This window comes from Dendrobates tinctorius, unplaced genomic scaffold (genome assembly GCF_039654945.1).
Source record: "Dendrobates tinctorius isolate UK_male_01 unplaced genomic scaffold, ASM3965494v1 ptg000016l, whole genome shotgun sequence".
In the NCBI taxonomy this organism is placed as follows: Eukaryota; Metazoa; Chordata; class Amphibia; order Anura; family Dendrobatidae; genus Dendrobates; species Dendrobates tinctorius.
Window position 1 is genome coordinate 11,448,379 of NW_027361684.1, and position 144,179 is coordinate 11,592,557.

General features: G+C 45.0%; 1 protein-coding gene across 1 annotated transcript; it reads right to left on the reverse strand.

Annotated features, from left to right (window-relative positions):
* Positions 1 to 12,876: 12,876 nt before the first annotated feature.
* LOC141080333 (serine/threonine-protein kinase TAO1-B-like) lies at positions 12,877 to 106,676 on the reverse strand. The gene is made up of 20 exons (XM_073565469.1): positions 106,449 to 106,676; positions 102,264 to 102,335; positions 100,237 to 100,338; positions 87,403 to 87,448; positions 85,958 to 86,054; positions 83,626 to 83,739; positions 83,071 to 83,162; positions 82,274 to 82,367; positions 57,492 to 57,573; positions 53,051 to 53,218; positions 48,188 to 48,355; positions 47,485 to 47,688; positions 43,183 to 43,317; positions 37,689 to 37,925; positions 36,763 to 36,891; positions 34,361 to 34,564; positions 33,919 to 34,158; positions 30,087 to 30,299; positions 28,020 to 28,202; positions 12,877 to 25,047 (listed from the first exon to the last, which is right to left on the reverse strand). Exons 1-20 carry the CDS (start codon positions 106,578 to 106,580, stop codon positions 24,589 to 24,591), a joined length of 3,171 nt encoding a protein of 1,056 aa, XP_073421570.1. The 5' UTR covers positions 106,581 to 106,676; the 3' UTR covers positions 12,877 to 24,588.
* Between the last annotated feature and the right edge of the window lie 37,503 nt (positions 106,677 to 144,179).

Here is a 144,179-nt window from a genome sequence, read left to right on the forward strand (position 1 = left end):
CCACTCATTCTCTCCTTACACTGTGCACTGACAGTGCACTCTATTGCTGGCTTGTCACGTCTCATCAGAGCTGGCAAGGGAATGCGCTGTCACCGTGCATTGAAAGTAATATCAACAGTGACAAGGGAGCTTGTATTTAGCATACGTCAGAATTGAGATCCAATACTTGCTTGGTAGTGCAGGGGCAAAGCCCAGCCCTTGAACCGGACATCACTGATGATGCTTCATTTTGGGGTGGGGACAAAGACTGCGGCAGTGATTGCAGCCTCTGCCCCATTATGATGTCTTATTTGAGTATCCCAACATGCACTGGTGATTCCCAAACAAAATGTTATCAAACCAGACGGTGATAAAAAAAATAAATAAATAAAGCAGTGGGAACGGTAGGGACTTTTTCATTAAATTATATTAGAAAAAAGATTAGATTGTTACAATAAATAGTCAGACAATTAGGATTAAAATCAATGTTAGTTTTGGACCACCCCTTCAAGTTAAAAAGGCACAAAATTATGATTCGATATACAAGTGTTAGTGATGAGTGGGTTTTCCCGAGCATGCTCGGGTGGTCTTCGAGTATTTTGGCGTGCTCAGAGATTTGGTTTCTGTCGATGCAGCTGCATGATTTGCGGCTGCTGGGCAGGCTGAATACATGTGAGGAATGCCTGTTTGTTAGGGAATTCCCACATGTATCCAGGCTGTCCAGCAGCCACAAATCATGCAGTTGAGGCGATGAAAACTAAATCTCCGAACACGCCAAAATACTCGGAGATCACCCGAGCAACGAGTATACTCGCTCATCACTAACAAGTGTTTGTGGCATTTCTTTTTTGTAACATTTAGAACATGTTTTTCCTGTTGCTTAGATTTAACTTCAGGTAAGAGCACATGAAGATTTTTTTTGGAGATGTTAAAAAATGACGAGATTTCTGAAGGAAACCACTTCAAGAAATGTTACTGTGTTACTTAACAATCAAGCCTTTAAAAGCAGCAACATGTTCATTCTTTGCCACTATAATGTAAAATACAAAGGAAAGATGTCGGTAAAGCCAAAAACGATGGAAAGAGCTCTACAGAGCTCGGCATTTTCTTAAAGTTCTTTAGCCTAGAAAAACTTGGTGGAATAAAGACGTGTGCATATAACCTTCATGGACCATATGACCAGCAAATTAGTTTGCAACGAATAGGAAGAGTCTTACATGCGTTTTTTTTTTTTTTTTACTTTTTTAAGCTTAAGAGATGCAAAAAATAAACCCCCCAAAACTTCTATGTGAACCTAACCTTATAATGCAGCCAATTGGAAAATACAGCAGAATATAATGCCTAAAAAAAATATGCAAAAATACCAGGTATATACTGCACTGTTTAACTATGAACTTACAAAAATAATAATACCAATTAAATACCGAAAAAGACTCTGAAAAAATGGATAAAAGTGCAAGAAAGTTGCCCTTTCCTCAATTCTAAATGTAATTAAGAAATGGTAGTTAACAGGAACAGTGGAGGTCAAGATAAAGTCTTGGAGACCAAGCAAAACTTAATTTAGAGCTGCAAGTAGAATAGCTAGAGAGGCAAATCAGAACCCCAGCTTGACTGCAAAAGACCTTCAGATTTAGCAGACTCTGGAGTTATAGTGTATTGTTCTATTGTTCAGAGACACCTGTACAAATATGGCCTTCATGGAAGAGTCATCAGAAAAATCCTCTCCTGTGTCCTCACTATAAAATTTAGTGTCAGAAGTATGCAAAAGAACATCTAAACAAGCCTGATGCATTTTGGAAACAAGTCCTGTGGACCGATATGGTAAAAATAGAACTCTCTGGCCACAATGATAAAGGTATGTGTGGAGAAAAAAAGGGCACAGAATTTTGGGAAAAGAACATCTCGCCAACCATTAAGCAAGGAGGTGGATCAATCACGCTTTGGAGGGTTGTGTTGCAGTTAATGGCAGGGGGAACATTTCATGGATAGAGGGAAAATGGATTCAATGAAATTTCAACTAATTCTTGATGCAAACATTACACCATCTGTAGAAAAAAAGCTGAAGTTGAAAAGAGGATGGCTTCTACAAATGGATAATGATCCTAAACACACGTCAAAATCCACAATAGACTACCTGAAAAGGCGCAAGCTGTCGGTTTTACACTGGCTCTCACAGTCTTGTGATCTGAACATCTGTGGTTAGGCCTCATAATAGCAGTGTATACCAGATGACTCAGGACTCTCACAGAACTGGAAGAATTTTCCAAGGAAGAATAGATGAAAATCCCTCAAACAAGAGTTGAAAGACTCCTGGCTGGCTACAAAAAGTATTTACAAGCTGTGATGCTTGCAAAAGGGGGTGCTACGGGGTAGTAACCATGCAGGGTGCCCAAACTTTTGCATCTGGGCAGCATGGTGGCTCAGTGGATAGCACTGCAGCTTTGCAGCGCTGGAGTCCTGGGTTGAAATCCCACCAAGGACAACATCTGCAAGGAGCTTGTATGTTCTCCCCGTGTTGCGTGGGTTTCCTCCCATATTCCAAAGATATATTGATAGGGAATTTAGATTGTGAACCCCACCGGGGACAGTGATGATAATGTGTGCAAACTGTGAAGCGCTGTGGAATATGTTAGCACTATATAAAAATAAAGATTATTATTATTGGTCCATTTTTGGAATTTTTAAAATGTAAAAAAATATTTTTGCCTAAAATACAACTGTTCATAACAAATTTTGAACAGGGGTGCCCAAACTTTTACATGCCACTGTATATGATAATATAATGTAATGAACATAAAAGAAAAACAAAGCTGGAATCTGTTCGCCCACCAAATGGATGTTTCCCCAATGGCTTAGTCAGGGGACCAGACTGGAGACAGACACGTATTATTAGTTACACTTGCAGCCTGGTATATACAGGTGTACTATTAACATCTGTCCTGCTCTGCCCACCATTTTTATCTTTGCATTTGTTTTTCACCAGTGATCCTTCAATGCTGAACATAACAATTTGCTTCCTTCTCTTGTATTGACTCATCTGTATTCAGCATGTACGGTATATGTGGAGTACAAATTCAGGCTTTGGAGAGCAGCACCTTTGGACTGTGCTCGCTCCTGAACTAGAACATGTGGGCTTGTGATTGCCCCTGAACACTCTGCTGCTCCTGCTCTGGCTCCTGGAGAAGCACCTGCATTGTAGGGTGATGGTGGAGAGTCCACTCCTGCACAGGGAGCCCACCAGGGAATTCACCAGTACCCCTGTGGTCACTCTTTCCACAACCCAAACCTGTACACTAAATAAATACAAAAAGGAAAAAAAACAGTAGTTTCTCTGTGTCCAGCCACTTAAATGTGCAAAAGTCTCATACATAGTAATACTCATGTGACTTTTCTAGATGCATAAATGAGCCTGTAGAGGGGTAGTGACAATTGTACAGGCGTCATTCTGAACTTTGGTCCCCTACAAGGTGCTGTGATAGTGCAGCCATTTTGTGCTGAGAGTTTCCCTGTAGGAGTAAAATACAATAATGAAGTAGCCACTCATACGGGCCCAAAGAGGACTCAATCTACTCTGCTGTTCCAGAAATGCAACCCCACTTATTAAAAGGAATTTTTAGCACCACATTATTTTCAATCAAAGCAGCGCCGTTCTCCTCTCCAAAAATCACTTTGTATAGTTATATAGTACATTCTCTTTAGTGTCATAGGGGTGGTGCTTCATTTTCTTTCAGTCACAGGCTCGTCATATTGCCGTTGCCAATACATGCTGCATGATGATTATTATTATACATTTTTATAGCGCCATCTATTCCATGAAAAGGGGTAAAAAGATTTTTGTGTACTCACCGTAAAATCTCTCTCTCTTAGCCTTTAATTGAGGGACACAGAAACGTGGGTGTTATGCTGCTGTCCACTAGGAGGCGACACTATGCATAATCTGAAAAAGATTAACTTTGGCTCCTCCTCTGCAGGATACACCCCTGGACGGCGTCAGCCTTCTCCAGTTTTGTGCAAAAGCATTAGGAGGAATATACCAGAAACATAACCATGCCTGTAAGAAGGCTACTATAAACAAGCTCAAACAATATGAGAACCCAGCTCAAACAATATGAGAACCCAAACGTAACAACGGCCCGCAAGGGCAACAGGGTGGGAGCTGTGTCCCCCAATTAAAGGCTAAGAGAAAGAGATTTTACGGTGAGTACACAAAAATCTCCTTTACTCTGTCGCCTTATTGGGGGACACAGAACCGTGGGACGTCCCAAAGCAGTCCCTGGGTGGGAAGCAGTGGACGAATATTGTACTGACAGGTCCCTAAATTTGGGGTACTGCCGCCTGCAGGACCCGTCTACCCAGGCTCGCATACGCTGAGGACTGGGTATGCACTCTGTAGTGTTTTGTAAATGTGTGCAGGCTAGTCCAAGTGGCTGTCTTACACACTTGATGAGCCGAGGCTTGATGCTGAATGGCCCAAGAGGCCCCTACCGCCCGCGTAGAGTGAGCCGTGATACCGGCCGGAAGAGCAGAATTGTTAAGGCAGTAAGCTTCTTGAATGGTGGACTTGATCCACCTAGCAAGGGTGGCGTTGGAAGCCGGTAGGCCCTTGCGAACGCCTTCTGGAAGAAGGAAAAGTGAATTAGACTTCCGGAAGGGAGCAGTCCTAGACACGTAAATCCGCAATGCCCTGACAAGGTCTAGCGTATGCAGAGCCTTCTCCACTCTATGAACGGGAACCGGGCAAAGAGATGGTAATGAGATTTTCTCATTGAGGTGGAAGGTGGACACAACCTTCGGAAGGAAGGATGGCACTGTACGGAGAACCACCTTGTCCTGATGAAAAACCAGGAAGGGTTGTCTGCAGGAAAGAGCTGAAAGTTCGGACACCCTGCGTAGCGAGGTGATTGCCACCAGGAAAAACCACTTCCTGTGATAGAAAGCGGAGTGAGACCTCCTTTAGGGGTTCAAAAGGAGGTGTCTGTAGTGCTGTCAAGACCAGATTGAGGTCCCACGTCTCCGACGGATGTTTGTAGGGGGGAACCAATCGAGAAACCCCTTGGAGAAAAGTCTTCACTTGCGGCTTGTTAGCAAAATGCCTCTGAAAGAGCACTGAAAGCGCTGACACTTGGCTCTTAAGCGAGCCCAGGGATAGCCCGGCGTCCAGGCCTGACTGAAGGAAACCGAGGACCTTTGGAAGAGAATAGGGGAGTGGGATGTGCCCACGAAATTCGCACCATGTGAAGAAAGCCTTCCAGGTACGATAGTAAATTTTGGCTGAAGTTGGCTTTCGAGCCCTGATCATGGTTTTAACAACGTCCGATGAAAAACCTGCTTGGGTCAAAAACCAGGTCTCAATGGCCATGCCATCAAATTGAGAGCCCCTGATTTCTGGTGGAAGAACAGGCCTTGTGACAGAAGTTCGGGACATGTGGGGAGACGCCAGGGAGCGTCTGCTGTGAGTTGCACTACGTCGGCGTACCATGTACGCCTGGGCCAGTCTGGAGCGAATAGGATGGTGGGAACACCCTCTTGTTTGATCTTCCTCAGGACTCTGGAAATCAGGGGAAGGGGTGGAAAAATGTACAGAAGCTGGAACTGGGTCCAGTCCTGAACCAGGGTATCTGCTCCAAGCGACTGCGGATCGCGCGTCCTGGCCATGAAATTGGGAACTTTGGCATGGAGATGGGATGCCATCAGAACCACGTCCGGGGTCCCCCAACGATGGCAGATCTGATGGAAAACTTCGGGATGGAGAGACCACTCCCCCCGAGTCCATTCCTTGACGGCTGAGATAGTCGGCTTCCCAGTTGTCCACACCCGGAATGTGGACCGCAGAGAGTACCAACCTCGCATCCTCCGCCCAGTGTAGGATACGTGTTACTTCGTTCATCGCCTGGATGCTGCGGGTGATCCTTGATCACCCGTATGCCACCGCCGTGGCATTGTCCGACTGCACTCTGATATGAGAGTCTGCTAGCAAGTGATGGAAGGCTTTCAATGCCAGGAAGATGGCCTGAATTTCCAGGATGTTGATGGGCATGGTCACTTCCATTGGTGACCACTTGCCTTGCGCTCTGTGATGTTGGTGTACCGCGCTCCAACCCGTAAGGCTTGCGCCGGTGGTCAAAACCTTTCAGTGACCGGAGAGAAAGGATTTTCCCATTGCAAGCGAGGTTGGCTGGAGCCACCAGTGCAGGGACCTCCTGGTTTTCGCTGATAACCGGAACTCTCTCTTGAGGGAGAACAGATTCCTGTCCCAGGACTTGAGGATGGGGTCTGAGGTGAAACTGGGCAAATGGTACCGCCTCCATTGCCGCTGCCATCCTGCCCAGTCCGCTCATGGCATACCGGAGAGATCGGGGGAAACCATGGAGGAGGAGTGTGAACTCCCAAACGAAGGGCCAGTGCCTTGTCCCTGGGGAGGATCACCATACCCCTGGAGGTGTCAAATAGCATCCCCAGGAAGGTCAGAGACTGACTTGGGGTAGTCGAGGACTTCTGTAAATTGACTAACCATCCCAGGCGACTCAGTGTCGATCGTGATTGAGACTTTGACCTCGCAGTCCTTGAAGGTGGGGGCCTTGATGAGGAGGTCGTCCAGGTATGGAACGACTACTATGCCTCTGGAGTGCAGAACGTCCATGGTAGCTGCCATGTCCTTTGTAAATGTTCTGGGAGCCGTGGCGAGACCAAACGGGAGGGCCACAAACTGATAATGGTCTTGGTTGATTGCGAGTTTGAGAAATCTCTGATGGGCGGAGCAATCGGTATATGCAGGTATGCGTCCTGTATGTCTATGGAGGCGAGATATTCTCCTTCCTCCATGGACGCAACGATTGACCGGAGGGATTCCATGCGAAGGTGACGAACTCGAACATACTTATTCAGTTGCTTGAGGTCTAGTATGGGTCGGACGCTGCCTCCCTTTTTGGGCACCACGGACAGGTTGGAGTAGAACCCTCGTAAGCGCTCGTCTGCTGGAACCGGTATTATGACTCCTGCTTGCAGGAGGGATGAAACCGCTTGATGGAAGGCTCGAGCTTTGAGTGGAGGTTTTGGCGGGAAAGAGATAAAAAACCTGTGCGGTGGGCTGGTAGTAACTCGATCTTGTATCCTGAAGACACTATTTCCTTGACCCACCTGTCTTCTGTAATAGGCAGCCAGACCTGCTGAAAGAGTAGCAGTCGTCCGCCTACAATTGGGGTGTTTTCCGGAGGGGATGAGTAATGATGAATGAAAAGTCTGAGCTTTCCCTCCCTTGGATTTTGCCTGGCTTTCCTTTGACTGCCAGTTTCTGTCCGGCCTCTGTGCCGCCCGTGTGTTGTCCCTGAGAGGGGAACTGTTATGATTTTGTGTCGGGCGCGAGACGGACTAGCCTGAAGAATTCCGAAAGGATCGGAAACGAGATTGATTACGTCTTTTAAACGTGCGTTTTGGTTTTAGCTGAGGGAGGGAAGTACTTTTACCCCCGGTAGCATTGGATATCATTGTATCCAGCTTTTCACCGAAAGGACGGCCCCTGAAGTATGGGAGATTTGTTAGGGACTTTTTTAAGGCCGCATCCGCCTTCCATTGTCTTAGCCAGAGAATACGCCGGATTGTGATGGCGTTTGATGCTATTTCCGCTACCCCTCTTGCAGAATCCAACACTGCATCAACCATGTAATCTGTCACTACTGCAATTTGCACCGCCTGGTCCGCCAGCTGAGGATTTGAAGCTTGGAGGCCCTGTTGTAATAGATCAGCCCAGGCCATAATGGCCTTGGCTGCCCAAACTGAAGCAAACGCAGGAGCTAAAGAGGCACCTGCCGCCTCGAAGATTGAACGAGCCATGCGTTCTACCTGTGTCTGCTGCGTCCTTGAGGGTTGAGCTGTCAGGCAGCGAGAGAAGCGTTTGTGCTGTCAGCCTAGAGACTGGAGGATCCACTTTAGGCGGATCTGTCCAATCCTTAGTGTCCTTCTGTGGGAAGGGGTACTTTGCTTTCAAGTATTTGCGATTGGCGTTTTCTCAGGCTGCGAAAAATGCTTAGAAAGTATTTTTTTTTTTTGTTGAAATTCCGGGTGATCAGGAAAGACCTCAGATGGTTTCTGAACACTTTCAAAGGAAATCTTGTGTTCTGGTACTTCAGGGGTTGGATCAGAAAAAGTCTAGCACCCGAAGGATGGAAGAGATTATATCCTCAACTAGCGCAGTATTGCTAGGGGGACAAGGGAGCAGAGCGTTCCTTGTTTCATTATCTGAGTTGGAGTCACATATGCCCTCTGAGTCTTGTGTGGTCTGGGATCGTTGTGGAGATCCACATTGTCTCTCTCTATCAGGGGACGGTCTCGGTGACCTGTAGCCACTGTCTCTCCCTGGAGGGGGATGACCTAGTGCTATGTGAGGACGCAGATGAACGCGACCTGTGGGTCCGCTTACGTCTCGAACTGTCGTAAGCAGCCTGTTCCTGATACCGGACGTCCCTTTGCTGGGTAACGTTCATAGTCGAGACATGACCCTGCAGAGCCTGCAGTAGTGAGGAGGTCAGGTTATCTATAGACTTTGTTATAGACTGCGACATCTGAGTCGCCCATTCCGGCGCAGTAGCGGCCGCAGAAGCATTGCTGTTCTTTGGGTGCAGTCCCAGCAGTGCGGGTACGTGCTGCCGCTGGGGAGAGTGGCCTTGCAGGCTGTGCAGACTGCGTAAAAGCAGTCTTGCCTGGTCCTTTTTTGAGCCCGACATAGTACCTATTCGCAGAGGCCCTACAGGTGTATCTACGCAGAGGAAAGAAGGAGTAGGGGAGCGTTATAGGTTACAGGAACTCACAGCTGAGTACAAAGAACCCAGCTGTGATCTTACCCCACCGGTGCTCCCCCTAGGTCCAGCGCTGATAAATCCTCTTGTGCCCCCCAGAGACTGCTGTGCTGCCTTCAGTTTCTTCTGGTGCAGCAAGATGGCCACCGGATTCTGAGGTGGAGGGGGAAGGGGGCGGAGAGCTGAAAAGGGCGCACGGAGCTATGTAAAAGCGCGCCCTTCCTGTCTCGATCCGCCCCTTCTATGACACTGTAGTGTCATTTTTCGTCATCCGGGGGGCGGGCCGGGGGGCGGGAATAAGGCGGCGACTTCGGCTAGGCCGAAGCCGCGGCCTAAATTTGATAGCTCATGCCCAGAAGGGCTCCAGGACGGCGCGGTTGTCCGGGGGAAGGTCGGATTCCAACCAGACCCCCCCGGATTGAACGGTAGCCTAGCGGTGGGGACATGAGCGCCACCTGGGCCCTGTGGGGGTCCCTTCGAGGCACTATGCAGCTGGTGCTGCCGCAGAGACAGGGGTGCCGGGAGCCCTGTCTCTGACAAGTGCCATGCCTGCCTGCACCTCCCCCGGTCCAAACAGGAGCCCGCAGCTGGGCTGGGGTCCCTGGACATGTAAGTGGCCGAATGGTGCCTGGTACAGGCCCTACCTGCGGTGTCTCGACCTAATGCCCCCAGAGGGGGATTAGGGAGGGTGCTGCTGTCACCGTCAGGGGGATTCGTCCTACCCTCGACCTCAACCCAGAGCCCAAGGAACTGGGGAAGGAGGGGGGGGCCTCAACTTCGAACCAGTACCCGAGGGACTGGGGAAGGAGCGACATGGGGAAGAGCCATCTCGACCTCAACCGGGTACCCCTTAATAGGGGACCGAGGAGGGAGCCATGCCGGGGGTCTCACTGGAGACCCGCTTTTCTTCATCTGTAATCCGTTGAAAAAAATTAAGAAAAAAAATGGAAGAGAGAAAAAAATCTTAGGTGTGCCTCCTTGCGACACTAAGCAAAAACTGGAGAAGGCTGACGCCGTCCAGGGGTGTATACTGCAGAGGAGGAGCCAAAGTTAATCTTTTTCAGATTATGCATAGTGTCGCCTCCTAGTGGACAGCAGCATAACACCCACGGTTCTGTGTCCCCCAATAAGGCGACAGAGTAAATACAATCGAGTACAATAAACATGAGCAATACAAAACACACAAGTACAGAACTAGAGAGGACCCTGCCCGCAAGGGCTTACAGTCTACAGGGATGGGTGAGGATACACTAGGAGAGGGTGGAGCTAGTCGTGCAGCAGTTCAGTAGACTGAGGATCACTGCATGTTGTACGCTTGTCGGAAGAGGTGGGTCTTTAGGTTCTTTTTGAAGGTTTCCATGGTAGGCAATAGTCTGATGTGTTGGGGTATAGAGTTCCAGAGTATGGGGGAAGCACGTGAGAAATCTTGTATGCGGTTGTGGGAAGAAGAGATAAGAGGGGAGTAGAGAAGGAGATCTTGAGAGGATCAAAGGTTGCGTGTGGTTAAGTACCGGGAGACCATGTCACAGATGTATGGAGGAGATAGGTTGTGGATGGCTTTGTATGTCATAGTTAGAGTTTTGAACTGAAGCCTCTGGACGATAGGAAGCCAATGAAGGGCTTGGCAGAGAGGCTGGGGAATAACGCGGAGACAGATGTATTAATCGGGCAGCAGAGTTTAGGATGGATTGGAGTGGTGCCAGAGTGCTAGAGGGGAGGCAAGAGAGTAGGAGATTGCAGTAGTCGAGGCAGGAGATAAGGACGTGCACTAGTGTTTTTGTGGTTTCATGGTCAAGGAATGCACGGATCCGGGAAATATTTTTGAGTTTGAGACGGCAGGAGGAGGCAAGGGCTTGGATATGTGGCTTGAAAGAGAGGGCAGAGTCGAGGATCACCCTGAGGCACCGAGCATGCAGGACTGGGGGAAAGGGAGCAGCCATTGACTGATGATCAGGGGTACGCCGACATCACGGAAATCTGCTTTAATGGCTATCTCTGTCTAGCAGCTCTGTACGGGGAGCCATTCATCACGATCGGGAATTTAGAGCAGATTCTGTGACGTCAGCGCACCCCAGAACATCAGTGTGTGGGTGTCCACAGTATGACGAGCTTGTGACAAAGAAAATTAAGCGACACCCCTATGACTGAAAGAGAAAGTACTACATAACTATACAAAGTGATTTTTGGAGATTACTTCACCGCAGTTTTGGTTGAAAACGTGTTAGTGATGCACATTGCATCACTAACACACTGGGGAAAGTTTAGTTGCTAAAAATGACATGACCGGTTCCCTTTAAAGAAGTGCGAGATGATTGTCCAGTACTATAGTAGTATCAGGGGGCTCTACGTGCTGCACACAGCGATGTCCACACTCCTCCAACTCCTGTGTATTGCAGGGAGCCAGCATGCTTTTCATATTTCAGAGGCAGGCTCCAAAATGGCCTCATGCTCACACAGGTAGCCCTACTGCAGAAATACAGAGCACAAATTGACATGCGATGACAAATCCACAGTGTGCTGGCCAATTTCCGCTACTTATTTTCCCCATAGCATGTAGGTAATATTTTGAACACTCTCATTCACAATGCCAGTAGCTAGTAACGTAATACGCTGGATTTTCCACCAGGAGCTGCCTGTTCGTGACATGCACTAGTCCATAGCTCCATAAGGGGGACTGACCAGTGCTTTCTGCAATGCTTTTCACATGGACACACGGGCACAGTGGTTACTATTGGATCAGTGTGCTGTTTAGCACATGGAAACCAGACTGAACTAAAACATAGCTGTCATACAAGATACATTTAAAGCTCGTTCAGTTTGGCATCTTATCGTATACCACAAAGTATACCATAGTCCAGTAGACGGCACACAACGGTATCCAGTGAAAGACACGAGCATTAAATATTTACTTTTTTATAATGGGTGACAAAAGCCACTGTATGGCAACCGTTGGCGTGGCTGTGTAATGTTTGTATCTATGTTTCCTGGTGTATACCCTAATCAGAAGCCACTGAGAAGAAGGTCGCACTTAGATAGGTCCAATAATAACCAGTGTGTCCTCTGCACGATTTTTCACACGGATTGCAGCATGCACCAGTCTGGTCTGCGTACAACACTGGAGTAGTGCATGTCAATAATAGGCAGCTCCTGCAGTTTCCCTACTTGGCAGATCCTACATGTAGTATACTCTCCCAGAAGAGCTGTGAAGATGAGAGCGGCTAACAAAAAGCTGCAGAGATCTGTTGAGAGGACACAGCAGACAGAACAGCTGACTGGTTCTGTATTGTCCGCTGTCCCGTGCCGTGAGCCCCCCCCTCTTCTCTTTGACCCAAAGATGCTGAGGTTCCTGTAGTAAGAAGAGGACAGTGGAAGATAAACAGCACATTGTAAGCGCTGTGCATCCTCCAATCTTCTGTTCATGTGCTGTGCCTTCAGGATCCCTCAGTATATCAACACTCAGCATTGGGGCACACTGTGCAGGACAGACACCAGCCAGTCCAGTGAGCTCTCATCAGTCTGATGGGGAAGTTTTAATTGGCCAGAGTTCCTCCCTTCCTACATGACACATCCCCTTTTTCAATGCAACTTGTCCCGGTCTTCCATGCACAATATAAAACAGGAGCGCCGAGAAGGGGCCAGGGCTAGTATCGCTGTGTCAGGCAGCAAAGGAAAGGCTCTCCTTTTCTGGTGAGCGCGTTTACCTGAGCGCAGGAAGAGACCAGACCTTTTTTTGTTGTTGTTTAAAGCGTAAATGTCTGCAGAGGTATCTATGACACCTGTTACAGGTGTTATTTAAACACATACACTTGTGCTCAAAAGTTTACATACCCCAGCAGAATTTTTTCTTTTTGGATGTTATTTTGGGCAGTCATTACGATTTAAAAAGCAAAAAACATGGTAGTGACAATAAATGGCTTCGCCCAACCACTAACCGTGAGTGGTGAAAAAATTCTGGTGTTATTCATATTCTCTGAAAAAAGGTCAAGGCGGCAAAAATTCTTTTGAGCACAACTGTACTTGCTCTATACATTTAGCCACTCTACTGCCTGCTTATACTGAATCGTAGAAAGAAACGCCCAAATGTAGCAAAGAACCACACTCAATGTGTACTAAAATTACTTTATTACAGTTGATTTTTTAAACATTTCCTTTGCTATGATACAAAGGATAATTACAAACAAAATATTACATAGGATTTAATCTCTCTCCTTTTCTGACAAACTTGGTAACAGCTTTAAATGCACAATCTATACAATTAATACAGGTTATATAATATATTGTGAAACCAGAGGAATACCAGAATACTGACATTACACTGTACAAGAGACCTCACTGTACAAGACCCCAAGAGGCAGCAGTGTGGGAACACTACACTGCAGAGAAAATGCACACCCGCAGGAACTTAGACCATAAAATATGCAAATGTGTGTGAGATTTGTGCTGATCTCTTATAGGAAGCTACAACTAATGAAAAACAAAACAAATAAAAAAAACAAAACAATATTCTTATGAGGGGATGCATATAAATCCATTCTATTCATACTGATAAAATGACAATGTATAAAAGGATTTAAAAAGCAGTGCTAAAACATGAGTGACTCAGCAGGGGGCATCTCTGCTCGCACATGAAGGGAACTCCGAAGGCTAAAGTGCTACCCGCATGCAACAACCTTAGCGGTGCCAACGGATTGGCTTACACCATATTGGAAAATAGAAAAATAGAACTGTATTTATACCCTGAAGGGAAACTCTGGTGACATGACTGGTGGTTACAATCGTGGCCTTGATAGAACTTTTTGCTATGCAGAGAGGCAATAAGGCACGGCATCGAGGATTCGGATTATCGAGGGGCAAAGTGAATCATGCAGTGAGCAAGCTCAAGTTGTGAGGTTAAAACCCAGGCTGGATATTGTATACAATGCACCCCCAGTCCTATGTGGCATCTTCCATTCTTGTTCTACACAGCATCCAGTGGTGACGGCTAATCATCTCTATATACAGATACAGGATCTTCAATTGCTAACTGCTGAAAAATCACCGCTTACCCTACAGACGTAAGTGCAGTGAGAATTAATTGATAAGGCTTTGTACAATGCCCAGTGGGTACATGGCACCAGCGCTCAACCATATGTAACTGTGTGGGCTGAATATACCTGCATGCCAATACATCAAACTCTCTGCCCCACTGAGATCACCAGCCTCAACAATGGCTGTGACGTGGTACACAAGCCAGTGTTCTAGTGTCTTACAACAGATCCAATATTTACTAAAATGTAGTTATGACTGCGGGAAAAAAATAAAGCACCGGCATGTGCCCAAGCGCTGGATGGCAAGTATGACTACAATCTGTATACCGAGCAAGCCACAGCTACTGCGCACTGTAAAGAGGTAACAATCTCAGGAATTTAGCACTTTTGTGAAAGTCTGTTTTATAAATGCCTGTAAGGCTTCTCTTGGCAGCATCGTGCCCAGGTATCTGCGGGTGTGCATTCAGAATCTCCCTAAATTAAAGACATTCTCCGCCATGTGTCTTCACTAAAGTACGGGGGAAGGGGAAACAATATTTGTGTCTATTTTCCGTTATCCAGATGTTGCAAACAGTGGGAGTGTACAGAGTAAAGTGAAGAAAGATTTCAGCTTAAAAAATATATATTCTTGTAACTACAAATAAATGTGCAAATAAAAATTCAGAAACATGCCGGGAGCCGGAAACGTAACAAGATATCAGTATCATGACCAACAGAATACAATTCAGTGGTTGGCTCTTCACTAGGCTGCTGACAGAGGGATCGGGTATACATTGCAAAGTGGTGCAAGGCTAAAGGAGCAGCGCCCATGGGACACGTTACTGTGTGCCCAACAAAAAAAAAAAAAAGATGGCGTTGAGCTACTAAAAATTAAAGGGGAACGGCTTGCTATCATTCAGTGAGACGTTTTCTTCAATGTCCACCAGATTTGGTAGAATCAATTACATTCAGAAAGTAGAAATCTTAACCTTGGCAAATTGATTCCTCCAATGTATCTTGATGGTGAATATTTTGCTAATCTCTAAGGCTAGCCAATTTCTTTTTTTGGCAAGATTTTCCAAAATTATGACAGTGAAAACCCAGAGATGATTGAAACATAAGGAAAAGTTGTTACATATTCTTTCCAATTCTTAGGCTCGACCCCGAGAATATCAGAACCTTGTGGTTTGTTTAAGCAGAACCAGTCGATTCATGCTGCCTGAACTTTGGGTAGAATGAATAGGACATTAGCTGCGTTATTGCAGCCATGTATGTTTTACGCTCAAACACTGCAGTGATTCAGAAAAAAACATTATAAAAAGCTGTCTGGGGACTGGGTTGTCTTTGATGACTGGTTCGAGGCTGGTCCCTTCCATTCCTACCCCCAGACTGACAGGCTTTTCCGTATACACACACATTCATGGATTAAGTGATCTTTTTAGGGCAGCAGGGCGCCTGGTCCCTAGACGGCTTTTAAAACTTCCAACTCTGAAATGTTGCGATATTTCAGAGTAAAACAAACATGGCTGCAATAATACATCTGTTGTCGCATTCATTCTGCCAGTGGTTCGGGCAGCACAAATATGGCAACAGGTTCAGTGTAACCCAATGAAGGCGTACGGTGGTCAGCAATGACTACGATTGGCACATTTGGGACCAGGGAACCTAGCAGTAGTTGCATTTGAATTCTCAAAGTGTAGAGTAGTAAAGAGGATTTTTCTTCATCTAGTACGATGACGACGATGATATGGTCCTGGCGCTTTAGTGAGTGCATCAGAAGCTTGCTGCAATGTATGCCCCAAACATCTGCCAGCCGTCTGGATATAATTACTCAAGATCACGTGAAGGATATAAAAAGGTGTCTGACGGAGGTTTCATTCAGTAGAGTGTTAAAATTTGTGTTAATAGAATTGTTAGACAAGTCGGAGTCCTAAGTCCTCTCAGCCAACCTTTATGTTGCCCTACACAATACAAGCAAGCTATTAGAAAATGTACAATATACACAAACCTACCCTTTCCCCACCTCAGCTTTTAATAGAAACTCTTCATAAGCTTGGTAACACAGCACAGACTTGACAAGCCCTTCAATCATTTGTTTTTTTTTTCTAATTTTCTTTTAGTTCATCGGCTGGCTGAAATGGGCGCTGGGATCTCATAAATAGAACTTTTTTTTTGTTTAGCAACCTAAGTGTTAATAAAATGCTCTAGCATTTACAATTTATTAAGTCAATATATCTTTGTGTAATATGCACTAAATATTTTTTAATGTAGATTATTTACACCAGTGTCTTTGCTGCCCTATCACCTTTCTCAAATTAGCAGGAAGAATCAGTCCCCGCTGCGAAACTGGTGATAGACAAGAAAAAAAAAAAAAAAGGAAAAAGAAAAAAGTGTGGTACTAAAAACAAGTATAAAAAAGGCCTTTCAAATACAATCCAAGTCTCATAAACCCTCATTTTCGCATTAGTCTCCTAATCATCACAGCACGTCATACTCGCTAGTCTGCAGTCCTCGCTAGCTAATGGACAGCCAACATTCTTCAAGGGGTATTCCCATCTCTAAGATCCTATCCCAATATGTAGTAGGTATAATAATAATATTAGCAAATACCTCCAATTAGAAATGTAGTATAGTTCTCCAGATAAGCTATATTACTTATCCCATGTGCAGGGCATTGCAGTAGCTTAGGAATCCATGGTTACGACCACTAGCAACTAGTTAACGATCACAAGGAGTGGTCGTAACCATGGATATTTAAGCTACTGCAATGTCTGCAGATAGGGTAAGTGACATAGTGAATCAGAACAACTACTCTCCATTAGAGTTGAGCGAAACAGGTCGGCCAGATTCATAAGTCGCTGACTTATACCAAAGTTGGGTTTTGCCGACCGAAACCAGACCACAGCGTGAAGTCGGCCATGCGGTCGGCAAAACAAGCGCCAAAGTCGGATTTCCCAGAATGGTTGCACGTGACTTTTTTTCAGCCAATGAGCAAGGACGTACACGGTGGGCAACGAGATGGCATGTGCAGCGTCCGGGGATAGAGAGAGAGACTTGCATTGGGTTTCGTGTTTCAGTCGGACCTCTGACTTTTCCCGATAGTCGGCCGATTTCGTTCAACTCGACTTTTGAGAAAGTCGGGTTTCATGAAACCCGACTCGACCCTAAAATAGGCAAAGTCGCTCATTTCTACTCTCCATTTCTAATTGGAGGTATTTGCTATTATTACACCTACTACATACTGGAATAGGATCTTGGAGATGAAAATACCCCTTTAAGAGTAGGTGTTAGAAAGGAGTGGTCACTTGCATTTCCCATGAAATGAAGCACTTTTTTTTTCCAGATTCAACATTGCAATGTCCCTATTTAATTCCTCCTGGAATTTGCCCTGCATATTGATACTTTAAGACAGCGTCAGTCCTTGTAGGGACAATTTCTCATTGACAGGAGCAACGATCACTATCATTTTCCCGTTTACTCATACATTTCCAGGAGGATTAAGAGTGGACTTGCACAATTTAAAAATAATTTTCAGATAAGATGCACTAGGAATGGTACTTCATCAGGAGCACAAGAATTTAAAAATCATACATTATGGCAGCTAGATGAAAAGGAACAAGATAGAAGGGAGCAGTATGTATCCCACGCGAATCGATTACTTGGCCTTGCAATAAACCTGACCGCCCGTACGAGGTTGGCAAGTGCCGAATGGCATGAAGAGAACAGGAATGTTTCTCAATTTGCTTCACAAACATTCACATGTGCGCACTCCATCAACGCATACAACGGTGTCTACTCAATGCAAGATGTCCATATATTTTCACACATGGCTTGGTTCCTAGTTTTGAATGCAAGTACTAACTCCTGTCAAACTAGAGAATTAAAAAGTGCATTATCATCATCATCAACAAGCCGAGTCATTGCAAAAACTGCATTCAATCTAATCATCCCTCCAACCCGGAACACATTTGGAAGCACAGGCTGGATCTAAATTGGCACATCATCCAAAGGTAGCATAATATCGTGCAATGCCGTCTGGTGGTAGGACTCATTTTGGCGGTTGGCAAATGATTTCTTTCTACCCCCTGCAGCGGGATTTCTCATTGTGGTTTCCAATGACAGAATGTGCACAGTATAAGATTCACAGTCCGATCTTCCTTCATGTATGCCTATAAATGCTGCTTCAACGAGCCAAAAAGGAAAACAGTGGTGACTACACCACAGCGCGAAAGTCGCTCAATGTAACTAATATTGATGTCATTACACGAATTTGGTGGAAAGAGTCCACAATATGGAAGGAAGCACCAAGATCCTCAAGGTTCACACACTGTTTCATCTCTACAATGGCAACCATCATTACTAGAGAAATAAAAGGAAATTGAGCTACAAAAATTAACACTCCAAAAGAGGTTCCCCAATGGAAGAGGTAAAATCCATACAAGTATTTTTAATCAAATTTTCTTCACTGGGAAGACCAAAAAAATTCCGAAATTCCCTGACAACCAATATATTGTACAAGTAAAATCAACTCTTGACTATACAAGTATCACACGTATGAATATTTACAATTCTCTAAAGCATAATCATAAGGCAAAATGGTCATTGTAGAACCAGAGTAGGAAGAGCATCTTCACTTAGGGTTCTGCATTTCCAAAATTCTGCACCCATTGCCCTTTTCTGACCACAGACAGGCTGCAGTGTAGGTTTCCCCCTTGACCTCAGGTATATAGTCAATCACGGGAGATGTTAACCTTCCACGACACTGATGTAAAGTCAATCATCCTGCTCCAAAAAGCATTTTAGAATGACAGCGTATGAGAATTGCTAAAACATTCAGCACACATGGTACAAGTATACGTCAAAATGGCATTTTATTTCAGTTGTCCAATTCCGTTGGGGTATGTGCAGACGACCAGTAAATGTTGCAGGTTGGACGCAGCATACTTGTGCAGCGTCCGGATGTTACAGCATAGTGGATGAGACTTCAAGAAATCCCATGTCTACTATGCGTCCACAGACGCCTGCAGATAACCCATGGAGATGGACATGCAGCGCGTCTCTAGACTGCAGCATGTCAAGAGATATCTCACCCATACCATGTATTGGATGTAGTGAATCTGCATGGTACAGTGAACACATGTGGATTCACCTGCGTTCAACTGACGGTAGCGCTTCGGAAGCAGCGAACATGCTCTGCGTCCAAAGTGATGCCACTTCCGGATCGTCGGCACATACCCTTAGATGTGTTCAAAACACACTTTTGGCTCTGTGCTCAGCACAGATAGGTGTTGCCAGTTTACTATATAAAATGGAGCTGGCTGGCTGCTTATTCCAATAGCTAAGCCAGCCCTATTCTCCATCTCACTCTTCTACTCCTCAGCTCTGACAGTATTTTTGGGTGAAAAGTGGACAACACCTTTATTGACCAATAGAAGATACATATTTTGCCCCGAGAATGTTGGATGTAACAAAGCTTTTTGCAAAGCACACTCCCAGTCAATAAAAAGCAGCAAATCAAAAAAAAGCAAAGTAATAGGCTATGTGCCCACGCTAGTGTTTTTAAACGCTCAGGAAAAGGATCCCCTTTCCCAGAAAACGCGCGGAAAAAGACGCACGTTTCTTCACACGCGATTTCTGGGAACATTGGGGATGGCTAAAAACGCTCAGCTATGCAGAAAATAATGTGCATGCTGCGTTTTTAGCCGCTAAGCGATTCCTGAGCGGTTAAAAACGCATGCATTGGCACAAAAAGCCAAAATAGCATGCAAATGAATTAGAAGCATCTTGTAAGCATTTCTGCAGCGTCTGAGCCGGCACAAATGCTGCGGAAACGCTTACAAAAACGCAACGTGGGCACACAGCCTAAAACCATAAAAATTATCAACTAAAAAGCTCATTAGGAGCAAGCAAGTGAATACATAAAAACCCTTTGTGTAACTATCTAGGCATCTGTGTGTGGATTCACACGGGCCATAATTTTACAAAGTGGACAAATCTGTTTTTTTTACTGGGTGAAATCAATAGCAAGCGGAAAAGTCTAAGGTGTAAAAGAGTGGCCTGTGGTAATGCATTAATGCAACCTAATATTGTTTGGCAGCTAAAGGTTTAAGATAAAAAAAAAAAATCGTACAACACATTCCGATTTCTCAAGTTCTGTGTTTTTTATATGACTTTCTAAGTCATGAGATTTTGTTGAAGGCACAAACAGTTTGGAGGGGACCCCCTGAAGTTCAAATAAGAATGAAAAGATGGGAACTTTTTTGGTAATTTCTTGCTACACTGAAATAAATAAAACATTGTGAAAGCCTTAAAATAAAATCAAGTAAAAATCTAATAAATGTGCAATTTATAATACATACTACTAATCTGGGAAAATAGGTGAAGGGTAGGAAAAGGGCAAGATTAATTTAATATGTCCGCATTAATAATCTTGAATGTAGGCAATGAGCTGACTACCATATCAAACTGAAGTGCTCAGTGTCCAAAGACACTTATGGTATTTAAATTCAATGTGCAAAATGTTAGCTGTCCGGGAGGCTGAGGTGGTTCGAGTCAAGATCATTGTAAGGTCCACTCTAGAGATGGGAGAGTCGATTTGCAAGACTCTGGTCCATGAGCCAAGGACAAGTAATCTATGACTGCTTGACGGGAGCTCTTTGAACCACCTTACCGCCTGGCATCCACAGTTTTTTTTTGGATTAGCAGGACTGATGCACACATGACATCACACCACCCCAGCTAATCAAAAGAAGAGCCGTGAATGCCGGTAGGTAAAAAGATTCGATGGCATCCCTTTCGACGGTCACAGATTTCTTACCTGGCCGATCGACCGCAGCTCTGCCAGTTAATTCTTCCACTTCTTGTACTCGCACATATACTATTTTTTAGGACTATCATTTACAAGCTCCACGTACACATTAGATTAATGTTGGCAGAACCCACATATTTTTAGGGGCACAAGGCGACCATTTAATATGCCTGGGGGGGGGGCCTCTTGACCAGACATGTTAATTTCCATGAGAGATTAATCACCACCGGAAGAATCAGGCACTGACTTACTCCCTTCTCCCCTTTGAAAACAAATACATGCTTGACCGAATCGAACAAGCACATGTATGGGAAGGCCAGGAGATAGCAGAGGCCAAAACCACTGTTGATCGCAACAGACCATGATATAGTAATGCATATAGCCAACTGCACGGATATGCTCCAAAATTTTTTAGAAAGAAAAAAGGTGTAGTTAAAATAATACTAACTAATGCGGTCATTAATTGCTGCCAGGACAGGAATACTGGGAAGGATCGGAACATTTCAGAATAAATAGCCTGTAAACCTAATGATCTCCTACGTGTCCCACTTTTTCTGGTTACTTGCAAATTATTCTGCAACAAGATCAATTCCAAATCTACCCACAAACCCAGTTATAAATGTTGATTTTTTGCTAGAGAGGTTCTCTGATCAGGACTTGGTTACAGAGAGTCCGGGTGCTAGGTGTACTCTGATGGGGGAATTTACAGCAGCTCAATGGGGTGTCACGTTATGTACAGACATGCCAGGTCCTGCAGGGCGAGAGGTGCTATTGCTATTTAAGTAAGAATTCTACATAATAATACCAATTATTTTTAAGAGAGACGATCAAGTCATTTAGTGTTATCGCTGGATCTACACAAGGGGCTGCCAACAAACGAAAGCGCTTAAAAGTTTTTAATGTCTGATAAAAAATGTAGTGCAAAGAGTTTAAAAAAAAAAGTTCAGAATTTGCTTTATATTAAAGGGATATTCCAATTATGTGGAGTCAGCAGATAACACATAGATTGGTGGTGGCAGACAGCCAGCACCTCTATCATTTTGCCAGAAAAGAGAAAAAGAGAACATGAATTGTTAAAGATTGTCCTTTAAATGATCAAAACGCAAGATGGGAAGGAAAGTGTCTGTGACGACAAAGTATTTATAATGAGAATGAACCCTAGGTTTGGTGGTCTGCGATGTAAGGACCTTTGTTGTCACTCTCACCCCAGTAGCGAGAACCCATGTGATGGGTAATTTACCCTTGTACAAGCTCGCACATCTACGTACACAGTGACTAGCTTACGCCAGCCCTCTGAATTTCTAGTCACTAAATATTTACCATGTTAACGTTAAGGTCTAAAGTACAAAGGCCTAGACTTTCAGCTAAAACAAAGTGTTTTGAGAAGGTCATTTCCCTCACAAGTGTCAAAAGCGCATCAGATGAAACTTCCAACTGTTCGGGATAGATTTCATTAAATTCTTTTAAAATAATAAAATAGGATAATTTTTAAAAAAAAAAAATTAAGTAAGATTACACAAACAAATTTTCTGTAGATGATTTTTTAGTATGGGATTAAAAAAAAATAAATATGTCAATGTATTTCTAAAAATATCTTTAATCATCAAATCACTTTAGTACAGTAAAATGTCCGCTATCTTGTTAGACAGCCGTCTCCTAGTAGGTTTACAGGACTGGTGCTTGTGAGCATGTGCAGTGGGAAGCTCCGCTGCTGTGACCTGGAGACACTCGACCGTGCATGGTATAGGTCGTCTTCAGGTCACAGAGGCGAAGCTTCCCACTGCACATGCTCACAAGCACCGTTCCTAATATTCTAGGACAGGTGTCTGCCATTGTAACAAGGCGATGTCCACCATTAAGTACTATAGTGACTTGTTTCCCGCATAAAACAAGTGTCAGAATGGCCAATTCTCTATGAGTAATAACTGAGGAATGGCAAGCCTCCATTACGCAAAAAGAAGATTTAGCATTGCCCTTTCACGGAGAAGTATTTACTAAAAAGCTTGTCAGGAGAGGACAGTTAATATTTCACTTTGCATGTGAGCAATATGAACTCATTTTCCCAATATAACAAATTACACACTTAATATTAAAATGATCTATCGTGTGATAAATGCTTGGGTTTCGAGGCGAGAATACAAAACATTAAATTAAAATAGAACAACACGTTCTGAACTTTGATATCTCCTATATCCGGCTCGTAGAAGGAACATGGAAAAGCTAAAATACTTAAGTGTGTTATGTGTAACATGGAAATAGCGAGTCATACCTAGGAACATTACACATCAGGACCCGGAAAAGAGTTTGTTTACACTTCAGGGTTCAGGGTCAGTCATTTTTGGGGAGAAAGAAAGGAAAGAAAGTAAAACTAAAGAAGAGAAAGGAAGGAAAGAGAAAAGAAAGAATACATTAAGGAGAATGCATGTTACATGCTCGTCCTCTCACAGCCCATCTAACATACCTTATCTACACACTGAACCTCTTTTCACTTTCTGTACTGTCTACCCAATGGTGGCCATACACTTCAGAAAGATGTTTAGCCGACAGATATTCCTCCCAATACATAGCAACACTCAGCATAGCTGCAAGTGTTCTCAATCAGGAAACGGGGGTAAGCTGTTGACAGACAATCTGCTGACAGATTACAGCCCACTAGAAAAAAAAAAAAATCGGGCATGTTGAAATCCAACATGCTTGATCCTTCTCTCGACATCTGCCATAAGGAGGAAATCATCAGATACTGTGAATGGCCAACCTTATGCTACTACTACATACTCTCAAAGATCAGCAGGACTACATCAATACCACTGCCACCAATGATAGCACCTGAATAGATAAAATTAAACAGAAAATATAATATATAAAAAAAAAAAAAAACTACACACACTTGGCTCACATACAGCTGAACAGGAGGCATGGCACCAATAACATACAGCTAGCTGCTAACATGGCGGCATGGATGTTGTTCCTCAGCAGTATGTCTGATATAACTATGGCATAAAGTGATAAGAGAAAAAAAAAAAATTACTGTGGCCACAGCAGGATATGCAACATGTTCTGCTACATCGGGTCACATGCTTCCTGAACTGTTCAGGTCTGATGATACTTTGACACCTATTAGGGGACCGCTGCCACCAAAAAATGCTGAGTAAACTAGAAGCAAACATGGCTGATGTTATTATACCAAGTAAGATAGAGCGGCCTATAACTACAGACAGAAATTATTCCTCTGCGGGCACAAGTGCCATATCACAGCAAACCGGACCGACTGCACATTACGATATACAGCACAGAGACGCATGAGACCAGTGCAAGGTAGCAGAATGTGAATGATGTAAAGAGCGCACAGTCTCCGCAGAAGAATGGATATGCCATCAGTAAGCAAGTGCTGTAAAAATCAGATTTTAAAATACCCTAGAAGCAGCAACAGATTAAACATTTTTTGGCCTAGTTAAAAACTAATTTGACACTTTATAAAAGAAAAAAAAAAAAAAAGAAATGTTAAGGAAACCTAAAAGTAATAACTGCTATGCTCCTTGCAATCTTTTGACACATTATGTCAAAAAAAACAGATCACTCCTTGGAGAGAGGAAGATTCACTTATCTCTTCAGCGGGAGAAGCCCGGCCGGAGTGTAGTGATGAATACGGAGAGTCGGGGAATGCTCCGAGTGCAGATGTATTTCTCAGGTGACTCGACGCAGTCTGGGAGGTAAAACGATGCCCACTTTCAGCACAACCCATATGCTTTACTTTGCTTTTCCTTTCCTTCAAACATGTCCCTGATTATAAAATAAAAACAAAAAAACCCAGCAGCCAATGCAATCATACTGTAGATTACACACACAAGTAACCCTGTACAAACGGATTAAAATACAGCATGTGTAGGAAGCCTTATTTTGGCAGCTGCTCAGTACCATTGAGAAAGCTGCTGTGAGGACATCTGTAGGCAGTTTGTGTTGAATGATCAAAAGGAATGGCCGTTTAGTTTTCTTTTTCTTGCAGTTATGTATAAGACATGTGTGAACCATTGGATATCTGTGAAGTAACACTTGTGCTCCTGCTCATTTCCTGCTCTGTCCGTCCCCCAGAAGCTGTCCGCCTCAGAGCCTGGGGGCTGTTGCGGACCCCCATTGTACTGCCACGTGAGACACCTACAGACCCTGATGGATGACCCCATGGTTGGGGCCCACCTTGCATTGGGTGTCCCCAGGCTTGTGGCGGGCCTCCCATGGGGTGTCCCCAATGAGGTCCAGGGCCTCCAGTGGGATTGTGGGACCAGCCAGAAGCTCCCGGGTAGCTGTGGCTGAACGCCTCGGGGGAGAGATTAGAAAGTATCATGTTACTAAACCCTAGCCTCATGCTTTCAGAGTCAAAAGCTTCAATTTCCCGGGCTTGGCGCTCCAAAAGACTCCGTATTCGCTCTGTTCTCTCATTCTGAAGAGCCAGCATTTCCTCCTCAATCTGAAAAAAAAAAAAGAAAAAAAAAAAAATTATCTAGAGGTAGCACACAGACACCTTAAAGATTTATACGACAGGAAGACCAAGACATACACATCAATTGTTCAGAAAAATGATAATATTGCAAACAATACTACTGTCACACATCCATGCGTATCCATCCAAACAAATTGAAACTAATTTTTTTTTCTCAAGTGTCATTTTAATTTCTTACATTTTTTGCTCATCTTTTTCACTCAAGCAGGTAGACTATCTAAACTTATTCTTATCCATTGACTCTTACTAGATCAGTTAAAAACTGATGAAACTCAAAAAGTACAAAGTCTGTCTTCCATATTTCATATGTTGTATGCAGATCCCTGTAGACTTTATTGGAAGAATCTAATCCACAAAATGGATGATAATAGGACATGCTCAGAGTCTAAAGGACAAGAGTGATCGACCAGTTTTTAAAACTGATGTGTGTATAGCCCAACAAAACTCTATGGATCCGTGTGCCGTCCGAGAAACAAAAACCGACAGCAATAGGATGTGACACACTGATATGTGAATGTAGCTAAATACTGAGAAAATTATATAGAAATCTTCTGTGCGTTTTAGGAGTGCAGTCATTTCCCCAGTCAGCCACCTCAATAGTTAGTCTGAGAGACAACTATCTGCAACAGGAGCCTCCCTCCTCCTCCCATCTAGGAAGTAAAACCAAAATATTGAGGCTTGGTTATGCCATTTTATATCTCTGTAAGCGGTGAGGTTAACAGAGATGGTGTTTTATAAAGCCCTGCATAGTAATATGCACACTTGTGGTAAGGGTATCCATTGTTCGTTTTGCTTAGTATTATTGATCGCATAGTGCAATGAAATGCTACCAAAACTTCACACAAACTCCAATGTACCACATCCAGGGCTGTGGAGTTGGGAGTCGGAGAGTCGAGGTCCTTTTTGGTGGAGTCAGTATAAAGTGGACCGACACCGAATCCTAAAATACATAATAAATTGGTACAATGCAGGGTGTGATGTAAATTTTTTCATAAAAATTTGGGAAGTTATGAAACGTCCTATAAACATCTGTTCTGTTCCTGATCTCGGCTTTTAGTTTAGATGAATCTGTGCTGCACTTTATGTACATGATCAGTAGTGACTAGTGCTGTGGGGTCATAGATGAGATGAATCTGTGCTGCACTTTATGTACATGCTCAGTGGTGACCAGTGCTGGGGAGATGTAGATGAGATGAATCTGTGCTGTACTTTATGCACATGCTCAGTAGTGACCAGTGCTGTGGGGTCATAGATGAGATGAATCTGTGCTGCACTTTATGTACATGATCAGTGGTGACCAGTGCTGGGGAGATGTAGATGAGATGAATCTGTGCTGCACTTTATGTACATGATCAGTAGTGACTAGTGCTGTGGGGTCATAGATGAGATGAATCTGTGCTGCACTTTATGTACATGCTCAGTAGTGACCAGTGCTGGAGAGATGTAGATGAGATGAATCTGTGCTGCACTTTATGTACATGCTCAGTGGTGACCAGTGCTGGGAAGATGTAGATGAGATGAATCTGTGCTGCACTTTATGCACATGCTCAGTAGTGACCAGTGCTGTGGGGTCGTAGAGGAGATGAATCTGTGCTGCACTTTATGCATATGCTCAGTAGTGACCAGTGCTGGGGAGATGTAGAGGAGATGAATCTGTGCTGCACTTTATGCACATGCTCAGTAGTGACCAGTGCTGTGGGGTCGTAGATGAGATGAATCTGTGCTGCACTTTATGCACATGCTCAGTGGTGACCAGTGCTGGGGAGATGTAGATGAGATGAATCTGTGCTGCACTTTATGTCCATGCTCAGTAGTGACCAGTGCTGGGGAGATGTAGAGGAGATGAATCTGTGCTGCACTTTATGCACATGCTCAGTAGTGACCAGTTCTGTGGGGTCGTAGAGGAGATGAATCTGTGCTGCACTTTATGTACATGCTCAGTAGTTACCAGTGAGTCGAAGTCATAGAGTCAGGACAATTGAGGAGTCCGAGTCGAAGGTTTGGCTTACCAACTCCACAGCCCTGAGCGCATCACATTAATGTCAGGGGTGCCTGCCATGATCTCCTAGAAACTGTTGAAGCATAGATCTAGGATCTTCCGCTGTAAGGCTGTGTACCCATGTAAGCGTTTTTTTCACGTTTAAGTGTTTTTACTGACAAAAACGCTTACAAGAAGTATCCCATTCTTTTTAATGAATTCTGCACTTTTTGTGCACATTGATACGTTTTTTCCAAGAAAAAAACCAATCGCGGTAAAAAACGCAGCATGTTCATTAATTTCGTGGAAAAATCCGCATTTCTAACTATATTCTATGAGCAGGAGGCTGCTCCTATAAAAAACGCACAAAAATCGCGCAAAAAAATGTGCTTTTTTCCTGCATACGTGAGTACATAGCCTTATGGCAGAAGCCAGTCAATAGACTGACAAGAGCCTGAGGCCACAATAACAGCAGTATTCTAGTCAGCACGTAAGCCAAGACTGGGAGCAGGTTCAATACAAGAAGAGGAACAACCTTTCAATTAGGTTTCCTTTCTGTAGGTTCAATTTCTTAGTAATGGATAAGAAATAGTGAAGCAAAATGCTGACCGAAATCCCGATATGAAGGACGTATTTTGATCTCAGGCTAAGTTCACATGTTGCATGTTTGTTGCAGATTTTTTTTGCACTGTATGAGTAATAGAATCTGGCGCATATCCGTAATACAAGTATAAATACCCGCAATGTTAAGAGCTGAGTTGATGAATCTTTTCTACTTGGCTGTATTGTATTGCAATGCAGATTTATGCATGCAAATCTGCAACCTGTGAAGTTGGCCTGACAATATGTAACATTGTGAAACAAACAAACAAACATAATAATAATAAAAACAACATACCGTACTCACTGCATTAGTATAGCACAAAGTATTTACAAAGGTCAGCATCATTAAATGACTTACTTTCTGCTCGAGAAGGGCTCTACGGAGGGAAACCCTTTGTTCCAGTTCACGTAACTCTCGCTCATGTTGGGCCTCCGCTTGCATCTTAATCTTACTCTGATAGGCATTTAGTAGCTCCAGTTCTTGCTGCAGCTGCATCTTCAGAACCTGGCACTCTGCTTCCTGAGCCTCATCCAGGCGTAGCTGCAAGAAAAGGTAAATTATATACGTCACATCATATCTGTGCAATCCAAAAAGGAAAACCACAGTCATTACAGCAGTAGTTATAATTGCTCCTCTGGCGGTAGGAATTGTAACTATATAATTGTAGGAAAACCGTGTTTATATACAGAGAGGCATAGCAATGTAAAATATAGGCAAAATAACCTGCAAATCTAAAGAGGACTGTCAGGGTAAGTTACCACAGGTAGAAAAATACTTGTGCTACACCTAGAATTAGTCTGCTATAGTAGTAGTGCATGTTTTGTTCCTGCTTTACTGGTAAACTCGGCCTATACTCAATACAAGCTAATCAGATGTGCGATCGCAGATACATGAAAAACGAATTTCCACAACAAGCACAAAATGTTGTTTTTTTTTAAAAAATGCATGGACACAGCTAATAAATATATATTTATTAACATTCATTCTACCGATGCCCTTAAAGGGGTTTTTTCATCTTCTTAAAATGGACACAAATTGCAAAATGCTTGTAAAAACAAGCAACTTTGAAATTTAGAGGTTATTGAAAATCCTCTCTGTTCTCAAGAATGGAGGGACTTCTGCTATAGTTTATTGCTTGCTACCTAGCTTAGGCCTGTTTCACACTTCCGTTTTTTCAAATCCGTCAAAATCCGTTGTTTTCCGTAAAAAAACGGATCCGCCATTTTTTGCAGGATCCGTTTTTTTTTGTCCCATAGACTTCCATTACGGTTACCGCGGATCCGTCAAAAAAACGGATCCGTTTTTTAAAAAAAGGATCCGTTGGCATCCGTTTCCGTCAAAAAAACGGGAACGGATCCGTTTGGCGGACACAAAAACGGAAGTGTGAAACAGGCCTTACTGGCAACCTCTGCAGACTACCAATGGTGAACAGTCTCCAAGGCAAAGATTGCAGCGCTTGCAAGTTATTTGCTGGATCTGGACAGTTTCAGTGCCCTTGCACCCCTCTGATGCTGTAAAGACAAAGCTGCCTCTGCTGGCTGCCCAGGAGAGCGCCCAAGCTGCTGGTCAGAGCTGTCACTTATCAGGAGTGCACCTACCACCCCAACCTCACAGCAAGCATGAAGCTGGGAGGATTGGGAGCAGATCGCTCCTGAAGACAGAACAGAAGAACCCTTTATGCAAAAGAGATCAGATATTAACGGGATAAAAGCGGCACCAAAATGTGCTCCTATACACATGCTTGGATCACCTTGTGTTATCTATACGGTAAGAGAATGTCAGGTCACACAAATGATCCAATTTGCCAATAGCGCTAACATGAAGATTAAAAAGTTCAGAAAGGGTTCCTGTGTTCTCTAATGATGATGTGATAGAGAAGTTCATAAAGGGTTACAATAGTAGAGGCAGCCACCCTGCTCCCCACACCGGAGAACAAACAAGAAGGAGAAATGTCAGCTGTGCACACAGGATGGGTAGACCGAAAAACTCCTCCTGTATTTTCTGAGCGAAACATTTGTGGTACTAAGCAACCCTTCCCGCTGGATCATAGGTGTGAAAGGTTGTTCATTGGAATTGTGCAACTGTGCGGCCTCTGCCTTTTATCATGGTGGCCCGCTGCATTCTGCATTATATATTTTTACCAGGTATCGGCAATTATGGCCTTTTTTCTGTTATATTTCTTTGAATTCAACATACTTTTCAGTGACTTGCAAACAATTCACTTGGTATCACAGTACCAGCATTGTGGAAATGATGTAGCATGTCAGCTAAAATCTGCAAATATAGCAGCTAAATTCTCTGTGGATTTTAGCTGCCGAGCATTTTCCACTGAGGGCAATCTGCAGCAGATCAGTCTCGTGTGCACAGGCCCTTCGTCTCTGACTGTACCAAATACGTTTCAAATGACTTGACTCCTACACTTACTGCTTGTGTAGATAACATCTCATTAATGCTATGGTCATACTGCTCAGCTAGTATTGCCAGTTTACGGGTTTGCTCTTCTTTCAGTCGCTTGAGGACGGCTTTGTGTTCATTCTTTGGTGTGGTCTCCAAAAGGTGATTCCGCAAAGCTTTATACTGCCGCGTCTGAATCTTGCAAGTGTCCTGGAACTGCTTCTTGATCTGAAGCTCTTTAGACTGTTCAGGAAGTTAGAGGAAAACAAAAAAACACACTAATTAAAAGACACCTTAGATGCAATCATGAAATTATTACATGAAGTCACTATCATTACTAGTTTACTATATGACTAGTTGATTATCACTTGATGTAATACTATGCGGATAATTCCAATTCACAGCAGTGTATACATCTGTAGGTTAGGGGTTATATTACAGTGTTTACCCGAAAATAAGCCCTAGTTGCGGTTTAATACGGAAGTGTCCAGGCAGTTATAAAGAATACAGCAGGACCCTTAATTAACCCCTTAACCCACGGGCCATTTTATCTTTTATTTTTCAATCAATATGGCCATGTGAGGGCTTATTTTTAGAGGGACAAGTTGCACTTTTGAACAACACAACTGGTTTTAACATTGCATACTGGAAAACAGGGAAAAAATTTTTCCAAGTACGGTGAAATTTAAAAAAAAAAAAAAAAAAAAGTGCAATTCCATAGTTTTTTTTGTTAACACCATTTTCACTAAATGCTAAAACTGACCTAACATTCTGATTCTCCAGGTCATTAAGAGTTCTTAGACACCAAACATATCTAGGTTCTTTTTTATTTGAGTGGTGAAAAAAATGCAAGGTTTCTCAAAAAAAAAAAAAAAGGGGCAATTTTGGAGACCCGTAGCGTCTCCGTTTTTCCGTGATCTTTGGCTGGTTGCGGGCTTATTTTTTGCATGCTGAGCCGATGTTATGATTTTTTTTTCTTATTACACCGTTTAGCGATTCGGTTAATTGTTTTTTCTATATTTATAGATCGGGCGATTTTGAACAGGGCAATAATAATAGTCTTAACATATTCTGCAGCACTTTACAGTTTGCACACATTTTCATCACTGTCCCCGATGGGGCTCACAATCTAAATTCCCTATCAGTATGTCTTTGGAATGTGGGAGGAAACCCACACAAACACGGGGAGAACATACAAACTCCTTGCAGATGTTGTCCTTGGTGGGATTCGAACCCAGGACCCTAACCACTAAGCCACCGTGCCTCCCAGATGCATGTGTGTACATTTGATTTTTTTTATTGTTTTATTTTGAATGGGACAAAAATGGGGGTGATATGAACTCTCTATTTTTTAAAAAATGTTTTATTTATTTTTTTTAAACTTTTTGCATGCTTCAATAGTCTCCATGGGAGACTAAAAGCTGCAATACTTTGATCGCCTCTGACAGGTGTCGATCATATCACCTGTGTGTAGCAGCAATGCTCACTTGCTATGAGCGTCGACCACAGTGTGTCCCTTATAACAATCTGGCAATGTCAACCACAGAGGTCTGCGGCAGACCTCTGGTTGTCATGCTGACCCATGGGTGACACGCGGTCATGTGATGGGGTCACCGATGGGTGGAGCCAGTGGTGCGCTTCCTGTAAGCGCGAGGTAAATGCAGTTATCAGAGATTGAGAGTGACATTTAACTAGTTAGCAGCATGTGGATCACATTTCCACCTGCGGCTGTTGCACCCACATGTCAGCTGTATAGATCAGCTGTCATGTGCCCAGAATGGTGCAGGCTTAGTGCTGCATCCTGCACAAAACAGGGGGATTCCGACATGTGCGTATTATTACGACATGTCGGAAAGTGGTTAAAGACCCCCCACCCCACAAAAAAAAAAAATTGCATTCACTGGACCCTACACACCACACCCTAATCTGCGTTGCTGCAAGGTCCCTCGCTATTCCACCTGTACTGTACTGCAGCTCGCACACACAGCTCGAGTCCCATTATCACTCCGCTCTAACTCCACACGAGTGATACTACTTCCAGTCAGCAGGGGGAGCCAACTGCTGTGGGAATGCAGGAAGACCTGACAGCTACTCAGTCTATTGTTCAGGGTCAGGTAAGTGTGATTCTTGTGGGAGTAAACAGTAGATAGAGAATAAATACATTTACGAATGGAAATTAAAATTTAAATACTGTATATATTTAGCCAGTCGATGGCACCACATATAACAAATAGGAAAATGTATGAACAAATAAATTACTGAAATAACCCTGAGTGGAGTATTCATCAAATGATATATAGTCATGAATAAAATATAAAAGGACATCTTTATTACTTGAAATAAACATCACAAAAGGTTAAAAGTAAGAGGAGTACGTTATAATTTATTCATGGCTATACCTCATCTCTGAATACTGAAGATCTGTTCAACTTTTTTTTTTTTACTTTTACATACACAACATGATGGAATTTATGGTTTGGAGAGTTATGCTGATGCTCCAGAAAGGGATGACATGATTATATTTGACTAAATGATGCTAATTTGTTAAAGAATAAAAGTGGATTGGTGTTCATGGGAAAATATAAGACATCACATGAAAATAAGATCTAGCACATTTTTCGGACTCAAAAATACTATAAAAGACACTGTCTTACTTTTGAGGAAACACGGTAATCACGCAATTAGAAAGGTAAAACTACCTAAGATAAACCACAAATATCGGATGAGAAAGACATAACCATCGGAAGAACAGAGTTATTTTAATGTGGTGTGGAGGTTGTATCCAGACGCAAACTGAATGGCGAGGCGGCCGTGAGCGAGCAGGGCTTAAACCTTTCAAAAGCTATAGAAAGAAGCCTCTGCTTTTGCAATAGGTGGGAGCTGAAGGTGATGGACGCCCACTCATCAGCCATAACCTGTGGTTATTACATTAAACATTGTTTAAATCAACTTTGTATCTTACACTTTTTTCTTGTTTTTTTTTCTTTTATTTAATTTTCCATGTCACTATCTTTATTACAAAAAAAAAAAAAAAAATTAGAAGTCTTACAATTTATGCATAAGGCTGGTTTCACATTAGCGTTGAAACAACTGCGTGTTGCATTTCGGCGCGCACGGCGCACCGTCAAAAGTGCGCAGCACGCTACTTTCACACTGGCAGCGCATGATCTGCGCACCCTATGCTAAAGATAGGGTGCGCCAATCGCATGCGTGCAAATGCGATAGTAGGCGGTGATCCCGGATGGGGCGGGCAGGGAGCCGGGGAGGGGCTTACCGACGCAGTGCGCAGCGTTGTTTCAACGCTAATGTGAAACCAGCCTAAGAACGGAATTTAAACAAGTCACACTCAGGACACATTCCCTTTTAGGTCTCAGCGAGGAATATCAAAATTAAAATTTTGGATAAAATGCAAATTTGCTTATGAACAGTCTGATAATACAAAATCGCTCTGCCTGCAAGTGTGCAAATACAATTAGCCCACATCATGATGTGCACTGCTATATTCATGGGCAGCACAGTGGCTCAGTGGTTAGCACTATTGATTTTAAGCGCTGGGGTCATGGGTTCAATTCACACCAATGACAGATAATGTAGATTGTGAGCCCCAATGGGGACAGTGATGACAATGTCTGTCTGGAAAGCGCTGCGGAATATTTTGGTGTTATGCAAGTGAGCATAATAATATTTAAAAGCACAATCTGCTACACAATGTAGTTAACTATTTCAATGCACACTCTCGCATTTTTCTATGTGAACATTGGTACAACTTAAATTGCAAACTACACAAATATGTAGTTGTATGGCTGTGTTAGTATTTCCTAGGTATCACGCCATTGTTAATCAACATAGAAATAGTTGTTACCTTGAGGCTTTTGGGTTGTTGCCGGACCTCCATGACATGTTTGCGTCTTAACTCCCGCTCTCTCCGTTTATTGTACTCTAGCTGGTTCGTGAGTTCGGTCTGGTGTTGAAGCTTTATGAGCTCACATCTCATCCTCTGTATAGTGTTTAGATGGCGAAACTCTAATTCTTGCATTGACTCATGCTGTCTTAGAAGCATGGCGTGTTCAAGATCCTTTTGTGTCTGCCTCTTATTTAGCTCCTAGTTGGGAAAAACAAATAAAGCTTTCCATAAAAAAAATGAAAACTTTAGTTGTATCAAAAATCTCTGCAAACTCTTTGTAATTTTTCAAATCAAGATATTAGTAGAGCTCGTGTACCAATACAATTTGAAAATGGTTTGAGGGTAAAAGAACGTGTACATCACTAACTTCTAGCAATATGCAATGGATCCGCTATCATACCTCTCTGACCAAATCTTGCTCAAGATTATGTCTACTGAGTAACATCCGCCTCTTGAAACGGCGGCACTCCAGCTCTAGGTATTGCCTTTGACGGCGCAGGAGATTGGCTTCTTCTTCAGCCTGGTAATGCTGGAAATTCTCCTTTTGCTTCGACAGCCACTCTTGTTTCTCTTTCTTCGGAGTACTCTGGTTTTCACTTAACTCCTTTGGAGGAAAAAACAAGACTTTTTTTTATTAACAGTGAATACAAAATACAAAGATTGGTATGGGGAGGCAATAATCAATCCATTTGCTCCTTTGGTGTTAAAACATATAATTTTAGCACATGTTAAATTTCTGAACTTTCAATCTGATCTCCACTGAAAAAAAAAAAAAAAAAAAGTAAACATAGTTTAGCAGAGGTGGTCAGACTATTAATGGCCAGACATTACATTTAAAGAAAATGGCAAGTGTTCCAGCATTTGAGAAAATAGTTTGTAGTGATGAGCGAATGTGCTCGGATAAGGTGTTATCCCAGCATGCTCTTGTGCTAACCGAATGTCTTTGGCGTGCTCAAATAATATGTTCAGAGTCCCTGAGGCTGCATGTCTCGTGGCTGTTAGACTGCCGCAACACAGGCAATCCCTGAACGGAGAAACAAACATAATTTTGGAGCACAGCGAAGACACTCAGTTAGCACACGAGCATGCTCGGATAACAGCGGATTTGGCCCTGCGGATCCGCAGCAGTTTTCCAAGGGATGTACAGTACCAAGTTATCCTATGGAAAACAAAAAACGCTGTGCACATGCTGTGGAAAAATCTGCACGGAAAAGCAGCGGTTTATTTTCCGCATGTCAATTCTTTTGCGGATTCTGCAGTGGTTTCACACCCATTTCATTCTAGGAATCTGAAGGTGTAAAAACGCAGGCGAAATCCACAGGTAAAACGCAGGCATTTTGACCTGCGGATTCCGCCGATTCCGTGCGGAAAAATCCGCAGATGAAGCCGCATCGTCTGCACATACCCCCTTTCTCTTTCTACCTCCTGTCGCCTCCAGCTCAAAAATATTTCCAGAATCCGTCCTTTCCTCAACCCTCAATCTACTAAAATGCTTGTGCATACCCTCATCATCTCCCGCCTCGACTACTACAACATCCTTTTCTGTGGTCTCCCTGCTAACACCCTCGCACCTTCTCCAGTCCATCCTTATCTCTGCTGCCCGACTAATTCATCTCTCTCCTCCGCGTCTCCCCTCTGCAAATCTCTTCACTGGCTTCCATTCCCTCAGCGTATCCAGTTCAAATTACTAATACTGACCTACAAGGTCATCTATAACCTGTCTCCCCCATATGTCTCTGAACTAATCTCCCGATACCTTCCTTCACGTAATCTCTGGTCCTCCCAAGACCACCTTCTCTCCTCCACACTTACTCGCTCCTCACCCAACCGCCTCCAACACTTCTCCCGAATTCCCCCTGTCCTCTGGAATTTTTTGCCCCAACAAGTCCGACTATCAACCACATTTGGATCCTTCAGATGGAACCTGAAAACCCACCTCTTCAAGAAAGTCTACAGCCTGCAATGACCCCGCTACCTCCTCACCAATACTGGAGATATCACCTCAACCAACACCGGAACTGCTGCAACCCCCCAACCTACTGTCTCCTTCCCCACCATCCTGTAGCATGTAAGCCTGAAAGGGCAGGGTCCTCTCCCCTCTGTATCAGTCTGTCATTATTAGTTTGTTTACTTTAAGTGATATCTGTAATTTGTATGTAACCCCTTCTCATGTACAGCACCATGGAATCAATGGTACTATATAAATAAATAATAATAATGATACCCTAATAGTTTGAATACGCAGCCCTGACTGGCTTCTCAATGCTTTGTTCCAGTTGATTGACAGGTCTCTTCCTATGTACATACAAGGAACATTGCAGAAAAAGCATCACTCCTGGCTGCAATTGTGCTAGAGCAGCATCACTAGAGTGACAGGCTCCCTTTAACTTATGAACAAGTGTGTGTAGCATCTTTGTGCCACTTTGACTTGAAATTTAATATATTTGTCTGGCCATTACAATCCTGACCTCCTCTGCTAAACCCATCTTTTTTTTTTTTTTTAAATAAACACAATAGACCAGCTGAATCTTTAAACTAGGTTTTAAATTAGTCTTAAAAACTAAAAGCGTTTTCTGGGACTTTGATATTGATGGCTATGGTTAGGATAGATAGGCATATCAGACCAAGGTTCATCTCCTGACACCCGCTTCTAAAAGTCTCCATGTTTGTTTAACGAGCAGGGAGCTGTGTATTTTGCAGTCACTGTGCCTAGTACTTTAAGTCATTCCCATTCAAGGCACTAAAGTGTGAAGCTGGCCTCTAGCGACTGACATAATTTACTATAGGTTGTGTATGTTGTACCTCTTTCAGTTGTTCCTTTCTTAATTTGTACTCCCTCTTCTGTGACTCCAAAAAGCTGTTCAGTTCCTTCTTTTGTTGTGCCTGAATGTGCTGCTGAAACTTCTTCTCTTCATTGGCCATCAGCTTCAACTGTTGAAAGAAAGTTAACTACATTGGTAATTTCCACTGTCATTTTATACATTCATGGAAAAAAAAAATGTATCTTTTCCTTCTCATGGTCAGGTTTCCATCTACTATATAATGGTCTAATTCTGTCTGTAACGGAAATCCAGCGTCGTTGATTGGTCACGGCCGGACGGGCGTGACCAATCAGCGTCAGGCGCATCCAGGCTGCGAATTGGCGCGGAATTCGAACGCCGCACGCCACTGCTACCAACAGGAGATGTGCCATCTCCCGACGGTTGCCGCAGGTCATCTCCTGCCGCACGGAGATCAGCGGTGACGCAGCCAGGAGATGACCGGTGCTAGGCTGTCATCTCCCGGCAGCGGAAGTATCCCTGACCGGCGCTCAGTGAGATACGCAGCAGCGACCAGGCCCCCGCTGTGAGATCGCCGATCGGGGTGGATCGTCCTGGACCATCTTTTGAACGTCGGTCTCCCGCTGGCCAGCATGCATCGGTGTGTTTGACAGAGACAACGACCTCAATACTACAGGGTCTGAGAGACAGGGTTCCAACGACCGTCGTATCGTTCCATATCATTGATGGTCTACATATTCTAGAACACCCGATGCGTTAGAATCGGGCCACCATCTAGTATTATATAATCATGGCTGTTCAAGTCATACTGAGAAAGGTCCGACTGAAGTGACCTGAGATGGTTGCTAGAACAGAGTGGCGGCGGAGATGGAAAAAGTGTCCGCTGCTTTGTTTTAGTAACTGGCATCGGGTCTGTAAAACGAGGCAATAACGGAATAGTAGCCTCACCTCTTTATCCATGGCTGCCTGGTGTTTCTTTACAAGTTTTTCCATTTCTGCTGCAAAAGTGTTGCGCTGAGTCTCTAGATCTTTGTCGAGCCTGAGCCGATGCTCGTCCATCTCCGCCTTCAGCTTGTTCTCTAGTGCCATCAGTTGCTTTTGATGTTGCCGCCTCATGCGTTTGTAGCCAGACATCTGTTCCCGCAGCTCCGAGTCTTGCTCATGTTCCTGGATTTGCCTCGTCACCTGTAAAGAGGATACGTGAACTTCCCACATTTTTTAGAAAACCTGATTTAGTCATTCAGTTTGATGATTTATTGTATGAATTCTCTGCTTACTGACCACAAAAAGGATTTCTCTAAAATGCAACGAACAACTTCTGTTTTGATGTTTTTAAAAATAAATATTGCTTAAAACAAGTATTGGCATCTCTCACATAACCATGGCAGATCACTATGATATGACATCTCCTTATGATCACAGAGGAGACTACAGGGACTTCCTCCAGAATGAGAATGAAACTTGGTACCTTTCTCCCTTCTAAGTTTTCCCCACACAGGGGACTGGAGACCTGCACCAAGACCCCATTCACTTAAATAGGACTACGCTGCAGTTTGCGTCAAAGCAGGTGGTGACTGCGCAGGGAAAGGTTGGGAGAGAGCGCAGCACTGATTTAGTCCTCTTCATCCTCAGGATCACTTGGGTTCCTACACATCATACAGTGATAGCATAACATTAGGTTATGCCATCCTTTTACGATGAGTATCCCTTATTTAACCCTTTCATGATCCCGCCATTTTCATTTATTTGAGCTGTCGTAGTTTCCTCCCCCTTTTCTAAGAACAATAATTTTATTTTTCCGTTGATTCAACTGTGTGGAATCTTGTTTTTTGTCTATTTTACAATATCATGTGCTGAAAAACGGAACAAAGAGTGACTACACAGTGATCATACATCCTATTGCACCTTTATTGACAGCTAGTATTGTGCTCAGCAGGTCATCAGTTAAGCTGTCAGGAGGGCGATGACATTGGACTCAATGTATAGTGAGTAAGCACAGCCGTATAGTGACTATACACGCACCTTGCAACACCTCAAAGACTGAAAGTGAGCAGCCGCAGGGAGAACATAACTTCATTTTCACTATGTAGCCGCTCTTCTGCAAACACAGGCAAACATCGCTAAAATGCTATATAACTTCACATTACACATTAAGGCTATGTGCACACGCTAGCGTTTTTAAACGCTCAGGAAAAGGATCCCCTTTCCAGAAATCGCGCGTCTTTTTCCGCACGATTTTTTGACGCGATTTTGACGCGATTTTGACGCGTTTTTTGACACGCGATTTCTGGGATCATTGGGGATGGCTAAAAATGCTCAGCAATGCGGAAATTAATGAGCATGCTGCGTTTTTAGCCGCTAAGCGATTCCTGAGCGGTTAAAAACGCATGCATTGGCACAGAAAGCCAAAAACGCATGCTAATTAATTGGACGCATCTTTTAAGCGTTTCTGCAGCGTCTGAGCCGGCTCAAACGCTGCGGAAACGCTTAAAAAAACGCATCGTGTGCACGCAGCCTAATACTATATCTGATGATAAATATTTTATGTAGCAAACTTTGTAACAAAAAAACCAAATTTTGTTTATGTTGCCTTTTTTTTTTTTTTTGAGACCCATAAGTTTATTTTCCTATAAAGGAACCTGGGTGAGTGCTTGTTTTTGAGCACTCAGCCGACATTTTTATTGATAAAATGAATAGTTTAACCCCTTAACGACCAAGCCATTTTGTAGGTTAAAGACCAGGCCTTAATTTTGAAATCGGACCACTGTCACTTTATATGGTTATAACTCTGGAACGCGTCGACGTATCCCGCTGATTCTGAGAATGTTTTTTCGTGATATATTGTACTTCGTGATAGTGGCAAAATTTCTTTGACATGACTTGCGTTTATTTATGAAAAAAATGGAAATATGGCAAAAAATTTTAAAATTTTGCAATTTTCAAACTTTTAATTTTTATGCCCTTAAATCAGAGAGATATGTCACAAAAAATAGTTAATAAATAACATTTTCCACATGTCTACTTTACATCAAAACAATTTCGTAACCAAAATTTTTTTTCCTTAGGAAGTTATAAGGGTTCTTAGAAGTTGACCAGCGATTTCTCATTTTTCCAACAAAATTTACAAAACCATTTTTTTTGAAGTTTGTGAGGTCATTACAACAGAAAATACCCAAAAGTGACACCATTCTAAAGACTGCACCCCTCAAGGTGTTCAAAACCACATTCAAGAAGTTTATTAACTGTTTAGGTACTTCAAAAGAATTGAAGCAATGTGGAAGGAAAAAATGAACATTTAACTTTTTTTCCCAAAATTTTTTATTTGGACACAATTTTTTTTATTTTGTCAAGGGTATCAGGAGAAATGAACCACAATACTTGTTGTGCAATTTCTCCTGAGTACACCGATACCCCAATGTGTGGAGGAAGACCAATCGGCAGTGCTCAGAAGGGAAGGAGCATCATTTGAGATTTTGAATGTCAAATTGGCTGGAATCGAGAGCGGACGCCATGTCGCGTTTGGAGAGTCCCTGATGTACCTAAACAGTGGAAACCCCCCACAAGTGACCCCATTTTGGAAACTAGACCCCCCCAAGGAACTTATCTAAATGTGTGTTGAGCACTTTGAACCCCCAAGGGCTTCACAGAAGGTTATAACATAGAGCCGTAAAATTAAAAAAATCATATTATTTCCACAAAAATGATCTTCAATGAGCTATAATTTTTCCATATTTCGGCCGACAGAGTCATGTGTGGGCTTGATTTTTGCGGGAAGAGCTGACGTTTTTATTAGTACCATTTTCGGGCACATAGCGTTTTTTTGATCGCTTTCTATTCTTATTTTTCTGTTCATTTTTTGAATGAACAAAAACCAGCAATTTAGGAATGCTTTTTTTTCCCCCTCCATTCCGCATGTGGTAAAATTAGTATGGCAGCTTTATTCTTCGGGTCACTACGATTACAGCGATACCTCATTTATGTTTTGGTGTTTTTTTTACACAATAAAAACTTTTATAGAAAAAATATTTTTGCATCACTTTATTCTGCGAGCTATAACTTTTATTTTTTCGCTGATGATGCGGTATTGCGGCTCGTTTTTTGCGGGACAAGATGACGTTTTCAGCGGTACCATGTTTATTTATATTCGTCTTTTTGATCGCGTGTTATTGCTCTTTTTCCAAGCGGTATGATGATACTGCTTGGAAAAAGTATAATTTGCTACTTTTCTGTGTTTTTTTTTTTTACGGCATTCACTGAACGGGTTAACTAGGGTGACACTTTTATGGATGGGATTTTCACGGACGTGGCGATACCAAACGTGTATTTTTTTTGTTTATATTATTATTTTTTTTTACATAAAAATGTGTTATTTTTAGGGGATTTTTTAGGGAATTTTTATACTATTTTTTAATAATTTTTTTTACATTTTTAAAAAAAAAATGTTTTTTTTTACCTTGTCCCTTTATGGGACTTTCACTTTCGGTATAATACATTACAGTGCTCCAGCATTGTAATGCATTACACCAATGCTGAGAGCTGCTGACACCATGCTGTGAGCATGATCTCACCAGCTCTCCGTAGGTAAATGACCCGGAGGTTGTCATGACACCGATCGGGCCCCGCGATTACATCGCAGGGACGCCGACCTGAGGCAGAGGGAGCCCCCTACCCTCTGAACGCTGCCATCACGCTCGATCGTAGCAGTGAGGGGGTTAACAGCCAGGGGCGGTGCGGGCTCCGCTCCTAGCTGTCAGTGCAGGAGGCTCAGCCACTACAGCGCTGGGCTCCTACACTGATCAGGCAAGGAGAAGCTCAAATTTCAGCTTCTCCTGCTGATCATTGCTGAGTTTGGTCGGTCAATCTGACAGACCAATCACAGCGCTGTGGGTGCAGGGACCAAGTGCAAGGGTCCCTGCCCCCCTTCCTGTGCCTCTCAGCTGTCATAGACAGCTGTCGGCACTGAACTGAAACTGCGTGTTTACACGCAGTGACAGTTCAAAGGCAGGACGTGCAGAGTCCGTCATGGCGCTGAAAGTTACCTCCTGCCATGACGGACTGTGCACGTCCATAGACATTAAGGGGTTAAATAATCTTATATTTTGATACAGAACAATAGCAAATTTATTTTATTTGATTTTTATTACTTTCGAAGAGGTGTCACTTTAAACTTTTTTTTCTTTCGATTTTCTAAATTTTTTATTTAAACTTCCACTTTATTTTTAGATCTACATATAATCATCTTCAGATTTTGTATTAGTCTAGCCTGATGAAGAGACCTGAGTAGTCTCGAAAGCTTGCAATGTGTTACCATCTTTTCAGTTAGCCATTATAAGGTATCAACTACTGAGGACTCTCAATCCTGAATATTTTTCTATCCACTGGCTAACACGGTACAAAGATATACATCTTTCCTGTATCATATAATCATCTGACATCTAAATATATACTGCAATACTACATTATTGTTGTGTGTACTGTAATTAAATGGAAGCTCTTTGATCATGATCCACAGGCTAGACTTCACAGGAATCTATGGGGGCTTTCAGCAATTTTGCCTCTTTTTTTGGGGCTTTAATTTTACGAGTTGGACTTTATGTTAAAAATGACCAGGTTAGTTTGTTATATGGCTCACTATAGTTATGGTAATCCCAAATTTGTATAGCTTTTTAACTACGAAAAACTTCAGTCGCCATATTCTGAGAGGCGTTCTTGGTGTTTTTTTACTTCAGTTGAACTGCATGGCTAGGTATTTTTTTGCACCATTTTGGGGTCCATATGACTTAGTAATCTCTCTGTATTGGAAAACTTATAATCTCAATGTGCTTCAATGAAGTACTAACATGGCAGAAATAAGGGCACCCAGTATCCAGGGCAATCTATTGGCATCATTTGATCAAGATGGTCAATGGGGGGGGATGTGGCAGACTCTTAGATATCAATGTCATTCAATGGGTGCATAGCTGTGCAGAGCACTTTGCCAAAAGGGTTAAGTTAATTCTACATAGGATTCTTATGGCACATCATTGTAAATATATTGTTCAATTATTCAAACAGATGAATTTTCTTTGATGACCACGAGTCTGTGCATGATAAACACTTGTCTTCGCACAGTCCCCGCCCAGCACACACACACAGCCCATTACTCGCATTTCCCATAGACTTACATTGGACTCGCTACTCGTTACGAGTACCCGAGTATTAGGAGGTACTCATAACGAGTACAGCGAGTCCGAATACTTCACTACTCGCTCATCCCTAATTATGACTTTCTAATCTGTAATACTGTTTTGAGAAATGAAAAAAAATTCAATTATAAAACAAACAGAGCAAAGCACAACAGAGTGACAATTCCAGTATGAGCACTGCTGTCCAGCATCTCGGGCTAATGATTTGTTGCAGAGCAAGCATACAAAAAAAGAAGAGAGAAGTAAAAAAAACCTACCAGCGAGGCTGTACGTATGGTGGCAAAGTGCTCTCGGTTGCGATAATGAGATTTGTGGCGTGAAACCTGGGGTGGAGACTGTGGTTCTGATGGCCGCGTTCTGGATTCAGATTCCTCTGGGTAATTTTCTTCCTCCTGATGATTTAAAAAAAAAAAAAAAAATAAATAAAAAAATGAAACTTAGTCTATCACAAGTGAATTGTCTTCATGCTCAGCACTATATTACCGCTTAACACAAAAAAAGGAAAAACAACTTGGGATTAATTTGGCACTCATTGAAGCAGACAGCAAGGCCCTGCCGTATGTTTCTTATTCGTATGGACTCCTAGCATGCAGCTTCAGGTGCCATCATATGGCAGCACAAGAAGTGCCTTCACTGCACAATACCCAGCCACGGGGACGTCAGTAAGCCTTTAGCGGTGTTCAAATATCCCAGGCATCTATTGGGGTCTTTGGAGCATTTTGATGCGGTTTCTTCAGCATTATACTAGTAATGACATTTTCAGAAGATCCATTCTCAATATCCAGATAAAATCTCTTGCCGGCTGAAAACCGTTACTGTGCGCTAAGTACATAGGGGCAGATTCATGAAGATGGACGTTGCAAACGCCAGCCTAAGGCTTCTTTTACACTTACCGGGATTTTTGTGGCCCGTTTTTACATGCCCTTTTGCCGTGATTTTTGTGGTCTCCCGCAAAAACGGGCCGCAAAAAACCTAATCAGAAAAATATGGCGACCTGCAAATACAAGCTACCGTTGTCTTTGCAGTACCATTGAAATGTATTGTGGCCATGTCAGTGAAAAATATCGCGCAAGCTCGATATTTTTTCACGGCCGTACAGTTGTGGCCAAAAGTATTGACACCCCTGCAATTCTGTCAGATTATACTCAGTTTCTTCCTGAAAATGATTGCAAACACAAATTCTTTGGTATTATTATCTTCATTTAATTTGTCTTAAACGAAAAAACACAAAAAGAATTGTCCTAAAGCCAAATTGCATATAATTCCACATCAAACATAAAAAAGAGGGTGGACAAAAGTATTGGCACTGTTCGAAAAATCATGCGATGCTTCTCTAATTTGTGTAATTAACAGCACCTGTAACTTACCTGTGGCACCTAACAGGTGTTGGCAATAACTAAATCACACTTGCAGCCAGTTGACATGGATTAAAGTTGACTCAACCTCTATCCTGTGTCCTTGTGTGTACCACATTGAGCATGGAGAAAAGAAAGAAGACCAAAGAACTGTCTGAGGACTTGAGAAACCAAATTGTGAGGAAGCATGAGCAATCTCAAGGCTACAAGTCCATCTCCAAAGACCTGAATGTTCCTGTGTCTACCGTGCGCAGTGTCATCAAGAAGTTTAAAGCCCATGGCACTGTGGCTAACCTCCCTAGATGTGGACGGAAAAGAAAAATTGACAAGAGATTTCAACGCAAGATTGTGCGGGTGTTGGATAAAGAACCTCGACTAACATCCAAACAAGTTCAAGCTGCCCTGCAGTTCGAGGGGACAACAGTGTCAACCCGTACTATCCGTCGGCGTCTGAATGAAAAGGGACTGTATGGTTGGAGACCCAGGAAGACCCCACTTCTTACCCAGAGACATAAAAAAGCCAGGCTGGAGTTTGCCAAAACTTACCTGAAAAAGCCTAAAACGTTTTGGAAGAATGTTCTCTGGTCAGATGAGACAAAAGTAGAGCTTTTTGGGCAAAGGCATCAACATAGAGTTTACAGGAGAAAAAAAAGAGGCATTCAAAGAATAGAACATGGTCCCTACAGTCAAACATGGCGGAGGTTCCCTGATGTTTTGGGGTTGGTTTGCTGCCTCTGGCACTGGACTGCTTGACCGTGTGCATGGCATTATGAAGTCAGAAGACTACCAACAAATTTTGCAGCATATTGTAGGGCCCAGTGTGAGAAAGCTGGGTCTCCCTCAGAAGTCATGGGTCATCCAGCAGGACAATGACCCAAAACACACTTCAAAAAGCACTAGAAAATGGTTTGAGAGAAAGCACTGGAGACTTCTAAGGTGGCCAGCAATGAGTCCAGACCTGAATCCCATAGAACACCTGTGGAGAGATCTAAAAATGGCAGTTTGGAGAAGGCACCCTTCAAATATCAGGGACCTGGAGCAGTTTGCCAAAGAAGAATGGTCTAAAATTCCAGCATTGTAAGAAACTCATTGATGGTTACCGGAAGCGGTTGGTCGCAGTTATTTTGGCGAAAGGTTGTGCAACCAAGTATTAGGCTGAGGGTGCCAATACTTTTGTCTGGCCCATTTTTGGAGTTGTGTGTGAAATGATCAATGTTTTGCTTTTTGCTTCATTCTCTTTTGTGCTTTTTCATATAAAACAAATTAATTGAAGATAATACCAAAGAATTTGCGTTTTCAATCATTTTCAGGAAGAAACTGAGTTTTATCTGACAGAATTGCAGGGGTGTCAATACTTTTGGCCACAACTGTAAATATACGGCCCTCATGGCCATTCAGGACGCGACGCTCCGATTAATTTTTGCGAGCCGTTTTTGTGGCCCCATAGGAATCTATTGGGGCCGCAAAAACAGCCTGCAACAACACGGCAAGTGTAAAAGAACCTTTAATGGAGGGCTTCCTGGAGTACGATGCACTGAATTCATTGAATGCACTGAGGCACATGCTACGTCTTGATTGGAAGGAACCTCACCAGAAATGATATCTCTGTCAGGGATTGGAGTAGCATTTCTGATGTACGAAATGCCACCACAATGAATTTGATGGAGGAGCGCAGCCACGTACCGTCCCATTCACAGTTCCGCCTATTTTGTCTGAGTTGCTTTAAACTCGTGTGACAATGAAAAAGTCTTTTATTGCACAACCCAGCATTGCACAAAAACTAAACTTTTCAAAGTATTTTACGACAGTTTTCTGACAAAAGCTTTGTTGAATCAGCCATTATAGTGTTGCAGGGGATATAACCGCAGAATAATCGCAGCACTAGTGTTTCGATTGCTGTGACCATCCTGAAGAAACTGTAGTTTACCCAGATATGTTAGGGTCTGTGCATACGGTGCGGTTTCTACTGTGGATCCGCCGTGGATTTGCCGCTGCGCATCTGTAGCAGAACTGCAGGTGATGTACAGTACCATTATAGCCTGTGTAAAAAAAAAAAACCGCTGTGCACATGCTGCAGATTTTTCCGCGCGGTTTTTGTGCGGAAAAAAAGCAGCATGTGACTTCTTTTGTGCGGTTTTGCTGCAGTTTTCCACCTGCTCCATTCTACAAATCCGCAGGTGGAAAACCGAAGTGGAAAAGCGCACAAAAACGGCAGTAAAACCGCAAAAAAAGGAAGAAATCCGCAGGTCATGTGGGAGGATCTGCACCGTGTGCACATAGCCTTAAGGTGCTTGGTTCCATGCACTCATTTTGCATATCCACGCCTCAATCACTGGTGATTGACAACACTTACCTGCACTGTCAAACAGCGGGGCGGGGGGGGGGGGGGTGGGGGTGGGGGGGGGCAGGGACATGCTAAATCAGTGGCTGAAAGAGAGCAGCCAAATTACCGTTTAACTTCACTAGCTATCTTATAAATATTGGCATAGTGCACATTTACTACCTTATTTACGCTGACAGTACTGATTGCCTAGATTGATAACCCATGAACAACAAGATAACTCACGAGCATTACGCCCCCTGAAGAAGCAGGGAGTGAAACGCATGTCGGGGCACCAGGAACACATTCCACTTTAGTCTTCAAAAATATGTAAGTTATCTTGTTGTTTATGAGTTATCATTCAAGGCAATCCGTAACATCAGCGTGCATTAGGAAGTACACTTGCACTATGCAAATAATTTATAAGATAGCTAGTTAAGCTTGTATCTATTAAGAAATCTATATTTTATTAACTACTTTGTACAATTCCATATTGATTAGATTGATTAACTATGCAAATGCAATATGGGGTCTGCCATTGTATTTCTTTTTTGAACTTATGTATTTTAAATAGTTTAATTTTTCAATAAAGTTTAAAGATTTTTTTTTAAGATATACTATATGAACCTATCTTTCTTTTGGTGGTATTCGTGGCTCAAATTAGGGTGATAGACATCCTAGGCTCATTAGTTTATAACCTGAAATTTGGGAATTCAAATTATACAAATTTGAAAAGAATCAAAAAGACAAATATAAATACTTGAAGAATAAAGAGAATGGTTCGGTTTTCGAGTTCTTCAAAGACATCACCCATAAATAAATAAATGAATTATGAAAAAAGCCATATATCTTTGTAAAAAAAAAAAAAAAAAAAAAAGACTTACTGGTTTTAAATGAATGACGGAGCTGTTTGACATTACGGTGTGATCTCCTTCCATCATGTCCAATTCACTCTTGTCATCTGAGGCATCTGGAAGACTATTCACACTACTACTTTGGCTACTGGCACTAATAGACATGCTTGGGATAGACTGGTTACTGCCAATGCTGTTTACAGTTCCTGTTCGGCCAACTAAGTGCTCTTGCTCCTAAAAAAAGTGAATTAACTGGATATAAAATTTTAGTCCAAACAATCGTTCTCCACATAAAATATTAAGAATTAGTAAAATAAGAGCTACTGTAAGTTTCTTACCACATAAACTAGTATTTAGGTTTTCAGTGGGTGTGATAGCACAATGCATCTCATCAAAAAGTTAATGGACTATAAAATGAGGTGGAAAATAATATATCGGATTGTATTAATATACAAACATAAAGGGGCTTAAAGAGAATGTTCGTAGTTTAAGCAGTCACTGTTCAATTAGTGTGTATGGAAGAAGTTATAGACGTGCTCATGCTTTAGTCATTCTAGACAGCCACTAACCAAGTGTTACATGATCACTCATCTATATTGCAATGGACGTTTGTTCTGCTGTAGCAGCCACATCAGAAGGAATGAATGGCTGCGCCTGTGATAGCAACTGATTGTGGAGGATAACAGAACATATAACCTTTTTACGTATTAAGCAACAGCATTGGGGATCATACCTCCTCCTCCTCTTGAGTTTCCACAGCAGGGCCATTATGGGCCTCCTGGAAAAGCAGCTTCTTCATTTTACGGTACTGTAGGTTATCCAACTCTCTGACTGCATCCTTTGTCCTCTGGATCAGGTCAATTAACACTGTTTCTGGTCGCTCACGCAAGACAAACATGTGCTGCAATATTATAAAGCATATTAAATCCATCAAGTAATGACCTCAAAATGGAAAGTTTATGCAACAATACACTAAAAGTAAACTAGATCAAAACTGACTGTACGTCAAATGTGTTAAATCTTTTATACTACTGAATTATCACCCAAGAGTCTCAGTTATTTCAAATATTACCAAAAACAAAAGTGCCTGGGACTCATACTCAAATTACAGTCATTTTCTGGGCCTTAAAGGGAAGGTGCCATCCCAAAAAAATTTTTTCAGCAATTGAAAAAATGTAAAGCATTAATGTATACATTTTCTTAAAAAATATTATCATTTGTTTTTAATTTTGTAAAATATGAAAAATAATTTTAAAAAGTTTGGCATTTCCACTTGTTAACACTAGGGGGAGCAGATACTGAAATTTGGCACAAAAACCTAGTGTACACAACTATCTCACATTATTGTCCTGCAGTAATTATGGGCGTACAGTGTCCATGATGTTTGATTTTGATATATGATCATGCCCTAAAATGAACACTGTATGGGCGGAATCTGCTGACATGGGTGTGGTGTCACTCCTCTCCTCCCCTTCTTGGTGTTTGCTAAGGAAAAAGAGAGGATGACATCTAGGAACACAGTGAGCAGCCATTTTGATGGGGCCTGCAAAATTACTGACTGTCTTTTCATGTAAAGTCTGGATCAGAACAGGTCACCAATCAGCAGAAATGTGTCCTGGATTTCTGTGGAGCAGACAAGCAGACGGCCCATCTATGTGTATAAAACACAGCGCTCTATGTACAATCCCTGGCACCGAACAGGGTGCCCCCCACAGACCAACACACTGCTCTCCTGAAATACTCTGTGCTGCTGTCACCCTGCTCCTTCCTCCATATATCAGGCCCCTGTCGCCTCGCTTTCACACATCGCCAAGACAGGATCTGAGGATAGGAATGGGTCTTCGGTCACCGAGGATGGCAGCCAGCAAGGATTCTGGGAGCAGGGTGACAGCAGCACAGAGTATTTCAGGACAGCAGTGTGCTGGTCTATGGGGGGCACACAGAGAGATATATGGTAGAGGGAGCAGAGTGACAGCAGCACACAGTATTTCAGGAGAGCAGTGCGCTGGTCTATGGGGAGCACAGAGGGAGATGTATGAGGGAGGAGCAGGTTGATAGCAGCACAGTATCTCAGGAGAGCAGTGCGCTGGTCTATGGGGGGCACAGAGGGAGATATATGGGGGAGGAGCAGGGAGACAGCAGCACAGAAATCCAGGAAACATTTCTGCTGATTGATGGCCTGTTCTGATCCAGACTTTGCATGCAAAGACCCCATTCCCCTCCTCAGATTCTGTCCTGGCGATGTGTGAAAGCGAGGCGACAGGCACAGTCCGGGGTGATGCTGGGAAGCAGGCTGGGGGGGAATGGAGCCATACAGTAACGATAAAAATGAGACCCCTCTCTTCAGCTGCCTCCCCTGACCAGTGTGCAGGTGCTCAGCCAGAACCACCCCAGAATGGGTCCCCTTTTAGCAGATCACAAATAATACCGCCATATAGATCATACACAATACCACCATGTAGATCACACATAAAACCAGCAGGGTGACAGCAGCAGAGTATTTCAGGAGAGCAGTATCACACAGGATAGGATTAGATACACGGCTCAGAAGTCAGTATCACACAGGAGAGGATTAGATACACGGTTCAGCAGTCAGTATCACACAGGAGAGGATTAGATACACGGTTCAGCAGTCAGTATCACACAGGAGAGGATTAGATACACGGTTCAGCAGTCAGTATCACACGGGAGAGGATTAGATACACGGTTCAGCAGTCAGTATCACACAGGAGAGGATTAGATACACGGCTCAGCAGACAGTATCACACAGGAGAGGATTAGATACACGGCTCAGCAGACAGTATCACACAGGAGAGAATTAGATACACGGTTCAGCAGTCAGTATCACACAGGAGAGGATTAGATACACGGCTCAGCAGTCAGTATCACACAGGAGAGGATTAGATACACGGCTCAGCAGTCAGTATCACACAGGAGAGAATTAGATACACGGTTCAGCAGTCAGTATCACACAGGAGAGGATTAGATACACGGTTCAGCAGTCAGTATCACACAGGAGAGTATTACATACACGGCTGAGCAGTCAGTATCACACAGGAGAGGATTAGATACACAGTTCAGCAGTCAGTATCACACAGGAGAGGATTAGATACACGGCTCAGCAGTCAGTATCACACAGGAGAGGATTAGATACACGGCTCAGCAGTCAGTATCACACAGGAGAGGATTAGATACACGGTTCAGCAGTCAGTATCACACAGGAGAGGATTAGATACACGGTTCAGCAGTCAGTATCACACAGGAGAGGATTAGATACACGGTTCAGCAGTCAGTATCACACAGGAGAGGATTACATACACGGTTCAGCAGTCAGTATCACACAGGAGAGGATTACATACACGGTTCAGCAGTCAGTATCACACAGGAGAGGATTACATACACGGCTCAGCAGTCAGTATCACACAGGAGAGGATTAGATACACGGTTCAGCAGTCAGTATCACACAGGAGAGGATTAGATACACGGTTCAGCAGTCAGTATCACACAGGAGAGGATTAGATACACGGCTCAGCAGACAGTATCACACAGGAGAGTATTAGATACACGGTCCAGCAGGCAGTATCACACAGGAGAGGATTAGATACACGGCTCAGCAGTCAGTATCACACAGGAGAGGATTAGATACACGGCTCAGCAGTCAGTATCACACAGGAGAGGATTAGATACACGGCTCAGCAGGCAGTATCACACAGGAGAGGATTAGATACACGGCTCAGCAGGCAATATCACACAGGAGAAGATTAGATACACGGCTCAGCAGTCAGTATCACACAGGAGAGGATTAGATACACGGTTCAGCAGTCAGTATCACACAGGAGAGGATTAGATACACGGCTCAGAAGTCAGTATCACACAGGAGAGGATTAGATACACGGTTCAGCAGTCAGTGTCACACAGGAGAGGATTAGATACACGGTTCAGCAGTCAGTATCACACAGGAGAGGATTAGATACACGGCTCAGCAGGCAGTATCACAGAGGATAGGATTAGATACACGGCTCAGCAGTCAGTATCACACAGGAGAGGATTACATACAAGGTTCAGCAGTCAGTATCACACAGGAGAGGATTAGATACACGGTTCAGCAGTCAGTATCACACAGGAGAGGATTAGATACACGGCTCAGCAGACAGTATCACACAGGAAAGTATTAGATACACGGTCCAGCAGGCAGTATCACACAGGAGAGGATTAGATACACGGCTCAGCAGTCAGTATCACACAGGAGAGGATTAGATACACGGCTCAGCCGTCAGTATCACACAGGAGAGGATTAGATACACGGCTCAGCAGGCAGTATCACACAGGAGAGGATTAGATACACGGCTCAGCAGGCAGCATCACAGGAGACAGCATTACAGATATGCCCACACTGGTGAAACTTCCAGCCCCCCCCCCCCCCCAAATTATACACTAGACTATGGGCTGTATATGTCACTGTCCTCAGACAGCCATAAAAGCTCTCATAAAAGCAAAGTTGTCAGATTACGGGAGATCACTGGGGCTGTGTGTGAGTGAGGAGGCGGAGACAGAGCAGGAGGACAGTGGAGCTGGAGCAGGAAGCACGGTGCAGAAAGTGGAGCTCAGCAGATAGCACTGGGCTACAGTAAAATGGTGCCCAGCCACACCTACAGCAGTGAATGGTGCAGCCCACAGGGGCGTGCCCAGTTCTCAGCTAACGAGGCTGCATGGTGGGGTCGGGAGCCGACCGTAGTCTCCTATGTCCAGGGACGGCCATATTTGCAGACTGTACGAGTCCTCCACAGATCTGCAAATCAAGATGGCAGCGCCCAGTGGCTACATTAAAACATTATTACAAACAAACCATAAATCCTAGTTAGTACAACATTTGCTGAAACAACATGTTTTGTTACTTACTCTTTTTTTGCAAATTATATAAAATTGCGGCACCTTCCCTTTAAGGTGGTCATATAGTATATTTCTAAAGCTGTCAGCCAAGCAAAAGTCCTCATGAACACACATGCAAGCTCGGTTCGGCCAAGCATGCATGTACTTCTGATGGGGGAGCAGGGAATAAGCGCTGTAGTGGGAGTTTTCTTGCAAGAAAAAATTTTCAGGCAAAAAGTGAATTAACTGGATATAAAATTTTAGTCCAAACAATCGTTCTCCACATAAAATATTAAGGATTAGTAAAATAAGAGCTACTGTAAGTTTCTTACCACATAAACTAGTATTTAGGTTTTCAGTGGGTGTGATAGCACAATGCATCTCATCAAAAAGTTAATGGACTATAAAATGAGGTGGAAAATAATATATCGGATTGTATTAATATACAAACATAAAGGGGCTTAAAGAGAATGTTCGTAGTTTAAGCAGTCACTGTTCAATTAGTGTGTATGGAAGAAGTTATAGACGTGCTCATGCTTTAGTCATTCTAGACAGCCACTAACCAAGTGTTACATGATCACTCATCTATATTGCAATGGACGTTTGTTCTGCTGTAGCAGCCACATCAGAAGGAATGACTGGCTGCGCCTGTGATAGCAACTGATTGTGGAGGATAACAGAACATATAACCTTTTTACGTATTAAGCAACAGCATTGGGGATCATACCTCCTCCTCCTCTTGAGTTTCCACAGCAGGGCCATTATGGGCCTCCTGGAAAAGCAGCTTCTTCATTTTACGGTACTGTAGGTTATCCAACTCTCTGACTGCATCCTTTGTCCTCTGGATCAGGTCAATTAACACTGTTTCTGGTCGCTCACGCAAGACAAACATGTGCTGCAATATTATAAAGCATATTAAATCCATCAAGTAATGACCTCAAAATGGAAAGTTTATGCAACAATACACTAAAAGTAAACTAGATCAAAACTGACTGTACGTCAAATGTGTTAAATCTTTTATACTACTGAATTATCACCCAAGAGTCTCAGTTATTTCAAATATTACCAAAAACAAAAGTGCCTGGGACTCATACTCAAATTACAGTCATTTTCTGGGCCTTAAAGGGAAGGTGCCATCCCAAAAAAATTTTTTCAGCAATTGAAAAAATGTAAAGAATTAATGTATACATTTTCTTAAAAAATATTATCATTTGTTTTTAATTTTGTAAAATATGAAAAATAATTTTAAAAAGTTTGGCATTTCCACTTGTTAACACTAGGGGGAGCAGATACTGAAATTTGGCACAAAAACCTAGTGTACACAACTATCTCACATTATTGTCCTGCAGTAATTATGGGCGTACAGTGTCCATGATGTTTGATTTTGATATATGATCATGCCCTAAAATGAACACTGTATGGGCGGAATCTGCTGACATGGGTGTGGTGTCACTCCTCTCCTCCCCTTCTTGGTGTTTGCTAAGGAAAAAGAGAGGATGACATCTAGGAACACAGTGAGCAGCCATTTTGATGGGGCCTGCAAAATTACTGACTGTCTTTTCATGTAAAGTCTGGATCAGAACAGGTCACCAATCAGCAGAAATGTGTCCTGGATTTCTGTGGAGCAGACAAGCAGACGGCCCATCTATGTGTATAAAACACAGCGCTCTATGTACAATCCCTGGCACCGAACAGGGTGCCCCCCACAGACCAACACACTGCTCTCCTGAAATACTCTGTGCTGCTGTCACCCTGCTCCTTCCTCCATATATCAGGCCCCTGTCGCCTCGCTTTCACACATCGCCAAGACAGGATCTGAGGATAGGAATGGGTCTTCGGTCACCGAGGATGGCAGCCAGCAAGGATTCTGGGAGCAGGGTGACAGCAGCACAGAGTATTTCAGGACAGCAGTGTGCTGGTCTATGGGGGGCACACAGAGAGATATATGGTAGAGGGAGCAGAGTGACAGCAGCACACAGTATTTCAGGAGAGCAGTGCGCTGGTCTATGGGGAGCACAGAGGGAGATGTATGAGGGAGGAGCAGGTTGATAGCAGCACAGTATCTCAGGAGAGCAGTGCGCTGGTCTATGGGGGGCACAGAGGGAGATATATGGGGGAGGAGCAGGGAGACAGCAGCACAGAAATCCAGGAAACATTTCTGCTGATTGATGGCCTGTTCTGATCCAGACTTTGCATGCAAAGACCCCATTCCCCTCCTCAGATTCTGTCCTGGCGATGTGTGAAAGCGAGGCGACAGGCACAGTCCGGGGTGATGCTGGGAAGCAGGCTGGGGGGGAATGGAGCCATACAGTAACGATAAAAATGAGACCCCTCTCTTCAGCTGCCTCCCCTGACCAGTGTGCAGGTGCTCAGCCAGAACCACCCCAGAATGGGTCCCCTTTTAGCAGATCACAAATAATACCGCCATATAGATCATACACAATACCACCATGTAGATCACACATAAAACCAGCAGGGTGACAGCAGCAGAGTATTTCAGGAGAGCAGTATCACACAGGATAGGATTAGATACACGGCTCAGAAGTCAGTATCACACAGGAGAGGATTAGATACACGGTTCAGCAGTCAGTATCACACAGGAGAGGATTAGATACACGGTTCAGCAGTCAGTATCACACAGGAGAGGATTAGATACACGGTTCAGCAGTCAGTATCACACGGGAGAGGATTAGATACACGGTTCAGCAGTCAGTATCACACAGGAGAGGATTAGATACACGGCTCAGCAGACAGTATCACACAGGAGAGGATTAGATACACGGCTCAGCAGACAGTATCACACAGGAGAGGATTAGATACACGGTTCAGCAGTCAGTATCACACAGGAGAGGATTAGATACACGGCTCAGCAGTCAGTATCACACAGGAGAGGATTAGATACACGGCTCAGCAGTCAGTATCACACAGGAGAGAATTAGATACACGGTTCAGCAGTCAGTATCACACAGGAGAGGATTAGATACACGGTTCAGCAGTCAGTATCACACAGGAGAGTATTACATACACGGCTGAGCAGTCAGTATCACACAGGAGAGGATTAGATACACAGTTCAGCAGTCAGTATCACACAGGAGAGGATTAGATACACGGCTCAGCAGTCAGTATCACACAGGAGAGGATTAGATACACGGCTCAGCAGTCAGTATCACACAGGAGAGGATTAGATACACGGTTCAGCAGTCAGTATCACACAGGAGAGGATTAGATACACGGTTCAGCAGTCAGTATCACACAGGAGAGGATTAGATACACGGTTCAGCAGTCAGTATCACACAGGAGAGGATTACATACACGGTTCAGCAGTCAGTATCACACAGGAGAGGATTACATACACGGTTCAGCAGTCAGTATCACACAGGAGAGGATTACATACACGGCTCAGCAGTCAGTATCACACAGGAGAGGATTAGATACACGGTTCAGCAGTCAGTATCACACAGGAGAGGATTAGATACACGGTTCAGCAGTCAGTATCACACAGGAGAGGATTAGATACACGGCTCAGCAGACAGTATCACACAGGAGAGTATTAGATACACGGTCCAGCAGGCAGTATCACACAGGAGAGGATTAGATACACGGCTCAGCAGTCAGTATCACACAGGAGAGGATTAGATACACGGCTCAGCAGTCAGTATCACACAGGAGAGGATTAGATACACGGCTCAGCAGGCAGTATCACACAGGAGAGGATTAGATACACGGCTCAGCAGGCAATATCACACAGGAGAAGATTAGATACACGGCTCAGCAGTCAGTATCACACAGGAGAGGATTAGATACACGGTTCAGCAGTCAGTATTACACAGGAGAGGATTAGATACACGGCTCAGAAGTCAGTATCACACAGGAGAGGATTAGATACACGGTTCAGCAGTCAGTGTCACACAGGAGAGGATTAGATACACGGTTCAGCAGTCAGTATCACACAGGAGAGGATTAGATACACGGCTCAGCAGGCAGTATCACAGAGGATAGGATTAGATACACGGCTCAGCAGTCAGTATCACACAGGAGAGGATTACATACAAGGTTCAGCAGTCAGTATCACACAGGAGAGGATTAGATACACGGTTCAGCAGTCAGTATCACACAGGAGAGGATTAGATACACGGCTCAGCAGACAGTATCACACAGGAAAGTATTAGATACACGGTCCAGCAGGCAGTATCACACAGGAGAGGATTAGATACACGGCTCAGCAGTCAGTATCACACAGGAGAGGATTAGATACACGGCTCAGCCGTCAGTATCACACAGGAGAGGATTAGATACACGGCTCAGCAGGCAGTATCACACAGGAGAGGATTAGATACACGGCTCAGCAGGCAGCATCACAGGAGACAGCATTACAGATATGCCCACACTGGTGAAACTTCCAGCCCCCCCCCCCCCCAAATTATACACTAGACTATGGGCTGTATATGTCACTGTCCTCAGACAGCCATAAAAGCTCTCATAAAAGCAAAGTTGTCAGATTACGGGAGATCACTGGGGCTGTGTGTGAGTGAGGAGGCGGAGACAGAGCAGGAGGACAGTGGAGCTGGAGCAGGAAGCACGGTGCAGAAAGTGGAGCTCAGCAGATAGCACTGGGCTACAGTAAAATGGTGCCCAGCCACACCTACAGCAGTGAATGGTGCAGCCCACAGGGGCGTGCCCAGTTCTCAGCTAACGAGGCTGCATGGTGGGGTCGGGAGCCGACCGTAGTCTCCTATGTCCAGGGACGGCCATATTTGCAGACTGTACGAGTCCTCCACAGATCTGCAAATCAAGATGGCAGCGCCCAGTGGCTACATTAAAACATTATTACAAACAAACCATAAATCCTAGTTAGTACAACATTTGCTGAAACAACATGTTTTGTTACTTACTCTTTTTTTGCAAATTATATAAAATTGCGGCACCTTCCCTTTAAGGTGGTCATATAGTATATTTCTAAAGCTGTCAGCCAAGCAAAAGTCCTCATGAACACACATGCAAGCTCGGTTCGGCCAAGCATGCATGTACTTCTGATGGGGGAGCAGGGAATAAGCGCTGTAGTGGGAGTTTTCTTGCAAGAAAAAATTTTCAGGCATTTTGAAGTCAACTGGATTGTGCGTGGCGATTGCTGGAATTCTTTTTAAGCTACAAGAAAAATAAGCACTCACCTTAAGCAGCTCTTCTGACGTGGGTCGATCTTGAGGGATTTTCTGGAGACATGAATCTACAAAGTTTCGAAAGTAGTCAGACCTGTGGAAGGAATAAGGAAACAGGTGGTCAGAGAGGTGGTTTCTAACATGTATTGGATTTAACAGTCATAAGTGTAGTTTACAAGTAAGGTAACCTCTGCATGTTTGAGCAAAAGTCATCTGCACCCCAGAGTGTAGAAAAGAGATTGACACGTATGCACTACACTGTATACCACACATTATGTGAAATGATAGGAGCTACAGAGCAAAAGGTGCCAGAACAGTATGGAGTGGAGACCTGAGAGTAATACATCAGATAACAAAAGGTAACCATTTCATAAATTGTGGCAATAAGAAGTACTACATTTAGGCTATGTGCCCACATAGCGTTTAAATCCGGACACTGAAAACCGGACTCCTTCCCAGAAATCGCGTTTTTTCAGCGCGATTTTACCGCGATTATGTTCGCGATTTTGCAACGATATTCAAGCACTTGCCAAGCGATTTGAAGCATTGCTTGGAAAGTGATTGACAGGTTGGTCACACTCGAACATAGTGTTTGACAAGTGTGACCAGGTTTTTACTATTGAGGCCGCCTATGCGGCCTCAATAGTAAAAGAAAGAATGTAAAAAATAATTAAAAATTAAAAAATCGGGGTATATTTACCTTCCGTCTTCCCGCACTGCCATCCCTGGCCTCAGCGCTCCCAGTAATGCCTTGCGAGACCAGTGATGACGTTGGTCTCGCGTTGCTATAGCGATCTCACGAGACCGCTAGTGTCACGCGAGACTACGTCATGACAGGACCTTGCCGCAAGGCATTACTGGGAACGCTGAGGCCCGGGATGGCAGCGCGGGACGTCGGAAGGTAAATATACCCGATTTTTTCTTTTTTTTACAGGGGTATGGTACCCAGGGCCTGGAGGACAGTCTCCTCTCCTCCACACCATGGGTACCAACCACACATGAGACGCTTAACTTCGCGCATAGTGGGCATAGCCACACGCGGGAAGTAAGCGGTTCCCATGCATTCCTATGGATGCGGAATCGCGGCAATTCTTTGCGATTTCGCACAAAAGAATGAACATGCTGCGATTTTTTCCGTGATGCGATTCCGCCACGGAAAAAGCGCAGCATTAGCATAGCATGTGCGGAACGCCATAGGAATGCATGGGGGGCGTTCTGTACAAGATTTTTAAACGCTTTTGAGCCGAAAACCGAGGCAAAAACGCTTAAAAACTGCATCGTGGGCACACAGCCTTACTTGTACTGGTGTCAGCATGTATTCGACATATACATATCTATATCTCAAAATAAAAACAGGTATGACCACCCTTTGCCTTCAAAACATCATGAATTCTTAAGTACACTTAGGCTACGCTCACACATCCATGTGACACGTCCTAGCGCTGTCCGTTCTTTTCTTATATGGCAACCTGACCCATAAAGTTTCACACGGTTATACACACTTCAGTTTTAAAAATGGGTCAGTGTCTCCGGTCCAGGAGGCTTCGAACATGTCTTCTGCTGATCAGATTTTGCAAATCCAAAGCTGCTCTTAAAGTTTACGTGGATCTGTGAGACAAGGATGAAACTAGCAAAACATACACTGTATTTCAGCGATTCATCCTATTTTACCTGATACATTGTTGAGTCTATGGAACAGAAAGAAAAAACAGCTTCAGACAGTATCTGCTTCAGAGAAAAAAGGGGATGAGAAAAAAAACAAAAAAAACAAACAACTAGGATGACGCATGAGAAGGGAAAAAAAAAATTGGTCCGTTTCTCTTAGATGGTAATACTCACACGAAGTGTGACATGTAGCTTTACACTAAATTTTTTAAGAAACTCAGCAGGCAGGTGGCTCCAAACTTTTTGTATACTTGTGCAAACCCTTCTGCTTCTTCATATTATCCCAGACATTCTGCATAATAATAATAAACTATTTCTATAGCGCTGACATATTCCACAGCACTTTACATTTCAGAGGGGACTTGTACAGACGATAGACATTACAGCACAACAATAATCACATAGATCATAACAGATACCAAGAGGAATGAGGGCCCTGCTCGCAAGCTTACAGTCTCTGAGGAAAAAGGGAGACACAAAAGGTGGGTGGTAACAGTTGCCCTGATTGTATGGACCAGCCATAATGTTAAGTGTGTATCAGTACAGACACAGAGGGCTAACGGATGCATAAAGCATGTGGGAACATGATGCGGGGAACGTGGTTATGGTAAAACTTTTGGCTGTGCCACACAGGGATAGTTAGGTTAATGTGTTGAGGCGGTAGGCCAATCTGAATAAAAGCGTTTTCAGGGCACGCTTAAAATTATGGGGATTGGGGACTAATCATATTGACCTGGAAAGTGCATTCCAAAGAATTGGTGCAGCACGTGTAAAGTCTTGGAGATGGGAGTGGGAGGTTCTGATTATTGAGGATGCTAACCTCAGGTCACCAGCAGAACGGAGGGTGCGGGTAGGGTGGTAGACTGAAACGAGGGAGGAGATGTAGGGTTGTGCTGAGCCATGGAGAGCTTTGTTGGTGAGGGTAACAAGTTTGTACTGGATTCTGGAGTGGATGGGTAGCCAGTGTAAGGACTGGAACAAGATAGAAGCATCAGTGTAATGATTGGCGAGGAATATGATCCTGGCTGCAGCATTCAAGACAGATTGGAGGGGGAAAGTTTGGTAAAAGGGAGACCGATCAGAAGAGAGTTACAATAGTCTGGACGAGAATGAAAAAGAGAAACAGTAAAGAGTTTTTGAGGAGTCAAAGGTAAGGAAAGATCGAATTCTAGAAATGTTTTTGAGATGCAGATAACAAGAACGAGCCAATGATCGGATGTGGGGGGCAAAGGAAAGCTCGGAGTCAAGTATGACCCCAAGACAGCGGGCATGTTGCTGGCGAGTAATAGTGGAACCACACACAGAAATGGCAGTGTCGGGTATAGGTACATCAGTAGAGGGAGGAAACACAAGGAGTTCAGTCTTTGACAGGTTCAGTTTCAGATATAATGAGGACATGATGTTAGACACAGCGTTTAGACAATCGCTGGTGTTTTCTAAAAAGGCAGGCGTGAGGTCAGGAGAGGAAGCGTATAATTGGGTGTCATCAGCATAGAGATGGTACTGGAAACCAAATCTACTGATTGTTTGACCAATAGGTGCATTATACAAAGAGAAGAGGAGGGGGCCTAGAACCGAGCCATGAGGAACCCCAACAGTAAGTGGAAGATGAGAGGAAGAGGAGCCAGCAAAATATACAGTAAAGGAGCGGTCAGAGAGATAGGAGGAAAACCAGGAGAGAACAGTGTCCCTGATGCCGATGGAGCGAAGAATAGTGAGGAGGAGCTGATGACCCACAGTGTCGAATGCTGCAGAGATCCAAGAGAATTAGCATGTAGTAGTGACCATTAGATTTAGCTGTTAGAAGATCATTAGAGACTTTAGTGAGGGCAGTTTCAGTAGAGTGTAAAAAGCGGAAACCGGATCGGAGAGGGTCGAGAAGAGAGTTATCAGAGAGATAGCGGATCAGAAGGGAGTGGACCAGGCGTTCCAGGAGTTTAGAGATGAAGGGAAGATTAGAGACAGGTCTATAGTTAGCGGCACAGTTTTGGTCGAGGGATGGTTTTTTAAGTAGTGGGTGTATGATGGCATGCTTAAATGAGGAGGGAAAGATACCAGAAGAGAGAGAGAGGTTAGTTATTTTAGTTAGATGAGTGGTGACAGCAGGGGAAAGGGACTGGAGTAGATGTGACGGAAATGGGTCACTGGTGCAAGTGGTTGGGCGAGAAGATGCAAGGAGCCTGCTTACTACTTCTTCTGTGACATGATGTTGAGATCAGGGCTCCATGAGTACCATATCATTACTTCCAGGATTTTGTTCTCGTTTTAGGTCACCGGTCTTAAACCATTGGAAGACTAAGCAAAGTAACAAGAAACAGGGTAGTTCTACTGAATGAGCAAGGTCTCACCCAGAGAAAGACTTCAAACCACACTGGGGTTTCAGGGTGTGATGTTGAAGCTCTTTTAAAAAAGCAAAAAGGTTATGTTTAGGACAGTAGAGATAGGGAAGGTTACTGCAGCAGATGAGACACGTGATCTTTACTTCTTTTGAAAACGAGAAGATGTCAAGCACTGTCATCGGCTCATAACTGGCAGCATCCAGGGGGACCCAGCTACACCCATCTATTTCAAGTCTGGCTAGAATGTCTTCATGAAAAAATTGCAGACAAAAACCATCCAATTGACATGAAAACAAGATCAAGTGACTCAACTGTGCAAGAAAACATAAGAACTGGGGTATAGAAAATCTGCAGCTTATTTCTCTGCAATGAGGCAAAATGTGAAATTGGTTTGAAAGACCAGCTCACCCACGTCTGACCTCACCGCACCTCAGACTCGGATCCGGCCCTGCCCTGGCCGCACAGCAGCAATAAAAGAAGAAATGATCCAGCTGAAGTGCTCTGGTGATTTATTGAGTGCTGTTCAGACAACAGAACATTGTTTACGCGTTTCTGGCTAGACGCCCTTAGGCCGTGTTCACACACAGCGTTTTTTTAGCGGTTTTTACCGCGGTTTTCACTATAAAACTGCTATAAAACCGCTAAAAATAAGGTGCACAGTCATTTCTATGCATTTTGCACTTTTTGTGCACATTGATGCGTTTTTTACCGCGAAAAAACCGCATCGCGGTAAAAACCGCAGCATGCACATTAATTTTGCGTTTTTTTCCGCGGTTTAGGCTTCTTCCATGCTTTTAGAAACCGCTGCGGTAAAAAACGCATCAAAACCGCGCAAAAAACGCACAAAAACCGCCGCTGAAAAATAGGTGCGGTTTCTGGGAAGGGATTCAGGTTTTTGTGCAGAAATTTTCTGCAACGTGTGCACTTACCCTTAATCATAACAACATTCACTAGTTGTTATGATTAAGGGCGTCTAGCCAGAAACGCGTAAACAATGTTCTGTTGTCTGAACAGCACTCAATAAATCGGAGCACTTCAGCTGGATCATTTCTGCAAAATGTTTAATACTTGGCAGTAAGGCCAAGTTCACACGTAGCTTTTGTGTTTCCGTGGTGTTTTTAAACGCGCAATTGTGTCGCAAAAAAAAAGCATCCCATGCAATCCTATGGCATTTCGCACATGTGCTAATGCTGTATATATATTTTTCCGCGGCGGAACTGCATCGCGGAAAAATACGCAGCATGTTTGTGCAGAATCGCGGGGAAAATCAGCACACATAGCAATGCATTGTTCCGCTTACTTTGCATATGGCTGTGCCCACCATGCGAAAAGTAGCGGTACATTTGCGGATGGTAACCACGGTCTGGAGGAGAGGAGACTCTCCTCCAGGCCCTGGGTACTATATCCCTGTTAAAAAAAAAATGATAAAATGAAAAATCGTGTTATTCTCACCTTCCGGCGGTCCTCGCAGCGTCAGCAGGCCTCAGCGATGCTCCCGGCAACTCCCATTCACAGGCATGCCTTGCAACAATGACCTATGATGACGTTGCGAGATCGCGACGTCATCTAAGGTCATTGTCGCAAGGCATCCCTGGGAAAGGGACTAGCGGGAGCATCGCGATGAAGGGGAACACTGCGCGGGACGCCGGAAGGTGAGAAAAACACGATTTTTTTTTTTTTTTTTTTTTACTATTTTAAACTTTATATCTTTTTACTACTGATGCTGCATAGGCAGCCTCAATAGTAAAAAGTTGGTCACACTAGTCAAACACTATGTTTGATAAGTGTGACCAACCTGTCAATCAGTTTTCCAAGCGATGCTACAGATTGCTTGGAAAACGCTAGTATTCTGCAAGCTAATTACGCTTGCAAATCGCTAGTTTTTCCACAGAAAATACGCGGGAATTTAAAATGCGGATTTCTCGCATATTTCCTGCGGAATGGAATTCCACACGTGTGCACATAGCCTAAAAGAAAGCATTCCACACGTGTGCACATAGCCTAAAAGAAAGCATTTTGTTCACCAAAAGCCTGAAGCGTGGTACAATAAATGAGCATCTGCATCAGTGAAGCATGGTTGAGGTGCCTTGCAAATGTGGGGCTGCATTTTTACAAATAGAGTTGGGGGAGTAATGGTATTCTCAATGCAAAGAAACACAGGCAGATCATTACCCATCAAGAAATTCCATAAGGAATCTAAATGGCTTCAAATTTATTCTCCAGCAGGACAACGACTACAAAAATACAGCCAAACGTCATCAAGAACTATCTTCAGAGTAAAAAGAACTAGGAGTCTTTGAAGTGAGGATCTGATCCCCACAGAGCCTGGTCTTATCGAATCTGTCTGGGAATACATGAAGTGACAGAAGGATTTGAGCAAGCCTACAAACACATATGATGGATGGTCAGTTCTCCAAGATGTTTAGAACAACCTCCCTGGCGAGATCACACAAAAACTGTGTGCAAACTGTACTTAGAAGAGTTCATGCTGCTTTGAAAATAAAGGGTGGTCACATCAAATATTGACATGATTAAGATTTCTCTATTGTATATTCACTTCAATTGATAAGCTTAACAGCGTATTCTTACTTGGTAGCATTTTTTCCCACACCTGCCTAAAGCTTTTGCACAGTGCTGTATAGAAATCACAATTTTAAGATGACATTCTTCTGACATCATGACAGCTCCGGGAAAAGGATAGTTTGCTGGCAGCACATGCATCATAGTTCAGTTGAGACTGTTACTGAGCATTAGTTACTAGGTGGTGGCCACTGTCAGGACCAAGAAAAATAAAATGCCACACATGTTCTTAGACCGAGGTTGCATAGAAGGTATTATATGTTCAGCCTAATTCTGGTTCCTGACAAGATTCCAGGAATGAACTGTGCAGTTTATAGCCGAGGACTTGGGATTTACACGGCTGTACTTGCAGAGCGCTAGTAAAACATTTAAAGAACCTTTCCCACATTTAAAGACCTGCCAATGTGATCAGTCACAGCCTAGACCACTGGGAGGTACACTTTTTTGCTGCAGATTTACAAATAGGTATTCTCATCTTAGTCATGTCTAGCTGAGACGCGAATAGCCGTATATTAGCGGTTGCTCTTTCGGTAACTAACAAGTCACTTCCACAGGAGTTCTGGAACTAACAAATCCGGCCAGCACTGGCGTCCCATTATATGCGGGTATTCTCATCTCCGCATACCAGCTGATGTAGGAAGACCCTATGAAAAGGATTTATAATGTACTAATTTTTGCACTGTGTTAGACAAAAAATAGAAAAATGTTTAAAAAAACAAAACCAAAATTATACCTAATGAATGTATCCATAGACAATCCATTCAACCGACTGAGGCCAATAGAGTGTCCCCATAGCTCCATCATGTATGAGCAAATTGTGCTTTCCTATACAGTGGGTAGGATTTGTATATACCTCCGACACTGATGAGAAAGGGCTCTGTTCAAATCTGAACTGTCTTTATTTATACATTTACTACTGTGTTACATTGTTCTATAGTTGGGATCATTTAGTTTATAGAACTTATTTTCTTTTATTGCTTTGTTTGCACTCTGAGCAACCTTTCACATTTAAAGGGAATCTCTTGCCATTTTTAGCATCTAAACTATCACCAGTGTTTTTAGTGATGCAATGTGTATCACAAACATTTTTTTCTATTAAAAATGGCACTGTAATCTCGTGCATAAAGCACTTTATATAGTTAGATCGTACCTGCTCATTTAGTCGGAAAGAAAAAAGAAGTTCCAGCGCCAGGAATGGAAAATTAAAAATCCATTTTATTGTGCCATTGCATATTAAAATTCCAGCAGGTACAGCATATCTGTCGGATGACTACAGAACAACGCGTTTCGACGCCTCAGGTCTTAATCATGTTCTGACATTAAATGCAACCAACTTCCTTTTGTTGGATTCTCCCACCTGAAAAAAATCAGAAGCACATGTGTGGACTGCTCCAAAGCAGCTCCTGCTATGGTAATTGTGGGAGTACCAAACAAAGTAGAAAAAAAAAAAAAAAACAGTCAGTGTAGACAACACAACATAAACGACATACATATTTTAAAAGGGAGATATATATACTCCTAATGTAAGGTAACAAAGATGAATATAAAGAATAATTCCAATGACATATTCCAAAATACATATCACATATTCAAATCCTATACATAATATTCTATAATTATACCACAATGGGGAAAGAGAAAAAAAAAAAAAAACACCTATTCCCCTTTTTTCCTCCTTTCTCTTCTTTTCTTCCTCTTTCCCTCTTTTCTTATCTCTTTTCCTCTACCAAGAATGGATCCCAAATTAAGAGGGCCCCAATCAAAAATAAAAAGCAATCAATATATATAATATTACCACCCCTAAATGGAAGAATGGAACGAACATATTCAATAATGCAATATAAGATCTTGTCGACTATTCATTCCATCCGGATATCTTGTGCCCAGGGTGAAGATCCAGAAGGATTCCCTATTCAAGAGTTTCCTTCTGTGGTCTCCACCCCGAATCGGTCTGTGCACCTGTTCTATTCCCATGAAATGAAAGCCGCTAACATCCCCTTTGTGAACTGTGGCAAAATGCTTTGATACTGCAGAAACCGCAACAGCATTGTGATTAGACACATCTGAGAGATGCCTCCTGATTCTAACCTTCAAGGGTCCCGTGGTGCAACCAGTGTATTGAATATTACAAATATTGCATGTTATTAAATATACAATATAAGAAGAATTACAATTTATTAAGTTTTTAATGGTAAATGTTTTTTTATTTACTATAGAAAAAAATGTTTTTCCTTTTTGTACAAAATTACAGGTTTTACATCTAGCTGCACCACATTTGTAAAAACCCTTTAGTGTGATCCAGGAGGATCCCTCCGTCTGGCCACTGTCACTTGTAAAAAGACTAGGGGAAAGAATAGTACTAAGTGTAGGTGCCCGTTTAGCAACATACCTAATACTATTCTGAATCACCTGTTTTAAAATAGGATCCTCATTAAGAATTGGTAAGTATTTTTTCACAATACTAGTAACAGTATTAAACTGATTACTATAATTGGTTGAAAAGACAATATTGTTATTAGATTTATTTTTCATATAAGATGATTTATGTTTAAACAATAAGTCTTCCCTGTTGATGTCGCTTACAATTGATTTAGCTCTATTGAGAATCCAAGGACGATACCCCCTCTTGGAAAGCCTATTACAAACCATTTTTTCTAGGCTGTATTGTGCATAAATATGTGACTTCAGATTTTGTATTAGTCTAGCCTGATGAAGAGACCTGAGTAGTCTCGAAAGCTTGCAATGTATTACCATCTTTTCAGTTAGCCATTAAAAGGTATCAACTACTGAGGACTCTCAATCCTGAATATTTTTCTTATTACAAACCTGACTTTCTTCCCTATTATAATCACTGGATTGGGAACAGTTTCGTTTTGTTCGAATCAATTCTCCTACCGGAATATTATTCTTGGTCTGTGCCGCATGGCAGGAATCTGCCGTTAAAATGGAATTAGTGGCAGTAGGTTTGCGGTAAGGAGTAATTATTTTTTCTTTTTTTTTTTCTTTCTCCATTGTGGTATAATTATAGAATATTATGTATAGGATTTGAATATGTGATATGTATTTTGGAATATGTCATTGGAATTATTCTTTATATTCATCTTTGTTACCTTACATCAGGAGTACATATATCTCCCTTTTAAAATATGTATGTCGTTTATGTTGTGTTGTCTACACTGACTGTTTTTTTTTTTTCCTACTTTGTTTGGTACTCCCACAATTACCAGAGCAGGAGCTGCTTTGGAGCAGTCCACACATGTGCTTCTGATTTTTTTCAGGTGGGAGAATCCAACAAAAGGAAGTTGGTTGCATTTAATGTCAGAACATGATTAAGACCTGAGGCGTCGAAACGCGTTGTTCTGTAGTCATCCGACAGATATGCTGTACCTGCTGGAATTTTAATATGCAATGGCACAATAAAATGGATTTTTTAATTTTCCATTCCTGGCGCTGGAACTTCTTTTTTCTTTCCTATTATTGATTGACTGCCTAGTCAAATCCGTGCGCAGGATCTGGATCCTACCAGCAAGGCAGTGCGGTGAGCTGGATTAATTTCTCTTTTTTTATTTATATTGGCTTTGAAACCTGTGCTCCCGACTGAGGATTTTGTTATATTGGAATTGCATATTTTTAACATCTAAAGGTCGGAACCTGGTGTAGATTCTTTTATGGATCAAGATGAATATACCAATAGACTTTCCAAATTGGCATCAATTTTTAATGCAACGGAAAAGGCATTGCCATCATCTGAACAGGACTTATTTCAAGAACACATGCTGGATCTTGAACGGAACATGGTCAAAGAACTCAAGATATGGTGGGACTTTACCTCTTTAAAGACATACATTGACAAAGGTATGATACCTAGAGGTTTACGTTTAAGAAAATTTCCCACTACTAAATACAACACTGAGTTCATTACAAACTGGAATAATATATTAAGTGACTGTTCCATTAAGTTGATGCATCTAATTGTTAAACAGGAGGAATTGGTACAGACAAAGTCTAACATACTTAATATAAAGGACTCTCTCAAGAAATATAACAACTTGGACTCATATAAAACCTCCTATGACAAAATACAAACTAAATTGTCAAAATTGGAGAGTAATATTATAGATATTAAAAAGAAGTTTATGAGAGACTCCACAGACTATACCAAAAATGAGATTTACACCTGGAATTATAAACCCAGATCGATTATTAGAAGGAGACGTCACTCCAGTTTTAATCGAGTCAACTTTGACAACTCTGACTCTACAGGTGATACATCTCTGCCCTCCATTTCAGATGGAGCAACTTATCTTTCCAACTCCTCATTAAATATATCAGGCATCACTACAAGATCTAAACAATATAAAAACAAGAATCCAGCACAAGTGTTCCAAAAAAAGTCAAAAAACGTACCAGAAGAGCGGGTAGGAAACATCAGAAAACAGGATTTTTGGGTTGCTTACCGTAAAATCTGTTTCTCGGAGCCTTCATTGGGGGACACAGAGACCATGGGTGTATGCTGCTGCCACTAGGAGGCTGACACTATGCACAAAAAAAGGTTAGCTCCTCCTCCGCAGTGTACACCCCACCGACCGGCAGGAAGTTCCTCAGTTAGTGAGAAAGCAGTAGGAGAAGTAACAGAATAGATTGAAAACAGAACAGACAACTCAAACCAACCAACATAATAACAAGAGTTGTAGAACATGGGAGGGTGCTGTGTCCCCCAATGAAGGCTCCGAGAAACAGATTTTACGGTAAGCCACCCAAAAATCCTGTTTTCTCGTTCGCCTTATTGGGGGACACAGAGACCATGGGACGTCCCAAAGCAGTCCCTGGGGTGGGAAAAACAAACTTCCATCAGGCCAGCGGACTCACTACCGCAGCCTGCAGGATCCTTCTACCTAGGCTGGCATCTGCCGAAGCGTAGGTATGGACCTTGTAGAATTTTACAAACGTGTGAACCGATGACCAGGTTGCAGCTTCGCAAAGCTACAGCGCGGAAGCTCTGTGACGTACCGCCTAGGAGGCACCCACTGCCCGGGTAGAGTGCGCTCTAATTCCCGGAGGGACCACTCGTTGTTTGACCCGGTAGGCCTCCAAAATTGCCAATCTGATCCAGCGAGCAATAGTAGCTTTGGAGGCCGGGTGACCTTTCCGCGCCCCATCTGGAATGATGAAGAAAGAATCTGTCTTCCGCAAGAAGTCATCCTAGTTAGGTAGACATTCATCGCCCTGACCAAGTCCAGCTTGTTCAAGGACCGCTCCCGAGGGTGAGCTGGACCCGGACAAAAGGACGGGAGAACAATGTCCTCATTCAGGTGGAAAGTGGACACAATCTTAGGAAGGAAAGAGGGCGAAGGCCGCAGAACTACCTTGTCCTGGTAGAGTACCAAGAGAGCGGCAAGAGAGGGCCGCCGATTCCGACACGCGCCGGATGGAGGTGATGGCTGCCAGAAAGGCTACTTTCCACGAAAGGAGAGAAAGGGAAACATCCCAGAGAGGTTTAAAGGAAGGACCTTGCAGAACCTCGAGAACCAGATTAAGATTCCATGGATCTACGGGCGCTCGGAACGGAGGAACCATGTGAGCCACACCTTGACGGAAGGTTTTAACCTGAGGACGGGAGCCAACGTCTTCCGAAATAAAATGGACAGCGCCGACACTTGACCCTTTAAAGAGCTGAGGACAAGACCCGCATCCAGCCCCGCTTGAAGGAACGCCAGGACAGAAGGGAGCGAAAAAAAACACATGGGCGGAATGTCATTGATGACCAAGTGAAATAGTTCTTCCAAGAACGGCAATAAATCTTGGAAGACTATGGCTTCCTGGCTCGGATCATGGTATGAATAACTCGATCGGAAAATCCTGATCGTTGCAAAACCTCGGCCTCAACAGCCACGCCGTTAAATTGAGCGGCCGAGAATTGGGGTGGCAAATCGGACCTTGAGACAGCAGATCTGCTCAGTCTGGAAGCTTCCAGAGGGCGTCCGCGAGAAGGTTGGCGATGTCCGCGAACCAATCCCTACTGGGCCAATTCGGGACAAAGAGGAGGACTGAAATTCCTTCCGCCTTGATTTTCTTCAGCCGCCTGGGAAGAAGAGGCAGGGGAGGAAACCGGTAGGGGAGCTCGAACTGTGACCAAGGAATGGCCAGAGCGTCGGCGCCCACCGCGAGAGGATCTCGAGCCCTGGATACAAACTGTGGAACTTTTCTGTTGAGGCGAGAAGCTAGCAGATCTACGTCCGGGGTTCCCCACGACGGCAAGTTGAAGAAATACTCCCGGATGTAGGGACTACTCTCCCGCCGCGAGATCCTCGCGGCTGAGAAATCGGCGGCCCAATTGTCCACGCCGGGAATGTGTACCGCGGATATTGCCGGGACTGAAGCCTCCGCCCAATGAAGAATCTTGGACATTTCTGCCAGGGCTGAGACACTACGCGTCCCTCCCTGGTGCGTGACATATGCCACCACCATGGCATTGTCTGTCTGAATCCGGATAGGCAGTCCCCTGAGAAGTCTCTCCCAGTGAACGAGAGACAGATAAATCGCTCGTATCTCGAGGACGTTGAATGGCAGGGCTGACTCCTGAGTTGACCAACGACCCTGAACAGTGTGATTGCGGAACACTGCCCCCCCAGCCGAGGAGGGTGGCATCCGTTGTCACAATCTGCCAGTGAAAGGGGAGGAATGACCGTCCTAGGGAGATGAGAGGAGACGTCAGCCACCAATTGAGGGACTGCTTGACATGGTTTGAAAGACGAAATGGGCGATCCAGGGAAAGGACAGATCTGTTCCACCGGGATAGGATGGCGAGTTGGAGAGGTCTGGAGTGAAATTGGGCAAAGGGGATGGCCTCTGTTGCCGCCACCATCTTTCCCAGGACTTTGATGGTCGTCCGGAGAGATGGAAGTCTCATGAGCTGCCGCGATCGTAAATCCCGTTGCAGGGAGCCAATTTTCTCTTGAGGGAGAAAAACCCTCGATCGACGAGTGTCGAACAATAGACCCAGAAACACAAGACGTTGTGTCGGGACAAGACAGGACTTCTTTTCGTTGATGAGCCACTCCGAAATTGGTCAGGTAAGACTTTGGCGAGCTTGACGAAAGGATGGAGCTTTGATCATAATGTCGTCGAGGTACGGAAAAAGAACAAGACCTCCGATTCTCCACCAGGCCATCATCGCCGCCATGATCTCTGTAAATGCTCTGGGTGCGGTGGCAAGACCGAACGGCAGTGCACAAAATTGATAATGTTCCTGGCGAATCGCGAATTTCTGATGCCCGGAGAATATGGGAACATGTAGATAGGCATCTTGAATGTCTATTGAACACATGAACTCCTGCGTCTCCATGGAAGCGATTAACCGAAGAAACTCCATTCGAAAATGACGCAGTCGGGCTCTCCTGTTGAGTAATTTGAGGTCCAAGATGGGGCGAACTGTCCCGCCTTTGTTCGGCACGACGAACAGGTTTGAAGAAAACCCTGTGAAACGTTCTGATTCAGGAACGGGCACAATCACCCCGGAACTGAGGAGAGAGGCGATGGATGCAAGAACCCCGGAGCTAAGGCTGGATCTTTTGGAGGACGGGACTCGAAGAAGCGATCCCGTGGACGAGAAATGAACTATCTTGTACCCTGAAGATACAAGCTCCCTGACCCAAGCGTCCTCTACTGAGGCCAGCCAGGTATCCCTGAAGAAACGGAGTCGACCTCCCAATTGGGAGGGCCCCTCGGGAGTTCGTTGACAGTCATGCTGACGTGGACCGTCCAGATCTGGACCTGGAGGGTCTGCCCTGGGAGGAGTAAGATCGCCAGGAGGGAGTGGGTCTGAAGGACACAGTCTTTCTATCCTGGCGTACCTGTGGTCTTTGTTGGTTAGAGAAGTTCTCTGCCGTATTGAAGCGGCGGTAAGCCCGAAAGGGCCGAAATTGACGCCTTGGCGGGGGTCTGCGAGGTTTGGACTGAGGGAGGAGAGAACTCGTGCCTCCAGTGGCATCCTTAATAATCTGGTCCAGCTGGGACCCAAAGAGACGCGCTCCCTGAAAAGGCAGATTGGTAAGATACTTTTTAGAAGACAAGTCCGCCTGCCAAGCCTTGAGCAAAATTGTACGTCGGATTGCCACAACGTTGCTTGACGCCTGAACAGCACGAGACGCGGCATCCAAGGAAGCAGAAAGCAGATAATCCCCTGCATGGGAAATCTGGTTGGCCAGAACGGTCAATTGCTCTGGTTGGGCCTTATCTAGGATGCCCTTACGGAGATCCTCTGCCCAAGTGGCTATTGCCACCCAAGATGAGGCAAAGACTGGACATAGCGCCGCTGCAGCCGCCGCGAATGCTGACTTTGCCAAGGATTCTATAATTCTATCATTAGAATCCTTTAGTGACGCTACACCTGAAAGCGGGAGAACCGTGTTATTAGAAAGTCTGGACACGGGTGCGTCCACCGACAGGGAAGCAGACCAGTTGTCAGAGAGCTCTTTAGCCAACGGATACAGCACGCCGAGACGCTTCCCTCTTTGAAATCGCCTGGACGGATTTTCTCTTTCCCTGGCAAGGATCTTGCCAAACTCAGAGTGGAAGGCGAATACCCTGGATGGTGTTTGTGCCCGTCTGAACGAAACCTCCTGATCTGAGGATTTCGCAGGGGAGTCAGATATTTCGAAGGTGTGGTTAATCGCAGCAATGAGGTTCTGTACCGTAACCTTCATGTCCGCGTCCTGGTCAGAATCCAGCACTAAAATCCCTTCAGAGGACATATCCGAGAACGCTTCACCTGACTCGGGTGAGGAGGCACGGGAGGGCGACTGCTGGGAAGGACTAGGTGCCGATGAGAGACCAGGAGAGGATTCCAGCCGTGGATCCTGCCTGGGCCTTTCGCGGCATCTGCTAGCTGGCTCAGATGGAACGTCTTGCGACCTGCTGGACCCTGCAGAAGTGTCCAGGGGCAACTTATCAAGAACGGTCAACTAGGGACTGAGACACCCTGGTGAGGTCTGCCACAGATTGTGAAAGGGACGAGGTCCAGCCAGGAATAGGGGGTTCGATTTCACGTGGCGCAGTAGATGGCTCCTGGACGGCATCCTGCTGAACGGGATTGCTGCAATCCCGGCAGAGGGGAACTTGCGATTGCAAGAGGAGCATGCGAAAAAAACCTGCGGAAGTGCTGGAGGGTTGGGGGACAGCAAGGCAGGGTAGGGTGTCAGCCTGCAGTTGCAGAACTACTCACGGTCCGGTGTCCCCGAAAGATGGCATCTGCTGTAGTCTCCGGCTGTCAGGCTGCAAAGATGGCGGTAGCCTGATGTGAGGAATCAAAAAGCGCGGTCTCTGTGTAAGAAGGCGGAGCTAGCCGCCTGCACCAGAGGGAAGAACCGCCTCCTCCCCCTTCCCAGCCACAAGACTAGAGAGGCGGTGGGAGGGCTTAGGAACGGGCGGGAGCGCAGCCGGCCTATAATGAACGGGGGGCGTGGCTGCGACGGGCGCGAAGGCCCAAACTGAAGCCGGGGACTAAATTTGAAACGGTGGCCGCCTGTCAGCACGGGGCGGCGCGGAAGAATTGCGACGCAGCCGCGTCCGCCCCTAAAGGAGACGCCGCCATAGCCCTGCTCCCAGACGCAACCCTCACAAGAATACCGGCGGTGGGGTGAAGAAGGCCCGCACCGCCGCCGGGGCCAAAAAGGGATGCGGCGACCGTCGGACGGCGCGAGCAGTGCGAGAATCTGCGGCGCTACTTTGGCGCCGCTCCCGGGTCATCTTGTGGCTTTATGTTCCGGCGCTCCAATAAAGGTACCTTCTATATCCCACGCTGTCTGCTCATCTTCTACGTATTCGCGCCTCGTCCAACCGACAGGCTCTGGTGGGCGAGTGGGTGGGAGGCGGGGGGCAAGGACCATCTGTTTTCGCTGGCACGACACCTGTGCTCAGCCTGTGGTCCGCCCGGAGAACTAAGAGGATACGGGGTGGCAGTACACGCCGTACTCATAGCCTCTTTGTGGGAGTACAGTTGTGACTCTTCACACTGTATCCCTCCTGGAACCTGAAAAGGAACGACGCACATCGAGGTAGATATGAGTCTAATGAAAGACCCGTGTCCACCTCCTACTGACACTAAGCTAAACTGAGGAACTTCCTGCCGGTCGGTGGGGTGTACACTGCGGAGGAGGAGCTAACCTTTTTTTGTGCATAGTGTCAGCCTCCTAGTGGCAGCAGCATACACCCATGGTCTCTGTGTCCCCCAATAAGGCGAACGAGAAACAATGCTTTTCCTGTATATCACCAACATCAGAGACATTAACTCTTCCCGTGGAATTTGTCCAGCTACGTGCTATCTGAAGAGCAGATTTCCTTGCTGAGTAGGGGTTTGGGATTTGCCCCTAATATAAATTTCAACATTTTTCAGACTATTTTGGACTTGAATAAATTTGCACGTAACATTACATTAAAACGTCATTTTTTTGATAATAACAATGGGATTTCCCCACAGGATCTTGATGTCAATGCTAATGCTGATATAGTCACTCCTAATTGTAATAACACTTTTTTTTCCTTTTGTGAACAGAAGGCCATAATGGATCTCAGACTCCTTTCTGCTAATTGTGATACTGCCTCAATTAAACCTACTATGTTTACCCAACCTGTACTTTCTAATCGGGAATATTAACCAGTACAATCACGACCCCCAATACTGGATTTGTTCCAGGAACTTGTTGTTACTGAACTCATAGAGTTGAATGATACAATGGTCCCACCTAAAGATAATTTAACACACAGGGAAAGATTAGCCCTGAAAGAGTTAAAACTTAACCCTGATCTTATAATCAGGGAAGCTGACAAGGGGGGGGGGCATTGTACTATTGAACTCAGGTCTATATAAAAAATTGATACTTCAGGACCTACAAGATGTAGACACCTACATAGAGTTAGATCAGGACCCCACTAGACATTATAATAATTTATTGTTGAAATGTCTAGAGGAGGGGGTCTGTGTGGGTGCTATTAATGAGAAAACTAAGGATTTTTTATTTAATAAAAACCCTGTGGTTCCGATTTACCATTGTCTCCCAAAAGTTCATAAAAATGTATTTCCTCCCCCACTGAGACCAATAGTTTCAGGCATTGGCTCATTGGGGGAGAATTTGGGAGGCTGGATAGATCATTTTCTTCAACCTTTGATTCTTGATATACCAGGTTATATCAGGGATACCAAAGAGGTTGTTAAAGCTCTGGACAATTTTTGTTGGAAATCCTATTACTCTTGGCTCTCATGCGACGTAATTTCTTTATATCCATCTATACCTCATAATGTTGCATTACGCTGTCTATCTCAACATCTAGACAGATTTAGTGACTATGACACCTTTTTAAAAGATTTTATAGTCTCATGTATTGATTTTCTCCTAAAGCACAATTATTTTTCTTTTGATAAAATTTTTTATTTGCAGTGCAGAGGAGTTAGTATGGGAGCTCGCTTCTCCCCCTCCCTTGCAAATATTGTTATGGCGAGGTGGGAGGAGGATTTCCTATATTCGGATGAGAACCCATTTTCCAAATGTCTGCTATGGTATGGCAGATATCTGGATGATCTGCTGATGATTTGGTGTGGTCCAGAGGATAGTATACAGGGGTTTGTTTCATATTTGAATACTAATGAATTTAACTTAAAATTTACCTCTCATCATTTGACTACAATGAATTTTCTGGATGTCACCCTATCTATTAGTGATTCGGATGTTGTCATAATTACCCCTTACCGCAAACCTACTGCCACTAATTCCATTTTAACGGCAGATTCCTGCCATTGCGGCACAGACCAAGAATAATATTCCGGTAGGAGAATTGATTCGAACAAAACGAAACTGTTCCCAATCCAGTGATTATAATAGGGAAGAAAGTCAGGTTTGTAATAGGCTTTCCAAGAGGGGGTATCGTCCTTGGATTCTCAATAGAGTTAAATCAATTGTAAGCGACATCAACAGGGAAGACTTATTGTTTAAACATAAATCATCTTATATGAAAAATAAATCTAATAACAATATTGTCTTTTCAACCAATTATAGTAATCAGTTTAATACTGTTACTAGTATTGTGAAAAAATACTTACCAATTCTTAATGAGGATCCTATTTTAAAACAGGTGATTCAGAATAGTATTAGGTATGTTGCTAAACGGGCACCTACACTTAGTACTATTCTTTCCCCTAGTCTTTTTACAAGTGACAGTGGCCAGACGGAGGGATCCTCCTGGATCACACTAAAGGGTTTTTAAAAATGTGGTGCAGCTAGATGTAAAACCTGTAATTTTGTACAAAAAGGAAAAACATTTTTTTCTATAGTAAATAAAAAAACATTTACCATTAAAAACTTAATAAATTGTAATTCTTCTTATAATGTATATTTAATAACATGCAATATTTGTAATATTCAATACACTGGTTGCACCACGGGACCCTTGAAGGTTAGAATCAGGAGGCATCTCTCAGATGTGTCTAATCACAATGCTGTTGCGGTTTCTGCAGTATCAAAGCATTTTGCCACAGTTCACAAAGGGGATGTTAGCGGCTTTCATTTCATGGGAATAGAACAGGTGCACAGACCGATTCGGGGTGGAGACCACAGAAGGAAACTCTTGAATAGGGAATCCTTCTGGATCTTCACCCTGGGCACAAGATATCCGGATGGAATGAATAGTCGACAAGATCTTATATTGCATTATTGAATATGTTCGTTCCATTCTTCCATTTAGGGGTGGTAATATATATATTGATTGCTTTTTATTTTTGATTGGGGCCCTCTTAATTTGGGATCCATTCTTGGTAGAGGAAAAGAGATAAGAAAAGAGGGAAAGAGGAAGAAAAGAAGAGAAAGGAGGAAAAAAGGGGAATAGGTGTTTTTTTTTTTTTTCTCTTTCCCCATTGTGGTATAATTATAGAATATTATGTATAGGATTTGAATATGTGATATGTATTTTGGAATATGTCATTGGAATTATTCTTTATATTCATCTTTGTTACCTTACATCAGGAGTATATATATATCTCCCTTTCAAAATATGTATGTCGTTTATGTTGTGTTGTCTACACTGACTTTTTTTTTTTTTTTTTCCCTACTTTGTTTGGTACTCCCACAATTACCATAGCAGGAGCTGCTTTGGAGCAGTCCACACATGTGCTTCTGATTTTTTCAGGTGGGAGAATCCAACAAAAGGAAGTTGGTTGCATTTAATGTCAGAACATGATTAAGACCTGAGGCGTCGAAACACGTTGTTCTGTAGTCATCCGACAGATATGCTGTACCTGCTGGAATTTTAATATGCAATGGCACAATAAAATGGATTTTTAATTTTCCATTCCTGGCGCTGGAACTTCTTTTTTCTTTCCTATTATTGATTGACTGCCTAGTCAAATCCGTGCGCAGGATCTGGATCCTACCAGCAAGGCAGTGCGGTGAGCTGGATTAATTTCTCTTTTTTTTGCTCATTTAGTCAGTGGCTCCCCGCGCATGCGCTGTGACGAGCAGTTCCCCAGCTTGCGCAGTCAAGCTGTGTGTAGTACCAGCTTCACTGTGTGCGGCCTAAGCCGCTCAACACGTAGCATGCGCAGCTCCCCGATTGACACCGTACAAGCACGGCTCCACGATACACTGCGTAAGTGCGAGATTTTTCAAAGCGTACTCGAGTGACGTCGGTGCAACCTCGGGAACATCATTCAAATTGCGTAAGCGGTGACAACCGTGACTGAACGAAATGAAGCACACCCCTATGATTAAATTTGCAGGTACGATCTAACTATATAAAAAAATTTTTTCAAACTCTTTTTATTGAAAGATTCCACAAAATAATATGACAAACATGTGACATTGCAGTGCAAAGAAAGCAGATTAATCCACTTAATCATTAGCCACAACATCAGTTACAGAAGTATACTTTCAATAATAAAATAGACGAACAACACAGATGAAAAAGAACATTAAGCATAATGTGTTAAATTCTCAACAGCATTGCATCACAATCAGGGGATTCTTAATTAGGGTTCTAAGTTTGCAGCAATTTGGGTTATGATAAGCAAATATTCCTGAGTCACATTTATGCACTGCAAAAGAGACACTTCAAGGGTTATATCTCATAGTTGAGGAAATTATGGCATCAGGAGCCAGTTGTGTCAAGGGCGAGTCACACCACCTTTCCCAAATTTTAAGAAACTTCCAAGGACATCCCCTGTTCCTGTATAGAATTTTCTTATATGGAATTATATTATTCACCAATTTTTTTCACTGATTGACCGAAGGAGACCTTCCCTCCATCCATCTCAATGCGATCGCTTTCCTAGCGAGAAACAGAACCTCACTGAGAAATATTCTGTCATAATGAGTCCACATTTCTTCGTCCACCACACCCTATACACACATCACTGGGCTGCATTCTATTGGTATACCAATTATCCTTTCTAGTGTAAAAATTATGTCCTTCCAATATATTCCCATAATTCTACAATCCCAAATGAGATGCCAAAAATCTGCTCCCACCTCCCCGCATCTATGACATTCATCATTTACTCTTCTGCCGAATTTATATAGTTTGCACGGGGTTAAATACGATTGGTGTAGCATTTATAATTGGATTTGTTATTTGCCGCTGGAGACACCGTCGTATGCACCTCCAGTGCGTCACACCACTGGTCATCGGTGATAGAGGGGATTAGGTGCCTCCATTTTCCTTCCACAGCCAATTGGGTGGAGGCAATTTTGTAATTTAACAGAAAGGTGTATAAAGATGAGATCATACCCGTAGGCCCTTGACTGGACAATATTCCTATTAGTGGATATTTAGATATACGCATCCTGGGAAGTGGGAACTGAGATGCTATAGCATGCCTCAGCTGCAGATATCTATAAAACTCTCTATGAGGAATTCCAAATTTAATATGAAGTTGTTCGAATGATAATAAAATTTGATTTTCAAAAATCTGATTGAATGTTGTTATACCATTTTGCTTCCAGAAACCTGGATCCTGCAAATTCTGAAGATGGGAAAATTCAGGATTATCCCATATCTGAATCTCCCCAATCTGATCAGAAAATTTTAAAGTATGTTTACTTTCCCGCCAAATCTGTATTGCCAGACTTTGCGCAAACAGCAGACCCCCAGGTGTTCTGTATGAACCCTCCAATACCACCCATGGTGTGCACCCTCCCAGAAAATGAATTCGATGAGCCTCTGCATTATTGAGCCTGTCGTGGAGCAGCCAATGTTTTAAATATCGTAAATGGCCAGCCAGATAATAGGTCAGGAACCGCATATCCACCCTGCCTCTTGGGCCTCTGCAGGGTACCGATATTTACTTTAGGTCTAGATGAGCCCCATATAAACGCTGCCAAGCTATGCATTCTCTTAACCCCTTAACGACCGCCGATACGCCTTTTAACGGCGGTAATTAAGGGTACTAAAACCACAGCGCCGTTAATTCACGGCGCTGTGATTTAAGTGAATAGCGCCCCCCAGTGTCGGATTTTCTCAGGGGTCTCAGCTGCCAGGGGTAGCCGAGACCCCAGAGAACATGAATCGGTCGGTTTTTACCGACCCCCGCTTTTTCGATCGCCGTTATTAACCCTATAACGGTGACCGCAAAAAAAAAAAAAAAAACCCGCGATTTTACATTTAATTTCTCTCTCCTCTGATGTGATCGCACATCAGAGGAGAGAGAAATAGGGTCCCTGATCCCCCCGGTACCTCTCCGTGGCCCTCCGTCCCCTCCCGGTGGTCCCACGTCCCGCCGGCATCCTCCGATGGGCGCCGCCATCTTGAAAATGGCGGGCGCCCGCCGGGAATCTGCCGGCTCCGGCTGGCAGATTCCATTCATTATTTTGATCACTATGATAAACGATCATAGTGATCAAAATAAAAAAAATAGTACATAACCCCCCCTGTTTATCACTCCCTTATATAGGCCAATATAATGAAATAAAGAAAATATATTTTTTTTTCAGTTTTCCATTAGGGTTAGGGGTAGGGTTAGGGTTAGGGTAGGGTTAGGGTTGGGCTAGGGTTGGGCTAGGGTTAGGGTTGGGCTAGGGTTAGGGCTAGGGTTAGGGCTCGGGTCACGACTAGGGTTAGAATGAGGGTTAGGGCGAACTAGAATTAGGGTTAGAATTAGGATTTGGGATTAGGGGTGTGTTGGGGTTAGGGTTGGAGCAAGAATTGAGGGGTTTCCACTATTTGCCAACTTTGGGGGTCTAAAAATTGGGGTCTAAAAAAATCACTTTTGTGGAAATAAAAAAAGACTTTATTTTCACGGCTCTGCGTTTATAAACTTTTGTGAAGCGCTTGGGGGTTCAAAGTGCTCACCACACATCTAGATAAGTTCATTAGGGGGTCTAATTTCCAAAATGGGGTCACTTGTGGGGGGTTTCCACTGTTTAGGCCCATCAGGGGCTCTGCAAGCGCAACATGATGCCCGCAGACCATTCCATCAAAGTCTGCATTCCAAAATGGCACTCCTTCCCTTCCGAGCTCTCCCATGCGCCCAAACAGTGGTTCCCCCCACATATGGGGTATCGGCGTACTCAGGACAAATCGCATAACAACTGTGCGGGTTTCTTATTTTCACGGCTCTACGTTATAAACTTCTGTGAAGCCCTTGGGGGTTCAAAGTGCTCACCACACATCTAGATAACTTCCTTAATGGGTCTAGTTTCCAAAATGGGGTCACTTGTTGGAGGTTTCCACTGTTTAGGCACATTAAGGGCTCTCCGAACGCAACATGGCATCCGATCTCAATTCCAGCCAATTCTGCGTTGAAAAAGTCAAACGGCGCTCCATCCCTTGCGAGCTCTGCCGTGTGCTGAAATAGTGGTTTACCCCCACATATAGGGTATCGACGTATTCAGGAGAAATTGTACAACAAATTTTGTGGTTGATTTTTTCTTTTAACACTTGTGAAAATAAAAAAAATTGGTTCTGAAGTAAATTTTTTGCAAAAAAAAGTTAAATATTAATTTTTTCCTTTCACATTGCTTTAGTTCCTGTGAAGCACTTAAAGGGTTAATAAACTTCTTGAATGTGGTTTTGAGCACCTTGAGGGGTCTAGTGTTTAGAATGGTGCCACTTTTGGGTATTTTCTGTCATGTACACCCCTCAAAATGACTTTAAATATGATGTGGTCCCTAAAAAAATGGTTTTGTAAATTTTGTTGTAAAAATGAGAAATCACTGGTCAACTTTTAACCCTTATAACTTCCTAACAAAAAAAAAATTTTGCTTCCAAAATTGTGCTGATGTAAAGTAGACATGTGGGAAATGTTATTTATTAAGAAATTTGTGTGACACATCTCTCTGATTTGAGGGCATAAAAATTTAAAGTTTTAAAATTGCAAAATTTTCGCCATATTTCCATTTTTTTCATAAATAAACACAAGACTTATCGAAGAAATTTTACCACCAATATGAAGTACAATATGTCACGAAAAAACAGTCTTAGAATCAGCGGGATCCATTAAAGCGTTCCAGAGTTATAACCTCATAAAGGGACAGTGGTCAGAATTGTAAAAATTGGCCTGGTCATTAAGCTGCAAACTGGCTCTGTCGCTAAGGGGTTAAAGTAACTCTTGGGGACCTTAAGTGACTATGTTCCAGCATATATAAACACTTTGGGAGGATAACCATTTTAATTAAGCCAATTCTTCCTGCCACAGACAGGGGGAGTCGAGATCATAGTTCAAACTTTTTTTTCATCATATCCTGGGGGGTATATAATGTCTCCCAGGTCTTTAATCGGATTTTGGTTAATTACTATGCCCAAATACTTAAATTTTGATACTACTTGCAAACCAAACAACACGGGTACTGCTATATCATTCATTATCTGCAGCGCCATTTTTAATGACAAAAAGTGTTCATGATGCACATTGCATCACTAACACCGCACTGGGGACAGTTTAGATGCTAAAAATGACATGACAGATTCCCTTTAAGAAATGCTTTTTTTTTTTTTGTCTTTTGAAAATCTAAAGATTACACAGCAATTTTGCACATGGAATTCACAGTTCAATTTCTCATTACATGTACATTTGTAATATATGACGAGTGACAATTTGTTTTTATTTTTATTTTTTTTTTAAGCATTGCGACCATGAAACAGACAAATGAAAGCAATTGTGACCAATTGTTAAGCAAACAATGGCACCGATGAGCGAGGAACGTTATGACGGTCATGTGGAATACTCACCATTCACTAGACTGAAGTGTGGGAGACTCATTCTGCGCTATGTGGTATAAGGCACTCATTGCATTCATGTTAAACAAAGGAGGTTTCCTTTCAGCTGTGAAGAACAAAGATTAACTGATAAATCCCAAAAAACCCATTACCCATATCCCTTCTATTTTAATCAAAGACTTTATTTTATTTCCCTTTAAACAGAGTACAAGAAAGGCCAGATGTCAGACTAACCCTGTCATGGCATGTGATAACTCTTATGACAAAATGAAAACTACAGGGCAACCCAAGGACAAAATGTGCAGCTAAAAATGTTACGTCTATGAACAAATTTAATTTCCCACAGAGATGAGGGGCAATAAAGGAGACTGGCGGCTGCTTAGTCCCTCTTTCCAACTAAAACATTAACCAATCAGCGATGGTTGCCATCTAAGGTTATGCTCACATTTTTTTTTTACCTCAAAAAAAAAAAAAAAAACTATTAGATTTTTCCAAGAATCCTTTACAGAAAATTCTTTTTTTGGCTGTGTGCACACAGTTTTTGGAACAGAAATAAAGTTGTGCAGGTAAACTTGCCTGCCCCGTCTGGCACGCCGCACAGCACGATTTCAAGGCCAGTCGTTCAATGTCCATTATGATGCACGGTGCTATTTTACGTGCACAACAACAGGCTAGGGGGTGAAGCATGCAGTGAGGTCTCTTCATGTGCGATGTCAGGGCAGGAATGTAGAGGCCTACACACATCCTTTTACAATATTCCCAAATATGACTCCCTCCCCACACTTTGGTAAACTACAATCAGGATTTACCTAATTCAATACATGTGATCCCAAGAGACCAAACATCCACTTTCCCATCATACTGTCCTTCATCCATGGCTAAGATTACTTCAGGGGCCATCCTAAAAAAGAATGCAAACACCATAAGGTTACAGTCTTCGTGCTTGGCGATATTGGGAACTCACACAGAAGTGAATAGAGAGCAGCACGTCTGCAGTCACTTCTTTTTTCACAGTGTTAACAAGACGGGGTCCCGTACTAGAGACTGATGTGGATCCCACCGCAGGGGATCAACCTGCCAGACACCCATCACAGTCCCTTTGGATAACCTTAAAATAATTTTTTAAGGGCAATTCCATTTATCAAGTAAACAAGCTAAAACATATATAGCGTCTAATACTATTACACTTGCATATAAGCGTACAATAAGGCCTATGGCTAACAGACAGCACAGAAATATCAAGACATCTGGGATTCTAACCTTACTGTTTCCATAGCAACACTGATTCCTGGATATGTATAGAACAAAAGTGTTCTACATGTTAGTAGAACAAAGCTATGACATAAGCTTCATCTACCACTTACCAATATGGTGTCCCCACAAATGAATTGGCAGGAGAGGCTATAGATGCAGACCCAAAGTCAGCAAGTTTCACCTGGCCCGGCTCTGTGAGAAGGATGTTACCTGCCTTTATATCTCTATGGAAAACACAATGTTACACAAGTGAGACAGTAGTCATTGCTACCATTAATAGTGATCTAGAGGTCATGCTTTGTCACCAAGCATCATCTGCTCAGAGGAAGAGCTCTACACAGCCCACCGCTCAATGGATTTATACTTATATCTCAAAACCAGATTATAAGCAACAAAACACCCTCAAATATTAAATGTCGGATAAGTGATCCTGTCTTCTGTGACTCCGCTTGCTGGAGCTCATCTCTGCCCTAAACAAAAGGATCGGACTGTGAAATTCCAAAAGATTGTCGAGGTGAAGGGCGGTGTGCCACCAAACACAATAGACTGATCTCTAATGTGTATGGGGGTCTTAAAGAGTACCTGACATCAATCTGGGGGCTGCCCTTTTTACCAAAACGTCACTGAAGAACCCCTAATCTCCCAAGAGGGTTCGACAATCTAGCAAAGCTAAGCCCAAACATATGGGTTGAGGGATCCTTGCAAGCAGAGCCCCTTTTGCAAAGAAAATGCAAGAGCTCGATAAGTTGTCACCAAATTGTAACCGCTGTAATGACATTACCATTCAGTAACAGGATAAGTGAATACACGGTAATGCTGGATTGGTGGATAGAGCGAGATCTCATTTTTTCACCGCGAGAGCGACTATTTGTGGGATCCTGCGCTGCATACTGCTATTCCACAGCCAGGAAGATTGGGCCGACTGTCAAAGTCGGGCACTTTTGGGGGACATTAGGGCTATTATTGCAATGTTTGGGTAATGGGTAATATTTACTAAAAATCACTAATATGGGGCCTCCCGTGGTTTTATTAACTAAAAGAAAAAGCCCCAAGAACGATGGCAGGTACAAGAGTGTCTGTTTTGTTATATTGCAATTATGCCTAAAGTAACATTTCCATCTTGTAAACAATGTAGTCAAGATATGCATTCACTTTACTTTAGGGGTCTGACCTCTGGACATCACGATCACGAGACATAAATGTAGTTTCATCATCATTACTATTATTTTTGCTTTAGAGAGGAGCTTCTGGCCTCCCGGCTGTGTAAGGAAATGTCGTTGACGCGATCCACACACAGCATGTATCAGGCACTGGCTGCATGACCTCAGCCAGGTATGTTTGAGTCCTCTGAAACGCCGCAGCATTTCGGAGAAAAACACATTTTAAACGGCCAAGGAGACTAGTAAGACAGATGGATCCCCGGTGGCTTCTTCCTGCCCGCCGTCATGGAGTGAAAGGTCTCTCCCCATCTGTCCCACTAGTTTCCTTGGCAGCTTAGAATGTATGTTTTTATTTTTTATTTATTTTTTTTAACACCGCAAAATTTAAAAGTAAAACATACCAGGCCGAGATCATGCAGCCAGTGTCTGATTCATACTACCTGTGGATTGGGCAGCACGCATCAGCTGTCAGGTTCTCTTTAATAAAGTTTTCAGGCAGTTTTTCAATACAGAAATCTTAAAATCAGGGTTGGGGTTCATTTTCTGTGTCCATTAACTTATTCTACTTACATAGCGGTAGTTGTAGGCAGTTTTGTGGGCATAAAGAAGCATTAATCTACATAATTTATTCTTGATTACTGAACCTGCTGCCCCAAGGGTGTCTCTGCAGACCATCCTCAAGCTTTAAGGGCCCGTTACACATAGCGATATCGCTAGCAATATCGCTGTAACGTCACTGATTTTGTGACGCAGCAGCGATATTGCTAGCGATATCGTTACATGTGATACTTACCTCCGACCGACTGCCCCGCTGATTATCGCTGATCGCGCGAGAACGTCTTGGACCATTTCTCGTCGGGCGCTTCCTGCTGGGCTTCCTGTGGCGCCGACGAGCGACGCGTGGACGCGGGCGGGAGGACTTCAGGATCGCCACGTCTAACAGGTAAGTAGCGACCCCCGACTGCTGCTATGTCGCTGGTGAGATCTGCCTGTGTGGCAGATCACTAGCGACCACTTAGCAATGCACCAGCGATCCATATCGTTGTCGGGATCGCTGGTGCATCGCTAAGTGTAACAGTACCCTTAGGGCCATCTTTTTCTAGAAGGTATCCTATGCGCTATATAATTTCTGTGCTGTAGAGTACTATGCATAGTATATACACAATGCTAAAGGATGAAATACACAATTTGGGCAAGGGGTGGCAAAATTAGCTTTAAAATTATGAAAACTGTAATTGCTTCTGCCAATGTTAATATAAAAAGGTATAACTTATCTACTCACCTATGGATTAAATTATGAGAATGCAAATAAGCTAATCCCTGCAGTGCCCCGTGTGTGATTGCCGCAATTTCATTTTCTTGCAATGGCTTTTTGTGTACTGAAAACCAAGGAAAAAAAAAAAAAAAAAAAACAACTGTCACTTGCATAGACAATGTAAAGCTGCAGAATGTTATAGTGGTTCTACCATCAGTCTATAAAACAGTCTCTATACAATAAGGGATGCAGTGGTGCCAACACACCAGGGGAAAGGAGCTGGAAACACGCAGAACAAAGAATCTCTGCATTCTAGTTATAACATTTACCAGCCTGACTAGTCCCAAGTGGTCAGGTCCCCAAGACGTGCATACAAAAAGGAGCTTCAGTCACAGTCGCTTCTCAGTCAAACTTTGGAAATGGCCCCCCGTTGATTTTAGGCTTGTTTTACACATTGGTTCCGATTCAAAGAAATTTCACTAGAAATCAGACATAAATTGTGCCTTTGAAAATGTGCTAAATGTTGGCACAACTGGGAGTTGTGCAAAAATATGTTGCGACTTTTGGCATTTTGCTGCCAGTTGGAACCAGCTCTGCTGAAGTGGGTAGAGGTAGGACTGAGCCGGGGTGGGACTTGAGTGTGGCCATGCCCACTAGTGATGAGCGAGCGTGTTTGTTAGGCAATCCTTGCATGTGTTGCGGCTGTTGAACAGCCGCGAGACATGCAGCCGAGGCTATACGAGCATCTTTTTCGAAAAAACGTAATTAAGACAAGAGCATGCTCTGATAACACCTTTCCCTGAGCACGCTCACTCATCACTAATGCCCCTGCAATTCACCAATATGGCTGACTCTTTTGTAGCATTTCTGGAGCGGCGTACTGAGAACTGCACCACTCAGAAGAGGTGCTTAGCTCATTAAGTCGTGTACGGCTAATGAATTCGGAGACTTCTACTCCAGCAAGTCTGACAAAGCACGAGTATGCACTACGCCAATCTGGATGTATCGGCCCCATTGCATATATTTACTGGATCCCTAATGCCAATCACTCAGCAGCATATTTTTTTTTTTTTAATGGTTTGTTCGGCCTTGGGGTGCAAGTCTGCATTCGCTCTATGCGAATCCTAAGGATTCTACGGTTCTGGCGCTGGGCTGTCATGTGACAAGTAAGCAATTTTCATACTTTCAGCCATATTCTAACGAGACGTGTCTGGCCTTCAGTAATAAACTTGTATTGAGCAAGGCTGCGCCCATCTAGTTGGCACGAGAACGCAGGTATGCAAATCACATACTTGCACTCATGAGCCCACCGCACCTGGGAATCCTCATAGATTGCAGCGTGCACAATGTGGGATGCACAAGTCTGCAGTCACAAAATGACTGCACACTTGTAGCCTAATTTCTGACAACTCCTTTAAGAAAGTGTACTACTCCTTAAAATAAAAACTATACAAACCATGACGAAGAATTACCTTCTAATAAGTCTGATGCAGATCCTAAACAATATTCCATGACCAGCTGGAGAGAAGAAACAGAAAATTAGTACACATCACTAAACTGCACAGAAATGTTGTATTTTCTTCTGAAAAAGATGAGAAAAAAGACGCACAAATACAATGACGCGCTGCATCAGATTGAAAAAGCATAAAAACCCTTTTCACTGCCCCGTGAGCAATCATTCATGGCCCTCTTGCCTGCTGAAATTGTCAAAAATTATATGCATGGTCTACCATCCTCTAGGACATAAATGCAAGAGCTGCAGCCCATCAGTTGAGAATGATGGGCTGCAGGGGTCAAGTGATATTTATGGGGTGCAGGGTTGAAACCGGAGCCTGTCTAAGAGGGAGCAGTTGATTTTTTTTTAAATTTCTGCTTGACTCTGGGGCCAATGTTTTGGGGTTGTCTGGTAGTGGTAACCCCTTTAATATTTTGTGTGAATAAACACTGTCTGTATTGGGTGCAAATCTTCAGATATTTTATGATTGATACAGTGCCAGCTAAGTGGATGAGAGGCTTATGCACAAGTCAACTGGCGGAGTGCCTGAAATACATTCCTTGCAATACATAAGGTGAAATACACCAAAATTCTGTGACAAATTCAGCAATAAATACTAAATGTAATATTGTGCACTGTACATTAAAAAGAATATGGTGAAGACTGCAAGACTATTCTGTACATTACCAATAGAAAACACTTCCCACATTAGTATGGGCAGAGGTTCACTGATTAATATAAAAAGGAGATTTTTGTGTACTCACCGTAAAATCTCTTTCTCTTAGCCTCTAATTGGGGGACACAGAACCATGGGTGTTATGCTGCTGTCCACTAGGAGGCGACACTATGCATAATCTGAAAAATCTGAAAAAGTTTAACTATGGCTCCTCCTCTGCAGTATACACCTCTGGACGGCGTCAGCCTTCCCCAGTTTTGTGCAAAAGCATTAGGAGGAACATAACAGAAATAACAACCATGCCTGTAAGAAGGCCACTATGTACGAGCTCAAAGAATATGAGAACTCAACTATAACAACGGCCCGTAAGGGCAACAGGGTGGGAGCTGTGTCCCCCAATTAGAGGCTAAGAGAAAGAGATTTTACGGTGAGTACACAAAAATCTCCTTTACTCTGTCGCCTCATTGGGGGACACAGAACCATGGGACGTCCCAAAGCAGTCCCTGGGTGGGAAGCAATGGACGAATATTGTGCAGACAGGTACCTAAACTTGTGGCACTGCCGCCTGCAGAACCCATCTACCCAGGCTCACGTCCGCTGAGGACTGGGTATGAACTCTGCAGTTTTTCGTAAACGTGTGTAGGCTAGTCCAAGTGGCCGCCCTAAACACTTGTTCTGCCGAAGCCTGGTGCCGAATGGCCAAGGAGGCCCCTACCGCCCTCGTAGAGTGTGCTGTGATACCAGCCGGAAGAGCAGAATTGTTAAGGCGGTAAGCCTCTTGTATGGTGGACTTGATCCACCTGGCAAGGGTAGCTTTGGAAGCCGGCAGACCCTTGCGAACGCCTTCCGGAAGAAGGAAAAGCGAATCAGACTTACGGAAGGGTGCAGTCCTGGACACGTACATACGCAATGCCCTAACGAGGTCAAGCGTATGCAGAGCCTTCTCCACTCTATGAACCGGAACCGGGCAAAGGGATGGCAGTGAAATTTCCTCATTGAGGTGGAAGTTGGACACAACCTTTGGAAGGAAGGACGGGACTGTACGGAGAACCACCTTGTCCTGGTGAAAAGCCAGGAAGGGCGGTCTGCAGGAGAGTGCTGACAGTTCCGACACCCTGCGTAGCGAAGTGATTGCCACCAGAAATACCACCTTCTGTGATAGAATGCGGAGTGTGACTTCCTTAAGAGGTTCGAAAGGTGGTACTTGCAATGCTGTAAGAACCAAGTTGAGGTCCCACGTTTCCAGTGGACGTCTGTAGGGAGGAACCAATCGGGAAACTCCCTGGAGAAAAGTCCTTACTTGCGGCTTGTTAGCAATGCGCTTCTGAAAAAGCACTGAGAGTGCCGACACCTGGCTCTTGAGTGAGCCCAGGGATAGCCTGGCGTCCAGACCCGATTGGAGAAAACCATGTACTTTCGGGAGGGAATAAGGGAATGGAATCTGTCCGCGAGATTCGCACCAGGTGAAGAAAGTTCTCCAGGTACGGTAATAAATCTTGGCGGAGGCTGGCTTCCGTGCCCTGATCATGGTCTTAATGACGTCCTGTGAGAGCCCTGCTTGGGTTAGAACCCAGGCCTCAAGGGCCACGCCGTCAAATTGAGAGCCCCTGAGTTCTGGTGGTAGAACGGGCCTTGTGACAGAAGATCGGGACGGTCGGGGAGACGCCAGGGAGAGAGTCTGCTGTAAGTTGTACGATGTCGGCGTACCATGTACGTCTGGGCCAGTCTGGCGCGATCAGGATGGTTGGAACTCCCTCTTGTTTGATCTTCCTCACGACTCTGGAGATCAGAGGGAGGGGTGGAAAAATGTACAGAAGCTGGAACTGGGTCCAGTCCTGAACCAGGGCATCTTCTCTGAGCGACCGCGGATCGCGTGTCCTGGCCATGAAGTTGGAGAACTTGGCATTGAGATGGGATGCCATTAGGTCCACGTCCGGGGTCCCCCAGCGACGGCAGATCTGGTGAAAAATTTCGGGATGGAGAGACCACTTTCCCGAGTCCATTCCTTGTCTGCTAAGGAAGTCGGCTTCCCAGTTGTCCACACCCGGAATGTGGACCGCAGAGAGTACCGACCTCGTGTCTTCCGCCCAGTGGAGGATATGTGCCAGTTCCCTCACTGCCTGGGTACTGCGGGTTCCGCCTTGGTGATTCACATATGCCACTGCCGTGGCATTGTCCGACTGTATTCGGATATGAGAGGCTGCCAGTAAGTGATGAAAGGCTCTCAGTGCCAGGAAGATGGCCCGAATCTCCAGAACGTTAATGGGCATGGTCACTTCCAGTGTTGACCACTTGCCTTGTGCCCTGTGATGTAGGTGCACCGCACCCCAACATGTCAGGCTTGCGTCGGTGGTCAGAACCTTCCATTGACCTGAGAGAAAGGATTTTTCCCTTGCAAGCAAGGTTGGCTTGAGCCACCAGTGCAGTGACCTCATGGTTTTCGATGTTAGCCGGAATTCCCTGTCGAGGGAGAAAGGATTCCTGTCCCAGGACTTGAGGATGGCTAGGTGAAGGGGTCTGAGGTGAAACTGGGCAAATGGTACCGCCTCCATTGCTGCTGCCATCCTGCCGAGGACTCTCATGGCAAACCGGAGAGATCGGGAGGAATTGCGGAGGAGTATGCGAACTCCGAGACAGAGAGCCAGTGCCTTGTCCCTGGGAAGGAGCACCAGACCCCTGGAGGTGTCGAATAGCATCCCCAGGAATGTCAGAGACTGACTCAGGGTAGTCGATGACTTTTGCAAGTTGACTAACCAGCCCAGGCGACTCAGAGTGTAGATTGTGATTGAGACGCTGACCTTGCAGTCCTTGAAGGTGGGAGCCTTGATAAGGAGGTCGTCCAGGTATGGAACGACTACTATGCCTCTGGAGTGTAGAACGTCCATGGTGGCTGCCATGATTTTTGTTAATGTCCTGGGAGCTGTGGCGAGTCCAAACGGGAGAGCCACAAACTGGTAGTGATCGTGGTCGATAGCGGACCTGAGAAATCTCTGGTAGGCGGTAGCAATCGGTATGTGCAGGTATGCGTCCTGTATGTCTATGGAGGCGAGAAATTCTCCCTGCTCCATGGACGCAGTGATGGACCGAAGGGACTCCATGCGGAAATGACGAACCCGTACATATTTGTTGAGTTGTTTCAGGTCCAGTATGGGCCGTACGCTGCCTCCTTTTTTGGGGACTACAAATAGATTGGAGTAGAACCCTCGGAAGTGCTCGGTTGCAGGAACCGGTACTATAACTCCTGTTTGAAGGAGGGAGGAAACCGCGTGGCGGAAGGCACGAGCCTTGTCTGGTGGCTTTGGGGGAACAGAGGAAGAACCGGTTCGGTGGGCTGGAAGTGAACTCTATCTTGTATCCGGAAGACACTATTTCCCTGACCCACCTGTCTTCTGTAATAGGCAGCCAGACTTGATGAGGAGAAAGTCTGAGGTTTTCCTCCTTTGGGCTTTGCCTGGCCTGCTTTCGGCTGCCGGGTCCTGTCCGTCCTCTGCGCCGCCCGTGGGTTGTCCCTGAGTGGAGACCGGTTACGATTTTGTGCTGGACGTGAGACGGACCAGCCTGAAGAATTCCGAAAGGATCGGAATCGTGTTTGGTTACGCCTTTTGAATGTGCGTTTAGGTTTTAGTTGAGGGAGAGAGGTACTCTTCCCTCCAGTGGCAATGGATATCATTGTGTCCAACTTTTCACCGAAAAGTCGCCCACTGAGGTACGGGAGGTGTGTGAGGGACTTTTTTGAGGCCGCGTCCGCTTTCCATTCCCGTAGCCAAAGGATACGCCGGATTGTGATGGCGTTTGATGCTATTCCCGCTAAACCTCTTGCGGAATCCAGAGCTGCATGAAGCATGTAATCTGCTACCACTGCTATTTGAACCGCTTGGTCTGACAGCTCAGGATTGGAAGCTTGGAGGCCATCCTGCAAATTTTTGGCCCAAGCCAGAATGGCTTTGGCCGCCCAGACTGAAGCGAACACGGGAGGCAGGGAGGCCCCTGACGCTTCGAAAATTGAACGAGCCATGCGTTCTACCTGCCGGTCTGCTGCGTCTCTAAGGGTTGAGCTATCTGGCAGTGACAGGAGGGTCTGTGTTGCTAGCCTAGAGACTGGAGGGTCCACTTCGGGCAGATCTGTCCACTCATTGGCGTCCTTCTGTGGGAAAGGGTACCTTGCCTCCACATATTTCCGATTGGTGAATTTCTTTTCGGTCTGCGAAAACTGCTTAGTAAGTATTGCCTGAAATTCCGGGTGATTAGAGAAGACCTTAGGCGGTTTCAGAACATCTTCAAAGAAAATCTTGTGTTCTGGGGCTTCCGGGGGTGGATCAGAAATGTCCAGCACCCGATGGATGGACGAGATAATGTCCTCAACTAGCGCTGCATTGCTAGGGGTACCGGGTGTGACATCGGCGGTTATGCCCGCCGATGCCCCTTTCGCTGCGGCGGCCGCTGCGGCATCCCCTCACCTGCGCGCTCCCGCTCGGTCACGTGCCCGCCGTCAGTTCCTCTTCTCCTCGGCTCCTCCTTCCCGCCCCCTGGTTCGCGCTCGCCGCCGTCTTTCCTCTCTCTCCCATGATGGGCGGCGCTGAGGGCGGGCCTGGTCTCCCCTGCGATGGGCGGCGCCGAGGGGCGGGTTTTGGTGACGAGCATCCGGGGGCTGCTGTACTTCAGGCGTCCTCGCAGTTAGGAGGACGCCTGACGATCGTGTAGTTTTCCTGCACTCTCTGGCCTCTACAGTTCTACTGTAGCTTTCCTCGTTCCGCCTGACACTCCCTGTCGCTCCCTGTCTCCTGCGTCCTTCCCTCCCAGCCTGCCTGTGCACTGTCTTCCATCTCCGGTGCTGTCCTCCTCCTTCTGCCCGTCTAGGTCCTCCCACGTACCATTGCCTCCCCTCTCCTTCTGTCCGTGGAGCCGTCCCTCTTGGTTCCGGCTGTCGCGCCTCCGTCCTCTGTGGTCCTGCCCCAAACGATCCCTGTATAGGGGTCGGTCTTCACCTGGTGTGCTCGACCCTGGGGCTCCGGATCCGCGATCCAGAGGATCCACTCTCTATCTTAGGTACCCCCTGCGTTACAGTATCGTCAGGCCATGGACCCCGCCGGTGCCGCGGCTGCCACTCAAAAGGAACTGCTCTTCCTTAGAGAAAATCAGAACCGTATCATGTCATTCATGAAGTCCATGGACACCCGGCTCTCCGCTCTTCAGACCGCAGACCCAGCACACGCACCCCTATTAGTCAGTCTCCAGCAGGAGCTCGCACAACAGCGCGATGCTCAGTCTCACATTTTGGGGTATATGGCCTCCGTGGATGATAGGCTGCTTTCTTTGCAGTCCTCCACGGCCGCTTCCACCCTAGCCCGGGACACCGTCTCTACTCCCCCTCCCCGTCTCGGTAAACCACCCAGGTACTGTGGGGACCCAAAATTGTGTAGGGGATTTTTAAATCAGTGCAGGTTGCACTTTGATCTTTCGCCCCAACAGTATCCTACGGACCGTGCTAAAGTGGCCTTTATAATCTCCCACCTTGAGGGGGAGGCGTTGGCTTGGGTGAATCCATTATGGGAGAGGGATGACCCTGTGGTGACCAACATCCAGTGTTTTTTGGAGACATTTCGCAAGGTTTTCGATGAACCTGGACGCCTTGCTTCCTCCACTGAGGCCCTTTTTAACCTCTGCCAGGGGTCCCTTACGGTAGGGCAATACGCCATCCGTTTTCGGACATTGTCCTCGGAGCTGGGGTGGAATAATGAAGCCCTGGTTGGTGCGTTTTGGAGAGGACTTTCTGGTAAAATCAAAGACGAGTTGGCCGGGCGTGACCTCCCTACCACCCTGGAGGATCTCATCTCCTTGGCTACTCGTATTGATCTGCGTTTTCAGGAGCGCGCCCGAGAGTCGGCTAGGGAGAAGAGGTCCTTTAGGTTATACCAAGCTCCTATTCCGCGCACCGTTGCCCCTCCTAGTAACACCGCTCCTGAGCCCATGCAAGTTGATCGCATCAAGTTGTCTGAACAACGGCGTAGGGAGAGATTGTCCAAGGGACTCTGTCTCTATTGTGGAGGTGCCAACCACTTCATACGCACTTGTCCTGAGAGACCGGGAAACGCATCCGCCTAGGCCAGGTAGGAGAGGGCCCCCTAGGTGATTCTACCCCCTCTCTTCCACTTACTGTTTCAGCTCTGCTTATTTCAGGACGGGGGCGTAGCTCTGTGGAGGCGTATGTGGACTCGGGCGCGGCAGGCAACTTCATCCACCAGGAGGAGGTGGACAGGCTCCAGATTCCCGTGGTCGTCCTAAGTAATCCTCGAGCAATCACCTCCGTTGACGGCAAACCTCTTCCTGGGCTCGTCACCTCGGTAACCACTGAAGTAAACCTGCAAGTTGGCGCCCTCCACTCTGAAAGGATTGCCTTTTATGTCTTGCCTCAGTTGTCCCACGCCATTCTTTTGGGGCTACCTTGGCTCAGGCGGCATGAGCCTGTTATCGATTGGCGCTCCGGAGAGATCCTGCGCTGGGGGCACGCCTGCCATGCAAGCTGTTTACGTAACCTGGTTCGTCCCCAGCCTCAGCGCAAGCCTACAGACCTCCCTGGTCTTCCTGTGCCATATCACGCTTATGCTGATGTTTTCTGCAAAAGAGAGGCGGATTCCCTGCCACCGCACCGGTCTTATGACTGCCCCATCGACCTGATGCCTGGAGCGATTCCTCCCAGAGGTAGAACATACCCTCTCTCTCCAGCCGAGACCACTGCCATGACGGAATATATCCACGAAAACCTCTCCAAGGGGTTTATCCGAAAGTCTTCCTCTCCTGCAGGCGCGGGTTTTTTCTTCGTCCGGAAGAAAGATGGATCACTGCGGCCTTGCATTGATTACCGGGGCCTGAACAAAATCACCATCAAGAATCGTTACCCTCTTCCATTGATTCCGGAGCTTTTTGACCGGTTGAGAGGAGCCCGGATCTTCACGAAGTTAGACCTGCGGGGAGCCTACAATTTGGTCCGAATCCGTGCTGGGGACGAGTGGAAAACGGCCTTCAATACTCGTGACGGGCATTATGAATATCTAGTCATGCCATTTGGCCTTTGCAATGCCCCCGCTGTGTTCCAAGAATTTATCAATGAGGTATTCCGGGATCTACTCTATTCTTGTGTTGTCATCTACCTGGACGACATCCTCGTTTTCTCCCCCGATCTGCCTTCTCATCGCAAGAGTGTACGCTTGGTCTTGCATCGTCTCCGAGAGAACCAACTCTACGCCAAGATCGAGAAATGCCTTTTTGAGCAGTCGTCACTACCCTTCTTGGGATATGTCGTTTCCGACTCCGGTCTAAGCATGGATCCCGAAAAACTCGATGCGGTTCTCAAGTGGCCTCGTCCTGTGGGGATTAAGGCCATCCAGCGGTTTCTTGGGTTCGCAAACTATTACCGCCAGTTTGTGCCTCACTTTTCCACGGTTACCAAACCCATCACGAACCTGACCCGTAAAGGAACGAAGACCAACAGCTGGTCCCCTGAAGCGGAGGAAGCTTTCCAAACTCTGAAACGTTCTTTTGCCTCAGCACCCATTTTGCATCGACCTGTGGCCAGCAGACCCTTTGTCCTGGAAGTGGATGCCTCCTCCACTGGAGCTGGGGCGGTCTTGTCCCAGCAGGCTTCGTCCGGACGGCTGGTTCCATGCGGTTTTTTCTCTAAAATCTTTTCACCGGCGGAGTGCAACTACTCCATTGGAGACCGTGAATTACTGGCCATTAAGATGGCCTTAACTGAATGGCGGTATTTACTCGAGGGAGCTGTCCATCCCTTTACCATCCTCACAGACCACAAAAACCTGGCCTATCTGCAATCCGCCCAAAGGCTCAATGCCCGACAAGCCAGGTGGGCCTTGTTTTTTTCCCGCTTTGACTTCCAACTTCACTTCCGACCGGGTAATAGGAACATCAAGGCCGATGCCCTTTCCAGGTCGTTGCAGTCTTCAGAGAGGGACGAAATCCCATCCTGTATCATCGAGCCTTCCAGGATGATCACCGTGGCTCCTGTGAATTTTGCTACCCCTCCGCCCGGTAAGACCTTCGTCCCTCCAGGCAAACGTAAAGAGGTGTTGTGCTGGGGACATTCCTCCAAAATTGCTGGACACGTGGGGACCAAGAAGACTCTCTTCCTGCTTTCCCGGTATTATTGGTGGCCTACGCTTCGCCAGGATGTGATGGACTACGTGGCCTCTTGCACAATCTGTGCCCAGAACAAGGTGGCTAGGACCTTGCCCGCCGGTCTTCTTCATCCGTTGCCAGTTCCTGAAGCCCCCTGGCAACAGATCGCCATGGACTTTGTGACCGATTTGCCCCGCTCGGCCGGATGTACCACCATCTTAGTCGTGGCAGATCGCTTTTCTAAGATGGCCCATTTTATTCCCTTATCGGGACTACCGTCCGCCCCAAAGTTGGCTGAGATCTTCATCCACCAGGTCTTCAGGCTGCATGGTCTTCCTCAACGGATTCTGTCGGATCGGGGGGTCCAGTTCACCTCCCGCTTCTGGAGGGCACTTTGCCGGCTTATGGGTACATCTCTCGACTTTTCCTCCGCATATCATCCTCAGACCAACGGGCAAGTGGAACGAATTAATCAGGGGTTAACCACCTTCCTACGTCATTTTACCAACGCTCATCAAGACGACTGGGTTGCGCTCTTACCTTGGGCGGAATTCTCACACAATAATCATCCCAGTGAATCTACCACCAGGTCACCTTTTTTTGTGGTAACCGGTCAGAACCCAAATATTCCATTGCCTTTTTCTACCTCTACCGAGGTACCCGCAGCTGATTCTCTTGCTAAAAAATTCTCGCAGATTTGGAGAGAGACCCGGGATGCGCTCAAAAGTGCCAACGACCGAATCAAGAAGCATGCAGACAAGAGACGGAAGGACGTACCCCCGTACCATCCTGGTGACAAGGTCTGGCTTTCAACTCGACATATCCGTCTGAGAGTTCCCTCTTACAAGCTGAGTCCTCGGTACATTGGACCGTTTGAGGTGATTGGACGTATTAATGCCGTGGCTTACAAACTAAAGTTGCCTGCTTCGCTCCGGGTGCCCAACGCCTTCCATGTCTCGCTCCTGAAACCCGTAGTCCTGAACCGGTTCCAACCTGTTTCCATCGTTCCTCCTCCTGCCATCTCTGATAACGTCTTCGAGGTCAAGGACATCTTGGCTATGAAAAAAGCCCGGGGTAAGACCCTTTTTCTTATCGATTGGGTGGGTTTTGGTCCCGAGGAGAGGTCCTGGGAGCCCCGGGAGAATATCAACGCCCCTCGCATTCTAAAAAAGTTTTTGGCCAATCTCGCTAAGGGACGCCGTAAGGGGGGAGGTACTGTGACATCGGCGGTTATGCCCGCCGATGCCCCTTTCGCTGCGGCGGCCGCTGCGGCATCCCCTCACCTGCGCGCTCCCGCTCGGTCACGTGCCCGCCGTCAGTTCCTCTTCTCCTCGGCTCCTCCTTCCCACCCCCTGGTTCGCGCTCGCCGCCGTCTTTCCTCTCTCTCCCATGATGGGCGGCGCTGAGGGCGGGCCTGGTCTCCCCTGCGATGGGCGGCGCCGAGGGGCGGGTTTTGGTGACGAGCATCCGGGGGCTGCTGTACTTCAGGCGTCCTCGCAGTTAGGAGGACGCCTGACGATCGTGTAGTTTTCCTGCACTCTCTGGCCTCTACAGTTCTACTGTAGCTTTCCTCGTTCCGCCTGACACTCCCTGTCGCTCCCTGTCTCCTGCGTCCTTCCCTCCCAGCCTGCCTGTGCACTGTCTTCCATCTCCGGTGCTGTCCTCCTCCTTCTGCCCGTCTAGGTCCTCCCACGTACCATTGCCTCCCCTCTCCTTCTGTCCGTGGAGCCGTCCCTCTTGGTTCCGGCTGTCGCGCCTCCGTCCTCTGTGGTCCTGCCCCAAACGATCCCTGTATAGGGGTCGGTCTTCACCTGGTGTGCTCGACCCTGGGGCTCCGGATCCGCGATCCAGAGGGTCCACTCTCTATCTTAGGTACCCCCTGCGTTACACCGGGGACCAGAGACCTCTCCGCTTCGTTGTCTGAGTCGGAGTCACAGATGCCTTCTGAATCCTGCGTATCGCTGAGTCGTTCCCTGGTGGAGGAGAGACAGATTAGATATTAGAAAAAACTTTTTGACAGTTAGAGTGATCAATGAGTGGAACAAGCTGCCACGAGAAGTGGCGAGTTCTCCTTCAATGGAAGTCTTCAAACAGAGGCTGGACAGACATCTCACTGGGATGATTTAGCGAATCCTGCTTTGAGCAGGGGGTTGGACCAGATGGCCCAGGAGGTCCCTTCCAACTCTACGATTCTATGATTCTGGTGGGCGAACTGGGGCCGAGGTCTCCTGTGTTCGCTGTGGAGATCTGTGTTGTCTGTCCCTAGTAGGGGACGGTCTAGGTGACCTGGAACTACGGTGTCTCTCCCTAGATGACCGTGTGCTATGGGATGACGCAGATGAACGCGACCTGCGGGTCCGCTTACGTCTGGGAGAGCCAGAAACGGCCTGTCCCTGAGTGGAGCTGTCCCTTTGCTGGGTAACGCTCATAGCCAAGACATGACCCTGCAGAGCCTGGAGTAATGTGGAGGTCAGGTTATCTATGGACTGCGTCATAGACCGACATTTGAGTAGCCCATTCCGGCGTGGTAGCAGACGCTGAAGCATTGGTAGGAGCCTCTTGGGGTTCTGACCCAGTATTTTGGATACAATCCCGGCAGTGTGGGCACGTGCTGCCACTGGGGAGAGTGGTTTTGCAGGCTGTGCAGAATGCATAAAAGCAGTCCTGCCTGGTTCTCTTGTACCTTGAGCCTGGCATAGTGCACCGAGTGCAGAAGGGCTGGCTATGCAGAGGGCCCTACAGGGGTGGCTATGCAGAGGAAACCTATCGGGGCGCCTTATAGGGAATATGGATTCACAGCCGAGTAAGAAAACCCAGCTGTGATCTTACCCCACCAGTGTGCCCCTAGGTCCAGCGCCGTAGATTCACAGTCCTGTGCCCCCCCGGACACTGGCTGACGTGCTGCTGATGTCACAATGCCTTCTCCTGCAGCAATTCTGACCCAGAAATGGCCGCTGAGAGGACGAGGAGGAAGAGGAAGGGGGTGGAGAGCTGAAAAGGGCGCACAGAGCTATGTAAAAACGCCCCCTGTCTCGATCTGCCCCTTCTATGACACTGGAAGATGTCATATTTGTCATCCAGGGGGCGGGGAGGAAGCGGCGACTTCTGCTGGGCCGAAGCCGCGGTCTAAATTTGAAGTCTGATGCCCAGAAGGGCTCCAGGCCGGCACGGATGTCCGGGAGGGGGTCGGATCTGAACCAGACCCCCCGGATCTAAAAGGCAGGATAGCGGTGGGGCTAGTAACAGGAGCGGGGCCCTGTGAGGGGTCCCCCCTGAGGTGCTATGGAGCTGGCGCTGCCGCAGAGACAGGGGCGCAGGAGCCCTGTGTCTGTGTGTGCTATGCCTGCGTGCACTCTCCCCCCGGCCCCTACAGGAGCCCGCAGCTGGGCTGGAGGTCCCTGGCTTTGGAGCCGCAGAATGCTGCCTTGTACAGGCCCTACCTGAGGGGTCTCAACCTAATGCCGCCAGAGGGGGATTAGGGAGGGTGCTGCTGTCAACATCAGCAGGCTTCATCCTTGCCTCGACCTCAACCCAGAACCCAAGGGAATGGGGGAAGGAGGGGGATCTCTACTTCGAACCAGTACCCGAGCGACTGGGGGAGGAGCGACATGGGGAATAGCCACCTCAACTTCAACCGGGCACCCTATAATAGGGGCCGAGGAAGGAGCCATGCAGGGGGTCTCGCAGGAGACCCACTTTTCTTCATCTGTAGTCCGTCAGGAAAAAAACCGAAAAAAAGAAAAAGATCTTTAGGTGTGCCTCCTAAGCAAACCTAAGCAAAAACTGGAGGCTGACGCCGTCCAGGGGTGTATACTGCAGAGGAGCCATAGTTAATCTTTTTCAGATTATGCATAGTGTCGCCTCCTAGTGGACAGCAGCATAACACCCATGGTTCTGTGTCCCCCAATGAGGCGACAGAGTAAGACAGAATTATTTTATTCATGAACAGAAAAATAAAGACGACATCATGAAAAAGAAACACTGGGAAGAAAGGCTCCTCACCCATGCCGTGTGCTCCCTCAGATAGCAGCCTTTATATTTTATACTATTCGGATGTTTTATCCTTTGAAGAAATTTCACTTCTTTCACGATATCCTGCCATTTCTGTAGGAGAGGGAAAGAAAAACGTTATGTGTGCTTAGGGATAATGAATGACTGGTCTGGAGAAGCAGGGGCTTTCTCCAACTACTTAAGGTAACATGTGAAGTTAGAATGAGATGCTACCGAAAAAGTATATTTAAAATATTCACCTATTCAGTCATTTGCTGTAGAGGTCAGGGGGGCACTAATTTAATCAGATGAAGACGTGTCAAGCATAACTTATTAAAAGAGGGATGAACACACATCATCCGTATAAGGCAGAAGTGGAAAATACATGCAACAATGACTATTGTAACCCCATAGACTGTGTTGCTAGTTACACCAGAGGTCACAGCCAGCATCTCAGGCTTAGGTCCAAATGGACACCTATGTAGACAGCGCACTCTGCTTACGGCGTTTATATGGCTCCATTTTATGGACACATGAGAACACCATAAGTGCAGTAAGGCGGCTCCATAAGGCACTGTATTCTCCATCACAATGCTGTGTAATATGGTTGGAGTGACATAACCTCTTTTATATAGATACACAGACAACATGGTCCTAAAGAAAGAATTCCAAGTCAATGAGGAACGGCAGGAGTTCTCTGCAAAGAAGGTGGCTGGGGTGTAAGACAAACAAAAAAAAGACTGCTACAAAAAAAAATAATATTGCGCAAACAGCGCCAAAGAGAAAATCAAAAGAATAATACTATTAATTTGTATGGGAAAACGACTTGATATTCAGGCTTTGGAATGTCTTCTAAACACTTCAACATAGGTCAAGACTCAAGAGTTTAAAAATAAGCAAAAATGTCCATTCATTTCATCAGGAAAGAGGCTCAATACTTTGTGCCTTTTTAGCCTTCCCTTTTGCTTCCCTTGCAGAGGTGTCTGAGCATTTTGACACCATTTTTTCTTAAAAAAAAACACCGAAAACCCATGGAGCAGAAAAAGATGTTACTAAAGGTACTGTCACACTTAGCGATGCACCAGCGATCCCGACCAGCGATATGATGCGGTCAGGATCGCTGGTGCATCGCTAAGTGGTCGCTAGTGAGCTGTCACACAGGCAGATCTCACCAGCGACATCGCAGGGGTCGGCGGTCGTTACTTACCTATCAGACGAGGCGATCCTGACGTCCTCCCGCCCGTGTCCACGCGTCGCTCGTCGGCGCCACAGGAAGCGGCCGACGAGAAACGGTCCAGGATGTTCTCGCGCGATCAGCGATAACCAGCGAGGGAGCGGTCGGAGGTAAGTATCAGACATAGTGATATCGCTAGCAATATCGCTATAACGTTACAAAAACCAGTGACGTTATAGCGATATTGCTAGCGATATCGCTTAGTGTGACAGGCCCTTAAAAGAGCTACAAAAATTATAACAAAAAACCCTCTAAAAACAAACAAGTGTGATACGACTCTAGGTTTACAAAAAAAAAAAAAAAGAGAGAAAAGAAGCGATTGCAGAAGAGTCTTCTGCTTGAAAGAAAAAAAGCATATTTGACAGCTAGAAAGAGAAGTGGTGTGAACATACACTTAGAGTGGTTTACCTGAAGTGAAGCGGGGCTTGTGATGCCACATCTTCAGATATCTGCCGAGTCATGTGCATGAGCAGTCAGTATCATACACCTTTCCTACTTACACGTCCTTTAAAAGGCTATTGTGGCTTCACTTATTTCTGTAGAAAGAGGTGAGCAGGACTGGATACGTCACCTCTACAGATATCCGAAGCGATTCTAGCCCAAATACCAGTTAAGGTTGTGACCTCTTCATTTTCAGGGATAAGGTGGGTCCCAGAGGTCAAGCCTCACTTGATCATAAAGTGATGACGTATCCAAAATGAGAAGCACCATTACTTCAATGTGCTGGGAATAAACCCTTATTGGAGGCAGCTACGGAGGTAGAGTATGACAGGAGAAGCCGACTGTACCTTGAACTTCTACTTACCTCGTTCAACTGTTTCCCACTGTAGGACATTTTCTTGATGGCCACCACTTCATTGGTGCGCACATCATGTGCCTAGGATACAAATAAAACCAGGACATGAAGCAGCACGTGTCACAAGGCTTTCTTATAGCTATAAAATATACAAGTTTACTAAAAGTAGTACACACTCATCCATACCTTCCCCTCCCATGTTGTGAAAACGATTGAGCAATTAAAGGATTGCCGTTTATTACCAGTGACCCACAGAAATACGATGATCAGCCATTGGCTTCTATTCTATGTGGTATACAAGGAAGAAGAATAGGTATTTAAAGACTCTAACATTTTCCAGGAGAGGACAACAATCTGTGAGAAGTTGTGACCTCTGTAATCATATCTGAGCTTAAGAGTGCCAAGTGCTTTAATGCCCAAATATTGCTAGCACCAATTATTTCCATCATTCTTCCAGATTTTCCAAGACGAAGAAACAATGCAGGATGCTACATAGTGTCATTCATCCATCCTGTAGTTGAACCCTCAAGCTGTGAACAATTACAATACATACATTTGTCCACTAGAGGGGGCCATATAATTAATCTTATAGACGAGCACCTAAAGATGAACTCTGGACAATTGTCTCTAATCTCCTTATTTTCTCCCTTTTAATTAGGAGTTTTACAGGGTCATAAAGGCACTGTCCATAAAAGACCAGGGAGATCACGCAGTGTACAGGCCAAAATAGAGCAGGCGGTAACCGTGTTGATTGAGAGGATATCTGGTATAAACCTTCAGGGAACTGTAACCGAATCAAGTGCTATGGAACAAGAGGTTTTTAACTGAAAGAATATTTTTTGCCAGGAGACCCGCCTGCCCCCAAGTATACACCAAAAGTCACATTGTGCAAAAATTTTGGACTTTACAAATTGATTTATGCCAGAATTCAGGCATAAACGCTTTGATGAATTGGGGCGAATGGATCAGCGTGTGGTCTAATAAAACAAAAACAAAGAAGAGCACAAGTCTGTTACACAAGTCCAGGTGCTGTCCATTTCCTAAACAGACCGCTCACAGACCCATAGTGTGTATCGATGTCTTTTGAGGCAGGTGAATGGAGGGGGTTTGTTTTGTATCTTTTAAGAGTAAGAAATCTGTCCGTTTTTTAGTTGTTGCCTAAACGCTTTCTCAATATTTTGGCTGCCAGCATTTTTTTGGTAACATTTATTCAGAATAAATGGGACTTCATATGTTCAAGCTTTTGAGCTTTTTTTTTTTCCTGGCAGTTTTTGCAACATGATTTGACTGAAAAATATGTCATGTGCACATACCCGTAGAGTTTCACTGATCCTTACACCAATCCTTATTTACAGCGGAACTTGACGTCTCCAGTCCGCGAGACTCAGAGCCTGCCCTATTCTCAGCCATTTTGCAAATCAGACTTGGCCATTTAAGTCTATGGGGATCAGTTAACAGATTTACTTTCTACTTTCCCACCTGGGTTCCACCAGTTTTTAACTCATCTATTCCTTATTGAGCTTACATCGCTTTATGCGGTGTGAATATAGCCTTAGGGCTGAAGAACATTACGGCTGAATAAGCGCTACACCACAATCTGAACACTGGACATGTGGAACAGTGCGAGCCTCAAACATCCGCTAACATCATAACCAATACAAGTTTAACATACTGATTTCTTGGAAAGAGAAAAATAGACAGTAATAGTTTTGAGCTCCCATTCCTCTTGTGTTACAGATGAATTCCTGCAGCAATGGCAGCAGTAAGTATACGCTGGGAACAGCCACTCCCACCCATGTCATGCTGGACAATTATTCACCCTGAACAAAGCAATAAAGAATGAATCATGGGCCGTCCGGGCGTGAGTGTGTGGCCAACATGCTTCATGTATGACAAACACTGCTCAGCAGAACAAGTGCTCTCCGGCTGCCACGGCCATACAGAAGACTTTGGCTTACCGTGCTTCTTATTTATGACCATTTCTGACCAGTCACCAGATATCTCGCATTAAACTGGACACACGATGTAATAGAGGCAGCAGAGCGGACTGAAACAGATTTTTTTTTTCTTTTTTTAAATAATTTCGCCTCTCCGTTGCAGAAACATTAGAAATAAAGTATTCGGCACCTAGTGAGTTGAGTTGCCTTTTGCCAGATGAAACCTTTAGGCCACGTTCACACTGTCAGTGTTTTACATCAGTATTTTTAAACCAAAACAAGGAATCCACCTGCGCTTATTAACTAGTTAAATGCCGCTGTCAAACTGACAGCGGCATTTAATAAGCACTCCTGGCTATCCGGCTGGAAATGCGCTCACCCCCGTCACGTGATCGGGGGTCATCGGTGCATCGGCATAACAACCAGAGATCTCCTAGAGACCTCTATGGTTGTTGATGCCAGATTGCTATGAGCGCCGCCCTGTGGTCTGCGCTCATAGCAATGCAGTAATTCTACTAAATACAGGTTATCTGAGTATCGCCTCTATGTAGCAGAGCCGATCGACCTATGGCAGCTTCTAGTCTCCCATGGAGGCTATTGAAGCACGCTAAAAGTAATAAAAAATAGTTTTAAAAATATTTAAAAAAAAAAAAAAAAAATCACAGACACACATTAGGTATCGCCGCGTTCGGAATCACCCAATCTATAAAATGAAAGATTTAATCTAATCGTTAAACAGCATAGCGAGAAAAAAATCTAAACGCCAGAAATACGTTTTTTTGGTCACTGCGAAATTGCATTAAAATGTAATAACGGGCGATCAAAAGATTGTATCTGCACCAAAATGGTATAAATAAAAATGTCAGCTCAGCGCGCAAAAAATAAGCCATCACCCAGCCCGAGATCACGAAAAATGGAGACGCTACGGGTCTCAGGAAAATGGTGCAAATTTTTTTTTTTTTTTAGCAAAGTTTGGAATTTTTGTTTACATTACTTAGAGAATAAAAGAACCTAGACATGTTTGGGGTCTATGAACTCGTAATGACCTGGAGAATCATAAGGGCAGGTCAGATTTAGTGAACCTAGCAGAAAAACCAAACAAAAAACGTGTGGGATTGCACTTTATTTTTGCAATTTCACCCCACTTGGAATTTTTTTTCCCATTTTTGAGTACACGACATGCCAAAACCTATGATCTCGTTCAAAAGTAAAACTCGTCCTGCAAAAAATAAGCCCTCACATGGCCATAGTGATGGAAAAAAAAAAAAAAAAATTATGGCTCTGGGAATAAGGGGAGCGAAAATCGAAAACAACCACAAGACAGATTTCAGCAACCAAGGTATCATTTTAATCAGTATAACAGCGCCAACCTGACAGTGTCTGTAGGTTACTCAGAACAATCCTGCTGAAAGGTTCCCTTTAAGGGCTGATTCACAAAAATGCATATCGAAAGTATTTATGTATTTGTCGCAAGTCATGGTCTGACAACAGATCTCTAGACCTGGGCTACCAACCTTATATATGACTATGATGCGGTTCGCTCAGGATTAGGGTTCCATGGTCAGGTTGGGACCTGTGGCTGATACATGGACGAAAACACATCTGCTATGCAGTCATGTGCATTAGCCCTACGGTGCATGGCCACCATAATAAACCTCTACTAAACATCAAATATATAATCACAGGTGTTGCAACTAGGCCACAGCAATATAGATCAGATATTAAAGGGATTCTATCACCAGTTTGCCACTTAATCTGAAACAGCATGATATAGAGACAGAGACCCTGATTCAAGCAATGTGTCAGTTACTGAGCTACTTGCTGTAGTTTTGATAATCTCCTGCTGATAAAACAGTGATTTTATCACTTGAGGACTAGTAATCCTGCTGCCAGGTACTCCTCCATAATCGTGAGCTCTATATGCCCTACCCCCCACCAGTGATTGGCAACACTATGTGCACAGTACATGGACAGAAAGCTGTCAATCAGTGATGTGGGCAGGGTAATACAGAGCTCAGCATTCAGAGAACTGGTAGAACTCCAGCAGAGAAAACAGTGATATTAAGTAAGTGACAAAGTTGGAATCAGGGTCTCTGCCACTATATTATGCTGCTCTCAGATGTGGTAGCAAAAACCTGGTGACCGATTCCTTTTAAATACAGCCATTACAAAATAAATACATAAAAAAATAAAAACAGGATTCTCTTCCAATATTTGCACGAATCGTCAAAAGTAATAATAATGAAGAAAAACTTACAAAATAAACGGCTCCGAAACTCCCATGACCAATTTCTCGGAGGTCGGTGAAAAGCTTTTCAGGGTCATCTCTGAAGAAGAGATCTGCAACCTCTGGGTCTTTCAGGCTTCCAGCTCGACTTGTTGACGGCATCCTGCTTGAGCAGTCTGCCGTCTGACTATCTAGGATTACACTGCCGCCACTGCTCCTGGCTCATCTGTGTGAACGTGGCCTCTTTAGCATGTGGAACTGAAAGAAAAAACACCAATAAATAAAACTACCAAGGGATATACAAATAACGAAAGCTGCGCAAACTAATAGGCGTCATGCAAAATACAATTTGATTCAAAGAAACATTATGTAGAACGATACAAGAGGTCGTCCCATTCAAATGACGCATCAGGAAAAAAAAAAATGGTCCGGTATGATTAGGTAGCTCTCATTCTGGGGAGAAACTGCATTCATCAGACCCCACTCATTAAAGGCTCCCCTTTTCCTTCCTTAAAAAGATATTTCCAAACATTTATGGAATGTTTGCAGAAGATGGGGAATAGCCCTTTAACATTTGCACATATCTTTTCAGCTCTTCCCAGTGATGTTAGGCAAGTTTTGGTTGGAGAAATTGTGCAAACAACATATCACCAGAGGGAATAAAATGTTTTCGGCACTTGTAAATATTTCTAATATACATCATGCTTTCAAAGAATTTATTATTGCATTTTTGGAGGCATTTTGCAATAACTTTAAAAACATGATTTTCAAGCGTTTTGTCATCTGCCACAAAATATATCTGGCCCAAAAAAAAAAAAACATACCAGGAGCCAGCTGCATTTTTGGGAGAAAATAAGAATGAATAGCAACACAAATGCAAGAAGAAAACATTTTCAATTGAGCCTGTCAATCCAGTCTTATGGTTGGTTTACATGACACTACCAAGGCCGGTCAACTCTGGCTAAATACAAACTGATCGGCAGCAGTTATCTGGCCTAACGATTGTTAATATGATCGCTCTGTGAGTATAGAATATCAGATTACTGGCAGCACATGTCCTGCTTTCACAAGTATCAATAATTGCTTTTTAAAAGATTTCAAACTAGTGGACAACCCCAGCTTTATCAATTCAGAACCCTAATTACAGGGGTTTTCCAGTCCAAATCGACAAGTCTGCAGTTACTCTGTGACTGCAGACTTATGAATACCGGACAACCCCTTTAAAATAAAAGCAGCATATCTCCATATCCAATAGCAACACTGTTCCATCGGACATCCTTCAGGGCAGACATCTACTCTGACAAAATAGTGAAGGCTGCAGATGAAGAGCAGCTGCTCATTGGCTGCAGCCGGAGCGCGACACGAGTCAGGTCACTCTCTGGGAACAGTGCCGCTGTGGGAGGTGAATATATGCCGCTTTTAATGTTAACTAGTGTCCTCAATGGATGAAGCAGACGCTATCCACGACTAATTTAAAAATTGACCAACAAGCATTTTGCTCACTGTTTGAGAATTTGTTGCCCTATTTAGATGGGTGGTAAATGGGAACGAGCGTTCCTACAAATGCTCTTTCCCCGATATCGGCTGTTCTAATTGGGTCATTAGAAAGACCGTTCTACTCTCAAGTCTTAGCAAAAATTCAACCAGTCTAATTAACATACAGACACCATGGACATTTATAAGTTAATAAGAATGGCTGCAGGGAGATTTTGAAATAGAAAGGTGCTGCCTCATTACAAGCAACCTCTGAAAATGGAATCTGGCGCGGCAATCAGCTGATGTCCGACTAGCCAAGCAGCAGCACGGCGGGCATTCATATATAGAACAAAAGGCCTTTCTGGCTCACAGAGGGAGAGCCCAGAGAAGCACTCTGCAATGCCGTTCATATTACAAAATAGACCAAACACGTATTAACAATAGAACAGCATGAGAAGAATTAAAAAGAAACATATTTAAAAAAAAAAAAAAACACGGACTATCAGATTGACACTTTTATACAAATACATTATATAGATGGTGGAAATTTTTTGGAAATATGCAATATTATAGTTGTGGTTGAAGCATTTTGAATGGAGTAATAATAAAAGTACCGCTTACATGAGAACACAATACATTGCTCAGGACAAAGATTAACCAACAGGCAAGTAAGGAAGCAGCCGGGGGAGCTCGCCATGCGACTGAAGGAATGCTGCTTGGATGAACTGTGACGGTGATGTCATGCTGTTCCATCTTTTGAGGAGCATCAGAGTCTTACAAAAAGAACATTGTTAAAAAACGGACTGTTCAAATCCCACAATGCATCACACCCTCCATCTGCTGATGAGACACTGTCCGAGGCTTCATCCCCCTAATGAGGCGCATATTTAGATCATGGTCCTGCACATGGCGGTATTCATTGTACACAGATTACACTGGCTAGACCCATCTACTGCATGTGCGGCAGGCGTTGCATACACTGTACATCTAACAAGTGCAGAGAGAGAAAACTCTTTGTGATGTATGTGTAACCCCTTTATGGTATTGGCCTTGTTCACACAGTGAAGCTGTAGTCATGCAAAGAGAAATCTTTCCATTGCACATAAAGGTGTTGTCCCACGAGTAAAATATTCGTACATTTTAATTAAAGGGAACCTGTCACCTGTTTTTTCCAATGTGAATAATAATAATCTAATTTATATAGCGCCAACATATTCCGCTGCGCTTTACAGTTTTGCACACATTACTTTCAGGGCTTATCTGTATCATTTTATAATGCTGTATATCTGTCCCCAACCCAACCTGTAAGAGAAGAAAAATAACTTTTATTACACTCACCTGCACGGTGGTCCAGTCCAATGGGCATTGCAGGTCTTGGTCCGGCGCCTCCCATCTTCTTGCGATGCGGTCCTCCTGCTTGCTTCATGTGGATGATTTGTCCCTGCGTCATCTACACAATCTCCTCGGCATCACGCTCCTGCGCAGGTGTACTTATCTGCCCTGTTGAGGGCAGAGCAAAGTACTGCAGTGCGCAGGCACCGGGAAAGGCAAGAGCCCGTATTGCGCACTGCAGTACTTTACGCTGCCCTAGTCGAGGCAGAAAAAAACCATAAACTTTCAGGCTGTGTGCCCACGTTGCCTTTTTGTAAGCGTTTCCGCAGCGTTTGAGCAGACGCTGCAGAAACGCTTAAAAGAAGCTTCCCATTAAATTTAATGCATTTTGTGCCAATGCATGCGTTTTTAAACGCTCAGAAAACGCTTAGTGGCTAAAAACGCAGCATGCTCATTAATTTCCGCATAGCGCCGCGTTTTTAGCCAATTTCCAATGTTCTCAGAAACCGCGCGGAAAAAACCGCATCAAAAACGCTCGTTTTTTGTGCAAAAATCACGCAAAAAACGCGCGGTTTCTGGGAAGGAGTCCGATTTTCTGAGCGTTTAAAAACGCTAACGTGGGCAGATAGCCTCAAATTCTCCTACCTTGATAGACTGAATATATGTATAGCCAGATACTTAATTAACATCACCTAAGATAGATTATAAAGACAATATATACTGTCCCAACAGGAAGGTATAGCACCATAGACCCTCTTAACATATGGATAAAAACAGTAATTCTATAATATAAAATTAGTCCTGTTGGAATGAAGGCAAAACAAGAATGAAAACATAACCTATCACCACCCAACCAAAAAAGAAAAAAACTGAGTGGCCAATGAGGATTTTAGCATCTTAAAGACGACAACACTGTTTCCCAAAATAAGGCAACGTGAACGTATGTAAGAGGGTCTATGGTGCTATACCTTCCAGTTGGGACAGTATATATTGTCTTTATAACCTATCTTAGGTGATGTTAGTTAAGTATCTGGCTATATGTATATACATTCAGCCTATGAAAGTAGGAGAATTTCTGAAAGTTTATAGGTTTTTTTGTTATGGTGGAGCAACTAAGTATACCCATCTGATAGTTACTTGATTGTGGTTTTCTAGTCGAGGCAGAGAAGTACACCTGCGCAGGAGCGCGATGCCGAGAAGATTGTGTGGATGATGTAGATTCGTGTGGATGACGCGTCCCAAGAAGGAGGGCACCACAAGAATATGAAGATGGGTGGCGCCAGCCCAAGAAGAGAGACACCCATCGGACTGGACCTCCCCGCAGCTGAGTATAAGAAAAGTTATCTTTCTTCTATTGCAGGTCGGGTTGGGGGCAGATATAAATAGCATTATAAAATGATGTGGCGTAACTCGTATCGGCCAAAACTGACGACAAGTCCCCTTTAAAAGGGATTGTGGACTACTAGGACAACCCTTTCTTAAACTAAATGTTATGCCCCGATAACTTAATAAAGCCTATACTCACCTCCCATGCTGACTCCGTTCCCGCGGTGTCCGCACTCGCAGTCCCGGGGCTGTGATTCAGTGGAATGACACTTGATGCCCCGCGTCCAATCAGTGCTGGCGTCACTGTCTCCACCTACAGACAAACTGAATATGAAGAGGAAGTCCGGGCTGCAGCTGATCTCTGACCTCTTCATGTTCAGTTTGTTTGAAGGCGGAGACAGTGATGCCAGCACTGACTGGGCAGCCGGTGTCACGTCACAACATCGCATCACAGCCCCCGCTGGAATGGTGCCAGCAAGGGAGGCGACTACAAGATTTATTATGTTATCGGTTGTCCTAGTAATGGACAATCCCTTTAACAGATCTTGGAATAATAAGTTCCACAATTGGATGTGCTTAAATAAAATGTTCCTGTGCTGAGATAATCTTATAAATGTGCCCCTGCTGTGTGCTGTGTAATGGCTGTGTCTGACCGTACAGGATCATAGTTGTCATGTCGGACGCTATTCACACCACAGCGTCCGGCCGGCAGCGGTAGTTCCATCTCCGTCCACTATAGCCTCAGTGGCGCCGGCTTGATTTTACTCAGGTTATCGGGGGTTAATCTAGCTGGAGATCAGGTGGGAGGTTTGGTCACGCCCACGGTCTTTAAATAGTCGTGCTGGCCGGTGGGCGTCGCCGATTATAGCTTGTGTTTTATGCCAAGTGGTTCCGGTCTGGAGAGGTGGTGTTGGAGAGAGAAATTCATATCTGGTGTCGTATGATCCGTTGTTACCTTTTCGCCTTCCTATATTTGTGCTTTGTTTTGCCCTGTTCACATTAGGGGGTTGGACCAGATGGCCCAGGAGGTCCCTTCCAACTCTACGATTCTATGATTCTATGAGGCTGGACAGACATCTGACTGGGATGATTTAGCGAATCCTGCTTTGAGCAGGGGGTTGGACCAGATGGCCCAGGAGGTCCCTTCCAACTCTATGATTCATTACAGTATTGTCCTGTGTGTTTGCGGCGCGGTGTGGTTTAAGTTCTCCCTGTCTGTCATTACTGTGTGGGCTTTGGTGGTTTGACAACTCACTGGGTGGAGGGTTCAGCTTAGGCCTCTTTCACACATCAGGTTTTCGCCGTCAGGCGCGATTCGGCGCTTTTGACAAAAACCGGATCCGGCATTGCATTGGTTTCCCCCCCATTGACTTGCATTTGCGCCGGATCACGACGGATGGCCATGCGTTTCATCCGGTTTTCGCCGGATCCGGCAATGTGTCTCAATCCGGCGTCTGGAAAAAACGGCTACTGTAATGTTTTTTGTCTCCGGAGAAAAAGCCGGACACGCCGGATCCGGCGCGTCCGGCTTTTTCACACAATGAAAGCCTATGAGCGCCGCAATGCGCCTGATCCGGCGAAAGCCGGATCCGGTGGCCGGATCCGTTTTTTTTTGGTCTGAGCATGCTAAGTAGCTCTGCCCACAAGACATATATAAAAGCAAGACAGTGGGACCCTCAGCCACACCCAACATGCCACCCAAGACAGCAACCAGGCGCAGGAGAAGGCAGGAGACCACTGCAGCAGCACCATCAGCACCACCACCACCCCAAATGGAGCAGCATGCTGAACAACGGGAGGGGAGTCCAGCAGCAGATGAGAGACGGTAATTATCAAATCCCCCATTCCTCCAAACTAGGGCCATGGAATATCAAGATATTCATTGGCCCTTTGTTTCTCTTTATTCAACAGCCGCCCAAGAGATGCAGCAGCAGCAGCAGAAATGGCATCACTGGCAGCAGCAACAGCAGCAGCAATACCCACAGCCATGGAGTCTGGCCATCAACAGGACAGCACATCTTCTTCTGGGAGCCCTCCCTCGCATCGTCAGCGTTTGACGGTAAGTTTTTATTTCCAAAATCCATCATCTCTGTAATATATATCTATTCATTGCCTTTTATTTCAAAACAGGAATCACAAGATGAAGAGGAGCTCCCAGAAGAAGAAGGAAGGGGTGGACAGACACCTGGAGTGGGCTCACAATTGATAAGTTTTTGGCATCAAACACAGAAACACAACATCACACTACACACAACACATAGAAAACAATGTTCTGCAGACCACACACAGCAAACAAATGCCTACATCCAAAGACATAACATTTCATAGAATCGTAGAGTTGGAAGGGACCTCCTGGGCCATCTGGTCCAACCCCCTGCTCAAAGCAGTATTCGCTAAATCATCCCAGTCAGATGTCTGTCCAGCCTCTGTTTGAAGACTTCCATTGAAGGAGAACTCACCACTTCTCGTGGCAGCCTGTTCCACTCATTGATCACTCTAACTGTCAAAAAGTTTTTTCTAATATCTAATCTGTGTCTCTTCCCATTCAGTTTCATCCCATTGCTTCTAGTCTTTCCTTGTGCAAATGAGAATAAAGTTGATCCTTCTACAATGTGACAGCCCTTTAGATATTTGTAGACAGCGATTAAGTCTCCTCTCAGTCTTCTCTTTTGCAAACTAAACATTCCCAAATCCTGCAACCTTTCCTCATAAGACAGGGTTTGCAGACCGGTCACCATTCTGGTCGCTCTTTTCTGAACTTGCTCCAGTTTGTTGATGTCTTTTTTAAAATGTGGTGCCCAAAACTGGACACAATATTCCAGATGAGGTCTGACCAAAGAGGAGTAGAGGGAAATAATGACTTCACGTGATCTAGACTGTATGCTTCTGTTAATACATCCTAGAATTGCATTTGCCTTTTTTGCTGCTGCATCACACTGTTGACTCATATTCAGTCTGTGATCTATTAGTATACCCAAGTCTTTTTCACATGTGCTGTCACTTAGCCCTATTCCTCCCATTCTATATATGCTTTTTTCATTTTTATTGCCCAGATGTAGTACTTTGCATTTCTCCCTGTTAAAAACCATTCTGTTAGTTGCTGCCCACTTCTCCAGTTTATTTAAATCTTTTTGAATCCTCTCTCTCTCTTCTCTAGTATTAGCTATCCCTCCTAGCTTTGTGTCATCAGCAAATTTAATCAGTTTACCCTCAATTCCTTCATCTAAATCGTTGATAAAGATGTTGAACAATACAGGGCCCAGGACAGAGCCCTGTGGTACCCCACTTGAGACATTCTTCCAACTGGATGTGCAGCCATTTACGACCACTCTTTGGGTCCGATCACTAAGCCAGTTATGAATCCACCTAACAGTTGCCTTGTCCATTCCATACTTAGTCATTTTTTCAATAAGGATTGTATGAGAGACTTTGTCAAATGCTTTGCTGAAGTCAAGATATACTATATCTACAGCATTTCCTTGATCCACCCAATCAGTGATACCGTCATAGAAGGAAATTAAGTTAGTCTGACATGACTTATTAGTTACAAACCCATGCTGACTCTGTTTAATCACTTCATTCTTATCCAGGTATTGACATACATGTTGTTTAATAATTTGTTCAAAGATCTTTCCTGGTATAGAAGTCAGACTCACCGGCCTATAGTTGCCTGGGTCCACCTTCTTCCCCTTTTTGAAGATAGGAACAACATTTGCTCTTCTCCAGTCTTCTGGCACTTCTCCTGTTCTCCAAGAATTTTCAAAGATTATGGAGAGGGGTTCAAAAATTTCTTCTGCTATCTCCTTCAGTACTCTGGGGTGTAATTCATCTGGACCTGGAGACTTGAATTCATTTAGGTTAGCTAAGTGTTTCCTCACTATCTTTCTGTTTATAGATATCCTGGATTCTTCTATTCCCTTAATAGGACAGTGAATAACAGTTGATGTTGCATTTCCTTTCTGAGAGAAAACAGATGCAAAATAGGAATTTAAAAGTTCAGCCTTCTCAACATCCTGTCTTACCATTTCATCATTTTCATCCTGTAAAAATCCTATAGCATCTTTGACTTTTCTTTTACTTTTGACATATCCCCAAAATCCTTTATTATTGCTTTTGACATCTCTTGCAAGCCTCAGATCATTTTCAGCTTTAGCTAATCTGATTTGTGCCCTGCAGGTTCTGCAGACAGCATTATATTCTTCTTTAGATATGCCTCCCTCTTTCCATTTTATAAACATTTTTTTTCTTCCTTTTTAGCATGTGCTTAAGTTCTGTGTTCATCCATCCTGGTTTCCTTAAATGCTTCCTATTCTTCCCTCTTTTCGGAATTGTTAACAACTGTGCTTTGAGAATTTCATTTTTCAAGATTTCCCATCCTTCCTGGACATTTTTGTCTTTAAGGATATCCAGCCATTGGATCCCTCCAATTCTCTTTCTGAATCCCTTAAAATCTGCCTTTCTGAAATCTAACCTTGACGTCTGAGTCTTCACAGGTCTTCCACCTCTAGTTATCCAAAATTCTAAAATAGCATGGTCGCTACCTCCTAGGGTCCCAGCCACTTTTACCTCCTCAACCATTTCCTCCCTGTTTATAAGGATTAGATCCAAGGTAGCAGTTCCCCTTGTTTTCTCCCTTACCTTTTGGAAGGTAAAGTTGTCAGCAAGAGAGGATAAGAATTTCCTTGACCTGTTAGTTTTGCCTGAGAGAGATTCCCAACAAATGTCTGGATAGTTGAAATCTCCCATGACAACTATGTCATATTTTTTGGAGAACTTGGCCATCTGATGCATAAAGAGTTCATCTATATCTTCGGCTTGCACAGGCGGCCTGTAGTAAATGCCTACAATGGTGTCCTTTCCATTGTTCTGTCCTTGTATTCTTACCCAAACAGTTTCCACAGAACTCCCAGTCTCTGAAGCTTCAATCTCTGTGCAGATATACGCGTTTCGAACATACAATGCGACACCCCCTCCTCGTTTATCAAGTCTGTTTCTTGCAAATAAGTTGTATCCTTCTAGTCTTGTATTCCAATCATGTGTATTGTCCCACCAAGTTTCAGTGATTCCAATTACATCATATTTCTTTTCCTGTGTTAGTAGTTCCAATTCTCCTTGTTTGTTGCCCATGCTTTGTGCATTAGTATAGAAACATTTTAGTTTGTGATTGGTTTCTCTTTCTCCAATATTTTTATTAATTAGATTCTTTCATCTTTGTTCTTCCTTTCCACTTCTAATAGCAGAGTTCTCAATAGCATTTGTCAGGTGTATGGCTTTTTCTGGTCTTTTGCTTCCCTTCCCATGTTGTTCTAGTTTAAAGCTCTCCTTACAAGTGTAGCAAGGCGACTTCCAAATACATGCTTTCCAGTCTTCGTAAGGTGCACCCCATCTCTAGCAAGTAGTCCATCGTATAAGTAGTTCACTCCGTGATCCAGAAATCCAAATCGTTGCTGACGGCACCATCGACGTAGCCAGTTGTTCACCTGCAGAATCTTATTCCACCTCCTTGTTCCATGGCCATCCACTGGGAGGATGGAAGAGAAGACCACCTGCGCTCCCAGTTCTTTCACTTTCTTGCCTAAGTCTTCAAAGTCTCTGCAGATGGTTTCCAGGTCGTTTCTTGCGGTGTCATTTGTGCCCACATGTAGTAGCAGGAATGGGTAGTCATCTGTAGGTCTGAAGAGTCCTGATATCCTGTCAGACACATCTTTAATTTTTGCACCTGGAAGACAGCACATTTCTCTTGTAGTTATATCCGGTCTGCAGATAGCGGCCTCTGTTCCTCTCAGCAGGGAATCCCCCATGACCACCACTCTCCGTTTCTTCTTCACAACATTTTTCTTTCTCCATCCAGGAGGACTCTGAGGGCGTACAAGGTTGCTGTTTGTTGGCAAAGTCTTATCCTGATGTATTTCTTCATCGTTTTCCTGCGTGAGAGCCTGGTACTGGTTTCTGAGCAGTATGGGTGCTGACTGCCTCCTGATCCTCCTGCTTCTCTGGGTCACATGTCTCCATTCCTCTGTTTCTTCAGGTGCACTTTGAATTTCTTCTCTTTCTGTAACATGAAGAGATAATTCTGCTCTGTCCAAGAACTCTTCACCTTCCTTAATGATCTTCAACGTAGCTAACCTCTCTTCGAGATTTTGCAACTTTTCCTCCAACAGGGACACAAGCTTGCATTTGTGGCATGTGAAGTTTGGCTTTTCCACTGGTAAATCTGTGAACATGTAGCAAGAAATGCAGCTCACCAAATGGCTCCTGGCCTCTTCCATCTTGAGATTTCTTAAAAACGATGAAAGATGAGCCAAATTTCGCGCGCCGATAGGCGCTCGGTTTTTCCGATTTCCTCTTTTCAGCTGCAACCGCCAAAACCCAGTGATCGTTGAGCTCGCGGAGACTCTTCACTTATCCCAGAAGGCACTGGGAATATGCAAATGATCTCCTCAAGACTCTTCCCCTGGGGGTACATTTATTGTTTTCTTCTCTAGTCTTCCCAATCTGGTGCTCGGCCAAGAGGTCCTCGCAGTGCCTCCCAGGGTTGTCGGCGACAGCAACGCGGCGGTCACCAGCGTGTAAGTATAAATATTTTTGCTTTGTTTTTTTGCACTTTTTATTTCATTTCTTTTGTGGAGCCTAATTGTGTTATTTTTGTCTTTTTCTTTAACAGCCTTCACAGCGTGCTCCCGACTGACGGTGAGGATGGAGGAATCGATGTGGACCACCTCATCGATCTCGTCAGAGAAAGGGAGCCGCTCTGGAATATGGCTGACCGCCGCCACGCTGACCTGATCGTTACCCGAAGACTCTGGGAGGAAATCTGTTCGATCCTCGTGGACCGCTGGGAGGACCTCGATGCTCGGGCCCAGATTAAAGAGCGTAAGTATATACAGTACCGGTTGCTTGATGTAAACCAGTGTTTCCCGAACAACAGTCCTCGTGGTCCCCACGGATCATGTGTTCAGGATTTCTATTTACTATGGAAATCCTGAAAACATGACCCCTGGGGACCATGAGGACTTGAGTTTGGGAAACACTGATGTTGTATACTAACCACTCCTTTCTCGTTTCAGGGGACAGAATTGTGAAGCGGTGGCGGTCTGTGAGGGATCGTTTCAAGAAGGAGTTCAATAAAGAGATGCGGGCCCCGAGTGGATCTGGAGGACGCAGGAGCAAGTACAAGTACGCACAAGCCCTGTCGTTCCTCCGGGATACAATGGTCACCAGAAGGTAAATATTACACACCACATGTGAAAAAAAAATGTTTAGATGTAACTTTTTTTTTTCAGCCAGGGCCATACCATGTCACTATTTTGTTTTTTTTCTCTTTATTCTACAGCACGGTGAGCAGCACTCGGGAGCCTGCACGGTTGGACCCTTCTGAGGCGATCCCTGAGGAGACCGGCACCGAGGGACACTTCGACCACCCCGGTACATCTGCACCTTCACAGCCTTCCCACACATTCGACCCCTCTGTCCCATCCACCAGCACAGGAGCATCGTGGCCGCCTACATTACATGAAGCTGCTGGTGAGGAGATCGCTTTCCCTTTACCCCACCCTTCTGCCCCTGCCACCTCTAGTACACCTGCGGGGGTACTGGGCGGCAGCGGCAGAGGGGTCAGGAAAAGACTTATGCGCCAGAGTTCTTGCATCTGAATGCATCTTTCCAGAACTGTCTAAAAGTCTTGTCAGAGCAAATCTCCGCAGGCTATCAGCAGATCAACTCCAGCATTCTGGAGGTGAAGACACTTCTGCAAACCATGCATTCAGAAGCAAGATCTTCGCCAAACCACACCTTTTTCAGGTCTGTTGTGGAGCGCAAGGAAACGCTATCTCCTACCCAGCAGATGCATGTAATGCATTCATGCCACGGTGCTCTCCAGCACGTTACCTCCCAACCTCCTCTTCCCACCCCAGTAGTTCCTCCACCTGCACCCCCTCCAGCCACTTTCCATCCTCCCCAGCCTTTTACATACATTCCACCTCCCCAGTACCAGCAACCTCCCCAGTACCAGACATCTCCCCACTTTCAGCAACCTGCCCCATACCAAACTCCTTCCCCCTACCAAACTCCTTCCCCATACAACTTGCCATCAACATCATCTGCTCCTACAGTCCCTGCCCAACCCTCCACTCCACCGCCCACCACCTCTTCTGCCTCCCACATGTCCACCCATTCTGTAGCTTTTTCCACACCTTCACCTCTAACTGTTCCTTCCCCACCACGATCCCAGTCCTCTCTCCACACTCCCAGTGTCGAAGTGTCCCGCAGCCCCTCCAGCAGTATTTCCACCCCACACTACACAGATTTATAATATGTGTGTATTTTAATAAAAATGACCAGTTTTATGGTTTCAAAGCTTTATTAAAAAAGTTTATTAAAATTTAAAAACAGTTTACAAAAAAAAAAAAACATTTTTCAATAAAAGTTAAATTATTTTACACTGGTTGTCTGTCATTTCTTTCTGCGGCCAAAAAGGTTAAATACAGGGTATTTAAAAGGTAAAATGGTATTCAAAACTAGGTATATAACTGTGGGTAAATTTTAGCTTTTTGCCACAGTTGTGTTCCTGTTTGTGTTTGAAGCAAAGTATTTCACCTAAAAAGTTGTGTTTATTGTTGGTGATTTCCTAACAATGTACACAACTTTTGTTAAAAGGTGAAATACTTTGCATAAAACACAACCAGGTACACACCTGTGGCCTAAAGCTAAAAATAGTAAGACCATGACAAGATAGCCAACTTTGGTTGGCAAAGGTATATACTGTTGGTACAGAAGGTACACAATTTTGGTTAAGGGCACAAATCTTTCACACTCTGTCATCCTGCCAGTGTACTCTGCCTTGAGGTGACAAAGTATAGTGCAAAATTGTCCCTCATTACTGAAACCGTCACAGAACTTCTAGTGGTAATGTCATGGTAATCTTGCAAGGTGGTTTCTTCAGAGGTGTCCTCAATGGAAATGGGTTCCTTGCAGATAACAAAATTGTGGAGTACCACGCAAGCTTTGATCACCTCGTCCACAGTTTCTGTCTTGAGGTTGATCGCAGTCAATAGGACCCGCCATTTGGCTGTCAGAATACCAAAGGTACATTCAACCATTCTTCTTGCTCTTGTGAGGCGGTAATTAAAAATGCGTTTTGTTCTTGACAATCCTCTGCTACCGTACGGTTTCAAAAGGTGTTCTGACAGCTGGAAGGCTTCATCCCCTACACAGACAAATGGCATAGGTGGACCAGATGTTTGCGGCAGCGGTCTAGGGGGTGGGAACTGGAAGGTGTTTCCATACAGTTTACGCCCCATGGCAGACAGTTTGAAAACTTGAGAGTCATTGGAGCGGCCATAGGCGCCAATATCAACAGCAGTAAATTTGTATTCCGCGTCAGCGATGGCCATGAGGACAATTGAAAAATATTTCTTGTAATTGAAATATTCCTATCCCGATCCGGCTGGCTTTACAATGCGGATATGTTTCCCGTCCACAGCGCCCAAGCAGTTGGGAAACTGACATATCTGTTGAAACTTTTCTGAAATTTCAATCCACCTCTCTGTTGTGGGCTCTGGTAAAAACTCTTCAGCTAAGGAGTCCCACAGTGCACGGCATGTGTACTTCACTATTCCAGATATGGTGGAAATCCCGAGTCTGTACTGGAAATGCAGTGACGAAAGGGATTCTCCAGTTGCAAGAAATCTGTGGGGAATTAAAAAACAATCAATTAGTTTTAAATCACAGCATTACATACCAAAACTCAGCTAACACTTGGAGATACAAACTACCACCAACAAGATTGCAGTGAAAGTGTGCTCTGATGCGAGCATATCCAATAAATGTGGCTTACCTTAAAGTCACCATCAGACGCTCTGCGGGTGAAACAGAGAAGCGGCAATAGGTGTCTGCTTTTCTTATGAGGCGTGCAATGCGCTCCACCAAGTAATCAAAATTCTCCATTTTCATCCGAACATATCCAAAAAATTTATCCGGGTTTCGTCGAAGGTCCATGCAGAGTGTAGAATAGACCCCCCACGCGTCATTCTCTTGGCTGTGATGGGGTGGATCCACAAACGTCGTCTACGATGCCTGATGCGCTGCTGTCTCGCTCTCTCCTTCTCCAGAACAATCACCCTCAAACGATTCGCCTCCGCTGTAAAATCCGCCAAATTCTTCAAAATATTTCCAATGACAACATCTATCTTCGCCAGTAACTTGCTCTTCTCTCCAACCTGCACTTTCTCCTCTACAACCTGTCAAAGAAGGGCTGTAGGAACACGCTATATATAGTTTTCCAGTAGCCAATCCCGTTCGGAAGGCCACAAGAGGTGTTTTTAAAAACCGGATCCGGCGTAATCCGTCGAAAAAAAACGGATCGAAAAACGGATGAACCGGATCCGGTTTTGTCTGTCAAGAACAAGACGGATCCGGCAGAAAAACGGATCCGTCACATCCGGTTTTATGAAATATTTGCCGGATCCGGTGCTCCGGCACGACGCCGGATCGCGCCTGACGCCGAAAACCTGATGTGTGAAAGTAGCCTTAGGGCTGAGCAGGAAATAAGGAAAGGTTGGAGGCTCAGGCATTTGCACCATTAGCAAAAACCCTGGGTTGAGGGTCAGACAGTGTTTTCCCTAGTTTGGGCCCCGGGTATTTCAGCCTCCTTTGACCTAAGCCCCGCATAACATTAGTCTGATCATACCACATCTCCTGGGCAGGGGAGGAAGAAAGAGGATACAGACAGGACAGCAGGGGATCACAGGTGAATCTTTCTGTGAGATAACATTACTCAGCTTGGATGTAAGCAATGTTCTACCTCAAATTGTGGAAATTATTATTCACAGATCTATTAATCAAAATGAACTTTGTTCATGGGAAATCTCCTTTTAACTTTTCAGGAAATACAGTGCCTTGCGAAAGTATTCGGCTCCCTGGAACTTTTCAACCTTTTCCCACATATCATGCTTCAAACAAAGAAAATTACTTGCGATCCTTAAAGGGGTATTCACATCTCCAAGAACCACGTATATAGTGTTAGTGGTCATAACCATGGATACATAAGCTACTGCAATGCTCTGAACATGGGTTAAGCGATATAGCTTATCAGAAGAACTATACTACTTTTCTAATGGGGGGGTATTTGCTATAATTATTATCATCTTCATACCGGCTACATATTAGGATTAGATCTTGTAGCTTAGAATACCTTTTTAGGGTACATTCCCATGTTCAAGAATTGCTGCGGTTTTGACGCTGCGTCAAAACTGCAGCCGTCAGATGTTACAGCATAGAAATCTAGAAATCCCATGTCCACTATGCGACTATGTGCACCGGCGGCTCGCCCGCAGAGGCTGAAATACGGAGCATGTGTCAGGACTGCAGCATGTCAATTTCTCTTGCGGAGACACTAATCTCCGCAACAGAAATTACATCAATAGAATTTATTAAATGCGGTATATCCACAAGGTTCAGTGATCACTTGCAGATTTACCTGCGTTCAATAGAACATGGCGTTTTGGAAGCAGTAAAAATGCGCTGCGCTCAAAACGCTGCTACATCTGGAATGTTGGCAGATAGCCTTAATGTCTGCATTCTAGTCAGCGGTAACAGTCACAAGCTGGCAATGCAAGTCTACAAGACCCTCATTCTGGTTCTCATAGATGTAAGGAGGTTGACCGGACCGCAGGTACCTGTATGCCGGGTCTGGAACTAAAAGGGCTGCATCCTCTGTTTCCGAGGGGGAAGCCTGAGAGGCGGGCCTTCCCCTGCTGCAGGAGGGAAAGAGAAAGAGACGGGGCCAGGGTGCCCGAAGTGTCCACATGGGCCCAGGACTGCTTGGCAGCCACGCAATGTTAAGAAGCGACAGCCCAAGTTTATCCACGGTTATTGGGCATCAGTTTAGTGGACCAAAAGCAGTAGAGAAGATGTGGTGACTCGTAGCCTGGGCGGACGCTCTTAGGGCGGGAGTCGGACGGAGTGAGGAACAGGAAGATGCTGGAGCTTCACAGGGAGCAACACACTTGTCGGATGCTTTTCCCGAGGCAACTAAACCAGGTGGCGGATGATTTCAAGTCTGGGGCGAAACAGGCAGAAGAATTGTCATCATGGCGAGGTTAGGCCAGAAAGAAGCTGGGAAGCAGTCTAAGACTGTCCGGTCCGGGCATGTGCCGTACAGAAGCGTCAGCAAAGTAGGGAAAGCAAAGACGAATGTGTAACCTATGATGTGCCAACTGTAGATATATTGTGTTTAGTTATCGGTAAAGAAACCATTCAAGTTACCATGGACTGTATCTCAGTTACTGGGAGTCGCCTTGGAGAGGGCCAATCACCGCTTGGGAAGTGCCCAGGGGGATCCGAACCTGGAGAAGCAGGTACGCCGAACAGTGGATTGCAATTTTTTTGTGAGGGAAGGCCGGGACACTGATGCCTTAGTCTCTCTACCACGACTATAGTCCTGGCCAACCCTTATATAGACTTATATTGAGCTGTGACTTACGGCTCAACCCAGCAAACAGTGAAGTGATCCGGCAGGTCACAACTTGCAGGAGACCAACCGCAGCGGCGCAGATAACACATGAAGACGGTGGCTGATGAGTATATTACTAGGGACTGGAAACTTACATTAGTGACACCATTCCAGCTGTAAAATTATAAACAAAAACCGTGGACTGGCATTTTAACCCCTTTGTGACCGAGTCAATTTTTACAACTCTGACCACTGTCACTTCATGACGTTATAGCTCTGGAACGCTTCAACGCATCCCATTGATTCTGAGATTGTTTTTTCGTGACATATTGTACTTCATGTTAGAGGTAAAATTTCGCCAATATGACTTGCTTATGAATAAAACGGAAACTTGACAAATATTTTGAAAATTTAGCAATTTTCACACTTCATTTTTGTGCCCTTAAATCAGAGTTATGTCACACAAAATAATTAATAAATAACATTTCCCACATGTAAACTTTACATCAGCACAATTTTGGAAACCATTTTTTTTTTTGTTAGGACGGTATAAGAGTTAAAAGTTGACCAGAGATTTATTGTTTTTCCAACACTTAAAAAACTATTTTTTTAGGGACCATTTGAATTGACTGAGGAGTCAATATGACAGAAAATACCAAAAAGTGACACTATTCTAAAAACCGCATACCTCAAGGTGCTCAAAACCACATTCAAGAAGTTTATTAACTCTTCAGGTGCTTCAAGAGAACTAAAGCAATGTGGAAGGAAAAAATTAACTTTTTACTTTTTTCACAAGAAATTTACTTTAAAGGGAAGGTGCCGTGTTTTTTCATAATTTAATGTAAACAAGAAAATAGTATAAAAAGATATTGTCCCCTAAGCTTCACTCAGTGGTGTGTATGGTTTTTGTGTTTTTTTTACTGTATTAATGCAGCCACTGGGGGCTGCCATCTTACCTTTCTGGCTGCTGAACTACACTTTCCATGCTTATTTACGGCAGTCCCAGGGCATAAGAGACAAGAGTCAGCTCCCGACCCCTATCTGTATCATTGCAGCAGCATCAGGAGTGAACTGGGCAGACCTCTGTGGCAGCTCAATTCACAGCTGTAGGTGTGGCCAGGCACCATTTTATTAGAGCCCAGTGCTTTCCTTTTAGCTCCATTTACACTCTATTGCAAACCCTGGATGCTGTACTGTTCCAGCATAACAGGGCTTGGATGTTCACTCCAGCTGCAGGAGAGGATGCAGGACGAGCTCCTGGAGACCGAGCTGCTCTTTCCAAAACACCCGACCAGCTGCTGCCCCTGCTCTTTCAAAACACTTGGCCATCTGCTGGACATCTAATCCTATCCTGTGTGATACTGACTGCTGAGCCGTGTATCTAATCCTCTCCTGTGTGATACAGTCTGCTGAGCCATGTATCTAATCCTCTCCTGTGTGATACTGTCTGCTGAGCCGTGTATCTAATCCTCTCCTGTGTGATACTGTCTGCTGAGCCGTGTATCTAATCCTCTCCTGTGTGATACTGTCTGCTGAGCCATGTATCTAATCCTATCCTGTGTGATACTGTCTGCTGAGCCGTGTATCTAATCCTATCCTGTGTGATACTGTCTGCTGAGCTGTGTATCTAATCCTCTTCTGTGTGATACTGACTGCTGAGCTGTGTATCTAATTCTCTCCTGTGATAATGACTTCTGAGCCGTGGATCTAATCCTCTCCTGTGTGATACTGACTTCTGAGCCATGTATCTAATCCTATCCTGTGTGATACTGACTGCTGAGCTCTGTATCTAATCCTCTCCTGTGATACTGACTTCTGAGCCGTGTATCTAATCCTATCCTGTGTGATACTGCTCTCCTGAAATACTCTGTGCTGCTGTCACCCTGCTGGTTTTATGTGTGATCTACATGGTGGTATTGTGTATGAACTATATGGCGGTATTATGTGTGAAGAATATGGTGGTATTATCTGCTAAAAGGGGACCCATTCTAGGGTGGTTCTGGCTGAGCACCTGAACCCGGGTCTGGGGTAATAGTTAAGTGCAGTCAGGGGAGGGGTCTCATTTTTATCATTACTATATGGCTACATTTCCCCCCAGCCTGCTTCCCAGCGTCACCCCGCATTGCGCCTGTCATCTCGCTTTCACACATCGCCAGGATCTGAGGAGGGGAATGGGGTCTTTGCATGCCAAGTCTGGATCAGAACAGGCCATCAATCAGCAGAAATGTTTCCTGGATTTCTGTGGTGCTGTCACCCTGCTCCCCCCCTATATATCTCCCTCTGTGCCCCCCATAGACCAGCACACTGCTCTCCTGAAATACGTTGTGCTGCTGTCACCCTGCTCCCAGAATCCTTGCTGCCTGCCATCCTCGGTGACCAAAGACCCCATTCCTCTCCTCAGATCCTGTCCTGGCGATGTGTGAAAGCGAGGAGACAGGGTCCTGATATATGGTGGAAGGAGCAGGGTGACAGCAGCACAGAGTATTTCAGGAGAGCAGTGTGCTGGTCTATGGGAGGGAGGGGGGGCACCTGTTCGGTGCCAGGGATTGTACATAGAGCACTGTGTTTTATACACCTGGATGGAGCGTCTGCTTGTCTGCTCCACAGAAATCCAGGAAACATTTCTGCTGACTGCATGCAAAGTCTGGATCAGAACAGGTCATCAAGGACAGTCAGTAACTTTGCAGGCCCCATCAAAATGGCTTCTCACTGTGTTCCTAAATGTCATCCTCTCTTTTCCCTTAGCAAACACCCAGAAGGGGAGGAGAGGAGTGACATCACACCCATGTCAGCAGATTCCACCCATAATTACTGCAGGGCAGTAATGTGAGCTAGTTGCACTACGTTTTTGTGCCAAATTTCAGTAGCGGCTCCCCCTAGTGTTAACAAGTGGAAATGCCAAACTTTTTAGAATTATTTTTCATATTTTACAAAATTAAAAACAAATGATAATATTTAAGAAAATGTAAACATTAATTCTTTACATTTTTTCAATTGCTGAAAAAAAATTTTTGGGATGGCACCTTCCCTTTAAACCCAAACTTTATTTTCATAAGGGTATCTGGAGAAAATGGACCATAAAATTTGTTGTGCAATTTCTCCTGAGCACACTAATACTCCATATGTGGGGGAAATCCACTTTTTGGATGCATGTCAGTGCTCAGAAGGGAGGGAGGACTGTTGGGCTTTTTTGAACGCAAAATTGGTTGGAAAAACTCACAACAGTACCCCCCTTGAGGAGGGGTCACCGAACCCTCATCCACGCCACCAGGCCGATCAGGATGGACCTGGTGAAAATCACAAACCAATCTATTGGCATGAATATTAGAGGCAGAGACCCAAGAATTATCCTCCTGGCCATAACCCTTCCATTTGACCAAATACTGGAGTCTCCGTCTAACTAAACGAGAATTCAAAATTTTCTCTACCTCATATTCCATATTGCCTTCAACCAACACAGGGGCAGGAGGTGCTGCCATAGGAACCACTGGCACAACAAACCTCTTCAATAGAAACTTGTGAAATACGTTATGGATCTTGAACGTAACTGGAAGAGCCAATCGAAAAGAAACAGGATTAAGAATCTCCAAAATCTTATAAGGTCCAATAAATCTTGGCTTAAATTTTGGAGATGCAACCTTCATAGGAATATTCTTAGACGACAACCAAACCATATCACCCACTTTAAAAAGGGGACCAATGGTCATATGCCGGTTAGAAAATCGCTGGGCCTTTTCCTGAGAGAGTGACAACTTATCCACCACTTGGTCCCAAATCTGCTGCATTCTCTCAACCACAGTGTCCACACCTGGGCAAGACGAAGATTCCACTTGCCCTGAAGAGAATCGAGGATGAAACCCAAAATTACAGAAAAAGGGTGACATCAAAGTGGCAGAACTAGCTCTATTGCTCAGTGCGAATTCGGCCAAGGGCAAAAATGATACCCAATCATCCTGATCAGCAGATATAAAACATCTTAAATAAGACTCCAAGGTCTGGTTTGTTCTCTCAGTATGTCCATTGGTCTGGGGATGAAACGCGGAGGAGAAGGATAACTGAATTCCCAGATTGGAACAAAAGGCTTTCCAGAATCTGGAAACAAACTGGACTCCTCTGTCAGACACAATGTTCTCTGGAATCCCATGTAACCAAACCACCTGTTGTAAAAACAAGGGCACCAACTCAGCAGAAGATGGCAATTTTGGGAGTGGTACAAGATGGACCATCTTTGAAAATCTATCACAAATCACCCAGATAACAGTCATTCTCTGAGAGACAGGAAGATCAGAAATAAAATCCAATGAGATATGGGTCCATGGCCTCTTGGGCACCGGCAGGGGCATCAGCAACCCACTAGAACGAGAACAGGGTTTAGACCGAGAACAAGTCCCACAGGACTGTACAAAATTCCTAACGTCACGAGATAAGGCAGGCCACCAAATAGACCGACTCACCAAATCTCTGGTACCAAAAGTACCTGGATGACCAGCCAATGCGGAGCAATGAATTTCACACATCACTCTCTTTCTCCACTGGTCAGGAACATACAATTTTCCCATAGGGCAACGCTCAGGTTTATCCTCCTGAAATTCCTCCAGGGCGCGTCTCAAATCGGGCAAAATGGCAGAAAGAACTACCCCCTCACCTAGGATGGTAGTAGGCTCGGTCACATTAAGAGAATTGGCAAAGAAACTCCTAGAAAGGGCATCTGCCTTAACATTCTTAGTGCCCAGAAGAAAAGAGACCACAAAATTAAAACGCGTGAAAAACAAGGCCCATCTAGCCTGCCTAGGATTCAAGCGTTTGGCCGACTCCAGATAAATCAAATTTTTGTGATCGGTGAGGACCACAACTTGATGCCTAGCTCCCTCCAACCAATGTCTCCACTCCTCAAATGCCCATTTCATGGCCAACAATTCCCGATTCCCCACATCATAGTTGCGTTCAGATGGGGAGAACTTTCGAGAAAAGAAGGCACAGGGATTCATCTTAGAAGTCACAGGGTCTTTTTGGGACAAAACAGCTCCTGCACCAATCTCAGAAGCATCTACCTCCATCTGAAATGGAAGTGAGGCATCAGGTTGCCGTAAAACTGGAGCTAAAGTAAATCTCCGCTTAAGCTCCTGAAATGCTGAGACAGCCTCAGGAGACCAATTCAGCACATCAGCGCCCTTCTTGGTCAGATCAGTCAGTGGTTTGACAATACCAGAAAAATTACCAATAAATTTACGATAGAAATTGGAAAAACCCAAAAACTTCTGGAGGGCCTTCAAAGAAGTAGGTTGAACCCAATCAAAAATGGCCTGTACCTTGGCCGGGTCCATTTCAATAGTCGATGGAGACAAGATAAATCCCAAAAATGAAATCCTCTGTACACCAAAGAGGCATTTCGATCCCTTAACAAACAAGGAATTCTCCCTCAAAATCCGGAACACAGTCCGGACGTGTTCCACATGAGAATCCCAATCACTAGAAAAGATCAAAATATCATCCAGATAGATGATCAAAAACTTATCCACAAAGTCACAGAAAATATCATTCATAAAGGACTGGAAGACAGAAGGGGCATTAGTTAGCCCCAAAGGCATCACCAGGTACTCAAAATGTCCCTCCGGAGTATTAAACGCCATCTTCCATTCATCCCCATGCTTGATGCGAATAACATTATATGCCCCCCTGAGGTCAAGCTTAGTAAACCAGCAGGCACTCTTAACTCTGGAGAATAAATCAGACATCAGAGGTAACGGGTACTGATATTTATCAGTCATCTTGTTAAGGGAACGATAATCAATACACGGTCTTAATGAACCTTCTTTCTTGGCCACAAAAAAAAACCCAGCACCTAAAGGTGACGAGGATGGTCTAATATGACCCTTCTCCAACGACTCCTTAATATAGGATCGCATAGCATCATGCTCGGGTACTGATAAGTTGAAAAGCCGACCCTTGGGAAATTTACACCCAGGCATCAACTCAATTGCACAGTCATAACTCCTATGAGGAGGCAAAGACGCAGACTTACTCTCACTAAATACATCAGAAAAATCGGCTAGATAATCAGGAATGAGACTGAGGAGAGGTGGAGAAAACAGGAGCATCCCTAAGAACACACTGACAACCCCAACTCACCACAGACCCAGACTTCCAATCCAAAACTGGATTATGAGTTTGCAACCAGGGAAAACCCAGAACAATAGTATCATGCAAATTATGCAGCACCAAAAATGTACAATTTTCTTGGTGGTCTGGGGCAACTCACATTATCACCTGGGTCCAAAATTGAGGTTTATTCTCCGCCAAAGGAGTAGCATCAATACCCCTCAAAGGAATAGGCGTCTGCAGAGGCATCATGGAAAAACCACAACGTTTAGCAAAGTCCAAATCCATCAGATTTAATGCTGCTCCTGAATCCACGAAAACCTTAGTGGAAAATGTGGATAAGGAGCAGATCAGAGTAATTGCCAAAAGGAACTTAGGTTGTACACTGCCCACAGCAAATGTGTGTGCAAAACGTTTCTCTCGTTTAGGGCAGACAGAAATAGTATGAGAGGCGTCTCCACAGAAAAAACACAGCTAATTACACCTTCTAAACTCCTGATGTTGCGCCCTAGACAAAACTCCATCACATTGCATAGGTTCAGACGTTTGTTCAAAAGGTGGCAGTGCCTCCCGTGTAGTCTTACGTTCACGTAAACGCCGATCAACTTGAATGGCTAATGACATAGAATCATCCAGACCAGAGGGAACAGGAAATCCCACCATAACATCTTTTACGGTCTCTGATAAACCCTTCCGAAAGAGAGCTGCCAATGCACTATCATTCCATGTAGTAAGGAACGCCCACTTTTGGAATTTTTGACAGTATTACTCTGCAGAATCCTGACCCTGGTTTAATGCCAACAGGGTTCTCTCAGCTTGCTCAGCAGCATTAGGTTCATCATACAACAACCCCAAGGCCTGAAAAAATGCATCCACATTAGTCATAACAGGATTTTCAGGTGTCAGAGAAAAAGCCCAATCCTGGGGATTGCCGCGCAGCAAGGAGATGACAATTTTAACCTGCTGCACAGAGCTCCCCGATGAGTTAGGCTTCAAGGCAAGAAATAATTTACAATTATTCTTAAATTTCAGAAATTTAGACCGATCCCCAGAAAACACATCAGGAGTAGGGATCTTAGGTTCAGCAGCATGTGACTAAATGAGGTAAGTGGAAATTCCCTGCACTTCAGCAGCAAGTTGCTCCACACGATCAGACAATTCCTTAATATCCATTAGGAAAAAAAAAATCCTCCTATGGCCCCAGAAAAAAAAGAGGAAAAATTTTTTTAAAAAAAACAATTGTGACACTTTTTTTTTCTTTTTTTTAACAACTTCCTCCTGCTTTTGAGTACCCTAGAATCTGTGGTATGGCTGGTGATTCTGTTATGAATGGGTCACCGAGGAGAAAAAAATCAAAACAAGCTAAGTCACAGAAAACCAGAGAGGTTGGTAACTCTGCAGATTGCAGATCCCTGATCCTAACCACACAACTAGCAGCAGCCGTGGAGCATACCTACGATGGTCTTAGATGCTTTGTCACAGCTGGAGGACTAAATAAGCCTGAAACAAGAAAAGGGGAAAACTAACTGCCCCAAAGGAAAGACAGCTCCCACACATGTATTGACGGTGAAACAAGATGAAAGCACAAACACAGGCAGGAAAATAGGCTGAGCAAACGATGGGGCCCAAACTAACTAGAAAAGATAGGAAAGGAAAGACACTGTCTGCAAAAAACCCTACAAAAATAAAGTCCAACACTTCTGATAGCAAAATTAACCCTGAAGTCACTAGACTTCTCCCACTATATCAGCACTCTGAAATATTCTGAGACAGAGCAAAAAGAGGCCAATCTAATAAGGGACAAAAAGCAAATTGGCAAATACAGATAAATAAGAGTGGAAATTTAGCGCAGCCCCAGCCATGGCTGGCTGACCACACAAAAAACTGAATAGATCAACAAAATCAAGTGTGAACATTAGCAGAAAAAACTTAGCTTTAGATGACTTGAACAGAGCTGAAAACAAAGACCTGACAAGCCAGAAGGAATCACCAGCACCAGACTAGGGCGTCGGTCATTAAGAACTATCTTCAGCAGAAAGAAGAAAAATAAGTTCTGAAGGCAAAGGAGTCAGGCCAAATATTGATTTGATTTGCATCTCTTTTGTCCATTCACTTTGTATTTTGTTCATTGTTAAAAAAAAATACTTCTATTTTTAAAGCATTATTACTTTGTAGTAATTTATGAACATCTGTTTAAAACTTTTGTCGAGTACTATAGTTCCATCAGTAAACCCACTGGAATTATCCAGACTCCATCATTTGAGCAGTCTATATAGTATCACATCTGTTTTGTTACACATCAATGTCACCTTTAGGCATTTTTTAGCTGCTTCAATTTTAAAGCTTCATTTTTTGATGCATTTTACTCCTGAAGGGGCTGCACTACCTGTTGCAATGTTCTTCCACACTCAGTAGGACTGCAGCCTAATCAACAATTCTGTACCTGCTTCTGATGAAATGGCACTGGGTTCTTACAAATGTCCTGGTGTTTATACCAGTGTTTCTTTCCATCTCAACACACTGGTCAATCAATTGCTATTTGTTCCATATTGAGACATGAGAACTGGCAGGCAGCCTCTCTACAAACACCGTGCCCCATAACATGCAACAGCAGAGGGCTTAGCACATTTTTCTCAAGATTTTATACTAAAATGACTTAGTGCTAATAGTTGAAGATTATTTACTCAGAAATTCTAAATAAGCCTGGGTTGCTCTGTGTAGACATTCTACCTCCTTACAGTCTATTGCAAGTCTGCTCTATGTCATATGTTCTCTCTGTCAGAGACACTGCACTGCACTTGCTCATAGAGCCAGTGCGCGTGTCCTGAGTACAGAAGCAGTGCTAAAAGATACCTGTGGAGAAGGGCAGCAGAGGTGACCATGCGTGCTTCAGGCTAATAGTGTCAGGGTCCAGTCAGCGCTGGAAGGTAAAGAGGCATAGGACCTGCGGACACTGAAAGTTTATAATCTGGCACGGGACCTATGGTCATGCGACTGCAAGGGGCGGGGCTTAGCGTCCTGTTTTCAGATAGGACAGGACACCATACAACAACTCAGAGTCAGGCAGAGGCAGAGGTCACAGCAGTACGGGCAAATGAGGTACAGGAGGGACAAACAGACGGGTAGTCAGACAAAGCCAAAGGTCATACACAAGAGGGCGACGTGGTACCAAGGGGACAAGCAGAGAGAAGTCGGGTCACAAGCAGAGAGTCATACACGAGAGGTAGCGCAGTACAAGAGGGTCAGGCAGAACTCGTAACAGGGACAGAACCAGATCCCAACCGAACAAGCAAGCAAGATATCAGGCACAAGGCACACGTATACAAGAGGTCACTTAACTCAGCCGAGGGCAGGAGTATAACTGACACCGGACCCAGGTCCAGTGAGCACTAAATAGCCTCCTTCTCTGCCAGAGAGAGGCAGCACAATTAACCCATAGTCTAACCAGGACGGGTCAAAGCGAAATCCCGTCCTGGATCATGACAGTACCCTCCTCTCAATGGGGGGCCACCAGACCCCCAGGTCTCTCAGGGTACTTGGCGTGAAAGGCTCGGATCAACCGATCCGCATGAACTGATCGAGCAGGAGCCCACGAGCGTTCTTCAGGACCGTAGCCCTTCCAATGTATCAGATACTGAAGGGCGCGACGGACCAACCTGGAGTCAACAATTCGTTCCACCTCGTACTCAGCCTGCCCATCTACCAAAACCGGTGTCGGGGAAGATGATGATCCCTCCCCACCGGACCTCACAGGTTTCAAAAGGGCCTTATGGAAAACATTAGGGATCCTTAGCGATGGCGGAAGACTCAACCGAAAAGCCACCAGGTTAACTGCTTCGGTAATTACATAGGGACCTATAAACTTGGGTCCAAGCTTCGCAGAGGGGACCTTGAGCCTTATATTTTTGGTGGATAACCATACCTTATCTCTGACCTGAAACACTGGACCCACGGATCGTTTATTGTCCGCAAAAAATTTAAATTTGTCCTGGGCCTTCGTAATGTTATTCTGGACCTCCCGCCATACCTCCCCCAACCGCTGGATCGTCTCATCCGCCCCAGGACACCCAGAATTCAAGCGAGAAAATTCTCCAAAATGAGGATATAACCCATAATTGCAAAAAAATGGAGATGTACCCGTAGACTGGTTAGTGCGGTTGTTAAATGCAAACTCAGCCAATGGTAACACAGAACACCAATCATCCTGTCGGGCTGAGGTCAAACAACGCAGAATTTGCTCCAGAGACTGATTGGTCCGCTCAGTCTGCCCATTAGTCTCTGGATGGTAGGCGGACGAAAAGGACAGACCAATACCCAACCTCCTACAAAAAGCTCTCCAAAATCTGGACACAAATTGCACTCCCCTATCAGACACCACATTCAGGGGTACCCCATGCAACCGCACCACATGCTCCACAAACAATCTGGACAATGTTTACGCATTAGGTAGAGCTGCCAAAGGTACAAAATGTGCCTGCTTACTAAACCTGTCCACTACAACCCAGACCACGGTATTACCCTTGGAAGGGGGAAGGTTGGTGATGAAATCCTTGGCAGATGAGTCCATGGTCTCTCAGGAATTGGCAGTGGTACCAATTCCACGGCCGGCCGGTTGTGGGGAGTTTTCGCACGGGCACAAACCTCACACGCAGACACATACTCCCCAACATCAGAGGCTAAAGAAGACCACCAGAATATTCTAGCAATGGCCTTCCGGGTCGCTGAGATCCCTGGATGTCCACCCAGAACTGAGTCATGGAACTCCTGGAGGACCTTGAGACGAAACTGAGCTGGCACAAAAAGTTTATCCACCGGCTTAGCTGGAGGTGCAAGAGCCTGGGTTTCTCGAATATCCCGTTCCAACACATTAGAATCCTCTGCCACCACCACCCCAGGCTGAAGAATGGAGGATGGAGGTTCTGGGGGGGACACCGGATCTAGACTGCGTGACAACGCATCCGCTCTGAGATTCTTGGATCCTGGTCGAAAAGTGATCGAGAAGTTGAATCGGGGAAAAAAAAAGTGACCATCTAGCCTGTCTGGGAGTCAACCTTTTAGCTGACTCAATGTAAGCTAGGCTTTTGTGGTCCGTGATTACCATTATAGGATGAACAGCCCCCTCCAAAAAATGTCTCCATTCTGCAAAAGCCAATTTTACGGCCAGATGTTCCCGATTCCCCACATCATAGTTTCTCTCCGCAGGGGAGAACTTCTTTGAGAAAAAGGCGCAAGGTCTTAAATTGGTCAAAGTGGCGGGTCCCTGGGACAATACCGCCCCCACCCCCACCTCTGAGGCGTCTACCTCAACAATAAATGGTTCAGAGGGGTCCTGTTGAATAAGAACCGGGGCCGACATGAAACATTTTTTCAAAAACTGAAATGCCACTACTGCTGCGGTTGACCAATTCTTGACATCAGCCCCCTTTTGAGTCATGTCTGTGAGGAATTTGACCACCTGTGAGAACCCCCTTATAAATTTCCGATAATAATTAGCGAACCCAAGGAAGCGTTGCAGACCCTTCAAATCACACGGTTGAACCCACTCGAGAATGGCCTGCACCTTATTAGGATCCATGCGATACCCTTCAGCAGACACGATGAACCCCAGAAAGGACAGTTCCTGAACAAAAAATAAACATTTTTTAAGTTTAGCAAAAAGACAGTTCTCCCTGAGCCTTTGGAGAACTGCCCGAACATGACCAATGTGAGCCTGTTTATCAGGCGAGTAGATTAAAATGTCATCCAAATACACCACCATAAAATGTCCAATCAAATCGGAGAACACATGATTTATGAAATTTTGGAAGACCGCTGGAGCGTTGGTCAGGCCGAAGGGCATGACCAAATTTTCAAACAACCCTTCAGTAGTGAGAAAAGCGGTCTTCCACTCATCTCTGTCCCGGACTCGGATAAGGTTATACGCTCCCCGTAGATCTAATTTCGAAAACCACTTAGCTCCGGACAACTGATTGTATAAATCAGGAATAAGTGGAAGGGGATAAGTATTCCTCACAGTTATTTTATTTAACTCACGAAAATCGAGGCATGGGCGCAAACCACCGTCTTTTTTTTTTTACAAAAAAGAACCCTGCCACCACAGGAGAAACAGAAGAACGAATAAGTCCCTTACGGAGGCTCTCGGAAATATATTCCTTCATCGCAGCCCATTCCGGACCCGAGAGGTTATACAGGCGGGCTTTGGGCAATTTAGCACCTGGAACCAGGTCAATGGCACAATCAAATGGGCGGTGTGGTGGTAAAACCTCAGCCTCTTTTTCGGAGAAAACGTCTGTATAATCTATCAGGCACTCCGGAATGCCTTCTAGACCCACGGACGACACAGACACAGAAACAAGACATTTCTCAGAGCAATAGGGACCCCATTTAACAATATCACGAGATTCCCAATTAATCACAGGATTATGCAGACGTAACCAGGGGAACCCCAACACCAGTCCCGCAGGCAGGTTGTTCATTACAAAACATAAAATACGTTCCTGGTGTAAGGAACTCACTTTAAGGAGAAACTCTTCAGTACAAAACACAATGTCATTCTTAACCAGTGGTGTTTTGTCAATAGCAACAAGACGAATCGGAGTCTCCAACCTAACTGTCCCTAACTTACACCTGGCCACCAAGTCAGAGTCAATAAAGTTCAATGATGAACCGCAATCCACGAAGGCAGAAGTGGATGTGGAGACACTCCCACAACAAAGTTCCACTTGAAATGACATTTTAGAAAATGCAGAAAAGGGTACCTGAGAGCCTGGGTGACCTCCACGATAATCACCCGGGCTCAGTCGCTTGTTGGTTAGTGGCCGGGAGGGGCAATCCTTTTTCCAATATCCAGACTCGCCACTGTGAACACAGCATTTTCTCACGTGCCGTTGTCTCCTTTCTTCCTCCTTAAGGTTGATGGTTCCCATCTCCGTGATTTTCAATGAAGAACTGGCTCCCCTTCCTTGGGAGAATAATGATGTCTCGGTTTGTATCACTCCCCTTGCCCGTAACCTGCGATCTATTCGGATGGCCAGGGCATCAGGGCTTCCTCCAGGGCATCAGGTGGGGGGTGGAGAGCCAAGGCGTCTTTCAGATGCTCAGACAGGCCTCTACGGAACAACCCCCGGAGGTGGGCGTCTTTCCAGCAGACCTCAGCAGCCCAGCGTCTGAACTCTGAGCAAAACCACTCGGCTGAGTGCTTCACCTGGCAAACATTCATCAGCCTGTCCTCAGCCATACGTATCCGATCAGGCTCATCATAAATATGCCCCAGGGCCTCAAAAAATGCATCCACAGTCATACGCTCAGGGGCCGTGGTAGGAAGGGAGAAAGCCCAAGCTTGGGGGGCTCCCCTTAACAGAGACATAATGACCCCCACTCTCTGACTTTCATCCCCAGAAGAGTGTGGTCGTAAGGAAAAAAAAAGCTTACAGCCCTCCTTGAAAACTCAGAAGTCATTTTTATCTCCAGAAAAGGTATCTGGTAACTTCACTGGAGACTCAGGGGAAATTAATGTAACATCCCGAGCCCCCAATGAAAGAACCCCCTGCACAGTGTCGGCGATCAGCTGCTGAGACTGAGCCAGGACTCTGTTCTCCAAAGAGTTTCTGAGACATCTGCTTCAGATGCTTAACCTGTTCAGAAAGAGTGTGCATAGGATCCATCACACACACAGGTGAATGGGAGCAGAGAAGAAAAAAAAAAAAAATGGTATGGGTCAGTTATAATGTCAGAGACACTGCACTGCACTTGCTCATAGAGCCAGTGCGCGTGTCCTGAGTACAGAAGCAGTGCTAAAAGATACCTGTGGAGAAGGGCAACAGAGGTGACCATGCGTGCTTCAAGCTAATAGTGTCAGGGTCCAGTCAGCGCTGGAAGGTAAAGAGGCATAGGACCTGCGGACACTGAAACTGAATAATCTGGCACGGGACCTATGGTCATGTGACTGCAAGGGGGCGGGGCTTAGCGTCCTGTTTTCAGATAGGACAGGACACCATACAACAACTCAGAGTCAGGCAAAACAGAGGTCACAGCAGTACAGGCAAACGAGGTACAGGAGGGACAAACAGACGGGTAGTCAGACAAAGCCAAAGGTCATACACAAGAGGGCGACGTGGTACCAAGGGGACAAGCAGAGAGAAGTCGGGTCACAAGCAGAGAGTCATACACGAGAGGTAGCGCAGTACAAGAGGGTCAGGCAGAACTCGTAACAGGGACAGAACCAGATCCCAACCGAACAAGCAAGCAAGATATCAGGCACAAGGCACACTTATACAAGAGGTCACTTAACTCAGCCGAGGGCAGGAGTATAACTGACACCGGACCCAGGTCCAGTGAGCACTAAATAGCCTCCTTCTCTGCCAGAGAGAGGCAGCACAATTAACCCATAGTCTAACCAGGACGGGTCAAAGCGAAATCCCGTCCTGGATCAAGACACTCTCACTAAGATTAAAGGCTCCATTGAATTTGCATGTAATGGATTTTCAGTGGGTGCAGAGCTCCTGGACAGTTATATTGCGCGGCTATGTTAACATCTGCATTGGGCTTTTCATTTTTTTTTTACATGATAGAAAAAGAAAACAAAGTTAATTTCCGGGACAGATCTGTCACATAACTTACATCAACAATGCCCAACATATTCTATTGACTACAACAGGGTCTGTTGAGTTTATGTCATGGTGTCCCTAATACTAGACTATTAGAGTTGAGCGAAACGGGTCGGTCAATTTCAAAAGTCGCCGACTTTTGGCAAAGTCGGGTTTCATGAAACGAAACCCGACCCTAGGATGAGGTCGGCCACGAGGTCGGCGACTTACGCGCCAAAGTCGCGTTTCAAAAGTTTGTTTTACGCTCTTTTTCAGCCAATCAGGATCCACGGACACTGTGGGCAACGTGATGACATAGGCACGGGTCACCACCATCTTTCAGAAGGGCATGCAAGTGATTGGCTTGCTTTGGTGGGCGTCACAGGGGGTATAAAGGGGCGTGCACGCCGACCGCCATCTTACTTCTGCCGATCTTAGCATAGGGAGAGGTTGCTGCTGATTCTGTAGGGAGAGCGTTAGGCAGGGAAGAAGAAAAAAAAACTGCTTCTGCTGCTAGCGATTGTGCCTGTACAACACACCAGTCACTGTGTGTGCAGTGCAAGGGGAGGCTATATTGTGGTGTATCAGTGGTGTTGGTTGTTGGGCTGCCTTCTAAGGCTTCCTGACAGCTGCATTGCTGTTTACCCACTGCTCTGCAAACTGCTTTTTTAAAAGCAATCCCATTTTTTTTTTTTTGTCCCGCTGAGGTACTGAGCTGCAAACTGCTTTTTTAAAAGCAATCCCAATTTTTTTTTTTGTCCTGCTGAGGTACTGAGCGTGCATTTTTTCACACCATACAGCGGTGTACGCTCCACACACAGTACCGTGTAACGGCTGTTATCACAGCCACAGTGAAGCTATCTGTGTCACTCTGAGAATAAGTCGAGGACATGTTCCGTTCTTACAGACCTGCACTCTAGGGAGATTCCTACTCTGCCCAATTCTACATACACCTTGTAGTTTGTGATACACTAGCCAATTTCTGCCTGTGACATAGCGCTGTGATATTCAGTGGGCCTCACACAATCCAAAAGTGTCCAGTGTCCACAAGTGTCTGCAGAAATTCAAAATCTCCCTTATCCTCTAGTCACTTTGGTCACAGCTGTGCCATTGAGCCTGTGACATAGCGCTCAGATATTCAGTGGGCCTCACACAATTAAAAAGTGTCCAGTGTCCACAAGTGTCTGCAGAAATTCAAAATCTCACTTATCCTCTAGTCACTTTGGTCACAGCTGTGCCATCGAGCCTGTGACATAGCGCTCAGATATTCAGTGGGCCTCACACAATCCAAAAGTGTCCAGTGTCCACAAGTGTCTGCAGAAATTCAAAATCTCACTTATCCTCTAGTCACTTTGGTCACAGCTGTGCCATCGAGCCTGTGACATAGCGCTCAGATATTCAGTGGGCCTCACACAATCCAAAAGTGTCCAGTGTCCACAAGTGTCTGCAGAAATTCAAAATCTCACTTATCCTCTAGTCACTTTGGTCACAGCTGTGCCATCGAGCCTGTGACATAGCGCTCAGATATTCAGTGGGCCTCACACAATCCAAAAGTGTCCAGTGTCCACAAGTGTCTGCAGAAATTCAAAATCTCACTTATCCTCTAGTCACTTTGGTCACAGCTGTGCCATCGAGCCTGTGACATAGCGCTCAGATATTCAGTGGGCCTCACACAATCCAAAAGTGTCCAGTGTCTGCAGAAATTCAAAATCTCACTTATCCTCTAGTCACTTTGGTCACAGCTGTGCCATCGAGACTGTGACATAGCGCTCAGATATTCAGTGGGCCTCACACAATCCAAAAGTGTCCAGTGTCCAGTAGTGTGAGCAGAAATTCAAAATCTCCCCTGTCCTATAGACACCTTGTACCTTGTTTTACATTACTATATAGTTTGTTGGATTTTGTCTACATTTCTACCAAAAATGAGGAAGGCTGGTGGAAGAGGCCGTGGAATTGGGCGGGGGTTGGCAGCTGGTAATGATGGTGTTGGTGGTGGATCTGATGGTAGTGGCAAGAGCAAAATAGGACCGAATGCAGGAGGTGTTGAGCCTGCGTCATCGTCTGGCTCCATAAGGCTTCGAAGGCTTAGTTTTCTAGGAGTTGGCAAACCGCTTTTAAAGCCAGAGCATCAGGAAAAAGTTTTGTCTTACATTGCTGACTCAGCCTCCAGCTCTATGGCCTCCTCTTCTTCAGCTGTAAAAAGTAAAAGCACTGAGTCGTCATTGGAGGCTCATGTTCATGAACCACACCTTTCCTTGTGTCCTTCACCCCAACCAAGATTGAAGGATGACGCAGGCCATACTACTGATTACTCCATGGAGCTGTTTTCACATACCATGCCTGGATTATCAAGTCAAATGGTGAATTACCCAGGCCAAGATGAATCTGACATGGAGTGCACTGATGCACAGCCGCTGATGGATGATTCTGCTGGTACATTCACTCAGAGCACTACATTGTCCTCGCAGTGTACAGAGCCAGATTCTGACCCTGATGAGACTCAGGTGCCCCTTCCCGCACACTATACCACCATACACGGTGACACAGAGGAAGGTGCACATGACATTGAAGAGGAGGTGATGGATGACCCAGTTGTTGACCCAGATTGGCATCCATTGGGGGAAGAGGGTGCTGCTTCCAATAGCTCAGATGAGGAGCATCCGCAGCAGACATCGACATCGCAACAGCTGTTATCTGGCAGGCCCGGAGCACTCCAAAGACAGGTTCCAAAAATCAAAAGAGTTGCTGGACAGCTTGTCCAGAGGGTCAAAAGATCACAGCGTGCTAGGCCGCAAAATGTCTGCCAAGGTAGGAAGAGTTGCAGTGTGGCACTTTTTTGAACAAAATCCTCATGATCAGGCCAAGGTTATCTGTAAGAAGTGCGCAAAGACCTTTAGCCGAGGGAAAAATCTGAAAAATTTGAATACCAGTTGCATGCTTAGACATTTAACCACCATGCACTTGCAAGCGTGGACACAACACCAAATCTCAAGTGCCACATGTGCAACTGATCACAACGAAGGTAGTCAGCAACGCTACATTGTTTCCCCCACTGTAAGCCCACCGGTTAGCACAGCAGCAAATGTTGAGGTGTCGTTGCAAGGCCACAGCAGTCAGGGAATCCCACTGTTATATCAACGAAAGACTGATTCTAGGCCATCAGAAAGAACACCAACTCCATCACCATCATCAACCCTCTCTCAGTCCGCCCTGTCCACCGCTACTTCCACCATATGCAGCTCTCAAGTCCAGCTCACCCTCCCAGACACTATGAGTAGGTCAAGAAAGTACTCAGTCTCTCATCCGCGTACACTGGGTTTGAACGCCCACATTGCCAAACTAATCTTGTTTGAGATGATGCCCTTTCGGTTGGTGGAAAGCGCAGCTTTCCGGGAACTCATGGCCTATGCAGTACCACGCTATGACCTACCCAGTCGCCACTTCTTCTCTCGCAAAGCCATCCCAGCCCTCCACCATCATGTGAAAGACCGCATTGTCCATGCACTCAAGCAGTCAGTGAGCGGAAAGGTGCACCTCACAACTGATGCATGGTCCAGTCGGCATGGCCAGGGCCGTTACGTGTCCATCACTGCGCACTGGGTTAATGTGGTGGATGCAGGGTCCACAGGGGACAGCGGTGGTGGGACAGTGCTGCCTAGCCCACGGTATAGGAAACAGTTGGCTGTAGGTGTTCGACCCCAATTGCACCGCCGGACCAATGGGGGCACAGCAGCAGCCATATCAGGCCGCCCTCCCTTAGTGGAGGCGCCTGACCGTGGTTGTTTCCTTCTGCGCCTCAGGCCCTGTGTACTCCGCTGGAATCCGGCTCTCTGCCTAATCTCTGTGCTTGCTTCCAGCCCTGTTCCAGTCCTGTCTCCGTGCCTGTTCCAGTCCTGTCTCCGTGCCTGTTCCAGTCCTGTGTCCGTGCCTGCTCCAGCCCTGTCTCCGTGCCTGTTCCAGCCCTGTGTCCGTGCCAGCTCCAGTCCTGTGTCCGTGCCAGCTCCAGTCCTGTTTCCGTGCCTGTTCCAGTCCTGTCTCCGTGCCTGTTCCAGTCCTGTGTCCGTGCCTGTTCCAGTCCTGTGTCCGTGCCAGCTCCAGTCCTGTGTCCATGCCTGTTCCAGTCCTGTGTCCGTGCCTGCTCCAGTCCTGTGTCCGTGCCAGCTCCAGTCCTGTCTCCGTGCCTGCTCCAGTCCTGTCTCCGTGCCTGTTCCAGTCCTGTGTCCGTGCCTGTTCCAGTCCTGTGTCCGTGCCAGCTCCAGTCCTGTGTCCGTGCCTGTTCCAGTCCTGTGTCCGTGCCTGCTCCAGTCCGGTATCCGTGCCTGTTCAAGTCCTGGGTCTGTTCCTGCTCACGCCCTGTGAACCATTCCGAGCCGCCCCTCTTGGTTCCGGCTGCCGTGGCATTCGAGTCTCTGGTCTTGCGCCTAACGATCCCTGTATAGGGGTCGGTCACACCTGGTTGCTCGTCCGGGGCCCCTCGGTGCCACGGTCCAGAGGGTCCACTCCAGGGTATTCCTCCTTTTAGTCTGCGGCGCTAACACATATATTTTGAATGTGTACGCTATCCATACATGTTATCTGGGGATACAGTACCCTTTCTAACCTTTGTGCAATCACGTGCAATCCATACTGGGACTAACACCGTCTGAGCCTGCCTCCTGATGTATAGACATATATTTTGAATGTGTACGCTATCCATACATGTTATCTGGGGATACGGTACCCTTTCTAACCTTTGTGCAATCACGTGCAATCCATACTGGGCCTAACACCGTCTGAGCCTGCCTCCTGATGTATAGACTTATATTTTGAATGTGTACACTATCCATACATGTTATCTGGGGATACGGTACCCTTTCTAACCTTTGTGCAATCACGTGCAATCCATACTGGGCCTAACACCGTCTGAGCCTGCCTCCTGATGTATAGACATATATTTTGAATGTGTACGCTATCCATACATGTTATCTAGGGATACGGTACCCTTTCTCACCTTTGTGCAATCACGTGTAATCCATACTGGGCGTGAGAACGGCTGGCGAGCTGTTAAGCAAGCTACAGCACCTGTGGTTTGCACACGTAAGTTTTTCATTTTTTCAGGAATGACGGTTAGGCCTAATTCCGGAACTGAGGTTGACCTGCACTTACTGGGAAATCATTGTTCGCGGGTAATAATTGTAATCAGTGATCCCCATCACTAACGTTGTTCAGCGGGTTATCTGCACCTGTAAGCGACAAACGCTGGCCTTTTCAGTGTAGCGCACATGCAGCCACGGACATGTAAGGGCATGACACACCAGTTATTGGCCAATCTCATGTGCTAGAGCCTCACGTGTCCCTCTAGTAAGCCGGACTCGGACCGCGGGGCATGACGGAGTCTCGTTCGTTAACGGAATTAAGCTTGCAATGTGTGCATCTGTTCTGTAGCTGGCATGGTTGAGGTTTCCCAGGTGGAGTCGAATTTAACCGTAGGCTCCACTCCTGGTGGTGCCCTTCTGGACATTCCTTTAAGGTTCAGCTTTGCAACCATACTGCCCACGTAAAACAAACACTTTGCCTTCATGAACGCTGTTTGGACGGTCATGACTCGTGGGAATAACGCCGCCCAATCAGTTAACCTGCTAGAGAGATCGTTCGTTGCTCCCAAGCATGATATCACACTCCCTAGGAAGAAGGTAATGCCACTGTGGCGACCGTACTCCTGGGGGCGACACAAGTGCACTGATGCCCAGCCACTGCTCGATGAATCTGCTGGTACATTGACCCAGACCACTACATTCCCCTCGCACGCTACACGGCCTGAATCTGACCCTGATGAAACTCAGGTTACCCTTCCCATATACAGTTCCATCTTACACAGTGACAAAGAGGAAGCTGCAGATGAAAGTGCAGGTTCGGCCCACCCGCCATCAGACACACCACCGTACTATCAGGGGCCCTGTGCCAGTGCCGTCGCCAACGAGTGGGCCCCCCCTGCTTGCTCAGGATCACAGCACTTGCAAAGTTGAAATACTGTGCAGTGAGATGGAAGATGGGGACGACGAGGAGTCCAGACAAGTACAGGGATTCCCTAGCGAGGAGACTTATTTGATTGTTTTCAATGTTGGGACAGCAATTTTTGGGGAGCACTATACTCTGGAGAATGATAGATGGGGCCCACCATACACTGGAACATTCCAAAGGTGGACATCAGACACTGGAGCAGCATTTACAGGGCCCATTATACACTAGAGCATTAGAAATGGGGCCCATTATGTTTGGAGCATTATTTGGGCCCATAAGACAGTGGAGCTTCATCCATGGGGACCAACATATACTGTAGCATTATGTGGAGCTCATCATATACTGTTTCAAACATTATATGGGACCAATGATTCTGTATGGAGAAATAGATGGGCCTCGTCATGAGATGTAAAAAGTGAAGTATTTTTCATTGTACTATACCGCTATTTCTCTGCTGTATCGGAGCATGATGAGTTGTGGTATGTGTTAAAG

Bases quoted from the DNA above. Each gene is read 5' to 3' on its own strand.
- LOC141080333 (XM_073565469.1), bottom strand. From the start codon at position 106,580: ATGCCGTCAACAAGTCGAGCTGGAAGCCTGAAAGACCCAGAGGTTGCA. The intron at 83,740-85,957 runs GTGAGTAGATAA...TGTTTTCCATAG, and splicing joins TCTCATAATTTAATCCATAG to AGATATAAAGGCAGGTAACA. The intron at 28,203-30,086 runs GTAAGTGTAGGA...CTTTTCTTGCAG, and splicing joins AGATGTTATCTACACAAGCA to CTACGCCTGGATGAGGCTCA.